Source organism: Aphelocoma coerulescens, chromosome 7, assembly GCF_041296385.1.
Source record: "Aphelocoma coerulescens isolate FSJ_1873_10779 chromosome 7, UR_Acoe_1.0, whole genome shotgun sequence".
Classification (NCBI taxonomy): domain Eukaryota; kingdom Metazoa; phylum Chordata; class Aves; order Passeriformes; family Corvidae; genus Aphelocoma; species Aphelocoma coerulescens.
In genome coordinates, this window is record NC_091021.1 from 24,925,819 (window position 1) to 25,037,369 (window position 111,551).

At 48.7% G+C, this 111,551-nt stretch overlaps 2 protein-coding genes across 6 annotated transcripts; one reads left to right on the forward strand and one right to left on the reverse strand.

Moving 5' to 3' along the window:
• Positions 1-9,559: 9,559 nt before the first annotated feature.
• On the forward strand, positions 9,560-33,458 carry IGFBP5 (insulin like growth factor binding protein 5). Its single transcript, XM_069020953.1, has 4 exons — positions 9,560-10,863; positions 28,237-28,463; positions 28,628-28,747; positions 29,134-33,458. Exons 1-4 carry the CDS (start codon positions 10,533-10,535, stop codon positions 29,263-29,265), a joined length of 810 nt encoding a protein of 269 aa, XP_068877054.1. The 5' UTR covers positions 9,560-10,532; the 3' UTR covers positions 29,266-33,458.
• A 2,394-nt stretch (positions 33,459-35,852) lies between these two features.
• On the reverse strand, positions 35,853-97,815 carry IGFBP2 (insulin like growth factor binding protein 2). Of its 5 annotated transcripts, none has more exons than XM_069020947.1 (4): positions 97,236-97,815; positions 41,077-41,300; positions 39,525-39,665; positions 35,853-37,758 (listed from the first exon to the last, which is right to left on the reverse strand). In XM_069020947.1, exons 1-4 carry the CDS (start codon positions 97,633-97,635, stop codon positions 37,591-37,593), a joined length of 933 nt encoding a protein of 310 aa, XP_068877048.1. In that variant the 5' UTR covers positions 97,636-97,815; the 3' UTR covers positions 35,853-37,590. The 5 variants fall into 5 exon arrangements, with proteins under 5 accessions (XP_068877048.1, XP_068877051.1, XP_068877050.1 ...); XM_069020950.1 differs by lacking the exon at positions 97,236-97,815 and adding an exon at positions 80,332-80,402; XM_069020949.1 differs by lacking the exon at positions 97,236-97,815 and adding an exon at positions 71,151-71,237.
• Positions 97,816-111,551: the final 13,736 nt, after the last annotated feature.

Below are 111,551 nucleotides of genomic sequence, written 5' to 3' on the forward strand. Positions count from 1 at the left end.
TGGTCTACATTTCACTTGAGCCCTCAACCATCTGTTGCCCATTTTGCACTCACTGGTTCAATCTCAGGCTCCCATCTGAAATGTGAAAATTAACTGCCCTAGAAGAAGCCAAATATTTTAAGCCATCATTTATACCAGACTTGTTTCAGACAGAGGGATGGTGACCAAAGGCTCATGGATCGCAGTGGAATGTGTGACCCACAGCTATGGAGCAGCTCTCCTGGAATTTTCTTTTGTAGGAGGGCTGTGCTTCCTTGCCCTGTTGCCATTACCCTCCTCTTGCCCAGCAGCACACAGTTGGCTGGCATTTTCCCGGGACCATTGCGAGAAGTGCCCTCAAAGACGCGACGTCACGTGTGCCAGAGCATGCCTTCGATCTGAGCGAGTTCCTGTCAGCCTGACATGCAGGGGGAATACTGAATGAATTCCTGATGCTGACACATGCATCCCAACACAACTATGTCACCCACTGGCACAAGTGTGTTGAGTCACTACATTTCCCCAGGCTGCAAAAGCACAAGACTCATATGCCCTTCCCAGCAAAGATCCATGAGGGTGCTGGCTCCCGCTGTGAGACCCACGTGCTTCACTCAACCTCCCAGTGACTTTTCTGAGGAGTTAGGACCAATGCAAGGCATAAGTGGCTCTGACTTTCCCTCTCCCTCCCTCTTAGCCTACCACAGTATGGCTGTGAAAGGAAAATAGGAAGACTGCAGAGAAAGCCACATGCCCCAGGTTGTGAAACTTGGTTCACAAGAGGCTGTGGAGATTCCCTCTTCAAAAAAAAGAAAAAGGGAGGGGGGCAGGGGGAAAAGAATTGAAATGATGGTTTGGACCAAGTTCAGGTCTTTGATGTGTGCTCTGAGTCTGGGAACCCAAGAGACACTTGTACGTTGAAGGCCTCACTATTTCTGTACTGGGCACAGACTCTGTTTTCCCTCACCTCCTTCCTGGATTATTGCATCTGCTCTTATTCCAACTACCTTTTTCAGACTTATGCTTTAATACTGCTTTTTATGCATCTAGTTTAATAGCACTCATTATTTCCTTTAACACTGAGTGAAACAATCCTTAGGGCCAGTCTCAACACTATGGACCAGTGTGTCCCAGGGCTGTTCATCAGATGGTGGCAAGGACTCTTGCTGGGGCATCCACGAGCAATGCTCTGCTCTGCCAGGCAGCAAGCAGGGCAGAAAAGGGAGGCAGGATTCTTCCTAGGGAAAACAAGGAGAAAGGACGTGTTGTTCAAAGGGTGAAAATGCCTCCCATCACCAAGGAGGTAAGGGAGTTAGGGTGGCAGACTGGCAGTGGGGCCATTCAGCTCTTGCTCTGTTGCAATTACTGCACAAGTGAAAGAGCAAGGGGACCACCACTGCAAGCCATCTGTCAGGAGTGCCAGGGAGATCTGTCCCTGGCTCACGAACACCACCTGTGTCTCTCCGCTGTGATGGCTATGCCTGTCTATCTAAAGGGAGCCAGCAACTGGAAAGCAGAGGAGGAAGATGGAAAAGGGGAGGTAAAGAAGCTGTTGGTCCTGGGTGGACAAACGGAGAGATAATTATTGCCTTTAGAATCCTAGGGGACAGGTAAATTGCAGGGGAAGCTGTAATATGCCATAAAATTAATATCTCTAGTTGAGGCTGTGATTTGTCACAGGCAGGAGAGTTATGAATTTTAGTTCAAGAGTCGGTATTATTTTAGTTTACCCTAGAGGATCAGGATTCACAGGCTGGAGACAAAGTGGATTTCGCATAAAAATGTTTCCCCACTAGTAAGAGGGTGTTTCTGTTCTTCACTGAGGGGCCTGTGTAATATGCAGTTTTAGGGAGGGCATTTGGTAGAAGACATAAAATGTATCACATTACAGGTGAGAATATGTGAGATCCAAAGTTTTGATGTGTCTGAAGTAAGAGAGCTCTGAAAATGGAGATAACTGGGTCAATGACAAAATGTGTTATTTTAATGCCTTTAAGGTTTTGCTTCTGATGAGTATTTGGGTCCTCACACCTCTGACTTTGGATAGGAGAGGGGGTGTTAAGCAGGAAATGTCAAGCAAAGGCAATGAGAGGAGAGAATAACTTCGGCTGCAGTGCAAGGGAGACCCTTGTCATGGATTTCAGCACTGCAGGAGACTGGGGAGGACAGTGGCCTCAGAGAGAGGCACCAGAAGAAGGAGCTGGTTGGAGAAAAGCAAAATGCCTTTTGACATCTCTGTTCTCTTCCCTAATTGCTACACCCCTTTAAATAAATAAATATCCTGTGACACATGAGGAACAGTCTGACTTGTGGGAGCTACTCCGAATCGCTGTGTTCATCCACTAGATCCACCCGTGCAAGAGCATGCTCCCAGGGGACCGGAAGGAGGCACAGCTCAGTCCAGAGCCATGAGAGAGCACCCCTTAATACTTCTTTGCCTTGAGCAACAGCTTTAGACAACCACCCCCAGTCCTGCATCCTGCACCCCACCTCTGCTGTGCTGGGGACTGGGTTAACAAAACAAGGCACTGAAATTCAGCCTCAGAGGAGGTGACAAATTGGCAGGTCAAGCTGGGACCTGTTTGTGGGAGCAAGCTCTGTCATCGAGGGAGTGAAGCCATCCGTGCTCCCTGCACATGCACATTGTCCTCTCCATCCCACTGGGGACAGAGGTGTCCCAGCAGCAGCTGCAAGTCACAAAGGACTTGTTGTAGAGGAAAAGCAAAGGCCAAAATACACACACAGGTTGCCCTGCAAGAGCTGATCCTCCTGCTTGTCAGCAGTGTAACCGTCTGGAAAAGTATAATTATTATAAATGTAATTAATAGTGATCTGGGAAGATTATAACTTTCTCTCCCTATTCTTCTTTCCCCCTCCCCCCGCCCTTCCCAACTTTCTGGTTGTGCTTATTTTGGCAGCCCTAAAATAGTAATTTGATGCAAACTCTGGCCACAAATCCAGTGGAGCTTGATAGGCTTTAAACGAGGGGAGGGGGGATAGGCAGGGGTGATGGCTTTAATAACTGTTCTTGGAGAAAGGCCACTGATGTGTTTTCATTACTCAGAAGAAAAAGCAAGCCAGAAAGAAAACAAGTGGTAGGACAGCCATTAGAAAATAACTATGAATAATTATAGAGTGGGGGTAAGGAGAAGTCCAGGGAATTACTTCAGGGATATAATCATGAGCCCACATCCAGGCCAGTTACTGGTAGCTGAGAAGAGGATGTATCCAAGCAGGGTTTGAGGGCCCCTCTGGTTTGGGTCCATCTCCATCCAGTCTTGCATGAGCCAGTACCACCATCACAGAACCTGCTGTCCCCAGTGTCTCAGGAGGACCCCAAAATGCTACACACATTTCAGAACTTACAGCACTCTGCAAACCTTCAGGGATGAGGCTCCATGCATGTGTCTGGGGTGGGATGGAGACAGGATATTTCCCTTTCACATCAGGGAAGCTGAGGCTCTAAGCTGCAGCCTGGATTAATTTGGTGAGGACCTTAATTGTCCTTTGAAAAATACAACTGCTGACTGTGGGTGTTTGATGAAGACAGCTGCACACAGGCATCCCATCAGCAGAAAGCTCTGCAAAAAATCAAGGTGTGATAGTCACAGGTAGGAGAGTTCTCCCTATTTAAAAGGACTATAAATGGTAACAGCCAGCACTTGCTATCCACAGATCCCAGAGTAGTTTGGATGTCCCTGGAAACTTCTGCAGCACCTCAGCAGAAGAGACAGGCTGGTTTTTGAGAGCTCTTCAGAATCAGGTTATAGGGATCATGTTTCCTCACCCCTAGAAAACCTCCAAACCATCCATACCCACTCCCATCATGGTGCAGTTAGACACCCACTCATGAGACTCTCCATGAAAATTACACCTCCCTGCCCTTCAGACAGGGGTTTTGGTGTGTTCCTGGTGGTAACATCCATTCAGACAAGAACATTTTCAGGCACATGGCATCACAAAAAGAGATGAAAAGCCTATATCCATCTTGGCTCATGCACAGAGCAGAAGGGAATCCAGAGTGGTTGAAAGATGAAAAAAGAAAAAATAAAATCAGCAGGGCTTCAAGAGGTTATTTTCATGCCAGCTCCTCAGGCGCTATGCAAAGGTTCAGGAATGAACGTGCACAGAGCAGGCTTGGAGGGAGGTCACAATCAGGAGTCATTTCCTCAAGGTAAAGTACTCCTCACTGTTTTTCATGGGGCCAGCAGCAGGTACATGACCACAGAGGCAAAGGACATCCCACCTCCACCCAACACAGCCTGCAAGGGACTTGAAGATTCTCAGTCAACTCCGAGCATATTTTCTACCTTGAATCATTATCCAAATACTTAGAATATGTAAAACCTTATAAGGGCAGAAAGGAGTATCCTTTTTAGGACAACTCCTTCTTCTAGGAGATGGCCCTCTCCTGCCACAGCAACAATCTATGGTATCTCTGTGTCACCCATCACCATGGCACCCACATGCACAGCAAGGTTTCTAGAGCACCTTAGTCTATGCTAGAGAGACACGGCAACCCCCTGTATTTTATTGCACTACAAGGTAAATAATTAGACAATACCCCCAGAAGACAGCAGGCATGGGCATCTGTTCAAGTTTCCCAGAGACCATCTGAATTTATACTCTTTCTTTATTTACACTACTTTTTCTCCCGGTTATTGATGATGTTTCTCATTTGTTTTTATTAGATGCAGGTGTTTTCTGCACTTCAGCTGGGAGCACTTTCCCTTTTCAGCCAATTTCAGATCTACTTTGTGTCTCAGTCACCTTTTGACTGTGATACTGGAGAGGCAGAAAAAAAGAGATACTGAGTTTTGCTGCCTCAGCAGATGTGTGTTAAAGTGTTTAGTGATTCAGCCAGTGTGTCTGCCTGAGGCCAAAGGAGAGGCATTGTCTGAATCTAAAACAATTAATAACAAAAAAACAACGTGGGCAGCATGAAGCGGGGGAAGGTGGAGGTGGAAAGTGAGTGAATCACATGGATATTTCCAGCTTGCAGAGCACCTCAACAAGATCTCCAGCCACTTATAAAGTCCACCCTGTCCCCTCTGAGACGTGGAAACCTCAGCAGCCCTGTTGCACAGATAAGGGAAACTGAAGCTTCTTTTGCAACTCATCCCCAGTCATCGAGCATCTCTCCCCAGAGCCAGACTGCACTTTCCCAATGCCCCAAGGAATGAGGAACATCCAGGGCCCCATGGCCATTGCATGGCCAGTGGGGCAGAAGACTCACAGCCCTACTTGTTGCTGGGCCATGCCCGTGCTGGGAGGGGCACTGAACCACTCACCCCACACTCGGCTCTTTGAGAGCCACCAGCAACACAACGACCTCTGCCCTCCGCTCTGGCCAGGAAGGTGCAAAGGGGAACCCCTGTTGTCTGCTCATGATGAAACATCTGTCTTTTCCCCATTAGCAGAAGAAATTAATTTCATCTGTGCTCAGGCAAGAGGAATTTGTCCCCTGAGCTATTTCTGCCTCTATCATTTAAACATCCAGTATAGGCTCTATGCTTCAGTCCTTGTGAAAGTCTCTGAGGAAGGACCTCCTGATGCCCAGGATCTGATGTCCCTCGCTTACTGCATCCCCCCACTTTACACCCCAAGCTGACCCGTGTGGGCCACTGGGAGGTGGAGGCACCCCAGTCACCCGTCACCACTGGAAATCTTGGCAGCTGAGCCCTGATAATGTGAAACAGAGCCAACACAGCCCTGCAGAACACCCAGGCGCTGATCTGGTGGGGGGAGACTCCATTTCTACATGCGGTTTAAAATTGATACCCCCATGAGGCATGTTAGAAAGCAAAACACTGATGCTGTCTTCACTGGAAGCATCGGTTGCTTTGTTTTTTTAATGACACAGAAAGCTGCTTGCAAAGAGATAATTTCATTCAGCCTAACCCTTGCTGGATGTGGAAGGAAGTCCTTGGAGGTGACTCTCCAACGTATCCAGTATGCCACCTAGCCCTCGCTAGCTCTACTACATCCACTGCTGCGGGATGGGCTGCTGGATCCTGCTGGAAAGGGGCTCCCAGCATGAAGCTGAGAACACTTGTTGGGGTTATCATCACAAGCAAGAAGGTACAGTCCAAGGGAAGAACAAGTATCTTGGGAAGAAATCACATTGTACTTTTGACACTCAACGCAGTCTCCATGCAAAGTGAAGTACTGTGTCGATATCTGCACCTCCTGCTGGTGCTCATCTCTCCTTTCTACACTTCTGTCTCAGACTTGTCCCATCAGTTCCACTTTTGTTGCTTGTTATTTTTCCCTCCAAGAATTGTAGAAGTATTGGCTCTTTATATTTTTCAGAACGAGGCTTCAAGCACCCGATTTCACAACTATTCAGTGTTTTTTAAAGCTCGCTCATGAAAAAAAAATTATACATTCTCCTGTATAAGCATTATTTTGCTAAAGACTTTCAGATCTACAAAAACTGGACAGTGGTTTTGGAGGGAGAAGAAAAAAAGTATCTTACTTTTGTATCTGTCGTTCAGCTCTTAATCTTCCTAGATTGCCTGAACATTTTTTATGTTCTAAGTGCTTCCAAAACACACAGATTAGCCCAAACTGATTAAAGTATGTGTCCCATACGCTTTATCATACCCAGGAAAGTCAGTGCTTTTGCATATTACTGAGACTATCATAATGAAGTGTAACATATCTGATACTTTAAGAACAGTAACTGCTTTCCAAATAATTATTTCTCCTTTTGCAGCAGAGCTGTATGTAACACATAGAGCCTATAGCAAAGAAATACACTAGAAGACACTAATAGAAGCGTTGGTTTCCTCTGAATACTCTCTGTTCACTCCCTCGAAATAAGAGAGCATGTCTTATAAACATAAAACATGATTGTGATCTCCCTTGGAAGAGCGCAAGCCAGGAGAAATGTGATCTTTGTTAGCTGCAGGCTCTCCTACAGCTCACGGCCAGCCATACGCTGCACACTGTCCTGTGGCTGTCTTATGTTCCCAGGGTAGTGGGGGTTTTTTGGTGTCAGCAGAAGATGCCATAAAGACAGACCTTGCTAAGAGCACAGAGAGCACAGACCAGGGGGTCATCTGCAACTCAACTGCTGGGCTCAGTGGTTCAGTACAGGTGGTAGCTCTAAGATCCCCATGGCTGAGACTGCTTTCATAAAATGGGGGGAAACCTGCCAAGAAGGCACCTCTCATGACTAAAATATTGTCATCTTCTGGCTGAGGATACAACTCGGTTTCCAGGCAAGCTTTTGTGGATGAGCGTGCTCACAGCACAGGAGTGAAATGAGGGTGGCTGCAAGACAACTTCACATGACCTGGGTTTTGGCCCAAGAGAAATTTCCTGGACAGCCCTAAGTTAGAGCAGCCTCCCCTGGGATCCCTTGCAGGATCTCTGCTCCGTGGCAATCCACCCGTGCCCAAGCCTCCCATGCCAGGGCTTGCAGCTGGGCTTGATGGAGGCAGTTCTCTACATGCCTCACCATTTTGTGTCTCGCAGGTAGGAGTGGGAGTGAAACCTCTCCTCCACCCCTCCAGATACTCTCACTGTCTCTCTACCAGGTACTAATACGGGGCACTCTGTTTCTTACAGGGTGGATGAGAGAATGAGGAAAGTCATTTTTCTCCTGCCCTAAGCCCTCTCACAAAGTGCTTCCAGATCTCCAGGTGAACAGTGCTCACTCTCTGCCTGGTGCTATTTTCTGCAAAGCACTAGTTCAGACCAGTGGCAGATTCTCATAAAAAACAGCGGCAGGATGCAATTAATATGCTGTAAAAGTCCTAAGTGTCAACTGGAGAAACCGTTTTAAAGCACTTCTAGATAAAACCCCTGGGGAGTGCTTTTCTTACCTTAAAGGTGCCTATTTTTTTTTGCAGTTAACTGTGATCTAAGCAGAGATTCAGGTAGTAATAAATAAAATCTCTGGAAAAACTCTTGGTAGAAAGAAAAGCAAAGAAACACCCAACCAAGCTTAGAAATGCAGCTTTCTTTTTTGAAGGGAAAGGGGTAAGAACAGGAGGAATTTGATCTTTTCTCCTGAGTCCACATGGGGTAGAAAGGAAGTAAAACAAGGAACACCGGAGAGGTGCAAAGAAAGCCTTAAGCTGGAAATTTTGGAGAAGAAAGAGTTAATCTTTTAAGCAACCATCCGTCCTCTTACCATAGATAAGGGTGCATTCTAGTGGCAAAATCCATGCAATGCAGCTGCACAGATGACTGATCTAAAAAGAAACCTGGAGAATATGAAGCTTTGGAGGAGTGTGTGCCTGTGTGGAAGGGGGGTTGACCTGAATCGCACATAAACCTCGCTCAGAATTAGCTGATCCCTTTGAATTTCCCACTGCCCTGGTAGATGCCCCCCGTGCTTGAGTTTCTGAGCAGACTCCCACTCTTGCTTCAACTCACCCCCTTGCTCCAGGTGTAATCCCTGAGCACAGCTGCGGGGGCTGCACACCCCAGTTCTGGAGATTCCCTTCCCTCCGCTTCCAGCTTCCCCGCTCCTAGCTATGAATGAGAACCAAGGGAGGCAAGTGAGAAGGACCAGGGCCGGGAGAACTGTAACCCCGAGGAATGCAGCGGTGGAACAAAAGACAACAAACCCCAAGCTGCCCAGGACAGGGGATGAGCACTGCAAAGCGCTTTTTTTTTTTTTTTCCCTTTTTTCTCTCTCCCCATTTTGTGCGGGGCAAGAGGCACAAGAATGAGCTAAAACGTGCAAATTGGACTTCACATGGCAAAATTCCCCTTCTTTTCTGGCATGCCCTAAGCAACAGCGAACTTTTCCAAAGAGGAATCTAACACAGTCCTTACAAGCAGCCCAGCCCTCCCTCCACTCATTGTCCGGCCGTGTTAACCCTTGCTGTTTAGGGGTGTCAGGGGCTCACCCCGGCACAGGGCAAAGCCTCACTGCGGTTTTAAACCTAGCCCAGGGGCAGAGGGACAGGAGAGGAGGGCAATGCAGCCGTGCCCAAGCCTCCCATGCACACACAAAGGTTGCTTCCTGGGCCCGGGCGGGCGACAGTAGCTCCCTGGCAGGCACCCAGCCATCTCCTCCTGCGCTCACCTTTGGAGCCCATGGGTGCTGCGAGAGTCCCCAGCCCGCCCGCTACCCAGGCACCAGATGGGGGTCCACGCCTCACCAGCACGTAGGATCAGGCCCTACTAGCTCAATCTCGCACTTCCTCCCCAAACTCAGAGCCCTGACCTCTCCCACCCAGCCTCCCTGCAGCCCAGGCTGCCCTGCAACCCAATGGCAACCGCTTTTTTTTTTTTTTTCCCCTTAAACCGTGAAGATCTGAACTTTCCCCCCACCCCACCCCCCCCTCCCCGATCCTCGGCCTCCCCTTCCCCCTCCTCCTCCCCTTGTCTCTCCTCATAATATTATCCTTGATCACTGCCCGGGGTTTGAAGCCCAGAAGTCAGGAGCTGCGCACCCCACCCCCACGGCCCGAGCGCGCACTGATAGGGCCCTCGCTGCTGGCACCTAGTCAAGCTGAGGTGTCATTGGGATCTCAAATTGCAGCGAGGGGCTGGCAGGCAGCCAGAGGCAGTCTATTTAAAAGACAGCCTGTTCTGCAGTATTCAGTCTCTTTAGAAACTTCTCCAGGGGAAAAGTGTTGGGAGATCTACAAAGTGGATTTTTTTTTCCTCTTTTTTTTTTTCCCCTTCCCCCTGATTTTTTACCGCTCCTCTGCCGACTTTGCAACAAAACACTCCAACTTTGCAGAAAACTTTTTTTTATTATTCTTTTGGTCTTTTTTTTTCTTTGCAAATCTTGGAAGAGGAAAGCGGGAGAGTTGAACAGAGCCGATCGAAACACAACTTTGCTTCATACCAAGCTTCCCAGACGCTCGCTGCGTCGGGAGAGACTTTTTCTCCTTCAGAAGAGGGAGGGGAGGGGAACTTTGCATCCCCTCTTCCTTCTCCTGCGTTTTCTTTTTTTTTTTCTCCTCCTGACTGCTTTGATGCATTATTAGCAGGACACTGGTTTTCAAGGAACTTTGCTCCCTTCCCAACCTGCCTCCTCCCAGCCCTTTGGGAAGTGTGTGTGCGTGAGTGAGTGAGTGAGTGAGTGTGTGAAATCGCCGTCCCACCTCCCCAAACCCCCCTGCTCCCCCACGCCTCCCCCTGCAACCTGTAGGCTGTGCAACCCCTGCAGGCTTCGCTCCCTTTCCCCCCTCCTTCCCTCCCTCTTCTTTGCGCTCCCGCGGATCGCGGTGCGAATTCCCCCTTTCGAGGCGAGAAAAAGCTGAAAGGAGAAACGGGGGGGGGGGGGGGGGGAAGACAAAAAAAAAAGGAAATCTAGACGTCCCCCCCCTCCCAACCCCAAAAGAAAAGCAGGAGGGTCTCGCACCCCGAGAATAAACCCCAGAGTGGGGCGCATGCAAGCAGGGGCTGCACTTCCCTTTCTGAATTTAATTTTTTAAAATTCTTTAATTTTTTCTTTTATTTTTTTTCTTTTTTTTTTCTTTTTTTTTTTTTTTTTTTTTTGGCCCCCGAAGGGGCAAGCGGAAAGCCAGCGCCGCCCGCTCCCGGCAGCCCCCCGCGCCCCGTCCCGCAGCATCCCCGCCGCGATGCTGCTGCGGCTCCTGGTGCTGCTGGGCGCCTGCCCGGGGCTGTCGCGGTGCCTGGGCTCCTTCGTGCAGTGCGAGCCCTGCGATGCCAAGGCGCTGTCGCTCTGCCCGCCGCCGCCGCTGGGCTGCGAGCTGGTGAAGGAGCCGGGCTGCGGCTGCTGCCTCACCTGCGCCCTGCCCGCCGGGCAGCCCTGCGGCGTCTACACCGAGCGCTGCGCCCGCGGGCTGCGCTGCCTGCCGCGCCAGGGCGAGGAGAAGCCGCTGCACGCCCTGCTGCACGGCACCGCCGTCTGCCTCAGCGAGAAGAGCTACCGCGAGCAAGCCAAGGCCGGTGAGTGACCCCGATCCTCCATCCGCAGGTCTCCCGGATGCTTATCCGCCTTGCCGGTTCGTTTTCCATCTTGCCGCCTGCTTTTTCCACCCCACCGCCAGCTCCCGGCTGCGTTTTCCTTTCCCTCGTTCCGGGTGCTCTTCCATGACCCTCCGCTTGCTTTTCCGTCTTTCCGGCTCCCTTTCCATCTTTCCGCTTGCTTTTCTGCTCCCTCCCACTGACTGCTCTTCCCTGCCCCCGCCTCTGCTTTCCCATCCCGCCGGCTGCCTTTCCATCTTCCCAGGTGCTGTTCCATGCCCCCGCTTGCTTTTCCGCCTTCCCGGCTACTTTTCCATCTTTCCACCCGGTTTTCCATCCCCACCCTCCCCCCCCCTGCGCTTCCAGCCCCCTCCCCCGCCGTGTGCTTTTTCGCCTTCCCGGCTCCTCCATTCCCTTGCACTATCACCAGCTGCTTTTCCATCTTTTTGGCTACTTTTCTGTCTTTCTGCCTGACTTTTCTCTTTCTCTCACACAATTACACACTCTGACTCCTGTTCCATCTTTGTAGCTATTTCCCCATTCTTTCTTCTCCCCATCCCCTCCACGAGCAACTTTTCCAAGCTCCCAGTTGCTTTTCCATCTCTCCTGTCTGCTCCACTACCACTTCCCCTGGCTGCTCTTTCACCCCTCTATTGCTTTTCCACCTTTCCAGCTACTTTCACATCTTTCTAGCTGTTCTTCCACCCACACCTGCTGCTTTTCCATTTTTGTGGGTACTCTTCCATCCCCCTAACTGTTCTTCCATGCCCCCTGCCACTTTTCCCATCCTTTCCATCTGTGCTCCGGTCAAACCTCCTGTTGCATCATCTCACAGCCTCCCCCACCCTGCCTTCCATCATTGCCTCTTGTTTGCCCCATCTCCAGTGGAAAGGTTTTCTTTCCCCCCTTCCCAGATGCACCTTCTTAGTCACAGCTGCATCCCAGTCCTTCCCCAGTTGCATCCTTTACATCTTTCCTGCATCCCTGCCTTCAACCCTCTCCCTGACACCTGTCTATCACCATATCCTCCACCTTGCTCTGGGGCCTGAGCTGATCTCTGCAGATTGAAGTACAGAGGAGAGCAGGGCATCTCCTTACAACCAACAGCCCCATTCCCAAAGTCCTCAGCCACCCCCACGTTTGTTGCTCTGCCTCACACTTCCTCCTTGGAATCACTACAGCCTGCGCTTTCTGTCTGCCAGCTGCTGGACCTCTTTGTTGGGCGATGGGTTTTAGCTCAGGGAGGTGAAGAGAGCAGGTGCATTAGGGACAGGATATGCATTTGCAAAAAATAATGGTGGTGTGGCTAATAACGGGAAAGAACAGGTTAAAGCAAGCATGAAGGCGAGCACAGCAGCACCAGTGCAATGCCAAGTTTCTGAAATGTTTGCACCTTGCACGTGACAAAAGCATGAAAGAAAGCACTCCTTCATTTTGGCACTCATTTCACTCCCATTTCTGGATCCTGTAGCTCATGTGAGGACAGATTCCCTATGTTCTTCCAAATACATCTGTATTTCTGCCACGGTGTGAAGGGGAGGTAGGGGAGGGTGTCCGTTTGTCTGGAGGACCACTTGGCAAAAAAAAAAAAAAAATGAAACAGAAACCCTCACTTTTCTTGGTCCATGAAAAAGTCATTTCTACTTGTTAGCAAGCGTCTGCAACAAGAATCCTTTTCTCCTTTCTAGCACCTAATAAATCTTGATGCTTTTATTATTTTTCCCCTTTGCTGCTTGCAGGCAGTGGTTGTGTTGCTATGCTCCATCCTTCAGAGCAAAACCAAATTCTGTGTGTAATAACTTCCCCCCTCCCTCAAATGACATCAGATGTCCAAACTCTCTTTAATCAGCCAGAAACAGCAAAGCTGAGCTTGGTTTTTTGAAGGGTGGCTGGAAGGGATGAGGGTTGGGAGCCTACCTGCACAGGGAGCAGAGGGTGAGGCCAGGAGCCACATTCCTGCCATGGAGCCCAGGAAGCTGGGCAGTCACCGCCATCAGCGGAGATAGGCGAAGTATCCCGGAGCGCGTCATCCTGGTGTTTATTGACTCTGCACGTGTGTGTGCGTGGCCAGGGGCAGGTGGTGTGGTCGGGAAGGCAAAGCCATGCAGCTGAAACCCAGCAGGAGAGCAGGGCCCATCCTTGCACTGTGCCGAAGGTGCCCCATACAAACACCTGAAAAAGCTTTGGCACTTGGCTCCCAGCATGAATCTCCTTCCGTTTCACCTGCCTTGCACTTCCCTAAGAAACTGGTCCTTTAGCAGGTGCTTTGTGTGAAAACTTCAGCCAGGTCCCTTGTAATTCCACTGCGTTTGATTTTCTTGGGATGGGGAACACCCGTTGAATGAACAAGGAGAGGGACAGTAAAGCGGCGGCAGGTTTGTCATGCAAACCAACCCCCTGGCACCACCTGCACTTCCAGTTTGGACTCCCTGAATGCCGCAGGGGCCTCTTTTTGACAGGTTTTGTTCGCAGACAGCAGATGAGCCTGGATTGGAAAGGCTGGTGCAAGAAGCCACAGGAGACCAGCAGGCTCCTCTTGAGATTTATGCAATTGCAAAAAAGAAATAAAAAATAAATCAGGAATTCCTGAGGATGGGAGAGGGGGAAAAAAGTCACTTGGCATTCAACTGGTAGCGTGTGAGAACAAAGTATATTTTCATAGGCATGTTTCTAAGCAACAGGGCAAGAAAAGAAATGAAGTTTGACTTGAACTTTCTGGCCTCTGCCAGTTTGGCCAGCAGCACAGGGACCGTGTGCTGGGGAAGCTGGCCTGGCCCTCCCATCTATCAATGACCAAAATTGGCCCTGAGCTGCGAACCGCTGAGAAAAAATCAGCACTCTGCAAAATAAACTATGTCACAGTGGTGAGGACTAGATCAAACTGCATTTCTATCTATTTCTGCTCTTGTGCTGGCCAAGTTTAAAATTGCAGATGTTTTCCTCCTTATGGACAAGGTGGAAATGCATCGAGCAGCACTGCAAGAGCCAGAGCCTGGAAGACCAGGCTTTGGTCTCCTGTAGAGCAGATGTCTTGCCCGGGGACAAGATGCTTGTGGGTACCATGCCTCAGTTTCCTCATATGTATGCTGGGAACAGTGGTACTGAGGAATGCTAGAGGTAATGAGCAGAATGTCCTCCTGGTTTGTTGAGAGGTCTGAAATGAAAGCAAGTGTGGGATTAAAGAGATTTAGTAGGGCTTGTTTTAAGTAGATGGATATGTAGGTACTGACAGGATGGTCCCTGTCGTCCTTCCTGCCACAACAGACACTGTCCTTCACTGAAAGCCAAACATCACGTCTGCAATTGACTGTTCCTGGTAAAAAAATATGAATGAGCTTCATTTATGGCACAGGCTGCAGGATTCTGGGTTTTCTCTGTTTTGTTTAGGTTTCCTTTGAAATATACCACGTCTTTCCATTTTTCTCCCCTGTGCTCCTGCCAGACTTCCTCCTGCTGAGACAGCAAGGTCAGGCTGAGCACCAGGGAGTGGAGGGCACAGATTGGAGCCTGCTGCCCTAAAAAGGCTCATGGAAAAACAAAGGTTGTCAAATATTTCCTTCTCTCTCGTTCCTGCTCTCTTTCTAGAAAGCGAGCAAGACTTGGCAAGTTTCCTCATGAAACCGTGAGCCAACGATAACCAGGAGGGGAAGGGGGGGGGGGGGTTTGCAGAATTAGCCCTAAGAAAATCATCTTTGCTGCGTCAGCTGACAGGAGGAGGAGGACTGCTGCCGAGCCCAAATTTCCTGCGGCTTGTGTTTGGTGCTATCCTTTATTGCTCCCCAACATATTTTCCCCCACCCCATTCCCCCTTCCCTTATTCGCCTGCTCTACATTTGGGGATGTGGAGCTTCAGGGGTGAGCAAAGGGGAGGTGACGAGGCAGGTGGGCAGCTCCATGTAGAGATTCAGAGTGAGGGTGAGGGTTAGGGCAGGGGTCATGGAAGCAGGGCGCTTGGGATGCACTGGCTTGTGCACGTGTCACTCTCGGAGGGACCTGGCTTGTGCAAGCGGCAGGTCCATTGCGAAGCAGCTCCGAGCTGTCAAGGTGAAAGGTAGTATCAACAGGCCTGCAAAACCTCAGATACTAAACAGGAAAATCTCCATTTTTCTTTTGATCTGGAGTTTCAACAACAATAACAATATATCCAAGAAAAAAAAAAAAAGTGAAATCCATCAGGTGCCAGCAACAGGGCTGGGTTTCTGCGGTGTGTCTGTGTACGGGGGAGGAAGGGATAGGGTGGTTCAAACAGGAAAGGAGGGGCCTTGGCTGGAAGGATTTTTCAGCAGCCTGGTTTCTAAGGAAGGAGGGAGAATATTAAGTAGTTGATCCAAATGAAATTCCTGCCGAGTGCCAGCAGAGTTCACCGGAGAAAAGACGTGGCTCTGTGCGTGCGTGCATGAGTGATAGAGCTGGCCCCGAGCTTCCATGCAGCCCTGGACCCACTCCAGGTCAGTGCAGGGAGCCCCTCCAGAGCCTGCACCACCACAGCGGAGAGCAGGAGCTGGTCTCAAACGGGAGCCTCTGCAAACTTGAGGAATGCCGGAGGAGGCCATTGTATCTCCTTGTGTCGACACTTCAGCAGCAGCAGCAGCATCCTGTGCCCAGATGATCGTCGCGGCTTTGGCACGTCAGTAACATGAGCACAGTCATGTGCGACTGGAAGCGTTTGCCTGACTGCGGGGTGTCCCCTCAGGCTTGACAGAAGGGGGTAGGAAAGATTTGGTATCTTCTGTGCCAGCTTCAAGACATCCTCCGGTGCCTTTTGTCGCTTAGTTTGTCACACGTGTCAGAGCGGAGGGGGGAGGAAGAGGAGGAGAGGCGGCGGCCGGCGCTGCCGCAGGCGGAGCGCGGTGCTCTGCTTCCTCCTAACGACCGCTGGAAGCTCTGCTCGCCCCGGGCCGAAAGGGCCGCAGATGCAGGAGCAGCTGCGGGAGCTGCTACAGCAGCGTTTCCCAAAACTCTTCATGCAAACTGAAAGGCCTGGGAGCAGCCTGGGAAGGGTGGCGGGAACCTCAGCCCCTCCGGGGCTTGCCGTCCTCTGCTCGGCGGGGTGAGCTAAGAACAGTTTTAGAGCAGATAAAAGTGCCCATGGCACAGCAAATCCTGGCTGCCTTATTTTTTTTTTTTCCCCCAAGCACTTAGTGGCACAAATTCAAGGCCAGACGTAAGTGGAGAATTTGGCTGGAGCACACCTGCCCCTCAATGTGTGCTGCAGAGCAGCAGGATTGATGTGCACAGGGAAGATATGCGTGTGAGCATATGCACACATGTACCCGTGTTCACACGCCCACACATGCCTGCATAAACATTTAATGTGTGCAAGCACACACACGGAGCAGTCTTATCTCTGGAGGCAGAATGGTTTCTAGGCAGCACACACAAACCTCTCTTAGATGCGCAGGTTCTGGTTATGACTGGCACATCAGTATTTTGCCATCAAGATCAGATACTGGCATACAGATCAGCCTACCCTATCCTCCCACTGAGGGCTCAGAAATGAGATGCACCAGGTGAGCATATCAAACAATGGGAGGTGAGGAAGGAGATAGATGCAAGATCTGTCCTCTCAGCCAGCTGTGTGGATCCAAACTCACCCCGTGCTTGGAGGTGGTTTGTGTTTTCTGGCTAGACTAAGATAATACACTAAGAGATTTCATAAGGGCAAATTTTCCCATATCAAACAAGCAAATTCTCCACAGCAAAGGTGTGAAGTTGTGACTTGCAAAGGACAGCCAGTCCACCTGCCAGGGCAGTGGTGCCTGGTGTTATAAGTGGAGGAGATGGTGCCAGGGGCCCTGAGGTCTCTGGGATCCTGCAAACTTCTCTATGTCTAGGCAGCAACCACTCGCCTTCAGGAAGGTGTGAAAGAAGAACTGAATTGGGAAAAGACGGCACATTTGCTGAGATGTAGCAGCAGAGGGCAGGAGAAACAGCCTCCAGCACTGACCAGAGGAAGTTATAGGACCCAAAGACATGATGCACACAGAGGTCAGAGATGATCCAAAGATCATCTTTGGCCATGTGAACTCACTGGCAGCCAGCCTGATAACCACCTAGTCATTTATAAGGAGGTTTTTTACAGGGAAAAAATAGATATTATTTGTTTATCGTCAGGACAGGAATAGACAAAAGTATGAGGAGGCTCTGCTGGTGAGAAGGAGAGGGATGCCTGACCCACCCATGCTGGAATCCCCTAATCCCTGGGTCCAGCAAGCATGAGCCTCCACACTGGGTCTCCCCAGGGCAATACATAGGGCTGCCTGTGGGGTGTGGACTGGGGCAGCAGTTGTGCCAGCACTCGTGGGTCGTGGGGCTGCCCATTTAAGATCACTGGGCACGGTTCATGATTTATGCCTTGGGTCAACCTGGAAGGGTCCCGTCACATCTGGTGACATCCCCCATCCTCTCGCCACTCAACCCCCACAAGACACTGTGTTCCTTTGGCTGTGTAGCCAAGGCAAGACCCAGCAAGATGTTGTTTTTGAGGTGGCTCTTTGATGCAAGTGATATGAGGGGACACCTTAGTGTTCATGTCAATCCACTGCTTGAAGTTAATCCCAGCAGGGGCCAGCACAATGTGTTTGCAGAAATTTGGGACTCTTGGTGATTTGACATGGGCAAATTTGCTCTCAAGGAATCCATTTCTCAGCATGTTTTGGTAAGTCTTCTGTCTGTTTCTGACCTTTCCAGGACAAGTGTGAGAGAGACTCTGGTCAACAGGTTAAATTTTGAGGAGGCATGTTAAATTTATGCTTGTGAAGTCAGTGGGCGTTTCTTGTGTGCACATGCACAAGGCCTTGTTCTCACTATTGCCCTTATTCTCCAGACCCCTCTGATATTCCATCATTTTTCACTGTAACTCCACCCCAGTGTTGCTGTCTTTTCCATGCAGAATGGGGGAATGTGGGGTCAGTATCTCCCACTCTAAATGGGCACACCATTCCCTATTAGCCTGGCAGGGCTTGATCCTGCAAGATGCTGAGCACCTTTCCTTGAGGGCCAGAGAATCAAAGGCTTTAGGGCACCTCTCCCCTCAGTGGGAACCAGCTGCCTCAGTCCTCGAAGGACTGTGGGCCAAAGCAAAGGCTGTTGGCTCTGGCAGAGTTGGAAAGCTCTTTGCAGCTTCAGGCCTTGAGGGCTGTTGTTGCAGTTTGGTTTGTTTGCTTGTTGGATGGACACAGCTGGCTCGATGATGGAGATAATTGTTATGTTGATGGAGATGACTTGTCTGGTTGCTATTTAAGGGCAGGAAGGTAATCCTGACAGATACTTAAGGAAATGATTGCCTAGCTAAACAGAAGAAGGAATGTTTCTGAAAGGTAACTTTGGGGGCAAAGTTGGCCAATATTCATTATTCTTTTTTTTTAGAAAAACAGTAGAAATATTTTATTTTTCCAAATACAGATGGGATTCATCAGAAGATGATTAAATCAACAGAGCTATTTATTATTCATGCTTAAGAAATCAGATGTTATGTGTTAGACTAATGATGAAAATCTGTAATTAAATAAGCCAGTGAAAACTATGGAACCTGGCTTTCACTTCCTAATTTAAAGGTGGAAAAGAAGAAAAGTTTTACTGGGGAAGAATTGCATGCCTTACACCTGTCCAGCAGTCAATTATGCTGCTGCCACAGCTGCATATATGTCTTAAGATACTTTAATTATATCTAAATACAAAGTGATATACAGTCATTGCTTTCACTTGTGTGTCTTTCTTTCCTGATGAAATAGTAGATGTGGGTGAAATTTTCTGCATCATTTCATAGCCATTTCAGCATCCAGTTACTTGGTTTTGTAAAAGCAGCGGTGGCCTGAGGTTGCAGGAGAAGCAACAAAGTGCAACAATGATTATATCGTTCCAGAAAGGCTCCAGATCTGTGGCAAGGGGTGATTAGTTGTCTTTCATGGAGCTTCAGACCCCAAAATGGAGGTCTGTACCCTTTTCTACATCAAGAGACCCATCGGGGTTTTTTAACATTCAAAAGCATCTTTGCATCGTGTTGGACCAAGAGAAATTGCTAATGTATGCAGTGGTACAGGGTGGAAAATGGCTAAGAGAGGCAAGACTCATCCATTAGGATCAAACTTGGGCAAATTTCTCCTTATCAATATTGTCAGAATGTGAATGTCAAGCTTCTGGTACTTTTTTGTGGTCTGATTTAGGTGGACTGAGAGATTAAATAACAGCCAGGCCTACTGCAGGCAAAGGCTTTCTGAGAGAAGGAGCTAAGACAGAAGGGAGTCCTGAGGGCAGAGGTTGGAAATGTCATCCCTCAGAGGTGGTAATAGTTGGGATGGACGGTACATGTGATGATGTGTCATCTGGTGCTGACACAGAGATGAGCAATGGATGATCTCACACAGCTTTTCCATCTGGTTTAAGGCAAAACTGTGAAAGTGAGGCTGAAGGCCTAGAAGTTAATCCAGGCTAGGCTGGATTAATCACAGCTGCACGCCTGAAATACTTTTGGCATTTTAGCAGTTCTTGTCCAACACCTGACACAGGTGCATCTCCACACTCCACCTTAATGTGCCTTTTCCTCTCTCTTTGTGGTGGGCAAGGGGTTTGACTTTCTTGGCTCTTCCAGTTCCTGACTGCTGTTGAGGCCAACAGAGACCCTCAATAACCAACTGTGGGGAAAGATCTGGGCATGGAGACCACCAGCTTCTGGTGGGAGTAGAGTTTCCCGGAGTCAGTTCCAGTAGGACATTTGTTAAAACTTCTGCTCAACATGAAAAAAAATCAGATTCAAAACCCTGTCCAAAAGGCAAAAGTTGCCTTCATCCGTAAGCAGGCCAGAGGGCTTAGCCTAACCTGTAGTGACCGCATTTTTGGTAGGACATCCTTTTCTCAGGATCCTCTCCTTTAATACAGGATTTTCCTCTTAATTTCGTATTATTCCTAAGGTAAAGAGCTACAATATCCACACTGACTTCCCAGCTCTTGATAGTCACCAGCAGCACTCTTTTGGATATGGGTCAGCTTCTAAGGCCTGACTCTACTATGATTTGTAATACTTGGGTTTCAGAAACCAAAACTGCATTGGCATCTTGGCAGCACCTGCTTTTAATTCCAGGTTTCTTGATGTCTCATGTATATTGCTACCAGTCTTCACATGAGTTGTAAAGGCAAGTCCCACATAGTCCAAGAGGGCAAATTACCTACTCCTTCTCCCTAGTTACACTTCCTCCATTGCTGTCACTGAGCTACCTGCATCCAAAAAAGTCCCCCTGCCTGCTTCTTTTTCATACAATAATGATAGTTGATGGACACTGTTAGGGTTCTCTTCCAACTCATCACACCTCCTTCATTTCTACAGGCACAGTAAGATTTTTTCCAAGTCATCTCTGGTGGCCAGATGATCAAAACAAACAACCTTTTGTTTTCATTCAGAAAATGTTAAAGCATGTGTGTTCTCATCTTTTTGCCACAAGTAAGCCCCGTGGAGAAACTGCTGGTAAACAATTCAGTGATGCCTTTTAGGAGCTAATCCAGATTTTCCTCACCTTTATTGTTAGTTAGGCAGAGACTGACATGCAGTCTTCTCTGAGTTTTCCTTCTTTGCTCTTTTCTGCTCTTAGTTTCTTGGCAGTTTGGTATGAGTTTTGCCTCCTTTATTGCAACCAATGAAATCTGCCACTAGGGTGGATTTATTGGAAAAGATGCAAGACTAAGAAAGGCTGAATTATTTCATGCTTTCCAGGAAGGAAAAATATATCTTGGTCACTCTGATATTGAAAGATGATTTATTTAGATTTCTGTGGGTCATAATTCAGCTCTCAGCTTCTTCTGCAGTTTCGGCATATGGAATGGGGAACATCTGCAGTCTCCAGATGATGTGAAGGAAATATGTTTTATCTTCCTATCATCAGTGCATCAGCAACAGGAGCTTCTTGATATAAATCTAGTCCTGCAAAACTTCCTTCCCCTCCACTTGCCAGTTCAGTTCTCTGGAAGATAACTTTGTTCAGGAAATGTCAGGCTGATACAAGCAGCTATCTAGCAACAGAGTGCCTGCAGTTTTGCAAGATGGTGCACATCAGCATCATTTAATTGAAACGGATGGAGGTTTGCTCATCATCTTACCGGAGGGCAAAACTCTGGAAAGTTTCCCAATTCTTTTATTGGTTAGATATTTTGGGTTCTCTCTTGGACAGAAATCATTGTCATGAGAACCCAGAGTCTCTGGCTGTGCTGCCTGTTGACTCAGACCCTCACCTGGTCTTGGTATGTCTTGTATGTGCATTGCAAACTCCCACACCTGCATGGAGAACTGATTGTAAACAGATTTGGGAACTCCTTGGAAAGAGACAAAGACAACACCTCCTGTTCAGCCCCAGTCTTTGCTTTTACATCTCAAGGCAGCAGCAGTCTAGCCCACCAGCTGGTGCCCAAGCTTGGCTCTTCCCGCACAACATGGGTGCTTGGAGACTGCTGAACTAACAACTAGCAATGTGTAGGGAAGGAGCTTCCATCATGAAGCTCCCCATATCCAAACCTGCTTTTCTCCTTGCTCTACAGAGTTGCTCTCAGAGAGTTTTATTTTGTGGCTGCAGCAAGGAAGGGCAGCTCAGGAAAGCACCAGTTGGCACCTAGCAACACAGATCCTTCCTTAAGTTTCCAGTTCCCATAGCTATACCTTTCCCACTTCCATGGCATTTGCTGGCACTGTGGAGAAGTCATGCTGATCCAGAGATCCGCTCCTACAGACAGGTCCTGCACTTCCAGAGCAGACCAAAACATCAGCTGGTTCTCTTGAGAGCTCCTTTCCCACATGCCGAGCTGCATTTCTCCCCCATCCAGCTCTGTATAGGGACTCCGAGGTCATCAGGATGATGATCTCCCTTTCCCATGAATCCTGTGTGAACCTGGGGGCAGCCCAAGCACCTGATATTCACGCTCTGCAGGGTGAGCCCTGGCTGATACAGCAGAATCTGCATCCACAGGTTTCTGCTGAGGAGACATTACTCACCTGAGAAAGAGCTGGTCTTCCAGGCTAGTTCAGCAAAGCCCAAACAATAACTTCAAAAAAAAAAAGGCCACAGCCATCAGTGCTTGCTCTCTGAGGCTCTTCTATATTGATACCAGTCTTCACATGAGTTGTAAAGGCAAGTCCCACATAGTAAGGATCCTCCTGGCTCTTGGCTTAATAAAATGGAGATAAGTCCTAGCCTTCCAAGCCAGCTCTCTGGATGCTTTTCCATCTCTTCTGAGCTTGGTCTTGCTGATCCATATCCTTCCCTTAAAAAGTGTCTCAGTGGAACAAGGGAGTGAGGTCTCATCAACTTCCACCATGTTGTCACAGGGGTATAAGATACTGGAATACCCTGGAGCCCTTCTTCCAAAAGCTTGTGTGGCTTTTGAGCCGTGGAGTGATTGGATTCTGATCATGTCTTTGGTAGGTGACTGGGTGTGGTGGGGCAGAGTGGGTGTTTCTGAGAGCACTTCACAGTGCTTTGACTGCTAAAGACTTTCTTCCACACTCTGCAAATCACAAAAGTGTTTTGTTGCCTTTGGCAGCTGTTGAAGTTCCTAATTCCCAGGGAAGGAAATATGGTCTGTGTTTTCTTACTACTGCTCCTGTGTCTGCAAAACAGCTTGGCCCATGGGAACTACATCACAGGCTGCAAGGGGACCAAGACTGAAGAGGTGGTGGGAGTTACCTTTTCTTAACTTCAGGTGTTTGGAGGCCTAAGTGTGATCATTGGAGTCACAGGAGAAGAGACTGGAGTTTCCAGAGATATGTCATTCCACCCTAAAATCAACACCCAAGCCAAATGATGGGGCTGGTCACATTTTGGAGGGTGCAGCATCTCTGCAATGACTTACACATGGAGTTTGACCATGCAGAACACCTCAGTGTTAGCATTCAGGTGTTATGTGACATAGATTTGTTTTAAGCGTCTGTTGCACATTTCTGAGACTTGTGGGAGGTCCCAGCAGGGCTGCTGTTTTTGTGTTCTTGGTGTGTGGTGTCTCCTCTGAGCCTCTCATCACCTGCAAGTATTACCAGCATGCTCCCTCGCCAGTCCTTACCAGACAGACTGCACCGGCCTGATGCCGAGACCCCACCAAAGCACAAAAGTTCGTTCAAAGTCCAAGGCATATTGCAGCTGGCTCTCCAGCAGACAACACCCTGGGCTAGTGGAAGGACTGGCTGGAGCCTCCATCCTCAGCCCTGGCTGCTCCACCTCCACTTGGTGCCAGATGGCCTCGGGCTGGGCGGCTGCCTGAGCTCACTGCCTGACCTCACCAGGGTGGTGGCCTCAGCAGTGACCCCAGCCCAGGCACAGCGCCTAGGCTCCTCCACTGACCACCCCAGCAGGGCTGGGGGCCGGTCACCACCGGGCGGGGGGCTGTGCCTGCAGCAGGAATGTAGACGAGCTGTTCTTCATTAGGCGGGTGAAAGCTCCTGGGCTTTTGCCTGGGCTGAGTCTGGTGGCCTCTGGGGAGCTCAGGAATGCTTTTGCTCAGTTGTATTCTCCAGCTGCCAAAGGGTGCAAGACGAGATGACACTCCTCGCTTTGCATCCCTTCCCTGCCTGCATTATCCCTTCCCTGCCTGCATCTTGAGAATGCAAACACAGTGACTGTCTCTGTGTGCTGACCAGGAAGGAGGAATTTTTATTGTCACATCATGGCCACAGATGCAAGTCCAGGTCAGGGAGAAATTTGCCTGCCCATTCCGGTGTAGGTCAAGCATGTCCCCTCCTCTGGAGTGGCAACAAATGGGAAGGGCAGCTGGGGAAAATACCCAGGGTTTTTACCAGCCAGGTACCTAAGAAAAGAATTCCTGTATAAACTGCATATGCAATGAGCACCTCTGAATAGAGATGGCTGAGTTTGGGGGCAGAGGACTGGGCAAATTCTCAAGGTCTCCACCTGTGACATTTGTGTTGTTCCTGTGCTAGAGTTTTAGTTGAGATCCCCATTAAGTCTTTCTCCAACACCTTCCTGCTTAAGTGGTGTATTATGTTAGTGCCTATGCTGTAAATAATAATGATCATGATAATAATCAAGAGGGCTGTTTAGCAGGGTTGTGCTGTGGTTGTGTATGTACTTCTTAGGTGCATGTGGCTTTTGGGGGTGGTGTTGAACAGGACAGCAAGTCCTCTAGCAGCGGGCTGTGGCTGTAACGAGCACGGATCATTAGGAGCAGCAGTCAATAGATCCTTTCTGCCAGAAACCAATGAAAATATGTTACAAAAACTGAAGCCTCCCAGCCATTTGGAAGAAGCTTCGTGCTTCACTCTGTAATGTCAGCAGGCAGGGATGCAATGTTCCCACACACTCCACTCTCCAGTGTGGATGCACCACCTTACTGGGAGCTCACATGGGTCCAAAGCATCTGAAGCCCAGGAGCACCAGGCTGGGTTTTGATGCAGGGCAGGATGATGTGTAGTCTGCTCTGGGTGGTATTTGTTGAGGACAGCAGGCAGCCAGACAGGAGCAATTTGTGGCTTCCCAGAAACAGTGCCTGGCATTTTGCTACTCTCCTTCCCTTCTGCAGGGAACGGTTGGAAATGGTTCCTGTTAGGGAGCTTCCTCTGGCTAGCCTGGAGTGGGGAGAAGACACTATGCCCTCAGCCCAGGGCAGAGGACAGCTCACGCTCTGCTGTGGGTATTTTCTGCCTCCAAGGGCTCATGGATTAAGACATCAACAGCACAGTCCTTTTGGCCTGGCCTGGGTCAAGAGCCTTTCCAGATGCTTGCCCCTCTTTCCCTGGGCAACAGTGGATCAGACCAGACGTGAAGCCATGGGGTGGCTCTGAGCTGAGTCCAGTCTCCTGCCTTGGCTGTAGGGTCAACATCCCTTTGAGGTTGCTGCAGCCCACGTGCTACCTCCAAGCTAGCCAGGCATCCTCAGCTTGCCCAGCAGTGTAATTCTTTTGTGTCATTTTTCTGTGCCAGTAAGCTTGGGGCTTCTACTGAGAGGTGATCTCCTCCTGAGTTGTGGGGAGAAGGACTGGAGGTGTGCAAGCCACCCACCTCCTGTTTCCCACTGTCCCTCATCTGGGGACACTGTGAGTAGGGACTTCCTGCCCATGCCCTATGCCCACAGGGATGCAGCGTGATTTGTCTGTGCCTTGTGCCCCTGGAGAGGCAGCTCTGCCTCTGCAGACGGTCACCAGGCTGGCAGGTGGATGGGAGTAGGCAGGAAGGGGCTGTGTGGCAGGCCAGAACCTGACAGTGAAGGAGGAGGAACGCCAGCCTCCTTGCTGAGTCTGAAACACAAGTAGGGCTCATTTGAGGACGTTGCTTCTGCCAGCACGTCCTCAGGCATGGAGGCACAGCGATGCCAATGCTGCCTGCCATGAGCCAGCCTGGGGGCAGACAGAGGTTAATGAATGAGCTGGTGGGTGAGGATGGGCATGTGCGTGCAGGAGCTCTAGAGATGCTGGCATGTGTGTCTGGTCCTGGTGGCAGTGGGCAGCTGCAGGTTGATGTGGATGGGCCAGCCAGGAAGAGAAGGGAGGGGCTGCATGGATGCTGCATGCCCCAGCTGTGCCTTTTCCTCTCCTCTTGGCACTGGGAAGGTCCCTTACCAGCTGCCCAGAGCTTGCCAGGAGTTTCTGTCAGAGACCTCTGCCCTTCGGTTTGTCAAAATTGGCTTGTTAGAAGAAGGGGTTGTGTCAGCTTTGTTGTTGAAGGAAATTAGGCTATAAAAAAATATTAGAGGGTGGAGGAAAGGGATCCCTTCAAGGCATTCATGGAGTTGTCACTGGGATATAAAGACCCAAACTAGACACCACTGCTGAGTCACAGATGAAGGAGTCCCATCACTTCCATCCCTTGTTGTATGACATCCCAAGTGTATGTTCCCACTTGAGGGGGAGAACATACATGCCAGGGATAGTGAAGGGGTCAGTTCCAGGTGGTTTTTCAGCCCTGCAGAAAGCACGGGACTCGGGCTGGGATCTCAGCAGCTTTTAGTGCACATCAGTTGCAAGGGCACAGGGATCCTGTGGCTCCCATCTCTCCTTGCTGAAAGGGCTCCACATTAGTCCTCAGCTCACTCTGGCTTGCTGTCAGCTCACTCTGGCTTGCTGGCAGCTTGTAGGGAGGAGGGATAAGGTGCTTGCAAGAGGGTAAAGCTGCTGACCTTGTGAGCAGTCTGAGCTGCTGCAAACACCCATTGCATGGCGAGTCCTGGGGACTGGACACCCTGTACTGTTTTTCTGACTGAATCCTCACTGCCTTGTACCCTTTATTTGTTATTTGTTTTTATTTGTTAGGATTGCCCTAAGAAGCTGTGCCTCACTTATTTGTTATTGCAGAGGTAATGAGCTGTGCTCCTCTTGTGCTACTGGGGGGTTGCCAGAACCAATGTGAAACCTCCCTCCCCTTATTACTGTAGGGCAGCCCAGGGAGATACTTCGGCAGCGCCTTCTCCAGCCCTGGATGTGGGTGCCAGAGGGAATTCCTGGGACAGAACACAGCGTGTTTCATTGCCATAAGTAGGGCTTAGTCACTGCAGATGCCTCTGTTCTTCTTTTGGATCTTGAGTTGCCACAATATCTTTTGAGGTAAAGGATGTGCTTTGGCTGCACCTTGTATTGTTTCATTCTCTGGGGAGTAATTCCCAGTTTACTCAATCTCTTCTCTATCCCCTGTCTGTCATCCTCTTAGAGTAGAGGAGCCCTGATCTGTGCAGGCAGTTGAGTCCTGGAGCAAGGAATAAAACCCCAAGCATATGAGCATCATGAGGCAAAATGGCAAAATGATCCCATCCTGGGGAGCCACGTGAGTCCTGGGGATGGTGCAGGAAATTGTTTTTGTTGCTCTGAGCAGTTAGGAGGGTGTCGAGTTGGGGATGCAGATCCAATGCTGCTCTTGTGGAAACAGAAAAAACAAAGGGCCACTGTAATAAATAAGTGGCCATGAGAAACTTTCCATTTTTTGCTGGGACAGTGCAAGGTCACCTTGGCAAGGAGGAGTAGGAGACTGGGACCTGTGGCTGGCCTGGTCACCCAGTGACCAGCCTGTCTGCTCGGTCACCTCCAAACCCTGCAGATGAAGTGTGTGTGACAGTCTGGTGCTGCCATCTGCCACTGAGCGTCTCGTCTGTCCCCCCCCGCTGGGCATCCTCAGACATCCCTGGGCAGCAGTGACATCCTTGTCACCTTTCTCCCTCTGGTGCTGCATCTGGGTTCCAGGAAGCAGTCAGTCTGCAGGAAGAATCCTGTTTGCCTTGTTGGGGGCATATCTCTGCTTTTATTTTAATCCTGAGCCTTTTTCCCTCCTGTAGGAGGGGATGAGCTGAGTTTCACTGGCATAGAAACTGCAAGAAATTCAGGAACAGATTTCAGCTACTATGATGCTTTTCCTTCTGCTGCAGTGAGTTTCCTCATGGTCGCTTGCTGGTCCCAGCACAGACTTGTCATCAGCACTGGACTTCTGGGGATCCAGGGGTCAGGAGACCGGGAACTTCAGGAGCTTTAAACTGTATGCAAATTTAATCAAGAAATAACCCTTTTTCACTCTGGTGGTTGTACTAAATGTCAGAAGTCATCTAAGTTTAGACTGTCACCAGCTTGCTCCTATATATAACTGCACAGGGCTCCTGACTGCATCCTGCCAGCAGAGGTTATGCTGGGGGGTCTAAAGGAAGATGAGTGCCACAGACAGAACCTAAACATTGGTCCCCCTTTGCTGTCAGTACCATCAGTGGCAGTCAGGCAGCATTGCTTGGCAGTGTTACCCTTAGCTTTGCTGGCTGCTTGGTGTGTGCCAGCAGATGGGAGCTGGTTTGATCCCATGAGTGGGGCTGCAAGCTGCGGACCCTGGAGGTCCCAGCGCTTGTCAGCTGCATCTTTGGTATCACTGGTGAAGTGCCTGCCCAGCCACATGGTGGCTGTGCTGAGTGATTGACCTTGGCTTTGGAGTTGTCTCATCTTCAAGCATTCCTGGCTTTTGCTCTTGCCTTCTCAAGGCAGGGTGAAGTACAAATTCCTTACTTAATCCTCTCAGCATGGATAAACAGGGGCTTCTCTGCCTCATTTATATGTCATCTGACCCTTCCTGGAGGTAGGATCACCCTCACACTGGTCTTTTTCCACAAAAACAATGATGGCCCTTGTATGTAGAAATGCATCTTAGACCTCCAACTCCTCCATGCACTCTAGACACCTTCCTGTCCTGAGCTCAGAAGTCACACAAAAACCTTGGGAAGTCCCACACAGTGGGATAAAGCCAGGGCTGTAGGCAGCAGCTGGGAAAGGGATTTCTTTCGTTGTTTTCATCCTGCCTGGTGCAAAGGTCTCCTCTGGGGTTAGGCAGGAGGGTCTCTATGCAAAAGCAAGCCCCACTCATCTCATGGAGACCTGACAGTTTGGTACCCCTTCCCTTGCAGAACGGGAGTCCCGGGAGCATGAGGAGCCGACTACGTCGGAGATGACAGAGGAGACCTACCCGCCCAAGGCCTACCGGCCCAAGCACGGGCGCCTCTCTGAGCTCAAGGCTGAAGCCCTCAAGAAGGACCGCCGGAAGAAGATGACCCTGGCCAAGTTCGTGGGCATGGCTGAGAACACAGCTCACCCTCGTGTCGTTATCCCCGAGCTCCGGCAGGAGTTTGAGCTGGTGGGTGCCTTCACCTTCCCTCCATGGGACTCCCATGGGAAGGTGACTATGGGAGGGCATTTACCCCAGGGAAATGGGTACTACTGGGGGGGACCTGGGGGCTTTTGCAGCTGGGAGGTGCTGTGAGGTGCTTCCCTTCTCACATTTGATCTCCCTGTGTGCAGGGCCCGTGCCGCAGGCATATGGAGGCGTCCCTGCAGGAGCTGAAGGGTAGCCAGCGTATGGTGCCCCGCGCTGTCCACCTCCCCAACTGCGACCGCAAGGGCTTCTACAAGAGGAAGCAGGTAAGATGTTCCCCACCCAGGAAGGCTTTTCTCTGCTGCTGCCCTCCATGGGAAGGATGGAGGTTTTACCTCTGCTGGGTTGGTTGGGATGTTGCTGAAAGTATCTCCAGACACATTTGGTGGTGGGTGGCCTTGCTGATGGCTCCAAGTGCCATCTGGCCTGAAGCAAGCATCCTGAAGGTGCTGGTGAGGGAGAGGGAAAATTCAGAGAACCCTGGGCTGGGGTAGCAGCAGGGATGGGGATGTGCTAAAAGCAGACAGCAGGAGCCAGATCCTACCCAGGGCATTGCATCACTGGTATGAAAGAGGCGAGGCCTGATCCCCAGGGAGGGAGCCACAGTGTCTGGGGGCCAACTCCTAATCTGTGCCCTTGGGTGTCTCCCCAGTGCAAGCCCTCCCGAGGTCGGAAGCGTGGGTTGTGTTGGTGTGTGGACAAGTACGGCATGAAGCTGCCGGGGACTGACTTCCTGAGCGGAGACCTGCAGTGCCACGCGTTCGACAGCAGCAATGTGGAGTGAAGCCGCATCCCCTCCCTCCGCCCCATCACTATCTACCCAGACTCCCTTCCACCCTCCCCTCTGCACCTCCCTGTGCCCCGGGACTCCAATTCCTTTCATCTCATGTAAGACGAAAAAAGAAAGGAAAAGAAAAAAGAGAAAGGAAGGAAAATGAAAAAAACCAGAAAAGGAAAGAAAGAAAGAAGATAAGTAAGGAAAGGAAAAGTAAAAAGAGAGAAAGAAAGAAAAAAGAGAAAAGAAAATTAAAAAAGAGAAGAAAAGAGAAAAGAAGAGAAAAGGAAAAAGAGAAGAGAAAAGGAAAAAAGAGAAGAGAGAAAAATAAACTCTGAAGAAACTGAGGACTCGGAATCTACAACAGCCTTTTGACAACAAGGATTCAGCAAGGAAAGGATAGAGCCAGAGACAAACCAGCCATGGCCACTCTGCCAACCTGAACCTCTCCCCAACGCTGCCTGCACCCCTCTGCCACAAGCAGAGGTCACCCTGATGTAGGAAGCTCTCCAAGTTGGTGGTTTTCCAAGTATGGTTTTTGGGCAGGTTCTTTTTTTTTTTTTTTTTTTTTTTTTTTTTTTTTTTTTTTGGTGTTAGCTAGTTGATTTCTGAAGGGTCTCGAGAGAAAATCTTGTGGCCACCAGCATTCCCCTTGCAGTCCTCCAGTGTCCTCCCCATATTGCTGGGACTCACTTGAGTTGATTGGATTTCCATCTCAAATGACTGCCCCTATTCCAGGCAGATTTCAGCAAGGGAGGAGGCATGACACTGTTGGCTTTGTGTCTGGAGATGAGCTGGGGAGGGAAACACAGATCCTGCAATGGCACAAATACCCCCAGAAAATATCTGTGGACTTCCAAAAAAAATCATCCCAAAAGGAAATACAGTCCTCCCTGTCCAGTTCATCTTGAATGGAAGGTCAGAAATCTTCGTGGACAAGCAGGACTCTGACCTTTGTCCATCCAGGTGTGAAAGTGTATGCATGTGTGTGTGCATTGACGTGGCTTTCCCTCCTTGCAACACTTCACCTTGCAATCCGGATGTTTCAATGTAATATGCAATTGGGGGATATGCTGCCCCTCCCAAAAACAAATAATAACCTGCTGGGTTAAGCACAGAAGCAGAGTTATGGAGGAGCATCGGTGCCTGTGGAATCAGGGCCTCATCAACACTGAGGGCTGCATCACTGTTCAGACTGAAGTATCCCTACATGGGGCAGGGGAATCAGGGCCAAAACTCTTCACCACCCTTTGCTACCACAAAGACGACCAACTATGGAGATTTTTATTTTTTTTTCACAGCCAAAAATGTGGTTTGCTCCAGGGGAAAAAAAAACCCAAACCTCCACTTTGTTTCATCGTGGTTTTTTGTTAAGGCTGGTTTATAGCTTTCCCCGTGGGTAGAAAAATGCCAGTCTCCATCCTTTTGCATTGAGGATACTGCTCATGTTGCCACGGCTGATTCCCACCCTGCAGGAAGATCCTGTGATGGGCCCTTGCCTTTAACCTGGGACCCGGCTCCTTGTTGAGTGACAGCAGCCACCGCACCATGGAGACCCACTGCCTTGGGCATGCTGGGACAGCCCTGGGCTGCCTTCCTGACTCATTTGTTGTTTTTAATGTTTGCATTTGATTTTGGGACTCTTGCCTCTTGCTTATCCATGACAAGGGTCTCCACAATGTTGGTGCTGGGAGGAGATCCTGCAGCAAAGGGAAGGAAAGAAAGGAGAGGGAGCTGTGGAGTCTGGGTGCTGCTGTGGGGAAACACACCCACTGGGAACCACATCCTACTGCCACGGCTGGAGCTGGCAGCCAGCACTGGCCAAAGGACACAGCTGATCTCAGGGGGAAGGTTCCTGCACCCTCAAATCCCCTTGAGCTTCCTGGACCTGGGCAGAGAAAAATGGAGGTCCACAGCACCACTGAGGCCCCACGAATGGGGATGGGACAAGGGGGATTCAGCACTAAGGGGTTCTGGTGAAGATTTCTTGCCATCACACGTTGGGAGCCCTCATAGCCTCCCATGAGATGACATCAGTCCCCTAAACACCCCGTGGGGGCCCCCCACCAGGACGTTGCCCTGATGGAGGGCAGGACTGGACACCTGCCAAGTGACAGTGGGGGGCGAGTTTTGCTGATGGACTTCGACGGAGACCCAGCAGAATGCATTTCAGCCTGGGGACAAAGCACCTTCCCGTGCTGAAAAGAAGGAAGCATGCCACCAAATGTAGATCTGCCCCCAACAAGCCTGTTGGAGTGGGGTAACCCCCATGTTGCTGGAGAGGAGCACAGTGGGGGCTGAGAGAGGGACCCCTCCAGGCTCTGCAGGGCTGATGGAGCAGGGTTGGTTTAACCAGAGTGGTGGGTAAATGCTCGGGTGCAAGTGGGGTGCAGAATGGGGTGAAGATGGCAGGAGGAGGAGGAGGAGCTTGTGCTAACCCCAAGGGCCACTGGTCACCATTGTTGACATTGTCTGCTTGCTGATCCCTGTGCAAAACCTCCTGACTGTTTTAGGCCAGTACCACCTTTCCCAGGACCCTTCCTTCCTTCTCTCTTCCTCTTTCTTGCTTTTTTTTTTTTGTTTGTTTGTTTGTTTTGTTGTTTAATTTCCCAAAACTTGAAAGCCTTTGGCTGCAGAGAAAGAAGACGTGCCCCAGGGGTGGGATGGGAGCAGGCAGAGGGCAGCAGATCCCCATGGACCTTGCCTTTTGGGGAGGATGCTTTTGCAGGGTGTGGGTTAGCTCACAGGGCCCCATGGTGGTGTCACAATGAGGCCACCATGGACACTGGGAAGGGGACACAGGGTAACTCTCTGTCCTCTCCGTACAAAGCAAGTCTCCATGGCCCTGGGAGCCCAGAGTACCAAAATTCATCCCACACAGCCTCCCTCACCCCTGCACATCCCATGCTGGGGTGGCATTGCCTGTTCTGTCCCCGCGAACCTGGGGGGAGGATGATGGGCATTTGGGTTGTGCCACCCTCACCTCCCCAGATCACCTTGGCTCTCAGGATGGGGCACCAGGTGACCTCCCCCAGCTGCCCACTCCCTTAAGGATCCCCAGCAGGACGAGGCTGTTTACAGGCTGCACTAATATTTAGGACCGGGGTTGGAGCCTGGGTCAGGCTGGGAATGAGAGTGACTTCAGGAGGGGTTGGTCACCCTCTGGGGTGGCAGTGATGAGGTGCTCCCATTCTCAGCACCCAGCAGCACCCCTTTGCATTTAGGGTGAGAGAACCAAAAGGGGCAGATTTGGAAGCTGGGGAGGGTTCACCAGGAGGTGCTGGTAATTTGTGCATCCGGGGGTCGTGAGGCTCAGGGGTCTCTGGCTACGGTATTTGCGCCGAGCCCATGTCAGTATCTAGGATGCGAGCTGGGAAGGAGAGGACAAGGATGGCTCAGGACAGCCCTTCCACCACATCTGCCCCAGGAGCTGTGCTCAGTGGCTGGGCTACCCCTTGTCTGTACTGCAGTGGGCTTTGAAAACCACTAGTACAAGAGCATTTTGCACTATTTCTCCGCTCTCTCCCCTCTTCCCCTTTTCTCCACCTTCTCCATGAAAATTCTTCTTTGCTGTTGGTTTAGTTCCCTTTTTTTTTTTTGTTTTGTTGTTGTTGTTGATGATTTTTTTCCCCCCAAATGGAGCATTGTATATTTAAAGAACTGTCAGTTCACCTCGCTTCCAGACTGCTGTCCTGGCCCTGGCTAGGAGCCCTGCCTGCTGTGGCCCCCTCCCCAGCCCCACCAGCCCCCGTCACTGCCACCGGGACAGACGTCACCGCGCACGTTACCCTCCGTTCTAACACAGTTGTTAAAACACACCAGATTCCGAGTTTCCTGCCTGGTTTTTATCTTTAAGCAATACTCACTACACATTTTACGGTAGCTTTTTATAGCTTTACATACATACGGTAGCTCTGTTGTTTCGTTTTGGTTTTGTTGTTTTGTTTTTTTTTTTTTTTCCAGTAAACAAGAAATACTCATAATCTTACTGGTGGGAAAAAAAAAAAGCAGTTTGTGAAAAACTGACAATGGAAGAAGAGCTTAATGCTCTGTTTAGCATTTTGTACTTAAAAAAAAAATCTCACATTTTATTAAAAAGTGAAGATTGCTGTATACTATTTATTCAACTTATAATTTATGTTACTCTTTGATCTTTGTCTTTTCTCATGACAAAGCATTTATTTAATAAAGTTATGCATTCAGTTAGTTTGTGCCTGACCCTCGTGGAGCATCTGTGTGCTGGGGCCTGCCAGTGAGCTGCTCCAGCCCCAAGCATCCCACGACCACCTGTGTTGGGTCCCTTGGGGGGCTCAGCCAGCTCCACAGGGGTGCTCAGGGAGGTACAGGGCATGGAGCAAAATGGTGGCAATGCTTTAGGGAAGCTTTTGATACTAGAGCCATCTGCTAGGCTAGTGGTAAAAGTTGCATGTTTAATTTTACAGCTTCTTGAAAGCAGAGCTACAATTTTTTTTTTTTTTTTTAGAATTTTCTTTGCATGGATGTGGCCATGGGGCACAGCACACACGTTCAGCTGGCTTACCAGGGTAAAGTACCTGGCGACCAGTGATGTTAAGCCCCTAAATGCTATCGCAAACTGAGCTCCACAGCTTGGGATCAGACGTGCTATTAGAGCCTAAACCTCTTGGGGCCGCTGGAAGATCTGCCCCGCTGTCCCAGTGTGCAGGAACATCCCTGGAGCTGCTCAACCCAGCCCGGCCGTGGTCCTCAAAACACTCTGTAGTGGCTCACCCCGCTGCCCTCCCCGGTGCTGGATCTGACCCTGTCCCACCGCCCAGGCACCATCACCCTTCATTCTCCCACTCATCCCCTGACCTCCCTCCTCCTGTGCCCCTCTTCCCCTCCATTCCCCTGCCAGCATCACCCCGTGCACCCTGAGCAGGGCAGGAGGCGAAATCATCCCCTTTGCCCCTGCACTGAGGACCGTGGGCTGCCAGGGCTGTGCTAACACGCACCCCGCACGCATCCTGCAGCACATGGGGCTGGCACAGCCACCGTGTCCCCTCACGGACACCCCGCACGGCTGAGCCCGGCCCCTCGCACAGCACAGGGGGCAGGAGCCGCGCGGCGCCGAGCCGCCACTAGGCGGCGCCACGCCCCACCCGCGTTACCCTCAGGGCCAGTCCGGCCGCTTCCAGAGGCCCTGAAACTGGGCTTTCCATCCAAAAAGTTAGTGCTGTGCCCCCCGCCTTCAGCTACGGGCTAATTAATCAGCTACGGGCTAATTAATCACATCCCTAAGGACAGCTGGAGCTGTATACACGTGTGTAAATAGCTACAGGTGCACACAGATACGGTCATACATTCTTACACTAATGATGTGCTTTATATTAAATATCATTGTTTATATTATACCGTTGCATAGGTTTTTATACTAAAATACTAGGGAAGAAATTCTTCACTGTGAGGATGATGAGGCATTGGAACAGGTTGCCCAGAGAAGTTGTAGATAACCCCTAACGTGGGAGTGTTCAAGGCCAGGTTGGATGGGGCTTGGAGCAGCCTGGTCTAGTGGAAGGTGTCACAGCTTCTGTTTGTTCCCCTCCAGCCCTTGAACGGGAGGGTGGCCCCAGGCACTGCTGGGCTCTGGGCTTGGGCATCTCTGTCACCTCCAGTCCTCTCTGGGCAGCACCTGGCTTGGAGCACCCTTGTGCCCCACCCTGCTACTCGGCCTCCCCCGAGCCACCTTCAGCTCCCCCCAGAGGCACAAAACAAAATATTAATTTTGCTCCTTTTCCCATGTTCTTCAGCTTGTATCACACCCCCCCATCGTGCCTGTCCTCTTTCCCCTCCCCTGCAGCCCCATGCGCTCACTGCCCCCTGTCCCCATACAGTTTCCTGGTGCTCCTCACCACCGGCCAGCCCCTCAACATGTGTCAGTCCCAAACTCCTGGCAGGGGCTACAAGAAAGTAGAAGGGGAAGAAGCCCAGGGGTTTTGCCTCCCTTTGGGGAGTCCAAAGGAAACGACAGCTACCTGGATGCTGGATGTTGGGGCCAATACAGGGCCTCTCCTTCAATGCTGCAATTTTAATTGAATGGAGTGTGGGTTTTTAAAATTTTTTTTTATTATTTGCCTTCCTATGATGTCCAAATACCAAGCTCTGCTGTCATGCTCCCTGTGGCAGCACTTCACACCCTGGGAGAAGGTGCAGGGCCTCTCTCCACAGCCCCCCAAGTGGAGCAGCTCAGCCAAACTCTGGCCCTGCACAAGCCTGTACCTCCCTGCACCTTCCCAACAGATTCACAAGGACCCATGTGTATAGCAGGAATATAGCCAGGCAAAGGATGAGTGACACCAGTTCCTCCCTGCTCACACAACCGGGGCCAGTAACAATGAAAGATCAACTCCCATTACTGCCTCTCGGCCACGGACAAAGGATGAACAGGGACAAATCTGCGTGCAATGCATCAGGCAAAGAAACATGTCCTGTGAGCGCTGTGGAGGGGAAAGACAACAGTTTTCTGGCATCCTATTTAATTTATTCCAACTTTATGTAGCTCAGCTTTTTCAAAAGAAAAAATGGCAAACGCCTAAGAAAACTTCCCTATTCCTAAACAAAACAAATTACAAACCAAATGAGAGCCAGCATGTGCAAGTTTTATATGAAAAAGCAGAACACCCTCAGATGTTAACAGAAAACAGGTAGCATCATTTTTACAGTTACTTGGTTTTGCATGGAGGTGTGTTTTCTTCTTCTTTCATGTGCTCCCAATCATACACATCCACATATGCCCATCCCCAACTTTCCAAAGGGGATCCTTCCCCTGTCTCTTCCACTGTCATGTCCAAACCCCTGCAAAGTCATGAGGGCCTTAATTTACAGAGCCCACCTGTGCCCTTCACACTTGGGATCTGAAATGTGGGTCCAAGAAGGGGGACAAGAAACCACAAACCATTTAAGGAAAGCCCAAGACTTTTACTCTAAGGAGAAAGTTTGTGCAATTGCTCCAAAAAGGACATCTTCCTTATTAAAAAAAAAAATAAGGAAGAAAATAATAAAACCTCCTTGCTTAGGCAATGGGGAAGTTATTTATTCTCAGCATCATTGTGTTCTGTACAGAAAGAAATCAACAGGTGAATTAACAGCAGAGACACATCTCTTGTCAGCATGTCCAGCACAAAACTGCTCAGAGCACCTGGAATCATTTGGATTTCATCTATACAAATGTGTAGGTGGGCAGAGGAGTGTGTATGTGTCTGTGTGTGTGTGTGCGTGTCCATGTAAAGGGCCTTTACAAAGCAAGATATATACTGTAATTTACTTACAAAAAGAAAAAGTTATGTGCTGAATAACAGATGCTCACTTCAGTCCCAAGCAAAAATGGAGGGACAAGGGCAACTGCTTGGGAACGCAGGTTTTAGATTTTTTTTTTTTCCTATCTAGAAATAAAGAAAAAATGAATGAGAGAGAGACATTCCCTGGCTTGTTATCCTAAATCTACACAAGCATCCTTCCACCCAGCCTCAGCAAGTTCATTTTAGCTCCCTCGGAATAAGCTGATCCTAAGAAATACTGTGCAAAAGCCCTTCAAATCCCCTGGAAAAGCAAGCATTTAGCTTTGCTGTCACCCAAAGGCCCCATGCTCCTGGACCAGAGGCTGAAGCTGGGTCCTTGTGGAGTTGGCTGTGCCCCAGCACGGGGAAAGGAAGCACCCAGGAGTGTTGCTAGGGGGCAGGGTGGCAGCTGTCTCATCTTTAGCCCTTTTCCTCAGCACATCACTGCTGCCTCCTTGGGGAACACATCCAGCTGGGAATCCAGGGTCTTTCTTCCTTCCCTCCATCCCACACCACATCCCATGCCAGGACTGACGGCTGGGCTGGGGCACAGGGGACTGACTGGCAGGACACAAGCAGCAGGTGACAGTATTTACAGTCTTTGGTCTTGGGGAAGAGAGAAAAAGAAGGGAAAAGGCTGGGCTCTTTCGGTTTTTTATCCTCTCCCACCCACAGCAAGGGGCTTTGTCCCCTGGGAGGGGCCAGGGAGCACACGGCACTCTGTGCTGGAGGGTGCAGAAAGATGCCGCGAAACAGCAGGGAGGGCAGGGCTGCAGGGCGAGGAGCAAAAAAGACCAGTTCTCTGGTTTATGTTGGGTGAAAGACTAAGAAAGCAGTCCCTTCTCCTTGCAAACCCCCCACCACCTTTCCCCTCCCGTTATCCCTCCCCTCCCCAGGAACCAGGCAGCTGAGGAAGGAGGGCAGCACACAGGACCCAACCCCAGTCTCCTCTAGAGCCTAAAGAGACACGCTGAAACCCATGTAAAATCCAGCACTGGGGCCACAGTGAGCCACCTCCAGCCAGCAGGATCACATCTGTCTACTGGCTCCGCAGGGCGTGTGCTCCCCGGTCCTCCTGCTCATGGGCTGTGTAGAAGAGGTGGCACTCGGGGTCCCCGCGGATGGTGGGTGCACCCTGGATCACCTTCCCATGGATGGGGTCCACGCACCAGCACTCACCACGCTGCCCGTTCACCGACATCTTGCACTGTGTGGAGAGGAACAGGACAGGTGTCAGAGTGAAAAGAGGGACAAAACAAACCACTTCCCAGGTCAGCCAGCCCAAAGTCCCAACACTGACAGAGCTGAGGTTTCTCTGGGGATCTGGCACTAGTTTGGATTTAGGCAAGATCCATGGGATGCCATACTCAAATCCCCACGGGGCCTATGCTGCACCAGCAGTGTTACTGCAGCAGTCCAGCGTGAGGGCTGAACCTCTTTCCCCAGGGGCTGTGCCAGGGACCAAGAAGCCAATTTTAATGAACTGGAAGGACAGCTGTCCCTGAAATGCATCACCCTTTGCCAGCTGTGGATGAAAGTATCCAAAGAATCAAAGATCCCTCAGGAAAGAGGGATGAGACACACTGACAGAGGAGCTGTATAAGATTCTTCTCACCTGCAGATCAGGCTAAACAAACATCTGATCAAGGCCCCCAAAGCCAGGCCAAACAGAGATTCACTAATCTCAGACCAGAGGTAGGGACCATGGTGCATCTGGACCTGGACTTTTGTCCTCCCAGTCTTCTTAGAGAGAAGTTTCTTGGCCTAATGGTTATTGTTCTCCTCCTGCCCTGCAGTGCTGCAGGCACTTTGAACCTGATGTTCATCCCTCTATCCCCAGCAGACACATTTCTTCCAGGCAGGCCAGTGCAGGCTGACCTGTTCCCCAGACACAAGGAGCAGCAGAGACTGTTTTTTTTCTGTAGCACACAAAGCATCACTGCAGTGTCCAGGCTCGTTCCCCAGACACGGCTCATCTTACAGGCAATTTGCCAGCTCTGCTCCATCCAGCCCTTCCAAGTGTGCTCATGCTGTGGGATCCAGCCAGCCATGGGGCTTTTCACGGGGAGACAGAGGGTGAGGGTCCAAGTAGGACAGAGACAGGAGAAGGGACAGAGGGAGATTATCTCAGAGCATCCTATTTTTTTTATTTAATGTTTCTGATCAAGGGCTAGAAGTAGCCCTGAGTGAAAGGCCTAGCCATGAAAACAGCAGGAGTCCCCTCCAAAGGCTCATCTATAAGGGATCCTCATATCCAGGTACTATTCACAGGTGACTCCAGTCAACCCTGCACCAGCTGGTTGTTTTGCTGTTTTTCCTGGCAGTTTTTTCCCCATTCCTCAGACGCTGACACCTGGTGGTTTTGCACCGATGAAGCCAAGAAGTCAGAATTCAGACACACGAGTTGTCTGAGTCCTTCTGGGTCTCATAAATACCTTCAGAAGCATGCTGCACCCCAACCCCCACCTTGCCTGAAAGGAGCCCTCCTGGAGCTGTGGGACCAGCCTTGACTTGCGGAGGAAAACCAGTAAAGTGCAGTAGAAACCTTCCTGACTCCCAGAAGTGCATTTTGCTTTCTCTGCAAGACTGGCCATCATTCAGTCCTTCTCTGCTTTTTTCCTGCAGCAGGGCCCAGATTGGACAAGACCTGGCTCAAAGTTCATGAAAATAGATGAAGCAGCTCTTGTGGGAAAGAAGAACTACACTGATTCTCCATCTCTGGACTGCCCACAGCCATACGTGGATGTGGATTTCATCTCCACTTGCAAACCTGCAGATGGGTGTAACTAAACCTGTCCATGCCACATGCAGCATCAGCTGTTTACCTCACACCTCACATCATGTGCAGGGAGGGTATCAGCCCAGCCCTGAACTGTGCATGTTCTGTGTCTGCACATGGTGGGGACAGACAGTGAGCCAAGGGCTGCTGCTGGAAGCATAGTCAGCCCCAGAGCTCCCACTCTCCCCACTTACCTGTTTGAGATTGTACAAGCCATGCTTGTCACAGTTGGGGATGTGAAGGGAGTAGAGGTGCTCCAGGGGCCCTCGCTCATCTGGCAGTCGCATGGTGGATATGCGTTCTAGGACCTGATCCAGCTCCTGCTGACAAGGGGTCTGAAAACAGCCCAGAAAGCAGAAAAAAAATACATCAGGATAATGGTATCATTCAGCCTCAACAGTGCAGACAATGAGAACATCAGCAGGGATGAACACATATGCATCCCTAAAGACACAGGTTTGCCACTGGGTCCTGCTGCAGACTTCACCTCCAGGCACCCAAAATCAAAGTCATGCATAGACATGCACGTCTCTCCCATGTACCTGACGTGGCCAGGAGCCAACATAATACCAGGTCCCAAGTCCTAGATACAGAGAGGAGGAGAAACCTCAGAGAGACTACCATGGCTCCCACTGGTGGTGTCAAGTGACATGAAGCAGGGCTAGTCCAGAGAGACCAGGAGGGTTTCCATAAGCATAGCCCAGAGTGCACACCTGTGATGCAGTTTTGGCCCAGAAGTGCAACTCAAAAGCATGTGAGACTCCATGGGAGTAGAGGGGAAGACCTGGGAATGAGAGTACCCAAAGCCAGCCTCTGGAGGCATCCTTCTTGCTCCACAGCAGCTCCTGGACAGGGCTTCCAGCCAAGGCAGTGTGGTTGAAATATGCCTGATGTGAACCAAACTGAGTCCACACCTCTCTGCTTTTGCAGTGGGTGAGGGTTGTTTTTTTGCAAAGGAGCAGCAGCAGCACGTGAGCTCTCAAAGTAGACGGTGCCTGCATTTTCTTTTGAACCTCTGTTTTGCCTAGTCCTTGGAAGGCATGAGGACTCTTTTAAAGCTCCTTTCTGTCTCTGTGCTCCCCAGATATTACTCTGTATGTTCACAGGGAGATGTATATTGTGGACCCTTTGGAGTGGGTTTCCATCTCCATCCCCATTCCCATTCCATCTAGTTGCCTTGATCAAGCTTCCCACTAGAGGGAAGCCACGGCCAAGAACTGGATAACACAGAGATAGGGACAGGCAAGAAGGAGACAGGGAGGACTTAGAGCACTCTCCCTGCTACAGGACAGTCACACAGCTCATCCTCGGGGCTTGTGGCCTCCCTTAAGTGGACTGGGGCTGCCCTGCAGCAGGAAGACAGCCCCGCTTCTGCTCCCTCAAATCCCCTTGGGCCATGCCTGCTTAGGGACAAAGGGTGTGAGAAAGCCAGTCCATGGGCAAAGGGCATGCCTGCACCCCTGCAGAGGTCGGTGTTGAGCCAGCAGAAGCCCCTCTTCCGGAGGTGAAGCTGCATTGAAAATAATGCCTCCTGACCAGCACATCAGAGTTCATCAGATGTTTGGCCCCAGCATCAGGCCAAAAATGTTTTCTTTTCCTCTTTTGCTTCTCTCCGCTTTTTTCTTTCAATTTATTTTTTCTGTTTTTAAGACAGTTTATTGCAGATGCCATTAAGGCTTTGTATTCAGCATTTCCCAGTGAGCCCACAGCTGCCCCCCTTAGCTCCCCACAGCCCTGCCCTCTCACCCTGCCCGTCGACAGCCGTGACTTTTTGGAGTCCTCGTGGTTGTGATGGGCCTTGCTGACTTTGCCCATCTGCCGCTGCTGCTCGTTCACCTTCTCCCTCATCACTGCCAGCTCCTTCATGCCTGTCTTCATGGGCTTCCTCCCTCCAGCTCCACTCAAGATCCCCACTGTGCCATCCACGTGGTTCTCAGCAAGAATGCTCTCGGACCGGTCATCACCATTATCTGCAGTAGACAGGGCAGACAAGGAAAGCGTCCAGCTCAGTCAGGCGCTGCCTCACGTGTTCATCCTGCCCTGGATCATTTTCAGATGTGGCTGGTTACCAAGCCATAAAATCTTTGCATGCAAAAATTTTAAATTGCATTAGCCCTTTCATCTGGAAGGTGAGAACAGATCCTTTCATTCTGGAGTTATTGCCACTCTAAAAGACGGTTTAAAGAGCAATTGCTGCTGGAGAAGTTCTTTCTGGCTTTTCTGTGACCTTCTAAATTATTTCCCAAGAATGCAATTTTCCCATCAGAAGTCCAGTTGGGTTAGAGATGCCAAGTGTACTTCAGCTCCAACACTTAAAACCACAGTGATTAGCAACAATACCTTGAGTCCATCTATCATCCCCCAGAGTATCTCCAGGAATACTTACTCAATATTCATGTGCTAAAACAAATTCTCAGGCCTGCTTTCAAAAATACCTTGCCTCTGTTCTGTGGCCGCCCTAACATAATTTGGAGATCCTGCCATTTCAGTGATCATCATCCTTGCCATACCATCTTTCCCACTGTTTGTCATACACTGTGTTACTCATTTAGCTTCTACCTACTTCTGCATTTGGCCACTTCTGCTGACAGTGGAACAGTCACAACTCTGCCACTGCTGAAAGCCACAAGATCCCAGCTAGTTCAGCCATTTCAAAAATCAGTTAGCAGAAATCTGGGGATTTCTGGACTTGTTCCATCTCCTCTGCTCTGTGCTTTATGCATTTTCCCAATTCACCAGGAATTTGTGAGAGCAAACCTTCCCACAGCAGGACACAATGGTCACAGTGCTGCAGACACAGGTCTCTTTGAACTTTGCAGTGGCAATGAGGACAGATTTCAATTCATCCTGTTTGCTCCAAATGCCCAGAAGGTGACAGTTGATCCCTCCTTGTTGCCTGCTCTGATCTGGCTGAGCAAGCACATCTAATACTATAACTGAATATAATATTGAAGCTGACCCTGCATTAAGCTGGGACTTGAAGCAAGACCTCCAGAGGTCCCTTCCAGCCCAAATTAGGATTGAACCCACACATGCACATCACCTCTCAGTGCAACAACCCAGGCCAGGTTTTGTACATCTCTGTATGTATCTCTCCATATAAGACCTCTTCAGCAGTTCTGTAGGTACCACACCAGGAGACAGGACCAGGCTGTTCTGGTTGTGGTGACGAACAGGAAGTGTCTTTCAGTATTGCCAAAGTAGAACTGTAGCACCCAACCTCCCAGCATCAGAATTCTCTCGGGCACCTCCAATTTCAGCTTCTCAGCATTATGGACTTGGGCACTTTATCTAGAGGTAAAGAAATCATATCAAACTGTGTATGATGCAGTGCAAGCAATACTTTAGCTCATGTAACAGGCATTAATTTATGGATCTCTCCTGCTTCTCAGAGGACCAAGCATACAGAGCATTTACAGATGTTAACAGTCCCTTTTTTCAGAATCTGCATCACAACATTTTGTTAGCCCTTCTGACATGACAGAGTGAAAAATCATAATAGAAAGTGTTTTACTTCTGCCACAGCTTTCTAAGCTCTTTTCAGGTATTACAACCCCAAACTCACAAAGGAGAAACTGCGAGAAGAGTTTTGTCTGAACTTACTCAGCAAACATGCAGCTGAGCTGCCTGATGCCAAGATGGCCCAGGTGGGCTGGATGAAAGAGCCATCCAGCCCAGCCTGCCATTCATGAGAGACTACCAGCAGCTACTTGGAAGTAGAAGGACCATTCCCAGTCTGTGCTGTAGACCAGCAGTAAAAGCACTTTCATGGCTGAAGACTGCATCTGACCCACAGGATTTAAAAGCTACCAAAAGACCCATCCCTCAGTGGATTTGTCCAGTATCTTTTTGAACTTCTTCACAATTTCCAGAAATACTAAATGCATTTGGTCTGCAGGTTTTTAGCTGCTTAGGTAGCAACTGAAAAGCAAACATGGGGCAAAACCAATCTGGCAAAGTCCATTACTTTCCTCAAGTTTGGTTCCAGATGAGAACTGAGACCAGGTTTGATAGCCAGACGTGAGAGCTCAAAGTCTAGGCTGCTATCTGGTGATTGCCATCTGGCCATCATCCTAGGAGTCAGGCAAGCAATATTTTGACCAGGAATATTCTGCTTATACGCCAGTCTCCCCGTTAATTAGAAACACATAGTGAGAAGAGAGAAGGCCATGAGGCTGCCTTTAGAGGGGATCAAATAAAAAAGCACCATGAAGAGATGGGCAAGGCTGGCCAGGCCCTGATCCTCAACAAACTGCTTAGGAGAGTTTTAGCCTTCTGACCTCTTTTGTGCTCCTCTCCTTGGTGTCCCCCAAGTTGTCAACAACAGCAGAACAAGGGCAGCAGCAGGGCAGCTTCTCAGACACACTGCAGTCCTCTGCTTCATTCAGAAAAAAGATGGTACAAACTGACAGAAAAGCAGCAAACTGGAAGTGATGTCTTCCCCCATCCATTCTCACTCCTTCCTGCCTCCAACTAAAATATATAGACATCTGCCCAAATAAGCACTGTGCTAGTAAATGCAGGCAAGCTGGTAAACCTCTTGTCAGCTGATTCATTCACAAAACCTGCTTCTGATAATATTTTTGTTCATTTTTCTCACTTTCCAATGCTAACAAATATCAGCCCAAAGAAAACCACCGATGGGAGTGGAGTGTGCAAGCCAATGTGCATGAACACACCCAAGGACAGGAGAGATTGGTCTTGGCTTCCCAGGCACCATCACAGGAGCAAGACTGGATCAGAGGCCAGGAAGGTCTAGCTGCTATTGACTGTAAGCTCTCCTCTCCAAGGCCAAGTCAGCCATGGTGAGCCATGCCTTTGACCCTGCTGCCAAGATGGACTGGTTCACCTGGGGCTGATGCCAGAGCCCCATCACAGCTTTTCCCTCTCCCAAATCTGGTGCTGCTCTTAGGAGAAGCTATCCTGACTTGGAGCTTCCAGGGATGGATTCATCACAGGGGAAGGGAGATGAGACAGAAGAGGTTGGCCCCATGTGCAAAGCACCAGTGTTTCTTTCAGGACAAGCTGCATGCATAGGAGGAGGCTGAGCGCCAGGTGTGATGGACCACATTTGAAAGAGCAAAAGGGCTAGGGAGCAACAAGAAGAGTGGAGAGATAAAGACTCAAGGTAAGGAGAGCACAGAGCATGCCACAAGCCAAACAACCCCTCTTACAGCCAGATAATGCTTTTTAATGCTGCCCAAAAGCTGCAAGTCATGCTTGTTTATGACTATCCACAAACTAATGAAGCCACCTACCACCCCTACCAGCATGGGATGGGCAGGTATGCAATAGCCTCAAGATACACAGCCCTAATCTGTCTGTCATCCTGGCCAACACCTTTTTGCTGACCAATTTCAATTCACACTAAATGTATCTGTAAGGGAGTGGTGCCAAACTCCAAAACAATTCTTTTATAGTTCTCTCATATGGCATGTGGAAAACATCTCCGGTGTTATTCTGGATCAGAAGGTAGAGCGCTTTGCACAGGGTGGGACAAATGTGGCAAGAATCTAAGCAGGTAGCTGAAGTTCTCCTGAACACTGATGTAGAGTCCATGAAACACCTCTCTCCTTGCCAAGAAAACAATTTCTTTATGGCCTTTTTTAAGGAAAATTCCCATTGGCTTCAATGGGGTGAGGACTTGGCTGAGGAAAAAGCCTGTTCCAATGGCCATCAGTTAACGTCTGTAGGGAGCTGCACCGTCTCGCCAACATTTTCAAAAGCGACTACCAATTTCCAGTGCTAAAATTTTCGGGAATCTGGTTTGAGACCTCTAGGCATCTCTGCCAAGACAGCTGAGAAACAGAGGGGCTGAAAAACAACCTGTCACTTCCAGAGCTATGAGAAAAAATGTACCACACAAAAAAAGGCGGCTGCCTCAGGTTAAAAATATATTTTTATCCCTTTGAAGAGCCCTGAAGCGTATCTGGGCTGCAGGACGGGATGGAGCCAGTAGCACTCACTTAGCACAGGAGGGCCAGGCTGTATCACGGGAGCACACACCATGCCAAGGACTGCAGCTGCCCTCCCCAGTGCTGCTCCTGCTCTCTCTGCACTTGCTTTCCTTCATCAACAGCTTGCCCAGAGGGTTTCACGTGCATTTGCTTATCTGCCCAGGGTGTTTGTACAGTGTTTAAATGCTGATTAAGGCCCCAGACCCACAGAAAGTTTCACCCAAGTGGCCTTCAACGCCCTGCCTGAAACCCCACTAACTGGGGGTCCAGGCTGTGTCCTGGGCTGGATGGGGCTGACATCTCCCTCCCACAGCAATCACAGCCTCCTTTGGCCAGCACTTCCCTTCTGAAGGCATCTAAGGGCTTTGCAGTTCATTAATTATCCTGAAGATAGAAAGATGTTCATCCTGAATTGCACATGGTTAAAGAAAAAAAAAAAAAGGCCCAGAAATATTTGAGAGTGCTGCCCAAAGCCCTGCAAGGAATATATGGACAAATCTAGAAGCCCAAGTCCTGGCCTGGCACTGTACCATGCACAGGAGTGAGCACACTTGGGGTTGGAGGAATGCAGCATCCATGGAGAGATTTTTCACCCTAAGCAGTGTCATCCATCTAGGTTTGGGGGGGGGGGGGAGCTTGCCTCCAACTCTTTTAGTTTTTTGTGTCTTCAAGTAGTACCATTTCAGGATAATTCAAATTACTTATTGCTTGCCACTTTTTATTTTAAGGAGCAGAGATGCCTGTCCCAGGCTGCCAGGAAGCCAGTGCTTGTCCTGTGCAGCCTGAGAGCAGACAGAGCCTTTAAGCCTGACCTTTCATATGCAGAACAGCCCCAGTGGAAGAATTACTTGTAGGAATGTAGGGAAGGAGCAGACAAACCCCAACCCCAGTAGGAATGTAGGGAAGGAGCAGACCAACCCCAACCCCAGTAGGAATGTAGGGAAGGAACAGACAAACCCCAACCCCAGCCCCGGTGACCTCTGCCTCATCAGTCTGCAAAGTACTTCTAGAAGAGCCCTGGGCAAAGGTGCAACAGCTCTAGGGTGTGTGTTATGACCTGGAGCTCAGAAACCTTAGAAAAACTTTGCCAACAAGGATTATACTGGCATTGCAATTTCCTCACAGCAGGAGCTGCCAAGAACAAAACCCACCCCCCTTCACCCAGGACCTCTGGCCCATACCCTACCCCAAAAAGGATCCAGGGTTCGCTGATTAGCAGTGCCAACCTGTAAAGCACAGAGCCATGGCACAGCATCCATCCACACTCAGCTGGCAGCAGAGGGAAAATGTGGGAGCACTGGTACGTGATCTGGCCCCAAGCATCATCAAGCCAGTCTGGATGCAGCTGTCCAGAGGCAGATAAAACCAAAGCACCCACAGAAGTTTCACTCTTCACTTTGCACAAAAGTGCATCTGGAAATGCCACAGAGAGAGCATGAGCAATGGGCTGTGTAGGAGAGGGGGCAATGGGAGAAGGGCACACATCAGAAAAGGAGCATCACCTGCCCTGGAACATCTCTCACAAAGGGCAACCATGGATGCTCAGGAGAGGGGCAGAAGAAAAGACAATTACAGAGCAATTCCTTCCCAGATCTCCTCCTGGCCATCAGCAGTTCAGAAACCAAAGGTATTTCACCTAGACTGGGTTTAACAGCCAATGACACACCTAAAGAGGGAAAAAGCTGTGCATGACCCCTTCTGGATTCAAGTACAGGGACACCCCCATACTGCTTCCTGTCCCCTCTCCTTAGCCAGCAGCCTGTCCTGCTTAGCCTTATTCAGTCCTGCACAGGGAACATGTCATGTTTAAGCTGTCAATTTGATTGCAAAGGACTTACAAGCCCAGAGGTGTCTGTGCCACCCAGGTTTTTGGAGGAGTGGCCTGAAGACCAGTCATCCCAATCTCTTGGAAACACAGGCCACCGTGAGACACCAATCACTTCAGAGAATCTCTCCATCTGCGGAAGAGCTCCCTGGGACCCTCTCTGCCTGCCTGCACTCCCAGGGTTATTTCACCACACCAACTTGCTCAGTATCAGTGAGGAATTGCACACCACAGCCAGGAAACTCCTGCATTGGTCTCTAAGAGCTTGTTTTACCTCTGTGATAAGCTGTCCACAAAGCACTCTGAGATCCCCTGGGGCCAAAAGCCCTAGGGCTCTGCAAACACCCTTTTTTTTATGCCATGAGATCTTTTCAGCCCATCTCTACCAGCAGGGAAGGCAGGACTGGGGAGGGAACAGCATGTTCTGGCCAGGGGTTGCTTAGCAAGCTCCTCTCCCTGCCCTGAGCAGCTGGCACTGAGGGGTGATCCAAGGGGCACCCAGTGCTTTCCTTTGACTCAGGCATCCTACGGGAAATGCTTTATGCTCCTCCAAAGTGCCAGGGACGCTGACTCGGGGCAGCACAGCTTCCAGCAGACTGCTTTGCTCTCTTTTTCCTGCCTCTTCCTGGTGGCTGGAGAGCTCAACTTTCCCTCCTCCTAGGTCCAGAGCCAGAGGAAAACCTCTTACCACTGCACAGTGCCCTGTAGCTCACCTGTGTACTGCTGCACGCAAAACCATCTAGCACCAAGGGAGAAGCAATACTGACATGGAGCTGATGTCAAATGAAGAAAGGAGAGGGACCGAGATGTCCATTCCCCCGGGTTTTACTTCAGTCTTATTTTCTTTTTTTTTAACCACGTTTGTAGACTGGTTTCCCAAGGATACAGGACTTGTGCAATTACACAGCCTGCCTCTATGTGTTTCTGCATGTGCGTATGTTTGTATGACTGCCTGTCTCCCTATTAGTTCTCCTCCCCCTCCACCTCCCAATATATCTACAAACACGTCAGCAAATGCCAACTGCATCTCAAACAGGAACACAATTCGCAAAAATAGTAAGTTTCCACCATTTCATGAATATGTGCAAGCAAGCTGAAGAGAGACAAAACAGCAGGGTTTGTTTTGTTAGCTTTCTTTCCAAATGATTTGACTGAAGGGCCATGTAGCACATTACCAGTTCACTCCGTGCAGACCCAGCAGAGCACAAACCACCGCAGGGGAAGGTCTGCTCCAGCCCTCCTCCTGCCAGCAGTGAGCCTGCACGTATTGTTTGCAACATCCTGCTCCCTCCTGCACAGCTGTTCACTTTGTGCCAACAGTGGTAAGTGAGAATGCTGTTCAGGACCCTCAAAAATTCAGGGGATTGCTTCAAGTCCCTTCATTTACCAAGCTTCCACTTACAATCCTGCTTTTCTCTCACTACTCCTCCCAAGCACGGAGCTGCTGTGCATCCCCGGTGCGCACCTACAGGAGAGATACTCTGGACTTACCTAAAAGCTGAGGCTGAGGAGCCACAGGGTCTCATCTCATGGCTGATGACAGTGTTTTTGTGCATGTACTTAACCTCAACATGTGTGAAGACAGCATTGCTCCAGGGAAAGACCTTAAAACGTTTGGAAGGTTTTGCAGAGTGAGGCTCGCTGAGCTCCTTGCCACCATAAAAGCATTTCCCCTTGTTAGTGAACCGTATCTCAGCCTTTTCAACACAGTTCTACAATTAGCCCTCTGCAAAGCTCCAACCTTCCCAGCAGAACCAAGTGAATTAACTTGAAAACACTTCCAAGCTTAAATTAATTGCACTACAGCTTCCCGATTTGACATTGACCCTGCCTGGAAAATCCCCAGAGTAGCTACTACTGAGTCATTAGGGGCTTCTGCCTGAATGAAACAAGCCATTAATCTTATCAGGCCAAGTCTCTGCTCTCCTTCCCCAGTCACTCACATGCATCCGTGTGGTCTTCAGGCACCCCAAAAAGCCTGAACCAACTTCTAGTATAAGATCAGCACCCAAATCCTTGGTTCCTACCAATTTCCAGAATAAAATCAAACCACAAAACCACCTTCTTCATTTCCTATAGGTTTACCTGCCACGTTTGAATTACCTGTATTTCCCCAATGCAAACATGGGCTCATCTCTAACCCAGAGTCCAAATCTGTTGGGGCTTTTGCATCCCGCAGTCCAGAGAATGCAAGCACAGAAGAGTTTCCTTACCACAGCCTCCAGGAGGGTGCCTGCATATTCATTACTATCTAGATGATCTCTGTTTGGCATTGGGCTGCTGCACCTCTCTTTCCTGCAGGAGAGCCAGAGGCTGCCAGAATTACAGGAGCTGTGATTCTCGACAAGGCTGATCCCAGGTATGACACTCTGCAGCCTGCCAGGAAGGGCTGATGAAGGACTTATGATCTAATGGACACACAATCACAAACAAGAAACTCTTCACCACCACACTAAACATTTCTGCCTCCTTCACGAATTTTGGCGAAAATTACAGTATACAGGATCTTTTCAGACTATTCTCCTATTTTTAAATTGTTACCTTTTTTATCTAATAATTTTTAAATTATTAGCAACAAGCAAACACCACATTAGCTGCCAAACATCAGTTTGAACCTGCACAAATGAAAGATGGACTACTAGAGGAAGTGCTCACATCTGTCCATGTCTCTTGGATGGGGTGCTTTAGCCAAATACAAGACATCTTGCTTCAAGGAGAGGTGGTTGAGGGAAATTTTGTGGGTTCTATCATGTAAGAAGCTAAGGGAGACAGTCTCTGACAATGCCCTCTGCCTGTTCTGGCTCCTCAAGGAGGGACAAAGGCTCACCAAAAAGATGTCCTCTGGCTCTGGAAGCCCAACTGCAATTCACTGATTTGTGAGTAACCATTTGGTGCCTGTTCACAACCCCCATCAGGATCAATGGCTGGTGGGGAAGTGACTCTGGACACAGCATGGCCAGAGGAGCCTGCGGCAGAGTACTGCACCATCTGGGGAAGGCTGTGTGCAGCACAGCCAGAAGTCTGACCTTCCACCCTCAAGAAAAGTGGAAAAGCCTCAAAACCAGGAATAAAAAAACCCCAACCAAACAAAAAAACAACTCACAAAGCAAAAAACACTAAAAACCCAGAAAGGTCCTTCACCCTGCCTCTGAGAGCCATCTCTCACTTATCTCTGGTATTGCGCTGCTCCCTTCTCAGCCACATTGGCTTCTCCAGTTATGTATACAAATGGAATGAACTTCAGTCATTTGTATTACTAGTTTTTAAATAACATCTCACTTTTCCAAAGTCAACTTTTCCAGACGGCAGCTCAGGCCAGGGCTCCCCTCACCACCCACCCAAATCTCATTGCACATTTCCTCAAAGTCTGCCTTTTTCAAAGCACACTATTATTACAGTAATTCCTTCCTACCTTCTCAGAAACTCTGCCAGAGCCCAACAGCCACTACCACCAATGTCACCTTAAGGTCTGCTGGACCCACTGTCCTCATGCAGCCCCTGAGCCATGCACCAGCCCTCAAAGCCAACCCTGTTTGCTTTTCCCCCAGAAACCTGCATTCCCCAGGGACAAGGTGCCTCCAAATAAAACCAGAGCACTGAGCCGTAAGTAGAAAGAGGGAGTATCTGCTGCAATTTAGTTGAGTCTTTTTTGCCCACCAGCATCTCCCAGCTGCCTCCAGCACTCACAGTCATTATCCTGCCCTCCTCATGAGGGCTATTACTTAGTTGCTACATCCCACATTTAAGCCACAAGTTGAGCTATTCCCAGATAGTATTTTTTTCTCATTTGACATCCAAGCTAAGCAACATCGCAGTTGTTTCAGGTTATGTCAAAACCCTTTGTTCATCTGTTCTTGGGGCAATATTTCACTTAGTTTTGCAGTCACTTTGCTCGATTTCTTTAACACTTGTTTTACCCTTCTCCCAGCTAGAGGCAGAGCTAAATTTGAACCCTTGTGTTCAAGTACTCCATGAGGGGGGACGGAACCAGGTCTTGCATGTGTATTTGTTATGCACATTTACTACTTATCTTAGTATGTGCATTTACTGAAACAAGGCAGCTTCCACTCTCTAAGCGTGAAGTCTTCACTGATACAACACTGCTACTGAAATAACCAGGAGCTTTGACAAAATCAAGACTTTGCAGATTCATCGCACTGCTGACTGGCACATGCACGCATGCAAGAACACAATGAAACTCATGGACACTCTACCAGAAGGCAGCAATTTGATCTGTAGTAACAGTTTGTGGCATACAAGGGCCATGCACATGCAAGTAATGCAAGTTACGTTTACGGTCCCTCAGTGACTTCCAACCTCCAGAGCCTACAGCACGGCCACATCCATGCCACTTGGCCTTCAGAAGGGGAAGTTTCCTCCCCACAGGTGGGAGAGAAGCAGTGCCAGGCAGCCTGCTGCTTCACTCTGATGTCGTTGCTTTGGTCTCTTGCCTTTATAGAAAAAAGGGCTGGGTCTCATTTTGTTTGAAAATGACTCTCTATTTTGGGCCACCCATGAAGTTGCCCAGATTCAAACCTCAGGAGTTTGCAGACTCCTGCTGAGCAAAAGGCAGGAAGAGAGAGCCATAAAACTGTGGTAGAGGAAGGAAGAAAAGACAGGGGAACATCAGTAGCTGCATTCCCAAGGAGGATGAAGGCATTGCAAAGCTTAAGAAACAGACCACCGCAAAACAGAGTGACGGAGACAAATGCGATAAGCCAGCTTAACCACTGGAAAGGAAGCTGGGATGCACATCAGTCAGCTTTCCACTCAAAGAGCTCCAGAAAGCATTCTGTGTACAGCCAGCACGCTCACCACCAAGCGCCCTGGTGTGCTTGCTTTACACCTGATCTATACAGCACCCCCTTCTCGGTGGGACAATCTGGATACTACTTAAAACCTTGGAAAAGATCCAGGCATGTGGCAAAGAGCCCTCGAAAAGTGGGATCTGCTGATACATCAGGTGGGATGGTCCCCAAGTTAGAGAAAACCACCCCTGCCTTTGTAAACAACCCAAAGAGTGAAACACTGAGCTTCTGCAAGGAAATGCAGGGAACCCTCTGGCTTCAAGAAGGACTGGCATTCTCACAGAGTTCAGCCCAAAATGCCAAACACCATAAGCTGGCTTGTGGCATACGGGTGCTTATGTCCTTCTCCAAACCAACCCCGACCATGGTGTAAGCCTGGCGTGGGTAAGCCTCCCCAGCCACAGGCCACCCAGCTGCTCTGCAACAAGTACGGCTCACACTGTACTCTGCTGGTGTTGTACAGCATGCAACAGGTTTTACCTGGCCTTCATCTATCATATTTTGGAACCCCCAAATTTTCAAAGCAAAATGCAGCAGTCATTTAAGGGCATGTAAGTCCCCAAGCATAGGGTCTGGAGCTCACCAAGGGGGGCACTAAACCCTCCCAGGAGCCCTAAGGTGGGAGGCTGTCAGTAGGTGAATTGCCCTGGAGTGCTGTAACTCGCACTGCTCTCATACAGACAACCACAAGTGGAAAGCACTGTAACCACAGCCATTCCAGAGGCAAGGGGGCAGGAGCCAAGGAGATGGTGGGGAACAACAGCCCCCAGCAGCTACATACCCCCTTTCATCAGTCCCCAGAACAAAAGCACTGCTGCACTATTCCCTATCGAGAAGCAATGGACACCCACACCCACCTCCACCACATTTGGTCCGTAAAGCTCTACTTCATTAGAGCCACTGTTGCTACATCTGTTAGTGCTTTAAAGCACATACATCTGGCTTAATTAAGCATTTGACTTTATTGCTGCTTTATCTCCATTTTCTAAACAGGCCTTGAAGAGAGGGTTTTGTGTGCTTGAAGTTTGCTTCTTTTTTCATGATTCCTTTTTAAATTTTTTTTTCCACTGAAATCCCACCTGAAGCAGGAACAAAAGCCACTGTGACAGCTGCTCATGATCTCTGGGGCTGCTTTTATGAAAGTCTCCTCTCTAAACAATAAACCTCATCCTAAATATTCTGGTTTGTGTGCTTCAAAGCTGCAGACCTCGACCCCGCCAATCCTCCCTTCCCATTCTTTCCCCAGCAAAAAATCAGAGTTAGTGGCAGAAGGTGGTGTAGTACAAGTCAGGAAGAAAGAAAAGAAAAAGGATCTTGCTGCCCTTGCAGTCCCTGAAACTTTGCCTCTGCCAAGTTACAACAAACAGGAAAAGCAGAATCAAAACACAGCCCCCATGTCCCCCTCCATCCACCCAGTGCCGGCTGTGCTAGTGCCAGCTACTGCTCACAAACAATCATGCTGCAAGACTCCTCCGGCACATCCTTCCAGGTGGCCTGAACAACAGAAAAGCCCAGCTCAGGAAGCCTGTATTCGATGCATGCAGTACTTGAATCCCTTCCAGAAAGTACAAGGGTCCTTCATGCCCCTGGACTGAAATGCCCTTTGCCAGCTCCTATGCTGGAAGATGCCTGTTTCCCTGTGAAACCAGAAGCCAGGCACACAGTAGCTGGGAACATAGAGGAGCGCTGGCTGTAAAGCTGGCTGTTTTCCCACTAAGCCACCCCAAGTACTTCGCAGCCACTGGGAGAACAGGACTGGTGCCTCCTGTGGCAAGGAGTTAGGGCACCTTTGCTGGCCTGTGGCATCCTCACATGCTCATGCCCAGCATCCTTCCACAGCTTTTAGACCATGATATGGGATGGCCACTATCCCAGAGAGTATTTGTCTCACTGCAGACTGAGGCTGAGACTGCTCAGCAGGCTGCCTGACTGTCATGGAGCACCAAATGCACACAAATACATTATGCTTAATACTAACACAGAATGCAACCCACACAAACGGCCCAGGAGCTCTATACCTGCTAACAGGATGACCTGCTGAAATCAGGACTATTGTAGCTTCAGGGTAAGTGGCTGGATGAAATGATCACACCACCACGTCGTGGCTGTGACGCAGCAATCCCCACAATCTGTTCCAGGCACCCAGAAGGAAGCTCCTCAGTTACACCACCACTTGCTTTTCATGCCCATCAGGTACACTCCCCACCCCCACCAGCCATCTTCTCAAGTGTCCTTCCCTGACCATCAGCTCCTTGTTCTCCTGCCCCTCACGTACAAGAGAATCCTGTTCAGCCACTGTCACATCTTGTGAACTCTGGCTTCCAATTCTTCCAATGGAAGAGGCATCAATGTCCTGCCTGTCCCCCTCCTACACGAATAAGATATTTGAAGCACTGTCAGCTCTCCCAATGCTGTGTTCCAGTTTGATTTCACGCTGCAGTGCTGAGTTCAACCATCCTTTATCCCTGCTGCCTGGTATCTTTTCTCAGATGTCTAAACACAAAAGCCACCCTCAAAGCGAGCAAAAAGCAAGGCGTACTAGCAGCAGCCGAATGAGCTCCCCTGGTCCTTCCTGTCCCAGTCCAACAAGACTTCAAGCCCAGGAAAAGAAATATCTGAATAGTGAAGTGAAAGAGAGTCAAAATGTAATTAAACTCTGCACTTCCTATCCCAAACTGGTAATGGATGTTCAGGCACTCTTGTTTCACTAGAGAGGAAAACAGACCCGTCTTTAATAAGACAAACTCTTCTGGATTCCTTGGCAGGAGGGCAGTAAGCAAATTACAGTCTCTAAACCTCTCCCTGCCCTCCTCTCTTCCTCCAGCACAGCTCGTATGCACAAAGCAAAGACATCTTTCCTATGAAAAAATCCCTCTTTAGGCTTTACAGTTGAACCCAGCTGGATGCTACCTGTGGGAACACCAAGTTATCCTCAAAAGGACACCTCATCTTCCAAAGTCAGGGAAGGCAGAGAATTTAGGTACTGCTGTATAACCCACACTGACCCTCCCCTTCGACCAAGACAGAGAGAGGGGACAGCAGATGGCTTCTGCAGCACTGCTTCCCAGGGAAACAGGGAGCAGTCAGGGAATGAGCTTCTCCTCTGTGACCAGCAGCTGATGTCAGGAGGACTGTAATGACTGATCATCTCCTCTGCTTCTGGAAACCAATGACACAGGGACTTTCCAAGCCAGAGGCTGCACACGGATCATCACATTTCTTAGCTAGCCGTATTTCTGTGAATTTTTATACTTCCTTTTAGATACCATTTATATAAAGGCCATTTCCAACTTCTTACAGCAGTGACCTTCATGGTTTAGTTCTGTGCTCTGCTTGATCTTTTCATGGAATGCCAAATGAAACTGAAAAATAGTGATCTTCTTGTTCCTGCTTCATAGCTTTCCCTCAGCCCACAGGAACAAGTCAGCAGAAAGACACCACAGTGCAGGCCTTTATACCCCATTGAGACAGGTTTTGAAGACCCCTTAGCCAAGGGGTGACCTTCAGAATGCTAAGTGCACCTGCTGTGTGCCACACATGCCTCCAAAATCAACCACAGCCCTGGTGAGGGGCTGGGAGCCAGGACACCTCTTCTTTAAAGAGAAAGAAAAATGCCCGGCCTTTTCACAACTACAGAAGGTCTTGGCATGAGCTGAGGGCACAGGAACAAAGCCAAAGCACATGGAAAACAGCAGCAGCAGTTCTTACTGCTGCCTGTCTAACTGGAGAGCTGGGACACCACCCTAGTGCAAGGAACTCATTGGAAGCTCCTGAAGAGCTGCACAGGGTACCCTGACACAGAGACCCCTCCAGTGCCACCCCCAGTGCTGCCCTGATGGCCCCAGCCCATCAGTACTTGCTCTTGTCACACAGCAAAAGATGTTGGCCGAGGACCAATGAAAGCACCTTCTAATGGGATTTTTCAGGTTTCAAGGATATCAGTGTCTGGCACAGGCTGAAGTAATTAAGAGGACTTCCAAGAGACAATCTGGCATTGATTAACCAGCTATTTACCTCTGAACATTTTAAGTCCCACTCTAAAACTCTGCACCAGAACACTTGCCTTTTCCTAATTGTTTTCTCCCTTGCCCCATCCCTGTCTCTCACAAAGTCCAGCTGTGGCCTCTCACACCACTCCCTCGACCTCACCATGCTTTGCCTTGCTAAATAAACCATGATGTTGTCAGCCAGACTAAAGCTGAAAGGCTTCCTGAGGGTTAAAGGGAAAAGCATGTTGCTCTTGGCAAACAGATAAATCCAGTTTTCACTGAACAGGTCTCAAGATGGACAGCCACAGCCACATGTGCTTGCAATCATCGTATTTACATTTGAGTCTTCCTACTGAACACTAGGGTAAGAAAATCCTTGGGCTGATCTCATTTCTACCAGCTTCATTTGGCTGATCCCTACACAGCCACAGATCTCTTCATCATCAAGTTCCTCCAGACCAGAGACATCCCTAACGCTGCAAGAGCTGACTTAACAACTCATTTCACTACTACTCCCTCCTACTCACTTAGAAAGAGTGCCTGGAGCAAACAGGTAATGCTGGAGGGAAGGGTTTATAGTCAGCAGGGAAGAGTTACTGGTGGCATTTAACACGTCACAGGAGGGGTAATGCAAATTTTGCATTCAAAGATAGGATTTGTTACAGGACCAGAAAAGGTAGAATGGACATGTCCAGTTTCAGGGCACTTCCACTCTCTCTCCATGTGTAATATCACCAGCTGCTATGTCCCCCTCTCTTTGAAAGGGAATTAGGAAGGTCTTCCATTCCCAGTGAGCTCCAAAGGAACAAAATACATCCAGCCTCTGCAGTCTGTGGGTCCTTCCCTGCAAAGCTGTATCATCTCTGCTCCCAGTGCCCCCACAACAGCATGGCAGATACATGAAAAGACCAGAAATTGGTGGGACAAGACTTTGCCACTTTTGAGGTCTACAGAATACTATGTAAATTTATGTGGCAACATAAATATTTATTATTAAGGAGGTGTAATAGAAGAGGAGAATGGAAATGGCTTATCAATAATGAAAAGCGAAAGTGAATAAAACCTGTGGAGATAATTCCACACAGCATCTCTCTTGTTCCTAAAATATATAATGGAGCACCACAGAAGAAAGTAGGACAGATTGGTCAGGTAAGATACTAGAAAGGAAAAAGAACAACCAGGGAAAATTTGACTACACCTATAGTTAAGTCTAGGAAGACCAAAAGGAATTAACAACTCTTATAAATATGCAACTTTTACTGAGATGAAAACTACTGGATTAGACAAACGTGGGCAATCCAAATAATTAGCCACCGGTATAGTTTACAAAAGGGTTGTGATAGTGTATCATGCTATGAGTGATTTTAAAGGCAAGTCCAAATGTTTTTTGTAGTGTTCTAGTCAAAACAGCCATTTACACAGCAAAAATCTGTGGTCTGAATTGGACGAGGAAGCAGGCTTGAGAACGGGACATTGTCCTTCTGGCTGTAAAGCTGGGAAAAATTAACCTGGGAGCATCAGAGATGGATGTCCTAAGAGGTGACCTGACACCATGTGGAATGATCCCTTAACCAAGAACCTCCACCAAAGAAAAGGGCAGTGCTCAGATCACACCTGCTGCAGTAGAGCTGGGATAGAGGTCTCCAGATGTTGATTCCTTACAAAAGTGGCCTCAATCAGTTGCCACAATTGACAAGGTCAGCATAAATCCTTAAATTGGACAGAAAATGGAGCAGCATCCATACAACAAAACAGCCCCAGAGATGGGCAAAGGAACAAACTCTTAATAGAGCATCAGGTGGTGGAAAATGTGAGAAGTCATCGGAGAAGTCATCCAGACAAATTACCTTGGAAAATGGAAGAAGGGTGATGAATATTTGGCATCAAAACAGCCATCAGCCTCCCCGCCATGTTCCCAGAATGAAACTGTAGAATGAGCCATAAATAGTCTGAAGTGCATCTTGCTCCTTTGCCCCAAAGGCAGCACGGCGATGCTGGGGGAGCTTGGAGGTGGAGAGAAGCAAATGCTTAAAATCCAGCCCTCACTGAGTCACAGGAATAAATCAGTCTAGAAAGGCCCACTGTAAGCTGGGGAAGACTGGAGGCCTTAAAGGCATATGACACTTCTCAGTTTCTCCCCTACCAGCTTTTGTTTCATTTGCAATTAAAGTATCAGAAATGCCAGCTATCCTTTTCCCTGTTTCTGTCAGGGCTGTTGGCCTCAGACAACATACCTGACACCTCCTCTTGAGCAAACAATTCTCTATCTCTGTTCCCAACTTTACCACATTATCTAGTCATTGGCATTGTATAAAGGCTTTGTTTTAAAGCCTTCCCCCATTTACCCGTTGCAAATATTCACTGTCGATCACTGGCTCCATTTGCCAAATCCCGTTTCATTTAAAGTTTAAGGTCACAAAGTACAGATTTCCTCATTTCAGCTCTCTCCAAAGCTGGAGTAATTTGGCTTGGCTGCAGAGTAAACTCTAGAGCCTAAAGAAAACAAACACATAAGATACTTTTGCTACTCTGAAATGCTGAGCAATAAAATCTCAGTGAATAAATAAATAGATGGAAACTCTCTTTAGGTCAAAGAATGTCCTGACACTTGGTTTGCTACAATTAAAATCAATTAAAAAAACAGGCAGACTAGGGACCCGCACCTAAAAAACAGTATTAACAACAACAGCAAAACCATCTCTCCATTCCCTTTGAAAATTCAGTACAGTTAAACTTATTGTGAAACAGGAATACTGCTTTAGCCTCAATCCAACTGTACTGTGAATGAAAACCCAAACTCTTGAGAGCACAATTTTAGTTTGAATTTGGTCTTGATCATCATTTGGTCACATTGATCTTTAACAATCACTCCTCCATGACAAAACCTGCCTTCTGCCAGAGCTGAAGGAGCATTAGCATGGCAGGGTTAGCACTATGTTTCCCTGTGTCTTGACAAAACCTGCTGGGCTCATGAGGAGAACTAAAACATTTTAGAAAATTCTTCTTTTAAAGAAAAAATTAAATCCTCCCTGGGATTCGTGCAAGGGCCTGCTGAGCCACTGGACATGAGACTTTCCATAAGCCACATCACAGCAGCCTCCTTGGGAGCAGAGAAGTATCTGCCCTGCCCTTGAGGTATCACCTGGAGATTGTCATCCTAGAAGGACAGCACCCCAGACAGCAGAAGATGCCATATTTTCTAGACAGGATATTATTTGGGCTAGTTATGGTATTATGTCCTCATGCCAACACTCTTTTCTTGCTCACAGTGCTCTTTCCCTCCCTGTCTTTGTTTTCCTCCTGTAACTCATCAGAGCAGCCAAGCCCTCCCCTGCCAAGCCTTCCCCGTGGCACAAGCTCCCACTCCCCTGGAGCTCTTCCCTGCACCTGTGCCTGCCTACATCCATTTTTTCAGGCTCGTGACTGCTGCTGAGGGCTTGCCAGCTGCTTTCCGAGGGGTTAACACTTCCCTCCCCATGGGACACTTCTCTCTGGATACAGGGTGAGCCTGGGTGTTTTTGCAAAGCAGGATCCCCTCACCCTGGGATCAATTAACACACATAGGTCTTAGCTGTCCACTGGCAGCTTTCACTAGCAAAGTCCCATTCATCAGTCTCCAGTCTGGTCTTTCACTGCCCATCCCAGCACTCTGCGCTATTCAGTTTTATCCCACTCCTGGCCCTCTCAACCATCCACACCATTTACCCTCAGAGTTTTTCTGGGTTTTCCCTCTTCGTAGCAATGAGCCCAACAGTGCAATCACAAGTATTCAACATCTCCATACACCTACAGTTTCTACCAGGGCTGGTGCTCCTACCCTCTGACTGATTTCAATCAATTTGATTCTTTGATTCTTTTAGTTCTTCCCCTCAGTTTCCAACATTTCCATGTCCTCATCCCCTCCAACTGTACTGACCACTGAAGCAAAATTTGGTTAATACTGGTCCATACCTACATCATCTCTGATATTCCAGTTGGTCCTTGCTGCACAGCGGTTTCAAGTCTAATTTTATTTATGTAGCTGAGAAACCTGTTGCTATTTGTTTTAGTTTCTTTTGCCAGGCCTAATGCAGCATGACTTTTGGCAATTCTCATTTTATCCCTACCCTTCCTGACCTCTAAGACATTGCTTTTTTGCCAATTAGTCTTTTTTTCCATTTCTTACAGACTCTCTGTTTAATCCCAATTATCCTTTCTAAGGGGGCTATTCACCAGCTTCAGCAAGGAGCGCTTTCCTGCCCTGTTTTCCTCCTCTGCTTAGGACCCCTGCTCCAGATGGTTTCTGCACCTCTGAATTAGAGGCTCTGCATCCTCTGCATTCCGCATTCACGATTCTCTGCCCAGATCACTTCACTCACCAGGTTTTTTCATTTTTCAAAGTTTGCCCTTTCAAAGACAAGTATCCTAGTTCCAGATTTACTTTTGTTTAGGCTTCCATTTAATTTAAAAGGAATCCATTTTATGAGCACTAGGTCCAAGATTCCTCTGTAAAATCAGGTCCTCTTAACATCAACACTAGTTACCAAAACAAAACCTAAAATAGCACCTCCACTTGCTGGAGCTCTATTTAATGAAAAAGTCTGGGCTATCACATCCAGGCATATCTACGTTTTACCTTATTAATAAAATGTGTTTGCCAATGTGTATTCCTAGATATTAAGATACATTCCTAAGTTCCCACTGCAGTATTATTTTGGAAACTTTTATCTTTCCAATAACATTACAGAGACATTTATCCACACAACCCCTGCCACCCACAGAATTTCCTTCATTTTCCTAATTTCTCTAATTTTTATTTTAAACTTCACCTCCCCCACAAAGGTTGCCTTTCTCTTCTTTACACTACTATATCTAGGACAGCACCACTACCAGTCCATACAGACTACATGCCAGTGCTTCTGGTATCACCAATTCTGGGTCCTTGACTTCTGATCACAGCCACCCAGACCTTCCTCCTTCCTAAGGATACTATCAAATAAAACACACCATCACAGAGAAACACCACCACAAAAACCTGTCACTGCAGAACATTTAAGTCTCTGCTAATTGTGGCCTCATCTTTGGTCTGTTTGAGATGGAGTCAGTAGTGTTGGCTCAACATGAGGGACTGTGAATGGACTTGTCATGGATGTCACAGGCTCTGGCACATTTCTTCATCAAAACCAATGTTAGCCAAAAAAGGGGAAATGCAAATGAAAGAGGATGAATTAGACTAAGACAAAAATGGATTCTGGTAGACTAAGAAAGTCTCAGTACCCATTCTGTTACTGACTGTGGGACCAAAGAGTTCTGTTTTCAGTACTTTCTTTGTTCCTGATCCCACTCCAATTTTTGTGTGCTCTGTTTCACAGTAAAGTCCTTGAAAGCAACTAATGTGGCCCTGGCCATAATCTGCTTAAGGTAATTTATGGCGGTACAATACAGCTGACTTCAGGGAAGTCAATCCTGACACCAGGAAGGTCCCATTAACAGTCTCAGAGCCAAGGTCGTGAACTAGGATTCAAGAGAATTGGATTTGAGCCCTCCTACCCTGCTTCTCAATCCTTAAGAGACCTTGAGGAAGTAATTTTATCACTCTGTCCAGCAGTACACATCTCTAAAAAACGGACCATAAAAATCCCATCCTTGACAGAATGTCTGGTAGCATCAAGCCAGCAGACAGAAAAAAATCCTTGTAACTATGGCAAGGACGGCCATATAGCTAAAATAGATATTTAGGTGCAAGTCCCTTGCTCTGACACTGACTGTACTTTTAGTGCCACATAAATAATTCCCCTTTATTTTGTCATGCTATTATCACTGAACATGCAGGTTTAAAGTAAAAAAGGCCAGGAGATTGGGGGAAAATCCCAATTTCTTTTTCTCTTCAGCCCTGCAAAGGCTGGAGGCGTTTAGCAAAATCCAAAAAAAGGATTGTGGTAATTACCTCACCTGCCTTGCTCCAAAAATTGCCTCTTCACAAAAAACCTCATGCACTGCAGCTGCCCAGACTAAGACAACAATCCTGAGCTGTGCATTTGACTTGATTTTTTTCCTTAGGCTATGCAGATTGAGCAAAACTGACCCCATGCAGAAACCCAGGAGATACAGACAACTGCATCTGAATGCTTACCCTGACATGGCCCCCACTCTGAACCACACAGCAAGGGAACACAGATGTTCCCCCACAGCACCAAATACAATTCACCTCACTGTTACCTTCTTACCTGCTGAAAAATTCCTATTCTTGCTTGGCACCAGGCACTGTGATTACCAAGCCTGGCAGAGGTTGGACACTCCTGTAACTTGGAAATTTCAGAAAAGATTTGGGTGCATCTTTTTTTTTTCCTTCCTCCCTCATACAACACGAATCAGCAATTTTGCAGAAGTGATTTGCATTTTTTCAACCCAGTCATTTTTCGTATCAAAGAGGTGTACGTGCCAAAACACACGTGAGCCTAAGCACGTAAGAGACAGCAGTAGTCTCCAACTTGCCCTTGAGAAACGTCAGGCAGTAATAAGCTATTTATTCATAGGGAGAATACTGCTTCCAGTCAGTGAACAGCTTCAGAAGGACCAAGATTCGGTCCTGAAAGAACTGTAAGACCCTGGGAGCAAAGGTGAGACTCCTAGAAGTAATAAATCTAATTCTTCACCTGAGCCACTTGATCAAATGCTATTGTTATCACTTAAAATCAGTGTGTTGACCTGAGGTTGCTCCAGGACAACAGAGTCCCAGTATACAATTTGCTCAACAGACTAATTTAGAGACAATCTTGTATCCTAAAGACTTTTTTATCAAAGAATAACAGTCAGGCTCTAAGGGAAAGGCTGAGCACCCCTAACCTAACTGCTTCATGACTGGGTAGGTAATAGAGGTCTTCAGGTTCAGGTCCTGAAGCTGAGCTCCCTCAAATCCACCTGCTCTTGCTGAACATCCTGAGGCCTGAAATAACCAGCCACATGATGAAGTCCTCCAGCCCTGAGCCTTTGCTCTCCATAAATTCATCACAGTTTGTAAGTTCTCTGAAATCAACACTGCACCATAACAATGCTTAGCCCTTGTTTTTTTTTCCACACTAAATAACGTAACTCCAATGTTGGGCAACTTGACTTGAAAAATCCAAACTGTCTGCTCCTCCCACCCTAAGGAATGCCCTTGCCTGCTCTCCATTGTATGGTCTAGATGGCCATGGGTTTTGGAAGGAGGACAAAGCAAAGACAAAGGGGCAATACAGCAGTTTAAGACAGCAGCCTGGTCTCTCACGTTGCCCTATCGCCTCAGCTGGTTATAATCTCCACAAAGTGAAATAACAAGCAAATGACTAATGACTGGAAGATGAGTGTGCCTTGCTGAGGCAACACAGCAGGCAAAGGATCCTGGCCAAGAGCAGTAAGAATCTTATTTCAGTGCTTCCATGAATACAGCTGCCATTTACCTATCTCCCCAGATCTCAACATGCCTTCAGAAGGCTGTTTCGATGAAAAGGAAAAATCCTATCGTCCTCTTCCACCAATTAACGCCCCCAGATCACCTTAGTTGCTCTGAACCCATTTTCCCTTAATGCGCTAGGCCAGCCCGATGCTCATCCCCCACAGCTGTTCACAAGCACCTATTAGAGATCTCTCAAGCACTCAGAGTAAGCAGCATGAACAGGATCAGCCAGGAAATCCCCAGATGCCCTAAGGGGAGGGAAAAAAGGCTACATGATGCAACCTTGTGCTGAAGTAAACCTGCCCTAACCAGTTTCCATCCAGAGTAGTTTCTTCCCAGGGCAAATTAATTTCTTCCCAAGACAGCTGTTTGTTCATGTGCAGATGCCCAGAGGCAGCTACCTCTTTGCCTTGTCTCCACCACTTATGCTACATCATCAATTATATTTCATGTTATTTCACTCTTTGCTTTGAGCAACAGCAACTCTTGTTTCAGGGAAGGACACACTTCCCCCTCTTTGTTTCCCTGTCTCAGACCAAGCCTTCATTGTCTCTTCTGAGAGCAACATTAACTTGTGATCCTGTCCTTCCTTATGCTCTGATAGAAAAAAAGCGGTAGTTCAAATCCATTCCACCATCAGGATTTCCACCTGGAACCTCTGGGGACTACAGTGTTTTCTGTGGCAGCTTTGTCTGAACTTGAGCGTTGTGTTGTGCTGTATTATCAAGAAACACTTGGAGAAAGGGAACTGGGCTCAGGGAGCTGAGGAAGGAATCAAGAAAGTCTGACAGACATCAACCTGCCATCAGCAGGGGTGTCAGCAGTAGCTTTCAGAAGGTTGCAAAGAATAGGAAAGAAAAGGCTTAACAAGCCAGAAAGGAACAATTCCCTTAAAACAGCAAGATTTCAACAAAAGTACTCTTGAATTGGGGGAGGATGAGGCCAGATTTAACATCTCTTCTGCCCAACATAACAATGGACTGGAAGGTTCTCCAGGGAGCAGAACCAAGGAGGTTGTCTGTTCAGAGGACTGGCATGGATTAATTCTTTCCATTCGGTTTTCCAACACCAAATTTGTAGTATTTTAAGTACAGAAATTAAAAGCACCTCTGCAAATTTTCATTTAATGAGTAACAAATAGTTTAAATGGCTCCAAAGATCATTATACCAGACATGAAATGACTGAAATGTGGGAAATGTCACCACTCATGTTTAAAAAAAACACACTGGAAAAATCACCCATTGGACCTGACTCCCACAGTCAGTCTAGAGAGACTGACAAGTGACTACACATTTGCTTACCACCAAATCTTGTCCAGCCTAGCATGGAAATACCCAGAGTCCCAGCTGGGCTGGAAAACCCACTGGTGCCAGACAGTATCTGTGTGCCACTCCAGCTGGACAAGGAAAGAGAAGAAAAAGCACTTGGCACATCCAACTGATGGTGCAAGACAAGCCACTAAGTCCTCAGTGATCATCTTCCTTCCAAGAGACCTAAAGCCCATGGGAAACATCAAACACAAGGTTCCCCTTCCAATCCCCTGCTTTATCTCCTCACCCTCACTGTAGAGTGTGTGACCTTCATGAGGGGAGCCAAGACAATGCTCATCCCAGAATAAGATCCAGGGGGGGATAGAATACAGACATCTCTGCAATGGAGCTCAGCAACTCTCATCTCCCAGAACCTGAAACAGTGACTAATTAGAAACGTCTTTAAATCCCCAGCTGGGGAGGTGCCTGAAAAGAGACAAAACATAAGGATGATGATGATATTTGTAAGTGCAGTTACTTGTTATCATCTCAAAATGTTGACAGCAACTCTTAGCAAGCATGCACCAGTGAATAGCTTACATGCACTAATTCTCTCTTAAAACACACGTTTAACCCTCATCAGAGACAGCACTTCTGCATCCCACATGAAACCTCAGGAACTGACAATATGATTTAAAGCCCTAGCAAACAAGAGCTCTTGGAAGTGATAATCAACCCCCTCTTGCACACATGTGACTCTCAAGGTCTGTTTCTCATGCTGTACAGTTTCCAGCTGGGACCCATCAGCAAGCTATCAATTGCCCCTTACATACAGATAAAAAGGTAATTAGTAAAATGACCTAATTAATATTAATACACTTGAGTGATAGAACTAAAAAAGCTTGATTTTTAAGGAGTTTTCTGTCTCTTTCCTGAGAGTGTGGTTGTGAGTACATTGTTGGTTCTCTGATGTCTAATACTGGCTGAGTTTCTGCTACAACCCCTCAGGAAACACAAACAAGGTACAGTCCTACCACCCAGCAACTTTTTCCATAAAAGCCATAGGAAACCAGTATCTTAGAGCTCAATCCCTCCACTGAATTTTCCAGTTCAAAAGTTTTCAGGGTAGCCATAGAGACAAAGATAATCCACACGTGCCCACACACAGGCTCGTTTGGAAGAACGCCAGGCTCAAAATGGGACAGCCAGCGCATTGCTTTAACACAAGAAAGAGAAGTCTTTACTGAGTGCAAGAGCCAAACAAGGACCATGTTTGCACGTTATTGCCCAGATGCCCTCCCAACAGAGTTAATATGGCATGGCACACTGTAGAGGTGACATGTCCCCTGTAAAGGGGAAAGATCTGCACTTTGACTGCAATCAGATGCTCCGGACACATGAAGTGTGCATTCATATGATGAGGATTTTTTTAAAAAGTAGGATTTGGAAATTTTAGGTGACAAAGAACAGGCACAGTGAACTTGGCCTCATAAAACACATACATGCTCTCGCCTGCACACAAGTGGGGATGTGGAGAGCTCCGGCGCCAGGTCCTGGAGCAGCACAGGGGATCTTGCCCTCCCCATCCCCGGGGCCCAGGCGGTGGCACAAACAAGCAGGGACAGACACGTTATGGAGCAGCCCGCAGGGAAGCACAAAGCCAGTTGCTCACCTTGCAAAGCCTGCAGGCAAGGCTTGCTCACCACCTGCCTACAGCTGCTGCAGAAGGGGAGCCAGGGGACGTGGCCCCTGTGCACTCAGCGCAGCACCCCACAGCAGCCACACACTGCTGGGAAGTGGGATGTTCTACTCCAGTCACCATCCAGGCCTGGAGGTGTTCCCACGTCTCCATGGCTCCAGCACATCACACATGGAGGAAACCCAGGGAGAGGGCTGGATCGAGCGGGAGAAATGAAGTTTGAATTCACTTAAAGCAGTTTTAGGACGCAAACAAAATACAGCGGGTGCAGGGGACACTTCTGGCTGGCTGGGCTGGCCTCACCACAACTGAGGAATTCAGGGGTACCTTCTGCAGCAAAGAGACCTTCCAACTCCAGTGTCTGCCAGTAGCAACATTTGCCTCTGTGCCCCATTACCCAGGAGACCATTGAACTAGTCAGCAATTCAAATATTCCCCAAGTTTTCTGCTCTGTTCAGGTTGGGACAGCTTTCAAGGAACATTGCCAAGGCAGATATATCCCTAACAAAACCCCACCACACACATCACACCTCCAGCCTGAATTCTTCAAAAGTGAGGGAAGGAGAGGAAAGGAAAAAGCTGTGTCAGGATGGAGGACACAGCACAAAGGGTGCAAGCACAGGCACGTCAACAGCTCCTGGGAAAGGGGGGGGGGGGTTGAAACACAGCCCAGACCTGCTGCTTAGCAGCTGGGATTTAACACTTGTTGCAGCAAGAGAAATTAGTAACAGAAATCAGCACAGGGAAGGATGGAGGTGTCAGGTTCAAGGCAGTGCTGCACCAAGGGAGAGCACAAAAGTGGTCTTTAGGGAAGTGTTGGTTGGCTTTGTTCTATTTTGTTTTATATTTTTGTGAATAGTTCTTCATACTCCTGATCACAGCCCCAGGAGTGTATACCCTCCCTTAGATCTTCTTATTCCACCATCTTGGTGCATCTCCAAGGCATGAACACCCTGGAAACAAGAACAGCAAGCGAATTTTTATTATTTTCTCTGCTGGAGTTCTTAGGGAGTTTAAAGAAAATGCTTTTGTTAACAGCAACAGCTAGCTTTATCAGCTCTTAATTCCTTCCACTGATCCAAACAGAGTATTGAATGGGAGGAGTAAAATGAAAATCCACATCCCATAAATATTTGCATCACTACATGTGCTGGTGCTGCCCAGGCATCACCCCCTGCACGGCTCCTTCAGTGCAAGACCACCCCACTGACCCATTCTTTCCTGGGGAGAGGGGAAGGGGCAACACGTGAGAGTGAGGGTGAGACCTAAGGACCACACTCACCATTTCCACAGGACAACCCCATCCCCATAACTCCTGTTACAGATCCTCTGCAAACACCAGGCTCTGCAGGGAGAGTGAGTGGGCAGGAGCGGCCTTCCCTGCCATCCCACCTGGGTGCATATGCATGAAATCTCTGACCTGAGAGCAACAATGGTGCAAGATTGCTACCTATTCTCATCTCGAACCACAAGCCTTTATTTATATTTTCTCCCCCCTGTCCAGCTGAGGAAAGGAGCCATAGAGCAGCTTTAGTGGGCACCTGGCATCCAGCCAGGACCAACCCACCACAGATGTTCAGCACACATAGGCTCCTATTTAATATTTAACAGGTGCCAGCCACAGATCAGATTCCTATTGCAGGTGGCAGAGCTCCCTATGTCAGGATGAGCAGTGAACACCTCCATCCCACAACTGAAATTGTTTAAGAAAAATAAAACATTAGCTCAGCTACCACCCATCTGAGCAGATCCTCATGAAGTGAAGGCTCCTGAGATTTTCCCCAATACCTGTGCACTTCAGTCATACTTCAGGTTGTGACTGCAGAGGATCACGCAGTCATCTGCTTCCAAGATTTCTTCCTGCAAGGAATGTGAACCACTTGGCTTTCTCACACGGATCAATGGAGGAAAGCCAAGACACTAGGCAACCACAGGCTCTCAGAAAAGAATTCATGATGAAAAATGATGGCTTTTCCTCTCAGAAGGTGTGACCTTAAACTGGGAGAGAATCTAGAACCTCATTTGTGCAGTGCAGCCCCTCACTCCAAGCAGAGGTCTCAGAGCATGGAGGGCTGCTGGATCAGGATTGCACCTACACATCAGAACTCTTGCTAAAGCATGTCAGTGAATGAAGAATCTCAGCAGGAGCCTAGCTGGGCTGGTGGACAAAAGGGAGGAGGCAGGGGAAAACTGTGACAAATTGAAAATTCAGCGTGGATTGCGTAACTGCATGAATAATTCCTTTCAAGCCAAAAGAGATTCCTGCAAAAGAGGTAGCTTGCTGCAGTCCCTCAGCTCCATTTTATGAAAGAAATCCCAGACAGCTGGGTGGTTTGGGTCTTTAGTTTTTTGGTGGGGTTTTTTGGTTTGTTTTGTTTTAACAAAACAAAACAACAACAAAAAAAACCAAACCAACACACCCAAACCCAAACTCAATTGCAAGATGCAACTGATCGTCCATCAGCAGAGAAGAGCTGGTGGAACCAACCAAACAGGTGACAATGGAGATAGATTTCCCCACCCTAGGCAGGATAAGACTTTGCTCAAAATGGCAAAGATTCTCATTCCCTTTGGCTAGAGACAATTTTTTATTCATGGAAATAACAGAAGAGATGTTCATTGGGGAGGAAGGAAGATATGAAAAATATTTTCTCTAAGCCACTGAGACTTATGAAAGCATCAGGAAAAAGGAATTGGTGAAATGAAGAAAGGGACTGGAGAAAAGTCCCAGCAGTAAGATATACTTAAGTTACTGAGTGCCATGCTCAGAAGCAGGGAAACCCCATACTTAAAATTATAGGATTCAAATCTGGAACCACCTAGCTCAGGAAGGGTCCCATCCCCTGCATCTCCCAGCTGCCATGGCAGGGTTAGCCTTTTTCCATATGCCAAACCTCATTCTGCAATAATCTCTTCTGGCCCTTCTTGTAACAAGCAACAGGACAAGAGGAAATCCCCTTAAAGTTGTAGTAGGGGAAGTTTAGATTGCGTATCAGGAAAAACTTCTTCATGGAAAGAGTTACCAAATACTGAAATGGACTGCCCAGGGAAGTGGGGGCGTCGCCACTGAAAGTATTTAAAAGACACATAGATATGGCACTTAGGGACATGGTTTAGTGGTGAACTTGGCAGTGCTGGGTTTAGAGTTGAACTCAATGATCTCAAGGGTCTTTTCCAACCTAAATGATTCCATTATTTTGGTGCAGAAAGAACACCATTTCCCAGAGAGAGCCAGGCATCTTGGGAGCAGTACTACCAAAGAGTGCATCTTGGCCCTTAAGCATCCACACAGATGCCCCAATGTCTAATATTCCAGTTGAACCCATGCTGCAGCCTTCCTCCCCAAGTGGACACTAACAGGGACTTTCCTCCTGTATCTGGCCAGTGATTTTCACCAAACTTTGAAGTAGAAAATCATTGGTCAGACCTCTGCACCACCCCACCAGCAGGGAGTTGGTAAACGGATACAAAAATTAGTCGGAAAGAGAAAACCTTTACAGAAAGCAGATTAAAATTCATTCTGTCCTGTGGGATCTTTAGGAGCCAAGCCCACTGGCTTTGGAGCTTCCTCCTTGAATTCCACATATTTTATTTGCCTAAAACCAGATCCCCAACTCTCTGCCAAGCCCTCCTAATCCATCAGCTTTGAGGCCAGGACTGCAGCCCACTCCACAAGTTCCTCCTTTCTTCCGGGCAGCCCCAGCTTCTCCTCTTCCTTGAACACCACTCCCACAACTGCTCATTACCCATTTTTGCCCTTCACCTCAGTTCCCCTCTTCCCTCTTCTTGCTTCCCACATGAACATCATGAGCTATAACTCCCCACCTAGCCAATCCCCGGTCACATTTTTTCCAGGAGAGCCTGGGTATCTACCATGGGCTCCAGGACCAGGCACAAAGACCAGAGAAAAGGACAGGGTGGCAGGTTGGGTAGTTGTAGACTGCTGCTCATTGGGAGGGTGGGAGAGCACTGGTCCCTTTTTACCTGTTTGGGGATAGGGATGTGTGAAGGGGGTTCAGGATTGCCTCCTTCTCCAGCCCCTTCGTTGGCACAAGCACTTCAGCAGCTCCATGCCTCACACCCACTGAGGATGGCTCTGAGCACCCACACTGCTACCAGGAGATGTTGCTACACATGCTCCCACACCAGCCCACTCCAGACAGTGCTCATGTGGCAGAACCAAGCCTCTGTCTGCATCCTCCCATCCAGCTGGGCTGGGGCGTGAGCAGTGAATCCCACGCCTGACCCTCAGCTGGGGAGCAGCTGTGCTGCACAAGTGCTGACTCAGGCGTGAGCAACACCAGCACAAGGCATCGCCTGCCCTTGGCATCCAGGGCCAGACAGCCGGCAGCCTCAGCCCAGAACACGCTCTGCCCTGGTGAATCACACACCAACCCCAGCAAGTCCTTTCAAGACCCATCAGTCACCAGAGGGGAAAAAAAAATTACATGCACACAAAGTAATTAGAGGTGTAACCCTCTCCCCTCCCTCTGTGCAGGCTTAATGCTCCCTTTGTCCAGGCATGTTTGCCTTGCTAAGTCATGCTTCAGGACAACTTTCTTGACAGAAAACAAAGGTTAATTAATACTAAAAAAAAAAAGAAAGAAACAAAAAACCACACAGAAACCCCTCATTAAAATGGCCACCCTCTCAGCACAGCTCTCTACTCACACTGGTCCTTCTTGGAAACAGAGCACTGACCCACGGCAATGACCCCTGCAAAAAAGCCAAACTGCACACAACCAACTCAGGGCTGTCTCCAATGATGGAGGGGTGGGAAGCCAGCCAACAGAGTAGATCAGAGATACAGCTATGTTCGAACCTGATGGCTGTAATCCACCTCACTGACAGAAATCCCAGCCCCACTGCGCATTTACCTCCAACTAAATCAAAACATTCCCCTGGCAGCTCGGTGGCACACATGCTGTGACCTGCTGTAGCTCTGATACCCCCTGCACCAGCAGCTCTGAGGAGTACATTACAGAGGAAGGGATACCAACTCCACAGATACAGATACTCTGCTCCATCCCTCCTCACCTAAGCAGCTGAAACCACAGTGAAGTCACTTCCAGTTTATCACCTGCATTATCAAATGCTTCACCCCCATGGTGGAAGTCCCTCATTACAGCACTGCTAAAAACAGGTTGATGGAATTGGCTTTCACACAGGGTAATTAGTTAATGAAATGAGCTGAGGTTACTATGTAACACTAATAGTCGCTGTTTAATTGTTATGGGATAAAGTACTTGGATGTTCTGAACAGTTAATATTATGTCAAGTTAATATTCTTGTCTTCCCTATAATTGAGGTTAACAGTAGTTACAGTTCATGTAAATAACAGATTTTAATAATGGAGGAGCCGGGAATGTTCCAGAATATTAATGATGTAATTGAAGGAGGCACGTAGAGGAGACTTTTGCATAAAGAGGCACAGACAAGAGGATCATTGAGTGGATACTGCACCTATGACAAGACCCTAGACAATAGAAAGCAAGCCACCAGCCGATCGAATGAACTGACTCAAACACCAGCCAATCATCTTGATCCTAAGGGGAGGGTATAGGGGAGGTGATGGGTGGGGTCTTTGGGCTATAAAATGTGGTGTCAAAGCCCCTGAAGCTGTCTGGCTACATGTTATCTGAAGCCATACTCAGCATTGCATTTTGCTTTGTGTAAAGGCAGACAGCCAATCTCAGCCTCTGATCGTTGTGTTAACAATTTAATAAATTGTTCAAAATTTAAATTGTGAGAGGTCCTTTCTCACAAGCACAGACATGAGAAAAGCAGGTAGAAGTCTGCTTCAAACCTGCACTCTCCAAGTGCAAAAATATCTCTTCCACACACTCCTCCAGTTCACCTCGGACAAACATAAGCACTTCTGATCCAGTTGGCTCAAGAGAGGTGGTGAAAACACTCATGCACACGCATGCTCACCAGCCAGCTCATTACATCTAATTAGACAGTCTTCCACAGGGAATTTTGAAATGTATATCCAACAATTACTGTGTACTGTTCTTTCTTCAACTCTCTGGATATGCAAGCATGATTATTCACCACATGAAAAATAAAAATTAATATGAAACTTTGGAGAGTTGCGATATGTGCACATTATCAGAGGTGCACTGCAATTTAATCAGTGTTCCTGCTTAGAAACAAATATGGTGGCAGCAATACAGGGAAAGAACACTCAAGCCTCAGCTTTGGACCCAAATGTCTCCAAAAAACTGACAGTAAGGAATACCATAAGTTTTCCCCAGTAACTTTATAAAAAATTTGTCCTGCTGACATTCTGGTATGTAAGGTGTGAAGCCACATGTGCACAAGACCACCAGCAGGCATGAAGACAACTAAGCCAAAGTACATGGGACTGATCTTTGATGGACTCAAGGAAAATGGAACCATCATCTTCATGTGTATCCAGAATAAAAAAATTGTAATTTCATACCTGATGTATCATGTATAGGATATAAGAGGGCTAAGCACTGAAGTGGAGAGTCTCATGCATTCCCCAAATTATTCCCCATCCCCAGACGGGGAATAATCCAATGCTGCCAGCTCCAGGGACATTCCCTCTGCTCACAGCAGACTCCTTTACAGCTTCTTTACTGCATAAATTCATCACACAACAAAATTCCTCACCTGGCTTGTTTACATGGGGGAAGCTTAATCTGAATTCACTTTCACAGCAGAGTAGCTAAAGCATACTAAACATGCCAACTCGATACAGAGCATCTCTCCTTTAAGTTTGCCTTCTCATTTGCAGGGAGAATTCTGCTTATTTTAAAAGGAGTACTTCAACTTCCAGTAAATGTCTTGCACTGAAATTCTGTAGATAAAACTAATCTAGACTATATACACATCATTAATTCCTGAGAGTCCCTGGGCTTCCAGACTCAGCAGCCTCTCATAATGCCTAATCCAGCAAATCCCAGATGAGTTCAGTAAACTCCTCGTTATCTTAATGGTGTGAAAGCACCCCAGCAGATTTCACCAGGAGATGCCAACAGCATTGCTCCACTGCAGCAGCCTGTGGAGGCTACTCAGGACACAAAATAAGCATCTAATCTGGAACCCACCATTTCACTGTTATGTTTATTGTTAGGGTAATTGGTCCCCTAGAATAGCTCTTCTGAAAGCAAAGAAATGCCGTCCAATTAAACACAAAAAATATTAAAAAATACGTCTTTTGCACTGAAGGGGTCATGGTCTGGTCTGGTCTCTCATGGCCAGGTCTGAACAACCAAACCCAACCCACATACCACTCAGGACACTCCTGCTACTTTCCTTTGATCCCAGCAGCAGCAGGAACTAGTTTCACCTTCAGAACCTGCAGTGGGTTCAATCTGAGTTGATGGACAGTCTTTTAGACTAATGACTCTTCTCACAACTTACATATTTAAACCACACAGAAAGGTGGGAATTGCCTTTTGTCCTAGCTCGACTGCTGGAAGGTGGAGGGGGCCTTGGAGCCTCTGGGCTCCACGGGGCCGGGCTGGGCCCCTACCCCCCTCCCCTTTTCCCAACGCCATGGCACAGACCCTGGGCCGCTGGGGGGGAACTATCCCAGAGCCGTAGGCAGCTAAACCCAGCCATGGACTGCCACACGGCTAAACCCAGCCATGGACTGCCACACAGCTAAACCCAGCCATGGACTGCCACACAGCTAAACCAGCCATGGACTGCCACACAGCTAAACCCAGCCATGGACTGCCACAGAGCTAAACCCAGCCATGGACTGCCACACAAACCAGCCATGGACTGCCACACAGCTAAACCCAGCCATGGACTGCCACAGAGCTAAATCAGCCATGGACTGCCACACAAACCAGCCATGGACTGCCACACAGCTAAACCCAGCCATGGACTGCCACAGAGCTAAACCCAGCCATGGAGTGCCACACAGCTAAACCAGCCATGGAGTGCCACACAGCTAAACCCAGCCATGGAGTGCCACACAGCTAAACCCAGCCATGGACTGCCACACAGCTAAACCAGCCATGGAGTGCCACACAGCTAAACCAGCCATGGACTGCCACACAACTAAACCCAGCCATGGACTGCCACACAGCTAAACCCAGCCATGGACTGCCACACAGCTAAACCCAGCCATGGACTGCCACACAGCTAAACCAGCCATGGAGTGCCACACAGCTAAACCCAGCCATGGACTGCCACACAGCTAAACCAGCCATGGACTGCCACACAGCTAAACCCAGCCATGGACTGCCACACAGCTAAACCCAGCCGGCGCATGGCTAAACCCGTCCCAGCTTCCTGGGACTGGCGGGTTCCTTTCCACAGAGCCGGCAGAGCAGACAGGAGCCGGCGTAGCCTCCTGTCTGCAGGCAGCACACTTCGCGCTGAACTGAAGAAGACACCACACAGCCAGCAGCACAAAGGGAGCGAGGCTTTCTCCACTATAAAGCCTGAACAAAGACACTCTTCAACATGGCAGCTTCAGAGTCAGAGAGAAAGAGAAAGTGAGTCACGTGAGATGACGCTGAAAATGGCAACGGGAGAGAAAAGGGCGGTGCCACAATTCTCGCACATAGCTTAAAAAACTTCTTGCATGCCATGGTAAGGAACTGTAATATCACAAATGGTTTATCTCTTTAATCCATTTGAAGTACATGGCGGGATGGAGAATTCACGTGTGGCCCATGAAGATTGTGAAGAGTGCCTATGCCAGGCCATATAGAAGCATTGAAAGGCTTTTTAGAGACTTGTGGCAAAGAAAGCCTTTGTGTTCAGGCCAAAATAACTCATCCTTAAAAAGATTAACAACCCCATGTGATGGCTCATGTTTTGCACTGTGAAGGAACTGTGAGATTTTTCATGGAAGAGATGTTTTACACCACAGCAGATTGTTTCTTTCTGGGCGGGTCTGCTGTTGTGGCAGTTTGGGAACCATGTGCAGCTGAAGAAAACCCTTTTTTTCCTTAAGCATATGAAAGAGACTTATCAAGAATTGCAACACTGACTAAAATCCCATGTTCTATTACCCTTTGTGTGAGTTGGGTAAAAAGAGGAAAGTGCTGGGGGGGGGGAGGGGATTTGCTTTAATTTCTTGTTATTTCTCTTTACTTTTAATTCTATTAGTAATAAAACTCTTTCTTTGTACTGCAACTGTTTAAGTTTTGTGCCTGCTCTGCTTTCTCCTAATTCTTATCTCACAGAAGGAAAATAAGTAATAGATATTTTGAACCAAACCACTACACTTAATTAGTGTTTCTGCCCCGTTTCCAAACTAAACCCGCTACAGAACCTACTTCCTTTTAGATGAGCTTTACAAATGTTTTTAACAAACAAGGATCAGAAGCAACTTTGAACACACGTGAACCACTGAAAGTTGAAGAGAATTTGACACTTCAAACCCCAGCATGCAGCATGGGGGTACTCACTTGACCATGCCATACTCCACTCCTGCTAAGGGCAATGCTGAGCTTCTCAGGTCAAGGTCTTGACCAGAAGCCTCAGACCTCAACTGATGTTTCTCGCTGACAGAAGCTGAAACACTCTTCTTTGGTGCTCTGACTCCAGTTCTCCACTCCCTGGTGACTTTGGATGAAGACCATCCCCAGACTCAGCACCCACAAAGTGCATCACAGCATCTGGCTGCACAGGGAGGCACATAGGAGAAAAACCTCTTACAACAGCGTGTAGGACAAAATTAGACTGCAGTCCTTCTCTCCAAAACCCTGCACAGGACCAACCTCACAAGCAGCAACAGTCTCAGCCTGACCACGCTGGAGGAGCAGCTTTACTTGATGCCACAGAGCCATCAGCCTTGGGAACCCAGGGGGCCAGCACAGCCCTTCTGCCGTGGTGCAATGGGATCATCCCAGATCCTGCCTCATCAATGCACAGAGGCATTTCAGTGCACACAGGGGCTACAAGTGGCTGTGTGTCTGTCTGGGCATGCAAACTGGTAATTTCATGTCAGCCACTGAAGACAGAACACAGATGTGACAGCACAAAAGTCACCAAAACTATGTTCAAGAAAGAAACTGCCCTAATCTTTCTCAGATATACTTTGGGTCAAATCCAGCTGCAGGCAAGGATAGTGGAAAAGCTCCCACTGGCCTTCTGGAAGCTGCATATGATCTTCATGTCGATGCACTTGCACAGGACACAGCTAGTTCAGTGCAAGGTTGGTGCTGTTCAGTGCATTTGCAAGCTCAGCTAGTGAAGCCAAAGGGTTTGCAATTTCCATAAAGCAAGTTTTTTCACCCTTGCTTTTTCAGGTCTTAAAGACACACACAGAAAGAAAAAAAAAAAAAAACAAACAAAAATCCAACCACAACACTAACAAAGAAAAAAAAATCTACAAAAAATACTCCTACATTAAAGCAGGAAAAATTACGGAATACAATGGACTAATACAACCATCATATATATGGATGAATAATGAATATTCATAGTATTTGCCTTTGCTTAGCTTGTTGATTAAGCATCTAACTTAGATTCCTACTGTTGACAGAATTGCAAGTATCTGACAAGTATCCACCTAGGGTTAGCGCACACAGCTGCCCTGACCAAGCTGCTCAGACTTTATGATTACTCCAATGGTAGAATTTTTTTCAGAGAAACAATTTAAAAAAACATAAGAAATTAACTGTGAACTGCAGCATACAAAGCTAGAGAATAGCTGTCAAAAGAAGAAAAATAAATTTAAAAAAACACACCACATCCAAAACATTTTCACCAGTAAGATCTTTCAAAAGATCAAGATTTCAGCAAAGTGACACAGCCAGTGACAGAAGGAAACTGTACTTAAAAAAAAAGACCCAAAGTTTTCCATAACTTTTGTGACCTTACATTAGATGACTTTTTGTTGCTCACAACCAGAAAAAGCAATGACATACTTCCAACTTTTTTCCATTTTGGTCTGAATATTGTGAATTGTAGTAAAGACTTTTAATAAAAGGAGAACCTGTAGAAATTGAGACACAATGCAACTAAAAGCTTAGCTGTATTACAAAACTGGCTTTGCTCCACAAAAGTGTTGTTTCAGCAAGAAAAGTAAAAGAAGAGATAATAACACATTTATTCTGGCTACTGGAAAAGACAGATGTTAGTCCTAGATCATATCCTGTTACAAACAAAAGCTATGGGAGGGGGAAAACTTTTAGAAAGTATTGGAGTCACAACAGCTTTTTCACAGAGACAGAGAGAAGCAACCTGAATATAAATAAGTGTCCAAAATAGGTCAGCACTCTTTTCTTGGCCACTGAAGTCTGATACTTTTCACTTGAGGTTATCCTGGACGGTGATGGCACACACACTGCAGGGACAGAGGCTGACGCCAGGCACAGCTCTGAGCTCAGTGGGAGTCGCAGTGCCCCAGCACAGCCCCGTAGTGAGCACTGCCAGGCATCACCAGTGTCCACACGCTTTGTGGCAGTACCTGCATTCCCCTGACTGTAGTTGTTTCCAACCTGACCTCACTCCCCTCCAGGAGGGTTTTGAAATGCTCTGTGTCCAGAGTTTTGACCTCACCAAGCAAGAAGTGTGGCAAGATTCAGGGGGCTTTCCACAGACCTTACCCACCAGCTCCATGCATTCAGTCCTGAGCATCCCAGCCACTGCCTGGCAGGAAGCAGCTCTCTGGGCCAGGAGAGGACTGGGCCCTGCACCACCCAGCTACGGTGTGTGGGCAAAGCCACTGCCTTCCCACCAAAGGTTACAGTCCCTTAAACCAATGGAGAAAGCAGTTTTAGACCCAAAAATCAGGCCGTGAGGTGCAGAGCATGCACCTCAGCTGCTCTGCCACAGCTTCCATGGGGGAGTCTGGTAGGAGCATCAGGCTGCAGGAGAGCCACAGGTTCTCTCTCCCTCTTTAAGGAAAAAAGACCAAACAAGTTATTTCTACAGCACTGAGAGGCAAGCCTGCCAGTCCAGCCTCGGCGGCATTCCTGTCTAGCTCTGCTTGTTTACCACCAATAAAAAGCCCATTAGTTGCACAATGCGCCTGTTAAAAATAACTCCAAAAAAATCATCACTGGCAAATTAGTAAGACATCAGGACATGCAGACACCTCAGCATGGTGTTATGGAAACCACAGAGGAGTCAGACTTCCCTCAGGAGCTTTTCCCAAGGAAGACAATTCCAAAGATTTCTCTCCCTTTGAGTGGGCCCATCGAACTTTGAAGGGCTCAGGACCAAAATCCAGCAGACACCCAGTCAACTGACCCAGGGCAATTGAGTGACTTCCAGAGAAAGTAAATTTACCAGGCTCAAATGCTGCCAGTTTGCACTAGTGAGAGCACAAGGTCCCACTCACACAGGGGCAGCCAGCAGAGAAGGCTGCAATGGCCTGAGGCATCCCCAAAACTTCACACCCCTGACCAGGGTCTGATCCAGCAGCAGCAACAGCTGCTGACTCAGCACATTCCCTCCCTAGCCATCAAGAACCCTGCTTTAAAAGCACTGCTGATGTAAAGGCAAAAGGAGGGATGGGGTGAATCATAAGCTTCCCTCCTTTAAGGACTGGTCACGTAACTGCTGAATAAAAAATAACCAGCTCCCAGCCCAATCGCTGACCATTCTGTGCCACAAACATGAAATGTATCCTTGCTACCTGCCGCACACACCACTGCTCTCCAGCTAAGCCCACAGCAGCACAGCTCAGACCTTGCAGAAAGGGCTTACAGTGCCTCTTCTGACCATTGCCTCCAAATTTGTGCAATTCAGGGGTCACTCCAAAGCTAACCCCAAGATTCAGGCAGAGCAAAGAGTGGAGGCCTGCCTGGCTTCTTACATGCCTCCTCAAGCACCCAAAACCCAAGACACAACGGGGAAGGTAGAGCAAGTTCAGGAAGGTACTGCCCTATGGATTTTAGGCAGAAGAGCTGACGATTTTTACAATACTGTCCTTCTCAGCAAACTCTTCTAGATGCTGAGCGATCCCAGGAGCTGCTTTAAACTCAAGAGTAATACTGCTTTTCCTCTTAAGTGAGTCCAGCCAATTTACATGGAGGCTGCCGCAGGGGAACAGCCCATATCCATAGCATCGCCCCCAACCTCATCATTAACTAGCTGGGAAAAACCTGAAAACACTTTGCAAGGATGCAACCTGATTTTATTTCCTGTCTCTCCACAAAACAGCAGGGTGTCTGTTACTCCTCTGGAATTTCTGCCTTTCCTCCATGTGAGCACTTGTGTGAGCCCAGCCATCCCTCTCCTCAGCCCCTCAAGAAGATGCTCCTTTGGGAGCATGCCAAGCAGAGATACGTGTCGAGGACACTGCATTTGTGAAAAAGGATAAGGATTCCCTTCTGCTGACAAGGGGATAAGAGGGGATTTCAAGAACAGCTGCAAATATCCAAAGTGGTGATTCACCTTTTCACAAGAGAAAACTTTCTCTTCCCATGCGCACAAGAGAGAATGTAGTTTTCAGATAATGCACTCAATCCTCCAGATTTGCATGAATGAAAATGGGGTCACACAAGCAGGTGAACAAGCACTGAGTTAAAGCCTGGATGAAAGTATAATCTCTAGATATAAGAAACAAAAACATCCATCAGCATAGAGGTTCCCCAGTCTCTGCATTACCTATGTGACAAACAATTCTCCTACAGAGCCCTGAACACCAAAAATTCCCAGGAAAGACCCAAATGCCACATCAGAAACATTCCCCATCTCCAGACTGGAGGACAACATCCAGGAGAAGAAGAGCTCCTTTCAGCTCAGGAGGGAGAAACAAACAACCAAACCCCCTCCCACCTAAATAAATTCAATTGTGACTTGATGAAAACAATAGAGGAGTAAGAACCCAGTGTTTTGGCTGGTATGATAAAGATGCTCAGTGATCAATTGTGATCACCTCCATCTGGAAATGGGTGAGAACCACTCCCCTCTCAGGATCTCCGTTTCTGAAACCTGCATTATGATTTTAAAGCTGCACTCAGGAACAGCTTTCCTACTGCCAACAAGCCCCTTCCACAATGGCTAAACCAGTAGCACCAGCAAGGTTACAGTAAGAAAGAGCTTAACCTACTGAGGTTCCTACCAGGTAAGTTTTTTAACAAAGGAGGGTGCTTAAAATCAGACACAAACCACAACAGCCGGTGACCCACTCTGTGCTCATCCCTTCTGCATCTCATGCATCCAAAACAATTTTGGGGGAGAGGGCAGGAGAGGTGACTCCACTCCAGCAGATCTCACACCAGATAAGAGTATCACATTATCTGTGCCCTGGTGCTGCCAAGCAGCATGCCAACACAAACAGCATGCAGGTGCTCCAGCTGCTTTGACAGCATCGCAACCACATCCTTGGGATGGATCCAGGCCATGGCCTGCCAGCCGAGCCACACACGAGCATCTCTGCTGCTCATGGCCATGGAAACGTAGCTTCGGTTTGCTCTTGTCAGGCTGGTTTGGGGTGCAGGGCCGGCACAGGGGAGGTGGGTGGGGGTGCAATCCCCAGGAGTCTGCAATAAAGGAGATCTGTGTAGCTGGCAAGTGTGAGGTCTCCTAGGAACAGCCCTTTTACTGGGCTCCAGATGCTGCGGAGTGATTGCTTATATGAAGGCGGGGGAGGCCTCTTTACTGTTTCTCATTTCCTCTTTTTTTTGCTCACCCCCCCACACCCCCCCCCCCTATTTCCTGGTTTTGTTCAGAAGCACAAGAGAGTCATTCATCATTTTTCTTCCAGCACAAGGAGTGCTCTCACCTCCCCCTCACCCCTAAATCCCTCCCCACCAGGAAAGGGCACACGTTCTCCAGCCAAAAAGGCTCGCAGCAGGGAAGGCAAAGCTCCCCAGCTCCTGCAAGCAGCTCCGGCACAAAGGGCTACATTCTCAGCTGGGTTTGGTGGGTGCCAGCCCCCAAAGGGGGAAGGCCAGAACTCAGCAGCAGCAGAAATGCTAAGTCAGAGAACGGATATCAGCGGAGGAGGAGAGCGATTTGCACTGGCTGGAATTATGATGCAAAGCAGAGAGGAATTTGCATGCTGAGACGACAGACAGCACCTCAGGTAACTGAAGAAAAGGAGCCAAGGCATGGAGGTCCACATATGTCTTAACCCACATGCCATAATGGTCACTCGACTCACCGAAACCTGGGAAAACCTTCCCTGTGGACTTGCCCCCCCACCCTCTGGAAAGTGGATGGGCACTGATCCAAGTGCAGTCCAGGTACTGGATTTGCACCACTTTACAAGCCACCCGCTCCAGGTCTGGGATGGGCTTCCAGGAAGTCCCTGTTCAGTTTGCAGGAGGGGAGAAAAGGGGTGGCTGTAGATGCAGACATCTAACCCATCCAGGGGGTCAACACCACCCCCAAGAAAACTTCATTGGAGAGCTTTGCTCCCAAGTCCACTTTGGTTCTCGGTCACACTGCTCTTTCCACAGCTTCTTGATGGCTTCTCCTTGCCCCGCCTTGGAAAGAGAGTGCCAGGATAAAAACATCTCAGTACAGCTGTAACAGAGAAGAGGATCTCTCTCTGAACACCCTAGAGAAAGAGAGCGAGTAGGAAAACCCCAAGTTCTTGAACACATTTTTATAAAGCAACTGTGTGTCTTCATGAAAAGCAGGACAGTGCAAACACCTGGGTCTGTTTGGGGCTGTTTGGTTTGGCTGATGACCAGGAAAAAAAGGAACTAAAACTGGACATATAGAAAACATTCCAGGTTTTGGTTTTGTTTGGGTTTAATCGCAGCAGTAACAGCAATCAACTCAAAAAGGCTGGCTTATGGTCAAACCCAAGGCTTCTTTTTGGTCCTTTCAGAAGGAAAAGAAATAGAAGATTGTGGTCAGTTCTGGGGCCAGTTGGGTGGAGGGAGCCTGTGTGCCAGCCGCTCCACCAGGGAGGTATGTTTATGGCCCAGTTTCAGCAAGAACTGCAAGGGCAATGACAACACAAGCCACCAAGAGCCTGGCCATTTGGACTAAAGTCTTCCACACCCACTGAACCAGAGATTCCGCTGGCTCCCACAGTTGCTGCTCAGGAGGTTCATCGAGCCCAGAGGGATCACTGTGCTCCTCCAGGCTCTCTCCCAAACACCACCAGCTGCTTATGCCAACTGAAATGTCAGCATTTTGCAAAACCCATGTGTTACAGTGTGGGAGCCCAGACAGCCTGGCTTCATCTCTCAGGCAAAGGAAGGGTTTGGGGTGACTTTTCACACATCCTGGGTCACTGGTGTCATGTTCTTTGGCATTGCTTTTGAGAGTGTGGACATTCATCCAGTTTTCTTCCTTTAAGGATGCTCAAGTGGTGAACTTCTTTAGCTGCTGGTCTCCCTAAATACCTTTGCAAACTTATTTTGAGGTTCATTTGTTCTCCCAAGTGAAATGCCAATATTTCAAAGTTACCAGAAAAAAAACCCTTAGATTTTACTTTTTTTTTTTTTTTTTTGTCAAATGGTTTGGCAGACAAACCAAAAGAATCAGTCCCAAGCAGGAACCAACATGTGGATTCCATCATACTCCAAACCCAGAGTGTGTCACCTCCACAGCTCCTAGACATGCTTGCACAGAGCTCTGCCCTGACCCTCCCACCCTGGCAGGAGGGCTCCTGACGGCTCCTCTCACTGGATCAATGAATGGCAGGTTTCAGCAGGTCTTCAATGAGCCAGACAGGTCACAATAATCCTGCTAGCACCCTGCTGAAAATATGCAAAGTAAATGTTGAGACCAAGCATGGGAAGAGAAGATGAGGCTGGCAGAAATGCAGCAAGGACACAAAAAGAAGAAAGCACAGCACCTTATAGCAGGAAAATAATAAACTTGTTGACAAGAAAAAAAAATGCAATGGGAAAAAAGTCCAGGGCTCTAGAGAAAAAAAGAAAAAGCAGCAAGGAAGAAGGCTGGTGTGAATGCACGTGGTCAGCATGGGTATAATGATGCATATTTTCTTCTTGGCGCTAAGGAGATCCCAGAGGGCCCACAAAAGCCTCTTGGAAATCAAAGGACCAAGCTCTTGACTTTTCCCAGGTGGAGCAGCTGCTGAGTCATTCCTTACCCATCACGCTCTCATCCCACAAAAATCCAGATTTCTGCTATTACAAAGAGTATTAAAAGAAATTTTTTAAAAATCCAGGGAATTTTGCATTGGAGCCTTTTCAGTGTTTTCCCCACCCTGGCATCTTCAAACTAGGCAACATGTGGCACTGTCATTTTTTCTGTAGTGCTCCTCTCTGGAGCAACTAGCAAGCTGTTCAGTCTATGAAACTTACTCTCCTAAGGTACAGTCCCGTTACTGAGTCTTCCAGGACCCAAGGATAAGCACGCCCAAGAACAACACACTCAGCTGTACCTGCCTCAGTTTCCTTGACTTTCAGGTGGAGCTTTTACTGTGCAGCAGAGGCCAAACAGCCAGTCTGTGCCTGGGGGCTGCGGAGCCACAGTCAGGGAGGAATGAGATTAATTACATGAATAACAAAAAGCCGGATGCCAGCCACCAGCCCCCACCCCACACAGCTCAGCGGGATGCAGAAGGGAAGCAAGCAGCTCAAAACCCAGAAGAGCTCGCAAATGAGGCCAGTCTTATTCTATTCCAGCTACAGACCTGCATCTTGGCCTTCACAAGGGCCAAGAAAAGCCGTGCACATTTTCTTTAGAAAGGAGCACAACAGTGAAAAGCCCCCAGTAGGAGAGTTTTCCTTTCAGTCTGACCTGGACCGTCCTGTGCATCCGCCACGAGGGCACGGCCACCGGGAGCCAGCTCGCCTGCTCGGGCAGGAGAAAAGGGGAAGTTAATTTTCGCAGCCAAAAGAAAATAGGGAGTTCTTTTCAGATGGCAGGAATGTAACCGTGACATTTAGTCACTTGCTATTTCTGCTTCCCGGCTATGTCTCTCCACAGGAAAGCCCCTGGACAGAAGCACCCTCCAGGCAGCATTGCAACATATGAGTGCTCAAACTCTGGTGTTTAATCCCACTCCTGCGGTCCCCACTTCAGGTCCTTGGGAAACGGGCGGTTTGGGGGAGATTCAGTCTCGCTCGCTCTGTGCCTTGGCTGCCTTAAACAGATGCACGGGTCTGTCTGGGAAGAGGGCAACCTGCAACCCTGGCCCAAGGCCGCTCAGGGTCTGACCCAGCTGAGAACAGCAGAGCCCCACTCTCCAGGACATGTCAGCCAGGACAGGATGGCAGCACTGCCCTGCATCGGCCCCTGTGCTGGGTTCAGAGCAGAGGGGAACCAACACCACCTCTCCAGCTCTGAAATGCAGTCGCTGATCACTGTCACTGTGGGGAAATGACACTTGCTCGAGGTTGAGCTGCAATGATGGGTGACCCTACCCGACAGCTTTCAAGCATCCCCAGCCTAACTCCACCACGGGAGCAGTGTCTGATCTGCGCTGTCCTAGTCCCTGCCAGGCTGTGCCTATTTGTCCTCCAGGCACCGTGCATGCTTCCACAGCTGGAGAAAGGAGAGTAGCCCAGCCAGGGTTACTCCAGTACAGGGCAGGCTGCACACCCTGCACAAGCCCCAGGTACTGGTGTCAGGCAGGCAGCCCAGCTCAGGTCATGCCGCTGACACCACTCAGCCTGCGATTTCAGGGACTTCCAAAGCTCAGCCCAGTGTGCTGGCTGCTCACACAGATACCTTTGTTGCTGTCTGACTGCGCTAACTGCAGTATTGCACTGCAGGCTCCTTCTGCCACACAACCTGAAGTCCCATCCATCCACATCTATTTCTTGGGCAAAATTTTGGTAACTTCCCTCATCTGATGGGAGTCCGTCAATTCAGCAGCAGAGCTGCAAAATCTTAATGCAGAATGCGCAAAGGTTGTCAGGATGTGGTTTGTATGGCAGTGGGCAGCCCACAGTGGGGTGTAAACATTCCCACAGGAGCATGCACGCACACTCAACTGAGCTTGATGTCAGTCTGAAACATGATGATGATGACAGAAGACAAGCAAGATGCATAACTTAATTGCCAAAAATGCCATTTCATCACAGGATGTCATGGAGGGGATGTGCATTCAGTTGACTATCCACACAGAGGCCGGGAAAAGCAAAAGAGAAGAACTGGAAAAAAATGCACAGCAAAACACAGACTCAGTTAAATATTTATGGAGGCCACTGCATTTCAATTACAAGCAGTTTTTTAGGTCAGCTGAGACGTTTGAGTTCTGCTAGGGCAGATCAGCTCCGGGGGACAGGATACTGCTGACAACGAAAAGCCGGAGGCTCAACCCTCCTAGCACACCCTGTAACTAAGGATAAAAACAGATGTGGGCACGGCTGTGCTTCCACTGGGCACAGCCCAAGTGATGGGACCTCCCTTCTCACCACAGCTGAAGCCTCAAGACACAGCACTGATGTACACAGACATCACTGTGGGTCTCTTTGCCTCTCGCAGCACTTGAAGCCCCACTGCTGGAAGTCAGGAGGGCAGCTCACCTAATAAAGAAGGTACCTCTGGGAGCAGCCAGCAGACCAGGCTGTGCTTTGGAAATCCCTGAAACCGTGGGCTGAGCAGTATCTGCAGCATGACAGGTTTCCATAGCGCTGTTCCCACCTCACAAGGGTCACTCCATACTCAGAAGTTCCCAATTCGTGCACCACTGGCTATCACCTAAGGCAGGATTATGAATGTGACAGACATTTGGCCAGGTTCACCTACTGCCCTATCAGATCTGCACTGCCCAAGCACTTTCAGTGTGGTCTGAATTTGCAAATGTCAGTTTCAGCACGTGCAGGACCAGCTTAATGGCCAGGAGTAAGATAACATATCTGGGAAACCAGCCTGATAAAAAGAATAACGAGAAAAATGGAGGAAAGCGGTGACTGAAATCCACAACAAAGATTACTAGAACAACAGAAGCTCTCCAACCATCTGAGATTAAAGAATCTATATCTGCATTTGCATTTTTTACTCTTTGTACAGGGCACATTTCATTAATGCTGGAAATTCTGCATTTCAGTCCTGGTTAGCTCATTTGGCCATCGTCCACGATGAGGGTCACAATTCTCACAGAAGCTGAGCAGCACTCTGTGCTGTGGGACCTGCAGGAACTTTACCACCTCACTGGTCAGATTTCTCATGTTGAACTCAGTTCATCCAAAAAAAACATGTCAAGCCTGGGTCACAAAGGTGGGGCTGAGCAGAAGGGCGGGGTCAGACTCAAATGAGAACCCCTCTCCAACCACAAGTATCTGAAGCAATGTTCATAAAGCAAACACTGGAATGACCAGCAAGCAGTATACATGCCCTTACCAGAAGGCCAAATCTCAAGACAAAATCAGCACTTCTAAAAAGGGATTAAAATAAAAGCACACTGAGTCCATGGACAACATTTGTTTAAAAGCCATGTGAGAGGTGGTAAGTTTCTGCAGGCTGACCCCCCACAAACGTAAGCAAGGGAAAGTTACCAGCTCTGGGATCCCAAAATATTTACTCAGTCTAACATTACTCTACACTCAATCAAACATTTCCAAAGTCCCATGCTACCATAACTTAAGTGCAGAGCACCCTTTCCCAGGGGTATTTCCAAGCACTTCACTGCCATAAAAGCAAACAGTGTCCTTGCAAGGTGGGAAACACATTCTAATGGGGAGTGGAGGCTGAAGGTGTGCAGCCTTCACTGTGCAACATCCAAGGGTCAGATCTGAACAGTACATCAAACTGAAATTGTAGGAGTAATTACAGAGCCTAGATGAACAACCTAAGCTGAGCAGGGAATAAGAGGCCGAGAGAAGACTGCCTTGTGGAGCAGGCTGGGGTGTTTAAGTGGCTGCAATTGATCTAAAACTCGGGTTTAGATGTCATCTGGCCAAAAGTCACAGCTTGGGAAGTACGTCTGGTGGAAGATGTCAGTGTACTCTGCCTGTTTCCTCACAAAGGCTTGGAATACCAGTTCTTATTTTTAGTACTATTTCCATTTCTTCATGTAATGAGTTCAGCGTTTCAGGCAGCCCTGGAGGAGCAGGAAGGACAAGTCCTGTAATAAAACTAATTAATTCATGTGGAATTTCTAGCTATTATTGTGAAAGTGGACAAATTCCTCACTTCTGGAAAGCTGCCCAAGTGGCCATTAATCTGGCTGTGGTCACAAGCAGGATTCCTGTGGCCTCCTGCAACACCCAACCGGCCCCTGGGACAGAGCCTGCAGAAACCAAAGTGGATGTTGTTATTTCCTCACACTGACTCTCACAGCCCAAGTTTTACTAGACTAGATAGTTCCTTCAGAGGGCTCCATGCCAAATTCCTCCCAGTGCCCACAGACCAACCATGCCTCAGTTATGTGCAGAGAGGTCTAGACCTTCCTAGACCTCCAAAGTCAGCTCAAAACAGGCATTTTGGCTTTATTCAAAGCTCTGTAGACCAACTGCTTTCCACCTGCCCAGTCTTGGCCATGCTCTCAGCACCAGGTGCCCTGAAAGGAACAGGATACCAAGTTTGTCCTAAAGACATCAGAAGTGGTATTCCCACCACCCAGCTGGGTGTGTGAGGAAGTTGAGCTTTACAGGTCCCATCTGCAGGGAGTGGGAAGCCGGGCCCCTCCACAGAAAAATTCCAGGCAAGAATCTAATCAACCAAAATCCCTCAATAATGCGCAAGAATTAATGGAATCTGAAAGCTCAGGGTGACAGGGTCTGTGGGTCTGGCAAGGAAAAAAAGGAGAGAATACACTGATTTTAGTTACTAAAATCAACAGCAACAAAATGACTCACAATTCCCACAGGGAGCTGATACGTAAGAAGGCAACATTTTACCATAGTCTCACTTTTCTCTCCCAGTTCCAGAGTGCTCTTTAAAGTGATGGATTGGTGGGTCAGCCTCTAAATACTACCTGTACTGCTGACCCAGCATCCTGTCCCAGGAATGGCAGTATTCCCTAAACACCACTAGAAATCCAGATCTTCTGCTCCAAATGATCTCTGTAGTGGACTGTCTGTCACAACCTGGATTTCTGCCTAAACAAAATCCTGCCCAAACCACCCCTGCACAAGCTGTGGAAGCAGTCCTGTTCACCATGGCCAAAGGAAGAGGCACCCTACCATGGCCAGCCTTTGCTCTAGGTCTCCTCTTCCCAGTGTCCATCTTGGCAGATTATTTACTTGTTCATTCACACCACAGTCAGATCAAGATGGTGCAGCAGTGGTTTCCCTGCCATTCCTATTTATGAAGTTTGGATGATGTTCAGACAAAAAGAAAGGGCCCTCTACACATAACAGACCATTTCAAATTCATGGCCCTTAGCTAGTATTGGGTACTGTGCTAGAAGAATGGCTGTTGGAGCCCAGTAGTGCAGAGAAAGAAGGTTCCAGAAAAGGAACATTGTCCTTGATCAGCTGGACTAAGAGATGCCTTTTCAGAGCCTGGGATGGAGCCTGGAACAGTTCTTCCACCTTCAGAAAGCAGTGTTAAGACTTGTTACAGTGTCATCACTCAGAATTTTCCTCACGCTGGTTCAGCTGCAAAGCTAGAAGAGCAAAGCAGCTACTGAGGGAAGGGTGGATTGCAGCACTCCTGAGAGGTGTCCCCAAGTAGCAAGATACAATTCACCAATACAACTGGAATTTGTCTTTAGCACAGGCACTGCAGAGTGAGCAAGGACGATGAGGAGGAACTAAAAACAGCCACGGAAAGTCCCAGGGCTGTTGGGTCAGCTCCACCGAGAACAGAAACACCATGGTGGCTCCAACCTTCACACCAAACCCTCCCAGCAGCCAGGTCCCAGAGGACACAAACCAGGCACCCTGGGGAGTCTCCGAGCCAGCTGTCCTGGATTATCCACAGCCTTGGTAGCTACAGTCGCAGTCAGGGCTATGAGGAAGAGCCACAGCACCAGCTCCGGGCTCCAACAGTGGGAGGATGGAGCCTCATGCCAGCCACCCATCCTGCTTCTCCTCTTCATGCCACTCCTCTTCACTAAACCTGAGTTTGCCTCCCCACTTCTGCTTGTTTTTGAAGAGCCAAAGGGAGGTGACCCTCTGGATGCAAACGGAGAGAAGCGTTCCACCCACAGTCGAATGGCACGCTGAGCACTGCAGACAAAACCTCCTGGGCTCAAACAGAAAATGACCCCCTGCAGCTTTCCACATACAAAAAAAAAAGTCAGATTCTGTCCAGCTTCACTGGAGCAAAATGCAGGAATTCTTAAATACAGAGTACTCCCTACACTACAAGAGCCTGGTCACACTAAGGACACATACCTAATCTTTGGAGGTACCAAAAAGATCTTAAAGGACACCCCAAACCACAAAAACACTTTCAACAACTCACCAGTCACCTCTGACTGAGCAGCAAGTACTCTTGAAGACATGGACGTCAGATGCTCACCCTTTTTTAGTTAGAAAACAGCAAGGAGAAAACAAGGGAAGACTTCAATCTCCTCACCAAGCCAAGAGAAATTCATCAGCTTAGACTGTCTTCTACGACTAGCCAGGAGACCTGAGAACAGACTTCTGGCTGAAGTCTGATCAACAACATCGTACCGGGAAATCTTGCTGTAGTCTGGAGCAAAAATACTGGGCAAAGCTTTATGAATTTTCATGATATTATAGGACTACAGGACTCTCCCACACATATTGTCATGCAAGTGAGGGCAGCGCACTGTCTCAATCTTGTAGACATCCTGCATCACTTGGCTACAAGAACAAGCTGCAAGGAGGCACAAAAACACCTGTCTAAAATTGCCTCCAGCCAGTAAGGTGTTGAAAATATTATTAATGTCAAGGGCAGAGCATTAGAAATACCCTCATCCCACCTGAGCTGGTTTATCTGCAGAAAACTGTAAGAAAAATCAGGGATTTCAATACAGTCCAATTCCCACCAGTGCTTTGTGTCACTCTCAATTACAGTCCAGAATGAAATACCAAGAAATCATTCCTTGCAGCCGGCAGAATTAATGGGATCTTTGACTACAGAGAGCACCAGGCAGTGAACTTGTTCCCTTACCAGCCAAGAGGCACAGTGCAGCTTTCTTCAGAATAAAAGCTGCAATGTCAGAGGATAGTTCAAGGCTTATAAAAGTGACCTGCTATCTCCCAGTATTTCAGTCCACAAGAAAGGCACGTGATTACTGATCCTTCCCTTTCTTAAAGAATTTATTTCCACCCTAAGCTGATGCAGCAAGAGACTTCATCTTCCTGCTGGTATCTCACTAAATGATATGTCTGGCAAAACACTGAGCAGAAATCAATCAATAATGCAATTACAAAGAACTGTCAAATGCTGGGCTGCAGCAAAGCTCCAACAGCTGAGCACTAACCCCTTTCTCCTCAGCGTTTGCCTAGGATAGCCATCATATCACATGTTCTTGTAATTAGTTGTCAACTCAACGTTTAATGAGATCACACTTGGCCAGTTTGTGAATGAAAACCACCTTCCAGTGCTGGCAGTGACTGCTGAAAGTAGGCAGAGATGTTTCAGTCAGACTTGGTCTGCTGAAGGTACTTTGTGGAAATAATAAGACTAGATTTGAAATTTGATAAATTGGTGGAAAACTCATCCTTCCAAAAAAGTGAATATTTGGTTGGGATAACTCCTTGTCGTGGTTCTGGGGGTCCAGACAAAGACCAAGGTGTGTATGACAGAGCACGAGAATGTGCTCCAGGAAAAAAGTGGCACACGGCTGCCACGACATCAGCTCAGCAGAATAATCTGCACAATATGTTAGGACCACCAGCAAGGACTTTTCTTTCAAGTCCACAGGAGGACCACGCACCATGGTCAGCCTCCCAATCCCACAGCACACTCAGCACCCACGAGGCACCACGTTGTTGCATTGGTGCACACACGTACTACAGCTCCCTCCCCCAGCAAGGCACGGGGCACTAATGCAGGCCTCAGGACAAACCTGCCCCTTTTGGCAGATGCAAACAGTCAGAGAACACAAGTTGGAAAGCCAAGCACAATGTGTTCAGGACATGCTGCTAAAGGACACCGTCACACGGGCACTGATTCCAGCAGCACCTTCCCAAGGGAGAGCTGGGGTGAAGATGGGTGGAAGCGACAGTGGAAGTGTAAGAAACAGCAATGGATTTGCATCTCTCTAATACAGAAAGGGTCTGCTAAGCAGACAGTTATCACAGTTACGTATCTCATCCCAACTCAAGGGAAGAAAACAGGAATTCTTATGCCTGAAAACTCAGTACACCACCAAGCTTAGCCTTCCTTCTGTAACAGAAATGCTTTACAAAGCATCTTTACATTCTACCTTGGCTTCCTCTTACTCTGTCTGCTTAGAGCAAAAGATCCTCCCTGAAAGAGTCCCAGCAGGAAAGGCAGATGTTACCATGCTCAGAAAGCTAGAATTGTCCAATCCAAATAGAAATGCAAATAATCCACCAGGCAAACTACTGTTTCTCCTAGGTCCTTAGCTCAGAACACATGACCAGGAAAAGCAGGTACAGGAATGCTGCTGGGATGAAACCCTGCCTTCACAAATCCAGTTGTGTTTGTGGGCAACAGCAACAGCTGCCCATCGGGCAGATAAATTAAACCCAGATGATACTGCAGCCAGGTCTAGTACAGAGCCATACACAAAGACACCTCTCACATTCCAGTTTTCACTGTTTTGCCTCCTGAATTGTTTATCTCAGCTCAATTCCTGGATGTGGATAAAACAAACGACATGGACTTTCTCACAGATGGGGCTTCTTGCTGTTCCCTTGACAAATACCATACTCAGTGAGTATAAGCCTGAAATCCAGAGGAAAGGAAACAACTGCAAAGGGCAAGAAGGAAACAGATCATTTGCCAAGGGACAGCATGAAAACACATTTCTGCTTTGGGTCAGAGCCTTGAAATCTTCCCAGGCTTCCCTCTCCCTCCAAACCACCATTTTCACACCACATCACTCCCACCATGGCAAACTCCAGTGGGACTGTGGCAGGGGATAGCATTGTTTTCAAGAAACTGCTTCACAAAGGTGTTATTTATTGTCTTAATACTTAAAAGATGACCAGGTTAGCTCTTGACCAGACACAGCTGTTGCGGAGGAGCGGGAAGACCTGGTCCACCACCTGGCAAAGCCTCATAGGCAATGAGGACAGATGAGCTGTGTGGTTTTCTCATTCACCTATCATACCTACAGCTGTTACTAATTGCATTTCACTTCTAATAATTTCTTCCAAGGCAAGGAGTGGTGTAGACGTTTGGCTTATCCTGGGCAGAGCTGCTGTAGTGGCTATGGACATATGAACACACTCCTGTGGATTTGGTCCTCATAGTTGGCTTCCCTGGCGTGTAGCAATGCCCAAGCTTGCAAAAGCCAGGCTGAATGCCTGGTTGCTGCACTCCTAACTAACCTCCCTCTTGCTCATGTGCTTCCAGCACAGGAGGAGGGGGACACTCACAGCCTGGCTCTCCTCTACTCCTCACCCACGCTTTAGCAACACAGTACTTTCAGGACATCCACGGCTGCGTTGGACCCACCAGCTTGACTGACAGGGTCAGAAGTTGTGGGGGCAGAAGGACAGATACACAGTTGCACATGCAGATCATGACGGATGCTTCATTTCCTTATAAAAGCAGGAGAAAAGCAGAAGTCTTCCTAGCAATTCCGTAGACATGAAAAATGCATTCATAGCATTACTGGCATGGTTTTCAAGTTGCTGTTAAAATTCCAGTTACATTATGCTACCTCCAACTTCAGAGTCTTCTGTGTTTTGGAGTAATACATTAAACTCTCTTTTAGCAGCTGCCTGCCATGGGGAAATGAAGGTTTTGACATCTGACCTGTAAGGAAGGATGTGTGGCATTTGGAGCTACCCAAATAAGGATTTTAGCTGGATGCTAAAACAAGCTGCATTTTTAACAGTTAACTATTTTGACGCTGTTTTTGTAACATGGGAATTCAAAGTGGAGACCCTGGTCAGGTGAATAAGGCCACCCCATCCCTTCAAGTTCAAGTTTGCTTGGAGCCACATTCTTTGCACAGCTCTTTCCCTTTGGAAAGGTTACTTTGCACTGGCATGGACTAAAAAAACCCACATTTGTTTTAATAAATGAGATCCAAAGCAGGACTCATTAGCTAGCAGTGGGTTCTGAGACATATTCCACTAAATTCGTACAAGTATCCCAACAACAAAATTATACCACAAACACAATTGAACTGCACTGGCAAAGGGAAAAGAAACTCTCTTAACTGGTCAGCTTTGAACAGTGGCTCAAGAACCATTGTTCACACAGTGGAACAAACTTTATTCCTAGGATCTTGTCTCCATTACGGGAAAATATGTTCTTCAGCTATTCTCATAGCTTGGGCAAAACAATCTAGGGCATTTGCTGACTTCATTGAGATCTGCCCTGCTCCACCTCTTAGCTTAAGTTCCCACCTGGCAGCAGCACTTGGCATCCTGCTGGGCACCCTGCTGCACCAGGTTCAGGTCATTGATATGACAGTTGTTTTCTGGGGCTGGCTTGCTGCAGGACTATCTCATGAACCAGCCTACTCTGACATAAGGTGAGAGCTGAACCCAGCAGAAGGAAGGGGAAAGGACATGGGAGCTGAGAGCTGGACAACACCACACAAGCTCCTGATTCCAGTTCATCATGGCTAAAACAGAAGGCAGGATCCCCACCCTCTGGCTGAGACTGGAGGGGCTGAAAGACCCCAGTGGTACCTAAAATGCCTCTCAAATCACACTGTGTCTACAAGACCTATGTGGCCACCTTAGGCCTTTTTCAATAGAAGGTGGCTGTAGGGACTGGGACATTTTCTGCCAGGACACAGACTAACACAATGAAAAGACAGTCCTCACTCTGCTCTCTGTGTCCTGGAGGACCTTGAGCACATCATCTACTCCATGTGCAAACAGCATGACAATCTTGCTGAGGTGCTGAGAGAATAAATACACTCAAGACCAGCATGAGCTCTGGGAGCTCTGTGCGCACAGTAACAACTCTGTCCCCAGGTCAGGCGGTTCCAGTCAGAGGTACAGACATTTGTTACACCATGACCTGAAACAAACTGCAAAGGAATCTGGTCCAGAGGCAGCAAAACTACCTAAAAGGCCCTGATCCCTGGAGATGCTGACTCTCCACCTCGCTCCCACCACTGGTGGGAGTTGATGCACTCGCCTCCCCAGGGAGGGCAGAAGTTCTCAGACTGATTTCCACAGACTGCTGTTATTTTGTTCCAACATTCCCAACATCTCCAAAATACCCAAAGCCTCTTGTGCAATGAGCAACATCCCCTGATTCTTAGCTACATGGTGGTTTATGTTACTTTCCGCCTACAACCATTTCAGGATTGGCTTTACAGACCTTAGTGGAAGACTAAACAATGCTGGAGCCATAGCAGGAGAATTTGCAGAGTTTTATTCCTTGTTTCATTTGGGCAATCCTTCTGCCTCTCATCAGGGACAAAAAAACTTGCCAACCTCTTAATTTAGGAATAGCACGAGCTCTGCATTCCAGTCCTGAATCAGCCAAAGAAGCCTTTTCAAGCTGGAAAGGGGGAAAAGGATAAATACCTTTAAGCACATTTTAAAAGAAAAAAAATCACCACAAAACCAACCACACCAAAAAACCCTCAACACCTGCTTTTTGCAGGCAAATACTTGCTCTTGGGGCACTCTTGAAACTGGCTTAACATCAGCATTTGAAAGCAAATTCCAGTCCCTGCTCTTTTGGGTGCCAGAGTGCTTTTCTCTGTCACTGCTTAAAACGAAAAGCAAACTCAGCTCCCTCATCTATGTTTAGCAAGCACAGTGCAGATGGGATCAAAGATGAGAGTCTGAAGAGAAGAGTATCAAGTGAAGCTGGCAGATTCAGGTTTTGTTTTTGTTGTGGGTTTGGTTGTTTTGGTTTGGTTGGGATTTTTTTTCCTAATGGCTACAACAACCTGTTAAAAGTTTTGTAATCTGAAGAGCGCAAACCCTTTTCTGAATGTCCAAGCTCCTCTGCCAAGACATGCTCAACTGTGAATATTCCAGCTGCATGTTTCACATCATGCTGGTTAAGGATGTGCCAGTATTTTTATTATTCACCCCCTATGGATATTACAGAGCACCACATACATTATAGGGTTCTTAAACTGTGCTATTTATGTGTGTATTACACACAGAGATACAATCAAATAAATCACATCCATTATAAAGGAATAAAGATAATAAAATCAAGCAAAATACTGAGTGAAATTAACAGAATTCTGAATTAAAGTGCATAAAAGAAAAAAAAGAACTAACTCAGAAAATCACCTCTCAGCCCATCACTGCAACACCCTCCACCCACCCCAGCTTTTTGTAAAATCATAAGCCTGGAAGTCAGCTCCAAATTCCTTAAATCTAAATGCCCTTGGCTTCTTCTGGAGAGTCTTAAAATTAATTCCCTTGATACTCATGTTCTGTAGTCAAGGAAGATTTCGCATCAACATGTTCTCCAAAGTCCTGGCTCTCCGCTCTCACCCTTCACAGCTGGACAAAGGTGCAGGGACAGGAGAGGGGACAGGAGTGGGGACAACAGCAGTCGCAGCCTGGCTGTGCGAAGCAGCAGCTTGAAACGTGCAAAGTTCTCCGTGCTGCTGTTTTTCCTTTACTCCTCTCTCTCCATCTCTCCTCCTCGAGCAGAGCAGCGTGCACAGGTACCCGGAGCAGTGCACAGGTACCTGGCTGCATTCCCATCCTCACAGAGAGGGAAGCCAAGAGGTACAGCCCGGTTCAGAGCGCTTTTAAACAAAGCCTCAAGAGGGAAGGGAGGGAATTCAAAGTCGTGCTGCTGAACTAGTTATGCAAACAAGGTCAGAGCCCCAGTCATAGCCAGGGGAGCATAACCAGCAAGGCAGCAGAAGTCAAGGGGGGGGATGATTACAAAGGAGAAAGTGTTGGTTTCTATTTCCAGAGCTGATTTGTCAATTCCCAACATCCCACGGAAAAGGAAAGAGCTGGCAGTTGATCGCAGGGGAGAGGAGGCATTAATAAAACCCAGCACGGCTGCATCGGCAACCCCAAGAGCGCTCCCTCCCACGGCAATCACAGCAACAGGTCAGGAGCCTGTTAACGTCCCTGTCCCCGGGGCTGTGCCCCCGGGAGACGCTCCTCTTGTCCTTGCACTCAGTGCAAGGGGGGCCAGGACCCCCCACGGGAGCTGGCAGAGGTCACCTCATCTCCAAGGTGGGCTCTGCTGGAAGGGTGGCCATTGGGAACAGGTTCCTCACACAGCAGGGCCCCTGCAGTCCCTCAGCCTCCCCCTTCCCACCAGGCAGCACATAGTCCTCCCACACCGCCTCTCCCCAGATCTTTGGAGTATCCATCACCCTTCAGGGTGGTTTTACTCCTCCACCAAACACAAATCTGAACGTTCTCTCTGCTCTCCAAAGGACCTCCCCGCCCCTCAGCTGCATCTCCCCAAAGTTCATCCTCATGTGTTCCCATGGTGGGGCTTTTTTTCCCTAAAAGACCCCAACCTCCAGCCTTCCCCCTGGAGCAGTCCCTGCATTCCCCCCCCCCCCCCCCCACATACACACACCTCGTTACATTCCACCGCTGGGGTTCCTGTCCCATGTCAAGAAAACCTCTCTAACCCCCGAAGTAACTGCACCCCCAAAATCCCATTTTGCCCATCTCAGGGATCCGCTCATGCTTTGTCCCCCCCCTCCAGCGCCCTTCTCATTCCTTCCCTCTTTGTGCTTCCCTGGACTTACTCTCGCTCCCCTCCCGCACGGATTCCCCTTGTCTGCCCTCCCGCCGAGTCCCTCTGCCCCGAGAGGACCCCCCTGAGGTCACCCTTAAGGATTCCTTTGTCCCCTGGACGCTCCGGCACCGCGGCGCTGCCCGGCACACACGTTCCCGAGCGCACGGTGCCCAGCGGCCACCTGTCCCCAGTGCCCGGTGTGCGGGGCACGACGCACTGTCCCCAGTGCCCGGTACGCGGTGAGCGATGCACGATGCACTATCCCCAGTGTCCGAAGCCCGGAGGGCGGTCCCGAGTCCCAGGTCCCCGGCGCGCAGTGCCCGGTCCCTGGCGCGCCGCGCAGGACGCTCGGTGCCCCGTCCCCGGTACGCGGCTCTGGGCGCGCCGTGCCGGACCCGCGGAGGCCGGGGCCGGGCCCTGCTCACCTGCGGGGCGCTCGGCGCTGGCGCCGTACTCGGCCGTGTCGCGGCGGCGGGCGCAGGTGCCCTGTCCCTGCACCAGGGCTTGCAGGGGCAGCTCGGCGCCGGGGTCGGGGTAGCAGCGCAAGCCGGCGGCGCAGCGCGGCGTGTAGACACCGCACGCCTCGGCCTCCAGGCGGGCGCACACCGGGCAGCAGCCGCAGCCCGGCTCCCGCACCAGCTCGGGGCAGGGCGGGCGGGCGGCCGGGGGGCAGGCGGCCAGGCGCTCCGCCGTGCAGGGCGGGCAGCGGAACAGCACCTCGGGCAGCGCCGGCCCCGCCAGCGCCAGCGCCGCCGCCGCCGCCGCCAGCAGCAGCCGCGGCCAGGCGGCCCGCGCCGCGCCGCGCCCGACCCCGCCGAGCGCCATGGCGGGACTGACGGGCGGCGGGGCCGGCAGGTGGACGCGCCGCTCGGCCCCCCGGCGGGGCGGCGCGGGGCGGAGAGGAGCGGAACCGGGCGGCGCGGCACGGCACGGCCCAGCACGGCCCGGCGAGGCACAGCACGGCACAGCACGGCACAGGTCGGCTCGGCTCGGCTCGGCTCGGCTCGGCTCGGCTCGGAGTCGGGCTGAGCGGAGCTGAGCGGGGCCGGGCGCGCCGCGCCGCCGCTGGGTCCTAGAGCCGCCCCCGCTCCCGCCCCCGTTCCCCTGCGGGGGTCGGGGCTGTCCCTCCCGGTGAGGAGCGGGGATCAGACGCGGAGTGGGCGGGGGGCAGCCGCACACAAGATTGGGGATGACCCAAAGAGGAAATGGGGAGTGCGACCATCACGGGGTGAGGGCCTACTGCAGTGAGAGATAAAGTCTCCCTCCAGGCATGGGGTCTGCCCCGCTGAATGTGGCGGGGCCAGACACGGAGGGAATCAAGATCCGCCGCACAGAGACACCTAGAACAGGGAGGGATGGAGATCCCACTCCACCAGGGGGCTGGGGTCGTGCCTGACAGCAACTTCCAGTGCTGGGAGAGGGATAACTGGGTGATCTGCCCCAGAAACGAGGGGAGCTGAGGGCATAAGCAAGGGCCCACTCTCACCCCACTGCCCCAAAAGTGCCAGGCCTGGCACGAGCAGCCACATTTCAGTCCAGGTGCCACCATGGGGATGGGGGCCAAAACCTGGACTCAGGAACAGTCCCAACACCCAGTTGCTCACCAAGTGTTGGGCCTGGGAGCCACCCTGCCTCCATGGGAACAGGACCCTGCGGTTGGGTGAGATCTCTTGGCGACCCAGGGCTCCATGCCCATAGGGATGCCCCATGTCTCCAGCCTGGCTGCCCACAGGGCATTTTACGCCCTGATCAAAGCCATCTGCAAATGACTCGGCACCTCCCTTGTGGCACTGCCTCACAAGGGTGATGAAAAGTGGGGTACAACCAGAGGCGCAGAAACAGAGGGCTCTGAGATTGGGAGTTTTGGTGTGAAATGCCCATTTCAAACCCTATCACACTCCTTTTCCTGCTGCCCGACTGTCACAGACTACTTAGAAGATTTTAAGTACAAAGGGTATTACATAGAGGTGACCTTTTTTCCCATAATAAAAAAATAATAACAGCAAAACAAAGGGAATGCAACTGAGCTAATGAAGCTGGAAAACTCACTTAATACCTTTGTGGGATGTATGGTTAAAATCAGGCACTGAGACAGCCTGAGTTGCCTCAGCCACGAGAAAAATGTCAGCTCTGGAGCATTTAAAATTTGCTGGTGTAATTTTTTGTTGTTCTGGTTTTGGTTTTTTTTTCAAATTAAGAAAAATGTAAAATGCTGCTGCTGACGACTCGCGCAACACAACTTTTGGCACAGGATTACTCACGGCTCTGGAGTTACACAACAACGTGTGTGTTTGTGTGATTGATGACTGCAGGGTTGGTTGATGGACTGCAGCGTTCTGCATGCTCTGTGAAATCTGTGATACGTCCTGGGACGGAGTATGCAGTCCCATCCCAGTCCCTGGGTCTTCCCAAACAATAACTCAGGTTTTACAACAGTTTAATCAGGCATGGTCCCTTTCTCTGTCTGCCCATCATGCTGCAGATACCTTGCCATAGAGGAGCTATCCATTTGCTTTAATTTTTAAAACACACCATTGCTTGTTTGCACCTTCTTTAAGCTGGACACTGATTTTAACCAGTCCCATTTCACTTTGGAAAGTATCCACTTGGTTTTGGGGTCCCTGTGGCAGCAGCACTCTTTGCTCTGAGTGTAAGGGACTCTGAAAATCCAAGCCAACAAACATCTTCCCCTGAAATTACAAGCAAATAACAGAGAGATTTTTATTCTACTTCATGTTACAAAATCTCCTTTTATATTACAGAACCCAAATTTTAGCCTGGGTGACTTGAGAAAGTCTTTTCAAGAGGACAAAAAAAAACCCAAAACATTAAAAAGCCTAGCACAGAATTTGCAATTGTTACTCCCACAAATCTCGAAGCGGGAAAATGGGATGCACAGCCCTGCATACCAGCAGCCCTTCAAAAGCCTCCCTTTTAAACAGATTTCCCAGCAGATGTTCAATAGAAAATGGAGCAAATTATTTTCACTGCACACTTACAACTTCTCAGGGATAGCGGGAAGGAGGCTCTCGGTACCTTTTTTATGATCTGCTGTTGACTTCACTAATGACTCACATTTGGTTCCAATGAGATATTTTCATATGACTAATGAATCTATATTTGGAGGCATAAGAGGGTTTGGCTAATTATCTGTTGCAGTCAGTTAAATATTCCAAGTATTCAGAGTAGGTTTTCTTCCAGTGGCAAATGTTATGCCCTCACGGTCTGCCTTCTGGTGCTTTAAAAGAGCCCAGAACTTTGACTCGCACCAAGCTGACATCTGGGTTTCTGCATGTGTAAGCACAAGAGATGGCCTGAACTTAATTATACAGCAAACCAATCCTGCGTTTTTTAGGTGGCCAATAGGTCATTCCCCAAGGGACGATTTAAACCCGATTTTTCAACACGCACTTGATGCTTGCAGTGGCCCGTTTTGCTGGGGGCATTTACTGGGGTGCCATTAATAACTCCTGGCAGGGGCAAATTCCTTCTAAGCACCGTTGTGTAGGCTGCTTGTGCACAAATCATTTTTCCACAGGGAGGGCTCGAAATCTGATGAGAGAAGGGAAGGTAGAGAGGAGGGGGAGGGAAGGGGCTCCGCTGGCTCAGCTGCCTGAATTGCAGGAGGACATTAAACATAATGATCCTATAGGGAAAGAAACCTTACGCAGCTCAGATGTGGGAACGAGCCAGGATTTGCTGTTCATATGCCTCTTTAGTAGATGCTCGGGCTGTTCTCCTTTTATTGCCGTCTTTTTCTTTGTCTGCCACTGAAGCAATAACACCGGTGCAGATACAATGGATCAGATGTTCCCCCTGCCCCTGCTGCTGCAGCCCTGGGCTGGGAGACCTCTCTGCGCCGCTCTCCAACTCCAGCAGAACAATAAAGAAGATTTTACAGCTGTTGTGGGGATGGGGGGAGGCGGGGAGGCAGAGGGAAACAGCTTGAGTGCCCGTGGCCAGCTATAATTTCTCCAGTGGGTCTTTGCTGACAGTTTTAGGATTAACAAGTGAGCTCTGTTCCCAGGCATTTACCCGTCTGGATAAGCTGGCCTGTTTGTTCTCAAGGGTTTATTTTACCCTACAAAATATGGCATTGCCAAACAGATGTAGGCTTGTTCCTAGAAAGGCAAGTTATAGCTGAAGCTGCATCTCACACAGGCTTTAGCCTTTGGAATTGTTTGGAAATGCTACAGTATTCCTCCGACCCTTTTCAGGGCAGTTTTTTCCCACAGACGTGCTGGTTGATTCTTTTATGGCTCTGTCCTTTGTCAAGGATGAATTAGGAAAAATAAACTCACAAACAAAAAGTGGAGGCCCAGCACGGAGATCCTCTTGCTCCCAATGATTAAGAAGTATTTTACAGCTCCAAATGTGTGGGGGGAAAAAACAAAGTGCCCTTCTGCCTTTTTCTTTCCCTCATTTTTTCTTCATGGGTAATGGGGGCAGGGGAGAGAGAAAGAAAAAAAAAAGTCAAGAAGATTAAAACAGTGTTATTATTTTTAAAGTCCTGTTTTTTAATAGACTGCCACAAAGTGCTTTGTGGTGAGTGCTGGAGAAAGTCTCTGAGTCCCAGAGCTGGCATGGTGAGGGGCAGGTGATGATGAAAGGGAGGCTGTGAAGAGGAAGGTTGGGATTGGTGTATTTGGTTGCCAGCATTCTGCTTTCTACCTGGAGATTCAGCAAAATTCGGCCATGAGTAAAAGGTACTGGGAGGTGGGAATTGCCTCTGGCTCACAGTGAAGCACATCAGAGTGGGATGACAGGGGGTCTTCCCTCCCTCATCCCCATCCCTTCCCAGGGGGTGCCAGGGGAACATGAACAAGGCCAGGGTGAGTCGGTAGCAGGGGCAGAAGGACCTGTGCCCTGTCCTCTGCCCCTGCAGGGGGGACCCTTACTCCCCCTCAAAAGGAACATTAAGCCTTAAAATCCAGGCTATTGGATGCCAGGGTATTGCCTCTGCCCCTCCCTACACACTCCCCAGGACTGTAGGTCCCAATGCTCCAGCCCCATGCTGCCCTGGTGCATGAAACTTTACCTGCCTTCAGCGACATCAGTTCAGTGGCTTTGCTCATTGAATTGGGGTGGTGGGAGTGAGCTGAGCAGAGCCCTGCAAGGAGGAGGGAGGCACTGGCAAGACCCACTTGTTCCATCCTGCACACAGCTGCTCCCCAGGGCAATCACACTAAACAGCAGGCTTTCAAGGAAATAAACAAATGGCCCAGAAATGAGTTCCCAGCATCACGTCTTCCTCCTCGTCAGGGTTAGGCGCCCAGATGCTCACTGCATACCTCACCTGCACTGCCAGAGGTACATCTGTGGTTGCACATCAGCCTCTTGTGCTTCCACCCCCCCAAAACTCATCAGCATGTTTGACACTTCCATCAGCACTTGTTCTCTGGAGCCTGGTTGGCTCACATGCAAGGGGCTCAGGTACCCCACAGGCTCCTGCAGCTCTGATCCACACTCTTATCTCTGCTGCTCCACAGGTCACACTCAGAGGTAGGTCTGGACCTGCCTGATGCCCCAGGCACCCCTCTTCATCCTCATATTGTTTTGCCCAGGTGCATCAGTGCAGCCAGAGTTCAGATGTCAGCTGAAGGGTCAATTATAGGCCACTTTATTTACATTCACCCTATCTGAAATGTTTTTAGAGCAGCCCTAAATGCATTATCTTTGAGCCTGATCCAGTAATTATGAATGCTTTGGAATGGTCCAGGCTAGTTTGTTTAGGTTTCTCCAGCACTGATTAGAGATTAGCAGAGCTAAAACCACCCATTAGCTGGAAGGCATAAAGCAATGGTGATTCTCATGCTAAGGGGCCAGGTGCTCCGCACTTATCCTTCTCCCAGGCACCACTGCTCTCCAGCAGGGATGCATGGGAGGGAGGCAGAGTGTCACAAGTTTGTCTGGTCTGCATTTGCCTACATAGCAGAGGCCTGTGCATTTGGACGCCCCAATAGTCGCTCCTCACTCATCCCTACGCCTCCCTCAAAGATGCCTTCGTTAGTCTCAGATGTACAAAACAGTTTGAAACCCAGAAGCTGACCAGGAGGAGGTAAGGAAAAAAGGTTCAGTACTGACCTAGGCAGATCAGGCACAGTGACTTGGCTTATAGGGATGATAAAATGAAAGCAGAGAGGATTTATGTGGAGACTGTCCTTGATTTCTGCAGGTACCAGGGCTAATTGCTCTTGGAAGAGGACCTGGCAAGGAGATGTAGCTGAGGGAGGGGAAGGAAGAGCAAAGGTAGCAGTGCATCTTTGCAGAGATATTGCTACTTTAAACAAAACTCTGTTTGAAGTGGGCCTTGGGTGGCTAAAGGACCTGGTACTGTCCACAGCTTCTTTATTACAGTTTCCCAGTGGCAGTTCTCAGGACATCAGCAGACTTGTTTGCAAAGACACTAAATTCCCAGTGGCTTTACAGACATCACAAAATCCCAGCTGTAACTTAGAGGGAATGGGGGCTAGTACTGTTCATATTCAGTGACTAACAGCCCTTGTTTCTTACCTGAGGACCTGTTCTTTTGGTCTCAGAGACCTTCCCTTTCCAGACCACTCAACCATGACTTCCCTTCAGTAGTAGGAGTGCTCCCGAAAACTCACGTGCCTGGGCATAAGACCCACCACAGTCCGTACACCTACCGAGTCTTCCAGTATGACCCTTGGTTTCCATGGGGATTTAGATCCCAAGATAAAAGTTAGATTAAAAATCCCTTTGTTTCAGTGAGTCCAAATGCTAAAGGGTCCAGCATCATGGAGAGGGCTGGGACAGCCTCCCAGCCTCTGGAATCGCAAATGGACAGGATCCCCCTGACAGATACAAGAACCCAAAGATCCTTTTGACATTTACATTGACAGACTTCCCTTGGTGCCTGGTACCCCTTGAGCAGGGCAGCGGGATGAAAGCATTTCAAAGCACACATAGATGCTTAAGAATTTTGTTAGCAGCATCAGCCAACATTTCCACTTGCTTTGTATTTGCTGTTGGAAAAGTAATAACAGCTTTGGAGAACCTACTCAGGAGAGAAAACAGCTCTTTTCCAGGCACCATGCTGGGATCTGCTTTGAGTAACAACATTGCATGAGGGAATGGAGTGGAAAGGGGCTTCAGCCCCAGGGAGAGCAGGGATTGCTCACACGAGTCCACAGAAAGTGCTTGGATGGAACAGGATGAAGGAAAGTGTAGTGTGACTGTGTATTAAGAAAGAACTCCAGCTGCTGGTCTCTAGCTGCCTATGTCAAAGCCTCCTTGGGGAAGTAACTTTATTCGTCTCATGGGACAAATAAAACAAGTACTGGAAGAAACACAGGGAACAGTCGTGTTTTGGCTGGGGCAAGACAGGCCATTCAGATCTTGACTCAGAGCACAGAGCTCTCGTAGGGCAAGAGAAGCGTTTGAAGGTACGCTGACATTTATGTCTAGCACAAAGGAAACCCCAGCACTCACAGTCTCCTGGCTGTTGAAAAACAGGAGCTACTCCAGGACTAGGGAGCACACAATTCTGGATATGTGGCCAAGGCAGAGGAAGATGGAGCCAAGAGCTGAGGGGACAGAGCATCTTGCAGAAACAGGTCCTCATCCTACAGCTCCCCAGGCCCCAGATAAGCTCTATCCCACCTCTGACCCCGCTCAGTAGCAAAGGCAGAGACCACTTGTAGAACACCTTGGGGCAACACCAGCTCTGCCCTTCTGCCTCCAGAGAGAACCCCTTGCCCTGTTCAGCAACAGCACAGGAGAAAGACTGAGGAACCAGCCCTGTATAAAAGTGTCCTTTCCTGCTCTCGGGTTCAGAGGAACATCCCTGATGAGCATCACGGCCACTCAGCCGATAGCAGTTCTAAACCCAGGGGCCAGCAGAAAAGCACAGGGCCTCAACTCATAGAATTTAGTCATATGCTTTATAGCACACTACCTGTCAAGACAGGCGTGGGAGGGGATGATCTGGATGATCTCACCCCAAGGTAGCACAATGAGCCCTCCTGCACTGGTGCAGCCCTGCTGAGACAGCCAGGCAGCCTAAGACACTCCTACAGTAGTGAGTCTTTCCATTTCTTCAGTATGGTTTTATGTACCAGCCTGTGAACACAAGCACTGACATGCAGCTCACAAGCAAGACCCCTTCTACAACAAACTCTCCAAGCATCACTGCTGGTTTCTGGCTTGCTTCTCTGGACCCTCCCTGTGACAGAGGAGCTGGACTAACAAACTCTTCACTTCCTTGCTGATACGGACACTCTGCCAAAGAAAAGGCATGACTAAAAGTAAGAAGATTGGGCCACCACTGCCCAAGGCTGTATATTCCTTCCACCCCAAGAAAAGGTCCCCTGGTAAACCCACAAACAAATACCTCCTGGAGTCTCCCACCTCAAGCAAACAGATGCTGTGCAAAGCAGAGGGTTCAGCTAGAGACCTACAGAGTTCCCCCTTTGGAGCTGGAAAATGTTGCTCAGGGTCTGTTCTGATCCAGTTTTGAGTATCTCCAGGGGTGGAGATCTACAGCCACTCTCAGCTAAACCACTCTCCCTGTGAAATTATTTTCTTTTTATTGAGACAGAACTTCCCTCATGGCAGCTTGCCCCTGTTGTTTCTTGTCCGTTTGTGGTGCCTCTCTAAGAAGAGACCTGCTCCATCCTCTCTGAACCCTCCCTTTGGAGAGTCAAATACAGCAATTGGCTCTGGCTCTCTCTTCTCCAGGTTGAACAAACACAGCCCACAGCCTCTCTTCATCACTTGCCATCACATGCTAGTAATTAACCAGACCTTTTATTAAAGATTCTTGTATCTCGCTCAGCAGTAGAGCGTGATTTTAGGTTTATAGCTCTGTGTCTATTTCCAAGAATATTTTACTGGCCTGATGTACAAAGATGCTTAAACCTTTAAATGAAGTCATCTCTGCTGCAGAGCACAGCTTGCTAATTAACCCTTCACAAAATCATTACAGCTAAAATCTCAAAGCATGAGCACCAGCGTAGCTCAATGGAAGGGCAGGGGGCTTTTAGGGAGATAGCAGGAGGGATCCAGATCACGGGTTTGCCCGGACATCAGAGCTGCATGAGCCAAGCTCTATCATGTTGCTTTGAAAGCAAGCAGACATTAAAGCTGAGGATGCTCCCACTCAAATAAACTAAATTTGGATTTTAGGCACAGCCCCACTCTGCAAAGCAGCTCTATAAAAATGTCATTGTGGGACATCCTGTTTATTGTCTCTCACAGATTCCAAATGAAACCCACCCCACGAGAGAGAGCTGTTTTCTAATGATCCTTCTGCAAGAACGGGTTCTCCTCCCTCCCTCACAAGCTCTGAAATGGAGGGTCCAAATCTACCTGCCCCCAAACCCTATGCAATACCCTGGCTTTTGGGCTATCCACCCAACCAGAATCTGATCCATTTTCTGCATCTGTGCTGGACCCATCCTTCTACGGCATCCAGCTCTCCCTTCTGTCACTCTGTCCCAGTGGGCACTGCTGGTGTGGCTGCAGGGGGAACGGGGAGCAGTCAGGAGCAAACACACCCTTGTCTTAGGCAATAAACCAGTTACTCACTCTTACCTACCAGAACAGCTGTGAGCTGGAGTGGAGTAAAGCCTCTTACCTTCATTACTGGGATTTTCCAGAAGAACCTAAGAGAACCAGGAGCCTGTGCACTACAAGCATTCAAAGGGAAATGAGTATATGATTTCCTTCAGCATTTTTAACTCTCCCAGTCAGTACAGCCCAGTGCTGACCTTTTACAGGAAGCAAAAGCACAGCAACTGGTGCTGGTTTCCCGCAGTGTTTTTTGAGAGTTGAACCACATTTTAATTCCCTTTGATGATGCACACACACTAACTTGTGCTGAGAACAAAGAGCATCCCAAAATAAAGGACAGGAATATCTGCTTCTCTTCAAACTTGCTTTGTTTATGTTTTAATTTGCTGATTAAATCTTAAGTCTTATCCCCATCCAGGTGTACGGGTGAACAGCGCACATTCCCAGAAAGGAGGGGACTTGATTAGAAAGATTCTGTCCTGCAGCACATGGGACTGTGAAGCTGCCAGCTGGAACAGTAGCAGGTAACAACGGGAATGTGGATGGATGTACTATAGCTGTAAAGGAGCAGCAGGAACCACTTGAGTAATGTTTGTGCACAGATTGGACAGAACTGCTCCTTGCTTTTAGCGGGCTGGGGAAACAGCAGCTTCTCCAGGGAATCAGCTTTCAAGACCCCAGGGCCTGTGATCCAAAACGGACCCAAAAAAGAGGAAGATGTCTTCCGAAACTGCAGGAAATAAACACAGGAAACAAAAAACATACAAAAAATACTTCCTGTATCTAGTCAGACTGAAAAATAGCTATAAGTTTTGAATAGAAGATCGTGCCAATACCAGTCAGGACACCAATGCAGAAAAAAATAAAATATAGTGATACTGGCCAGAAGAAATGGAATGATGCAGGCAGGTGAAGAAGGGAAAAAAGGGGTTGGATAATGTGATCTTGTCTGCTGAGAGCCCAGAACAATCCCAAAAGATCTTCCCGGAGCAGTGAGCATTGCAGGGGGGATTGCAGGGACAGGATCGCTGTCTTAGCTCGCTTGCCCTCTGCCGGATGCCAGGAGCTCCTCGGTAGAGTCAGCTCTTTACAGTCCAGTACTGTGTTTCTGCAGGCTGCGGGCACTGGGAATGCAAGGGGAGCGGGCAGGGAAAAGCTGAACTCAGAGCTAGAAACTGCAATGGATACAGAAAGTGATGGAGGGCAAGTTAAAAAAACCAAAAAGACAAAAAAAAAAAAAAAAAGGAAACATCACAGAGGGACATAACTCTTGCCACTTGTGTTCCTTTGAATTGCCCAATGTTTCAATGAAACAAGATTTTTCTAGCTCAGGTTCTCAAGGTTTAGGCATCTGTCTCCCTGAAGGACATTACCACTGCTTTCTAGTGTTGCATTAATGTGCCTGTGCCTAGAAGAGGTTGTCAGGAGGATATTGCCATCCTCCTGTCCAAGCAGGGCTACCCTGCTCCATGGAGAGGAGATGGGGGCACAGCTGGTATTATAAAAAGATGTCGAGCTTTCAAACTCCTCCAGCCACTGAGACTATATGGAAACAACCCCAGCTCGATGTCTTTTGTGGGCCAGCCTGACCCAGCAGAGCATAAACACAAAAGATCTCCTTGGAAATAGCTTTTGGATCTCTTAATATCATAGGACAGGTCAGGACAGGTAGCTGCATGGTAGCCAGCCAGGATTCCTGTATATCCACACCACCAGCAGCCTGCACATGAGCTCCCACGAGGTTTAAGTCATGGTCTGTGGGAAAATGTCAGCCTCTCTACACAAATTATTTACATCCAAAAAAAATCAACAGCAGTGATAAGCACCTGGAGAGGTTTGATAGCAAGCTCAGCATGACCCACATGCCACTGAGATATTGCCTGCATCCTCCCAGGCAGGTGGAGTCTTTCTTATGACAGGAAGATCCCCCACTGCTGGGAATTCACTGGAAAACCCACTCTGGTGTGCCAGAAACAGGACTCAACCATGCGGCTTCCTATACTCAACACTGCTGCTTGTAAAATCACCACGTTGCCTTCTATACCTGCTTTTCTCCCCCAAAAGCAAGTAGATGCTTCCACTCCAGCATGACAGTAACCTCTCACATGAAGACAAGGGGTGTCACTTCATGCATGTTGACATTTTGCCAATAAACACAGTCATTACTCAAAGAAGGGCAAAAGCACAGTGAACAGTGTGAAGTGTTTGGTAAACCAGTTCACCACATTGGTCTGAACTGGGAAGAACTGTGAGAGATCAGCCTGCCAAATCCTCCACTGGAGTCCTTCCAAATTACCCAAGCCAGCCAGGAGAGCACTGCTTGGCTGGGAAGCTGATGGGATGGGGTGTTTGCAGGCAGCTGGACTTCCCTGTGTCTAGACTGACTGGGGGGCGGGGGGGCTGTGCTCCGTGACTCACCCAGGCACCTGGCAGCATGGCAGTGGCCTCCACACTGCCCAGCAGCTGGGGTGGAGGAAGCTGTGTGTGTGATCCCAAGGAGAACCACTCTGGAGCTGGGCCTGGGTGCTGCGGCGCTCTGGCTGGGGACCAGGCAGTCTGGCTGCAGCTCCATGCCTGGAGCAGACAAACCTGTTCCGTCACTGCTTCAGTCCCTGCCCTGTTCTATGCCTAACTCATGGGATCACAGGGGACATGACACTTCTACCTGAGCTTGTCCCCGGAATGGGACTCTTCTGCTAGCCACATTACTCACACACCCACACATGTCCCACACAAGGCCTGGAGCCTGGCAGCCAAGATCCAAGCTCACATGCTCTGGGTTATCAGAGACACTGCTCCAAGACACCCAGAGCCCTTTGGCACGTCCCCTGAACATGAGCAGGTCAGAGCTTTGGGTATCTGCTTTCAAACCCACTCTGGAACTGGCAGCATGGATGTCACAGCAAGCTTGTGGCTGCCACAGCAGAGTGTGAGCCCAGGAAGACTCTCAGGGCTGTACTTCACACTGAGACAACAAAGCCACCATCCCCTGGAATGACAGTAAGCTGTCCCCAGAAGAGAACAGTTGTGCTGGTGTAACTGCACTGGGGACTCCAGCAAGCTTAGCTAAAGCCACTCACATGTCACATCACCGCCCACCCCCGACCCGCACAGCTCTGTGGGTACAAGTCTGTACCAGTGCTCTGGCCAGAAACATTAGACATAACAAATGTGTTTTTAAAGCAAGGAGGAGAGACATTTTTCAAGCCTAGGGGGTAGAGGGTGTTGGCCTGAACTGCAGGAGAATGTTCAAGGTCAAATCTTCCTGCATGCAAACCAGCTCCTCCAGCAATGCTTTTCTGTACTTCCAAGTTATCAGCCCCTATTCTAACATCGTCCATAGAAGCACCTCTCTGCTTTAGGCACACTCTTATTTCTGAAAAGTGTCAGGCTGTAAATCAGTTCTGCTCCTAGCTGGTAAAGTCCTCCGGGTAAGGGCAATGTCCAGATAATACCTGAAAACCATGTGGCAGAAAGCCAGGTGATGCTGCCCTTCTCACACCAAGATGCAGGTGCATCAGTTCATGCTTCTCATTCAGGATCTAAATGGAAAGCATGGTCTTCACAGTTCTTGTTCTCGCCTCTCTTCTAAGACTGGGACAGACAGGTGGACAAGTTCATAACTGAAAGACCCTGGACTACTCTCAAGGGACACCTGTCCAAAACCCCCTTCCCAACAGAGATTGCCCAAAGCCTTAATATATGTAGTAAATGTCCCAGCCAACCAAAGGGATACTTTGTGGATTGACCTTCAGTCAGATGACAAAGGCAAGAACTAAAACCTGACTGAAGTCCTGTCTTGGGCCTCACTGCCAACAGATGAAGTTTTATGAGTGGATTTTCTTGTTTTGTTTTGGGGATTTTTAAGTATTTCACTCTTCTCACTGGAAGAGGCAAGTGGTTGACTGTAGGGAAGGAAGTGATGAAGGCCATGCCACTCACAGTGTTAGTTGATGTCACTCATCTCTCCCAGACTCAGCCACAGCAGAAACTGCACAGGTTAGGCCTGCAAAACAAAGTTTTCTCTTCAGTTATGCTAAAGTCAGCAATTTGGTGAGCAGTATTTCCTGCAATGAAACCTCCTCTTGTAGGTATGCTTCCTCCCCTGAAGAAATGTCCTTGTGTACTGCAGATTAATCTCTGTCTGACGGTATGGTGATTGTATTCCTTCATTATTATTATTATAGCAAATTATGTTCAGGAAAAATACTGTATAAGGAAATTAACTGTGCTACAGGTGCTAAAAATGCATCCTGAACAGCTCAAAACAATCAGCATGGTCATTTTTCTACTCTACCCATTTTCAGTTCCTTGCCACTCTTAAAGTGATTGAAGAAGTTGTATAATAGAGGTGAGGCAATTTTGCCTTGAGGTCTTCTCCTGTTCTTTAATTCAGTTAAATCCTCCACAGAATATTTTTTCAATAGCCATGACTTCAAAGCACTCTTAAGTGCATTCTTTATAGTGTTCCTCACCACATAGGTGTCCCATGGACTTCACAAAGGTTTTGGGGAGCACTTGGCAGCCCCTCTGCAGGGTTTGGCAGAGCCCCACAGCTGGAGGGGCAGCTCTGGCCATCTCACAGGAAAAAGCCATCAGCACAGAAGTATGCCAAAGACTCATGCTTCAGTTCCAAGCAAGGAAATCCCATAACAGAAACAGTGCCACAAGCATCTGTGCTCTTCCTTGGCCACGTGAAATGGGCTTCTAATTGGCCTCTCCCTGAAAACAGTCCAGGGGCAGCAGTCCTTAGGATTGTGCAGTACAGATGGAGCAGTGGTTGCATTCCCCAAAGTGCTCCCATTCAGGCAGTCCTGCTCCTGGGGTCTATGTGTTCACTAGTTGGGCTTGCAGTGGGCCACCTTCAGGCCTCCCAGTTCAGCCAGGGTCACCCTATCTGCATTGAGGTCTGTCAGCCCAGGACTCTGTTTGGAGGAGACCTGATGAGCTGAGCCACTTGTCCTCCAGGCTGCCCACAGAGACCCACCTGGGGCTGGCTGGAGCACAGGGAACAGATCCTTCCCGTGACGGCTCACCTTGTTCTGCAGACACAGATCTCCTCTTGCTGGGGCCTGGTGATTAGAAAACTATTCCCAGTGCCAGCTTCTCCTCTGTTTCCTGGCTGTATGCTGGGACGCGCTGGCTTCGTGTTCAGATTTTTCAAATACTTTGCATTGTGGTTTTCCATGCAGTGCTCAAGATATTTT

Excerpts from the sequence above, each read along its gene's own strand:
- IGFBP5 (XM_069020953.1), top strand. The coding sequence starts at position 10,533 with ATGCTGCTGCGGCTCCTGGTGCTGCTGGGCGCCTGCCCGGGGCTGTCG. Across the intron at positions 10,864-28,236 it reads CCGCGAGCAAGCCAAGGCCG|AACGGGAGTCCCGGGAGCAT; the intron begins GTGAGTGACCCC and ends CTTCCCTTGCAG. Across the intron at positions 28,464-28,627 it reads TCCGGCAGGAGTTTGAGCTG|GGCCCGTGCCGCAGGCATAT; the intron begins GTGGGTGCCTTC and ends CCCTGTGTGCAG.
- IGFBP2 (XM_069020947.1), bottom strand. The coding sequence starts at position 97,635 with ATGGCGCTCGGCGGGGTCGGGCGCGGCGCGGCGCGGGCCGCCTGGCCG. Across the intron at positions 41,301-97,235 it reads CAGCGCCGAGCGCCCCGCAG|ATAATGGTGATGACCGGTCC; the intron begins GTGAGCAGGGCC and ends TGTCTACTGCAG. Across the intron at positions 37,759-39,524 it reads GCTTGTACAATCTCAAACAG|TGCAAGATGTCGGTGAACGG; the intron begins GTAAGTGGGGAG and ends CTCTCCACACAG.